General features: G+C 34.2%; 5 protein-coding genes across 5 annotated transcripts; 1 reads left to right on the top strand and 4 right to left on the bottom strand.

Moving 5' to 3' along the window:
- Positions 1–13,380: 13,380 nt before the first annotated feature.
- LOC122403756 (heart- and neural crest derivatives-expressed protein 1-like) lies at positions 13,381–18,611 on the bottom strand. Its single transcript, XM_043407486.1, has 3 exons — positions 18,316–18,611; positions 17,918–18,122; positions 13,381–13,659 (listed from the first exon to the last, which is right to left on the bottom strand). Exons 1-3 carry the CDS (start codon positions 18,609–18,611, stop codon positions 13,381–13,383), a joined length of 780 nt encoding a protein of 259 aa, XP_043263421.1.
- Positions 18,612–31,222: 12,611 nt separating this feature from the next.
- On the bottom strand, positions 31,223–39,797 carry LOC122403755. Its single transcript, XM_043407485.1, has 9 exons — positions 39,654–39,797; positions 39,123–39,248; positions 38,929–39,049; positions 34,472–34,733; positions 33,482–33,604; positions 33,130–33,220; positions 32,921–33,057; positions 32,638–32,770; positions 31,223–31,352 (listed from the first exon to the last, which is right to left on the bottom strand). Exons 1-9 carry the CDS (start codon positions 39,795–39,797, stop codon positions 31,302–31,304), a joined length of 1,188 nt encoding a protein of 395 aa, XP_043263420.1. The 3' UTR covers positions 31,223–31,301.
- A 1,044-nt stretch (positions 39,798–40,841) lies between these two features.
- Positions 40,842–46,238, bottom strand: LOC122403759 (odorant receptor 13a-like). Its single transcript, XM_043407491.1, has 8 exons — positions 46,122–46,238; positions 45,928–46,048; positions 44,470–44,734; positions 43,690–43,812; positions 43,492–43,582; positions 43,279–43,415; positions 42,535–42,667; positions 40,842–40,892 (listed from the first exon to the last, which is right to left on the bottom strand). The coding sequence occupies exons 1-8, from the start codon at positions 46,236–46,238 to the stop codon at positions 40,842–40,844; spliced, it is 1,038 nt and encodes a 345-aa protein (XP_043263426.1).
- A 5,053-nt stretch (positions 46,239–51,291) lies between these two features.
- On the top strand, positions 51,292–52,047 carry LOC122403758 (secreted RxLR effector protein 161-like). Its single transcript, XM_043407490.1, has one exon. The coding sequence runs from the start codon at positions 51,292–51,294 to the stop codon at positions 52,045–52,047; it is 756 nt and encodes a 251-aa protein (XP_043263425.1).
- An 18,026-nt stretch (positions 52,048–70,073) lies between these two features.
- LOC122403760 (soluble guanylate cyclase 88E) lies at positions 70,074–142,501 on the bottom strand. The gene is made up of 13 exons (XM_043407492.1): positions 141,741–142,501; positions 105,257–105,447; positions 101,418–101,631; positions 98,986–99,259; positions 96,203–96,326; positions 95,978–96,119; positions 95,490–95,616; positions 91,457–91,661; positions 90,126–90,272; positions 88,995–89,127; positions 73,624–73,851; positions 72,102–72,431; positions 70,074–70,882 (listed from the first exon to the last, which is right to left on the bottom strand). Exons 2-13 carry the CDS (start codon positions 105,422–105,424, stop codon positions 70,479–70,481), a joined length of 2,496 nt encoding a protein of 831 aa, XP_043263427.1. The 5' UTR covers positions 105,425–105,447; positions 141,741–142,501; the 3' UTR covers positions 70,074–70,478.
- Positions 142,502–144,179: the final 1,678 nt, after the last annotated feature.

Below are 144,179 nucleotides of genomic sequence, written 5' to 3'. Positions count from 1 at the left end.
TCAGTCAAGAAATTGATATTCTTGATTTTTGTCTTATTTTGGTCTTTAGAATCTCCCATTAAAATTTTTCCCAGGGGTGGCCGAACACCCAGTATACAAAGTACATATTATGCTTGTTGAAATGTAAACAATATCTATTTTACATATCTATTGATTTTTATCGCCCAGAACGTGGTGCATCTTCCGAACCAAAATCTCCAAATCAAAATTTTTGGAATCACTTTTGATACACGCTAATCTTTACAGTATATATCTTTTCCGTACACCTCACAAATGTACTGTAGTTTCTATATGCTTGTTGGGTTATGTAACAAAAGAACATTTACCAATAGGTGCTGTAGCAAATGGATATAGACATCTCGCCAAAAATGTAAGCGTCGCCAAACTTTGAGTATCAATTCATGACATCGTATTATAACTGAAACAATTCTCTCTTGAAAGACATTAAACCTTTTCACGGGATCGCGAAAATCGACGTTCGATCGTCCGCGATCCGTTTTATGGTACTGCGCACCGTTCGTCCGTCAATATTGCTCCATCTGTCCGGAACACTTGGCACACGAAGCTTATTCATCTTCCACCAGTGATACCGGCACAATCGCCTTCAAAATACAGTCTACGTGAATGCACCTACAGTTTTCAGAGTACCCATCGTGGTCATCTGTTCGCCATGTTTTGGACAAGGCGCGTGCCGTGTCGATAATACGACGGTACGAATTCAGTGACAAGCCGTAAGCAATTACAGTCCAAAAGAATCGATATCGAAGCAATAATTTATGCGAACAATGAGACATATGGTTCGACAGTCGGTCAAAATTGAACGGTACACCGAGGATTTGATGATACTTCTTCTAATATAGCGGTGCATCTTCGTCGGCGTAATGCACGCAGTGCTTTATAATGTGCTCTACGTCATAAGAAAAACAGCATATATGGAACACTATCGACAATTGGGAATAATAGAAGCAAATGACCTGTTAATGATTGATATTTGTAAACTGTTGGATAGTAGATTAAGAAATTACCAACTTGTACATTTGATTAGTTTATTACTTCGTTACGCGACGGATGCTTTATGATATAATCGGACAGTGATATTTGACGATAAATACACGGTGTTCGACCACCCCTGGGAAAAATTTTAATGGGAGATTCTAAAGACCAAAATAAGACAAAAATCAAGAATATCAATTTCTTGACTGAGGCTGCGTTAAAAAGTTATTAAAAAATTAAAATAAAAAATTTCAATCATACTAAAAAAATTATATTTGGTTGCAGGGGTCAATTACAAGCATTTTTGGCCAATAGACCCCCGAAAACGTAAACACTTTTGAAAAAAAAATTCCCTACCGAAAATCTAATCTGAAGCCAGAAAATGCTTCCCCGAAATTTCATGTGTATCTTTAAAACATCATAAATCCTGAACGGATTGGACGATTTTGATTTTTCAAAATACAAACGACGCGTATTTTGGTGGAGAATATGTAGAAATTCTAAAAATATTTTAAAAGTTGTTCCTTGACCTCGTAAAGTGAGAAAACTCCCATAAAAGTGATTCAATTTTCAAACAGCCATAACTTCTACAATAGTGAATGTCTTTCATTGAAATTTTTTTCTGAAGTAGAGCTCATGGGTACCTACAAACAGGTATTAGTCAACTTTTCTGTATGGCGTCAAACAAAATTATTAAAAACCTAAAACGAATTTTTAAGAACAATCGACGGGGGGGGGGGGCGGTAGGTGTCTAAATTCGACAAAATTAAAATATTTCAAATCGTTCTAGAAAATTTATTTTGGGTCGCGGAGGTCAATTATAATTATTTTTGGTGAATAGACATATCTCCGAAATCCTACGCACTTTCGAGAAAAAAATTTAGTACAGGTGGAACTTTAAACGTTAATAACTTTTTAACGAAGTCTCCATCAACAAATTACTATTTTTGATTTTCGTCTCATTTTGACCTCTATAATCTCCCATTAAAATTTTTCCCAGGGGTAGCCGAACACTCTGTATATACGAACGAAGGTGACGTCACGAAATAATTAATTGAAACACGGAATGTAGAGATGTCGCGATTAATTCGATCGACAATCCGTAATTTAATACGAATCATAACCTAAAATATATGAAACGTTTTAAAGAAAATCATGTAAGTATTAATATATTTTATTATTTTCGATTCAACGAACGATATTTTGTTGATTTTTTTCAAAAAAGTTTCCAATATAACTTTTATTTTGGGCCCCTGGTTTAAGTAGTCCCGCGAACGAATTACTTTATCGAAACAACGGTGTCTCGAAGGAACAAAGCAAGCACCATGGCTTTGTGATCACAGAAAACAACTACGGTCATAAAGGCTCAACTATCGGCACGCGAATGCGGTATACGAGATCGCGGGCTTCTTATTTTGCTGCAACTGACACCGTGCATCGAAGAAGTATGATTACGAGAAGGGGCAAGCATTGGTCGACGAGGATAGTGCGAAAGAGGAGGAGGGGAGGCGAGAACACGATAAAAGAAAGGGTGTAAGTCGGATTGAAAGAGGCGATCCTTTGCGTTTTACTAAAATGCGGTTTGCCATAACTTTTTCTAAAATGCAACTGGCAACGTTTTGTTACAGTCGTGTCTACCGTATCCCATAATTTTGTGCGGCGACCTTTTCTTTTCTGCGATGCGGCCATTCGAATGCGTGCATCGACATAATACAGTCTGGATATCACGAATTTTTGAAATGATCACGCTAATCGAGCCGTAATTTCGCCGACGGATGACAATAGTTAGGTGTAGAAAGCTGAAGAAAGAGAGGACCGAAATTCTAAATTCTTGTCGTCACGCGTCAGATACGACGACAAGTAGCGATGGGATCAAGCTCGACATGCGCTCACGAATTCGAGACAATTGCAACTTTATTTTTTTCCGAATATTTTACTTCGGAAAAATTTTAACGTGCAAAGTCATGCCGTAAATAATACTTTTCTTTAGCTAGTTATGACGAATTTTCATTTAGATTTTTAAAAACGGAATCTAACGATTTCTTCGCAGTTTTGAATCATCCGAGTATTTTCTTTCATTATTTATGACAGTTTGTCTACTAAAATCTTCAATCTTGCTATGTAGAAAACTTTTTTCTTTAATAACAGTAATTGTTACGATTCTGCAAACATAACTGATAAACGTGAAAAATGAAAGTGATTACTGCAGTTTAATATTATTGCTATTATTATTTTAATAATAGCAAATATTATGTTGTTTCTTTGCCCAATACCAAGACTAGATTTATTATTGAACTTTATATTGTATTTAGTTTTAATATTATAGGCTATTTTATATAGATACAGGATACTTTTAATTTTAACACTTTTACTCTTTGTCATGCGTTCCCACACTCAACTTGAAAACCAGGATGCCTTTCCTTTGTCCCAATGCTTTTATAAGCTTGCTAAATGGCACCATACATCCACTCTTCTTACATACTCAGATACAGGAAGAAAAGCATTATATCTCTAACATATTATGATTCATTTATTAATGGGAGAAACCCTTCAGTACAAAAGATGTATTATGTAAGGAACAACAAAATATAGAAAAGCAAAATAATTGGATATATAGTTTTTATACGCAGAGAGTTTGCATGAGTAATCATTCTATTTATACAATTTTTAGATCCAAATTTTGTGTGATGGCCTTTAGAATAAAATAGAATCTGATTTCTTAAATATTTTTATGGTACATACGAAGGAAACAGTTGAATAATTGTCGGACATAAAATATAACCTTTGATTAGTTTACTTACAAAGATAATATCGATGATATTCCTTCTATTATGCAATATTTGAAGATTAGTATTATTAAGCATGGGACAACCACTGTGCCTAGCAGCAAGACAAAGGAATTTGTGCTGCACTCTTTTATAGTTTTATAGTAAGGAGACCAATTGATACTGCCATATTCAAGAATAGGATTTGTCAGAGCACAATAGACAGTTTTGAGTGTATTAGTGTTGTTAAAGAATCTGAAAATTCTATGAGTAAGACCCAAAGAGCTGAGTCTACGCAAAATAATTTTTTCATAATGTACTTTAAAAGATAAGTTAGAAGAGAAAATAATACCGAAATCTTTAACATAATTAAGTGTAGTAGGTAAAATATCATTTAGAGTGTAATTATACACTAGGTTATTTTTATTATGACTAAATTTAACAATATGACATTTATCTAGATTAAGGGACAATTTTTAACAAGCACCAATTCTGAAGCCTGTCAAGGTCATCTTTAATTTGGCACTTTGCTGATTATAAGCATATTGATAAATCTTAAAATTGTCAGCATATAATACAAATTTAGTGTGTTGGGCCACTTTAGAGATATCATTAATTTAGTATACAGGGTGTTCGGCGACCCCTGGGAAAAATTTTTCATTTTTGAAAAACGATTTGAAATTTGTTTAGTTTTGTCTATTCACCAAAAATGATTGTAATTAACCCCTGCAACCGAAAATAATTTTTCCAGAACGATTTAAAATTTTTTTTTCGCCAAAAAATTTTAGCACCTTACCTGTCGATTTTTCTTAAAAATTCGTTTTTGAATTTTAATAAATTTGGTTGGCGCTGTATAGAAAAATTGTTTAATACTTTTTTGTAGGTGTCCATGAGCTCTTCTTCCATACTAAATTTCAATGAGATACGTTCACTATTGTAGAAGTTATGGCCGTTTGAAAATTGGACCATTTTTATGGGGATTTCCTCACTTTACGGGGTTAACAATCAAATTTTTGAATAATCTTGGTCTAAGTCTAAAATACGCGTCGTTTGCATTGTGAACAGAAGTTATGATATTTTAAAGATACGCACGAAATATTTGGGAGACATTTCTGGCCTGAAGTTATATTTGCGGTGAGGAATATTTTTCTCGAAAATGTGTAGTATTTCGGTGGTATGTCTGTTGACCACAAATGATTGTACTTGACCCTCGCAACTAAACATAATTTTTTCAGAATGATTTGAAATTTTTTAATTTCATTTTTTAATCATTTTTTAACGAAACCACAATCAAGAAATTGATATTCTTGATTTTCGTCTTATTTTGGCCTCTAGTAATCTCCCATTAAAATTTTTCCCAAGGTAGGCCGAACACCCTGTATTATAGATAGGAAAAGCCTCAAGTGGGAACCTTGTGGAACACCAGATGTAACTTTTATTTCTCTTGAGTAATTATTATTGAATTTAACTATTTAAACTCTTTCCAATACAAAACTAGATAGCCAAGAAAGCATATAGCTGTTTATTTCTAATGTCTTTAATTTGGAAATTAATGATTAATAGATTCAAAGGTATTAGAAAAGTAAGTGTAAATAGTGGCTACTTGTAAACCTATTATGGATAGTGAACATTTGAAGAGATGTGAAACGGATATTGAAATTCTCATAGAAGTCTCAAATGAGTAGTCAAATAAGTATCGATTCATGAAACATGGTTATTGAAAATTGGTGTCAAGTAAAAATTTGTATTAATTTGTTGTAAAATTTGTAATATTGTTGTAAAATTTTGATCTTCTAGGTTCTAGGTTGACAAAGTCTAAAATTCTTTTCATCCAACAATTCTGAAATTGTACTCTTTGTTAATGGATCTCACGAGATATGGGCGCCATGGGAGTTTTCGTAACGAATTTTGGCGGCTCTTCTGAAACCTCGCGGACTAAATAGTTCACGTAACAAATCTTTTTCTTTCGAGCCAATCAATGAGCGTTTTAATCACGGGAAGGGGTTAACGAGTTTTGCGGTCGAACCAGGGAGCTGGTAGCGAAATCATTCGACACGGAGTCAGGTGGCGAGAATCGTAATTCCGTCGAAGGTGCTCCCTTTGACACCATAAGGATAGCGAGGTGTCACAAAATTTTCGGTGTTACGGTCACCCTCGTGCCCTGGAACGAATTGTCCTTCCTTCGGGTCTCGGTCTTCAGACCCGTGGCTACGCCTCGTTATCGAACAGCGCTCAGCAGCGATGAGGATGTAATTTCTGTTGAAGAATTATTTGCTGTACGCGAGTTCAACCCTGAAACCGCCCTTTTCTCCGAATTGTCCAAATATTCTTTTGAAACCCATTACTAGGCGTCTAGGCCCAATAATAACTAGACAGCAACAATGTTTTTTTTGCAAAATTTGAAAAATAATATTGTAGGATTTAACGAAGAGAATTGTATTTGGAACAAATGTACAAATGATATAATTATATAATTTTTGTTATACAAATTAATATAAGAAGTATTCCCCTTGTTGTCTCGTTGTCCCTGGTTACCCATTCTTTCTCGAACAAAACACTTTCAACCCTTTTGCACGTAAATTAACACTTTGACGGCCGCTGTCACGTATACGTGACTTTGCGAGCTAGCAAACGTTGGCCATTGTCACGTGTGCGTGATCTACTGTATTAGTCACCATTTCATCATATATTCAACTTATTACGTTTGTTGAGGTTACATTTATAATTCCTTATAATAATATTCCTAGCATCTTCGTGTATCTCACTTTGGTCTACAATATCAGTGGTGACGGACAACGGTCTTCGCGTGATACGTGCAGCCATTAAAGGGTTAACATTGAACAAAACTACAGCTCGGCATAAATATTCAATACAAATCTCCTACAATATGTCAATTGCAATGAAAGTTTTTGGAATAATATAATATTCTCGGATGAAGTCAAAATTATCTTATTTGATTCGGATGGTAGAATAATTATTTGACGAAAACCGAACGAGGAGCTTAATAAGAATAATACAATTCCAACAATCAAGCAAGAGTTCAAGTACACTAGAGTTGATAATATTGAATTTATCAAAACGACTATGGATAAGTTCAAATATCTCGGCATTTAAAAAAAAATTTGTAATCTTCGGCTGAACAATTGCAAATGTCGCTGGTATATTACTTCCAATAGGTCAACGATCCAAAGCATATGTCGCATGTTGTCAAGGAATGATTACTCTGCAACGTACCAAAATTATTGAAGCCCCCTCCAGAATCACTGGATATTAAACCAACCAAGTATCTGTCTCTGGAATTAAAGTAACAATTGAGTGATTGTAGATTTAGCAGTAAGTCTGACGCAAGAGCTAAGGTTGAGGAAATATGGAAAAATATTCAGAGTTTAAAAATTAAAAAACTAGACGAGTCGATGCCTAGACGTTTAAAAGCAGTTATAGATGCATAAGATTATTGTTATTTTTATTGTTATTGTTATTTTTGTATAATATCTATACGTTAAATTTTGTGACGATCAAATAAGAGTATTTTTACTTTTAGTGTTACATATAGATAAATAGTTCATTTTTAACGATATTTTATCAAAGAATTAACTGCTGAAATATTAAAATAAAGTATATATTCTGTTTTTACTTTTGAAAATGTTTGTTTTTGTTTATTTTTCCGCCAAGCATCATTGCAAATTTAGGTGTACGCTCAATTTTGTGGGTAATTGTGTAGCAACGGATGAAAGCGAAGGATTAAAATCATAGTAACATCATATAGTACTAGCTATCGCTATATTCCGCCATTCAATCCTTTATTACACGGTTATTGTTTCTGATGCAACAGAAAGTTTTCACGGGCAAGTGTTCAAGTACAATTTTCTGTTATTTATTTTGTGACTTTAAAGAAAAGCAGCAACATAAGTTATTCTATAATAATCGCATTTTAGAAATTAACTGGCACGATATCACAAATTCTAATTATCGTACAAAATTGACAAATAATGCTTATTTTTTTACTTCTCTAGAAAACTCCCTTAAACAACAAAATTTGTCCTCAAGTTCCTCTGATTTAAATGCAATAGAAAATCAATGTGGAATATTATCATGTGCAATATTATATTAGGTGGTCCCATATGTTCGTGCCGACTTTTCTACTACAACTTAAAGCCATATTTTAAATATATAACGGAATTTTATGAAACAGCAAACCTCTTCTCGTTCGACAACTCCCTCCCCTTCCTTTGGCAAAGCCATTGTATCATTGCTACAAAATATGTTTGATTTTTTATTAATATGTAATTCAACGCTTTTCATTAAAACATTGACATTTTTAAATTGTTTACCCACTAATAGTCCTGGAGATGGTTATATTTTATTTCTTATAAGTTAAGTTAAAATTTAGTTCCGCAAGCCAGTGTGAATTCGAATTCGAAACTTAAGACAAAGACATAATAGTTAACCTAAAAATTCATAATCTTAAAATAATTAATATACAAGAAGAATTATTTAATCTAAAATTAAGTATAAATTTAATTCATTTGATAAAAAAATCATAATTTATAATTACAATAAATAAAATTAAATTTATTGAATTATTTAAAATAAATTTTGTTTGTTTTCTATTAAATTACAAATTTTAACCTGGTTAATTTCAAAATATCGAACAGCACGAACTTATGGGCGATTTAATATTGTAGTAAAAAATAGGTAAAGTAATGAACAGTTGTCAATAGTGTACATTTAGCATTAAGACATATATACGATGCATAAACATCCTTACAAAGGGTTACAAGCAACGGTAAATTAGAAAATGTATGAAGATCAATGTTGTGTTCCTTGAACCGGCGCGAATTTTACCTGAAATGGATATTGGATACTAATTCGAAAATTCGACCGTTTTTGGTCACGCCCAATGTCGGGGCCTGTACTCGGTCAAATCTGTCTCTCGAATTCTCCGCGCTTTTCGTTCTTCCACGGTTCGCTTCGTTGGTTTGTAAAAACCCATTTTGTCTTTTCCTCGGAAATTTTACGATTGCACTACTCTGTCACGTTTTTCTTTTCACTCTAAATCGATTACACGGGACGATCGTGCGTACGTTTCGCTGACACCGAATCGAATCCTGACGACATCTTTATTAGGAGAAAAAGAGAGACGAGCGCTCGTTCATTTTTACGTTACAGGAGGGTGAGGGCAAAAAACGAAAGTTAAATCATATTACTATTTAACGGAAGCAATTCAATTTCTTTTATGTAGAACCTAAATAAGACATTTTATTATTGTAAAATAGATCAGGAAAACGGATATATAAAGTCCTTTAATTCCTTTATTATACTATTATTTATTATAACTTTATTATACTTTATTCGATTAAACTGTTAATCTCGGATTATAAATGTTTCGAAACACATTAATAAAAAAAAAAAAATACAAAACGTATTTAACGTAGTATTTATTATTACAATAATTAAACGGTGTAACTTAACGTGAAATAAATTTGTACAATTTTTCAGAGATTCGATAGTTCAATTTCGTCAAAGCAATTAATAAAATTAAACGATGCGCAGGAATTCGTACGCTCGGTCGTAAAAGACTTATGAAATGACCTATTAATAAATTAAATGTATTATATCGTTGGAAACACAGAAACGTAAAAGAACTTTAAAAGAACTTGAACCAAACAAAAAGCATATTTAGGAGAAGTCTTTACTACACTACAAGTCTTAAATACTGTATACGTTTTCTTACTAATTGGTAGAAATTATAGTTGGTTCTTTGGTCGTTAAGAAACAACCAGTACGCTACTTTCAGAAAAAGAAATCCGTAAGAATGCATATAATCACCCAATATATCGAGGCCAGAGATCTTCCGGTCTCATTTAACGTTTATCCAGGATATCGGGCCGCGGTGTACGTCCGTTCGTGTAATTAATGATCGCTAATTATCGGGCATCTGGTGATTCATGAAATGAAGGAATCCTTATTTACGGCAGAAAGGTGGATCTCCGTTTGATGAAAGAGAGAAACAAGAAAATCATGCGAAACGACTAACGAGCTCTATTGTGCGGCACGTGCCGCTGTCCGCCCACGCTTCAAGGAACAGACATTTTTCCACCGATCTTGCCAATTTAACGAACGAAAAAGGGTTACCAATCACCCCTTCTGACCCTTTCCTTTTGGTTTCACAACAATCTTTGAAACGTTTTTCTCTTGACCAAAATCCAATTTTCCAACATTGATATTTAAGACATATTTTTGTTTCGATAGTTTCCCCAGATTCTTAAACTTTAAAACATTGGTCTATCTAGAAGATTCTATAATGAGATATAGTGCTACGAACACAAAATCATAAATATCTAAATGAAACTGCTTTTCAAAATTACATATTAGATTCTTCGTTGAAAAATAAACAAATAATTTGGTACAAAGCTTTTTTTCTAAGCTTCGTTCCAATTGGAAAATAAAATCACACGTTTTATCTGAAGATGTAGACAATATCTACAATACAATTATTTACAATATCTTACATTGTAACATTAACGTTGACCTTTTAAGGTTTTTGTCGTTTCTATTGTTTGACGCCTCAAATCCTTAAACATTAAAACATTGGTCCATCTAGAAGATTCTATAATGAGATACTGTGTGTTAGGACACCCCTGGTAAAAAATTTTAATGAAAGGTTTTAGAGGCCAAAATAAGACGAAAATCAAGAATACTAATTTGTTAATGGAGGCTACGTTAAAAAGTTATTAACGTTTAAAGTTCCGTCCGTACCGAATTTTTTTCTAGGAAGTGGGTAGGATTTCGGGGCTAGGTTTATTCACCAAAAATGATTGTAATTGACCCCCGCAACCGAAAACAATTTTTCCAGAACGATTTGAAAGAATTTTTTTTCGCCGAAAAGTTTAGGCACCTACTCCCTGTCAATTTTTCTTACAAATTCGTTTTTAATATATAATAATTTTGTTTGACGCCCTACAAGAAAGTTGTCTAATACCTGTTTGTAAGTACCCATGAGCTCTACTTCAAAAAAAAGTTTCATTGAAATACATTCACTATTGTAGGAATTATGGTTGTTTGAAAATTGAATCATTTTAATGGGGGTTTTCTCACTTTATGGTGTCAAGAAATAACTTTTTCACTATTGTTAGAATTTCCACATATTCTACACTAAAATACGCGTTGTTTGCATTCTGAAAAATTAAAATCATCCAATTCGTTCAGGAGTTATGACATTTTGAATATTCGCATGAAAGCATTTCTGGCCTCACATTAGATTTTCGGTAAAGAATTTTTTTCTCGAAAGTGCGCAGGATTTCGGAGTATGTCTATTCACCAAAAATGATTGTACGTGACCCTCGCAACTAAACATAATTTTTTCAGAATGATTTGATATTTTTTAATTTAATTTTTTAATAAGTTTGTGATGAAGTCTCTGTCAAGAAATTGATATTCTTGATTTTTGTTTTATTTTGGCCTCTAGAATCTCCCATTAAAATTTTTCCCAGGGGTGGCCGAACTCCCTGTATTGTGCTACGAACATGAAATTACAAATACCTAAATGAAACTGCTTTTCAAAATTACATATTCCATTCTTCGTTGAAAAATAAACAAACCATTTTCGTACCGTGCCTTTTTTCTAAGCTTTGTTTCAATTGGAAAATAAGATCACATGTTTTATCTGAAGATGTAGACAATACTTTATTTACAATATCTTACATTGTTACATTAATATTGATCTTTCAAGGTTTTTGTCGTTTCGATTGTTTCGCTAACAAGATAATCGCATAACATTGTCGCAAGTTTTAAATATTTTTTAATTTCGAACCGCTTATAATTGTCACTTAAGACTAATTGACACCTTCGAATCTTAATAACAGTTTTAAATAACCATTCTTTGGCATCATGTCGTATTCTATAGATGGACGGCACAAAAAATGCTGTTTCAAGCTTCATGGGCTTCCTTAACAATATTTCTGACTAGCTACGGTATAAATAAAAATAAAAATTAATTGAAGTTATCTACAACAGTTTAAGTTACCTAGCGGTGCTCTTAATTAAAATATACACAGTCTAATAGTAATTGCGCAACTTTGTTTTAAAACTTAACGCAAGGCTCTCGATGATTAAAAAATTAACGTGTTTCGAACAAATTACAATGACGATGGCACTATACGGTTTTACATTGTTTCTATCACTCGTTGGGCACCATAGAAATTAATAGTAACACGCAATATCGCGATATCAATAAATAATGTATAATAATTCACGCTTATTTAACAATAATTCGACGCGTTTCCTTACGTCTAACATTATCGAACATTTCGTTAATCTTTGGATGGTTAGCCGTGTTTCCATGATCATATACAATTTACAATTATAAATAATACAAATTATGAATGTACATACGAATAAATTTCTATTACCAATACACACATGCTCGTAGAGAATTAGATATTACACAAAACTGTCGCTTAATTAACGTAACTATTTAATTGTCAGTGTATGACTGTGATCGATACGTTCAATCGATTAATTCCATACACGTGGATAACAGAGTTAAATTTCATGTTACAAATGTAAGGTATGACTTTGTAACGTCAAAAACATACAAAGTTGTAGAGAATTAAAATAATTATTGGAAAAATATGTATGATTTTCTAAGAAACATGTGTTCAAATCAATCTAATTAATTACAGCAAAAACTTTTATCTAGATAAACATTTCGAACAACGAATGAAAGATAACTGTTTATCATCTGTTATTTAGATTGGCCAATTTTTAAACAGCTAAGTATCTTTTAAATATCTATGAAAAAACAATCTGATTGATTACAAAGAGGTCGCCTGTAATTCAATAAAATCTCGTTGAAAACTAAACATTTTTGTTCTACATCCGTTAGTTAAAAAAAAACTTGACCAAATCGATACTCCATTCGTAACTTTAAGAGTACTTTTCACCCCTCGATTATACAAAAAAATACGTGCCTGATAAAATTTTTAATGCTGTATTTGTGTGCAGAGTTTTATAAAAATTCGCGTGTCATAATTAATTAATGTTTTTTATAAGTAAACAATTGAAAATCGTGTCACCTTTAATCCTGCGGAGGTTGCGATTGATCCCACAGATACATGCAAAATCTTTTTATAAATGACAAAGGTTACTATATGATGCAATAAACTTTTATATCAGGTGTTTATACAAGGTGTCCCACTTAAAGGTAGCCACCTGGATATCTTCTCTATTCTATCATTATATGAGAACTTTGTATGCACTTTATATAGCATCAAAATACACAGCAAACATAACTTTTTGAGTTTTGAGAATCATCGTAAGTGTATATTGAAATGACCGCTTACAAAATTAAATTTATTTATATCGAGATCACAGACAACTTGTAGCTCCATCGCAAAGGTATATTTATAATTCTATCGTATCTATTTAAATAAAATAAAACATTTTTCATGTATTCGTACAACTAACAAAATTTCATATTTCAACACAGATCAAAATTACTGTATCTTCGAAACACGATCGTTTAAAAAATAGGATTGCAACCTCTGCAGGGTTTGATCGATGAATTCTTTACCATTCTTCTCTATCATTACCATTCTTGTTTTATTTAGTTTCTATATCGTCATTGCCATTTTCCATCGTGTTTTTGAAGAAGATCGCACAACGCCGCGATATACGTCTGCGCCATTTGTAGCGTTTCGAACTTACTGAGCTTGTGATCGGCGCCAAGGCTGGGCACAACTTCCCGCAATTTATCGAAGGCGTCGTTCAGGCCGTTCATTCGACGCCTCTCACGCGCGTTTGCGGCTAGACGCCGACGCTTCAGGACGCTCGGTGACGGTGGTATGTCCCTTGATCTTCGTCTTCCTCTTCGGGGGCTGTTCGTAGGAGACAATTGTTTCTGAAAGCCATCCGTAAGGCAAACTTTACGTTACTAAACCCATAAGACTAGGTACAGACGAGCGACTTTTTCTGTATTGCGATATTGCGGCGATTCTACAATGTTTTTCCTTGTCTTGCAATTGAAAACAACCAAGGTAGACATAGAAACGCCGATTTTGTCTGTCTTCGTTCTTTTAATTGCAAAACAAGGAAAAGTAAAAAATCGCAACGATATCGTAACGGAAAAAGCCGCTCGTCTGTTTCTAGCCTAACTCAACTGTCTGATAGTTGTTCGGAAAGCAAACTTTAAGATACTTATTATAAGATATATAGTTATGGACAAAATTAAGTAGACAGGTAGGGAAAATACGTATGAATTAAATTTAATTAAAGTACTATAATTATTATGCACTTAAATTGTATATACTATACAGGGTGTTCGGCCACCCTTGGGAAAATTTTAATGGGAGATCCTAGAGACCAAAATAAGACGAAAATCAAGAATATCAATTTGTTGATAGAGGCTTTGTTAAAAAGTTATTAACGTTTAAAGTTACGCCTGTAAACGGCAATCTGCGAACAGCTGCGTGTGCGAGATAGTGGTGGCAGATCTTATATCCAATGTATGTTTTCAGCCCATTTTTCTATAGCTCTAGACCTCCATTAATACGCATTGTTTGCATTTTGAAACATTAAAATCATTTGATCCGTCCAGAAGTTATGATTTTTTAAATATACGCATCGAGGAAACATTTCTGACGACGCAGTACATTTTCGGTAAAGAATTTTTTTCTCGAAAGTGCGTCGGATTTCGAGCGAATGAGCATTCACCGGAAATGATTAAAATTGGCCCCTGCAACTAAAAATAATTTTTCCAGAACGACTTGAAACCTTTCAGTTTTGTCGAAAAATTTGTACACCTACTCGAATTTTTTTCTCGAAAGTACATGGGATTTCGGGGGTGTGTCTATCCACCATAAAATAATTGTAATTGATCCCCGCAACTGAAAATAATTTTTCCAGAATGATTTCAAACTTTTTAATTTCGCCGAAAAATTTCTGCACCTTGTCAATTTTTCTTAAAAATTCGTTTTTGATTTTTAATAAATTTGTTTGGCTCTGTACGGAAATATTGTCTAATACTTTTTTGTAGGTACCCATGAGCTCTACTTCAGAAAAAAGTTTCATTGAAATATATTTACTATTGTAAGAGTTAAGGTTGTTTGAAAATTGGACCATTTTTATGGGGTTTTTCTAACTTTACGCGATCAAGGAACAACTGTTTCAATATTGTTAGAATTCCTACATATTCTTCACCAAAATACGCGTTGTTTGCCATTTGAAACATTGAAATCCTTCAATCCGTTCAGAAGTTATGACGTTTTAAAGATATGCAAGAAATTTTCGAGTGAAATTTCTGGCCCGAAATTATATTTTCGGTAAGGAATTTTTTTCTTGAAAGTGCATAGGTTTTCGGGAGTATGTCTGTTTACCAAAAATGATTGTAATTGACCCCCGCAATCAAAAATAATTTTTTCGGAATCATTTGTAATTTTTTAATTTAATGTTTTAGTGTCTTTTTTACCAAGCGTCAATCAAAAAATTGATATTCTTGATTTTTGTCTTATTTTGACCGCTAAAAACTCCCATTAAAATTTTTCGCAGGGGTGGCCGAACACCCTGTATGTCTTTATGGTACATAGATTATTTAGCGAATAATTGAAATTAATATTTACATTTGTGTTGAAACAAAGTATACTTAACGAAAACATTGGTTAATTGTCGAGGAACAAAAATAAGTAGATATTCATTTAAGATGTTATTACAACGTGAAAAATGTAAACAACCTCTAAGTGTCCTTTTCAGTTTCACGCAGTAGTCTGAAATGGACTATTTGCTTGGTGTGTAAACTTTGCATGAAACAGATTGTTTCTAAGAAAACCGCAGAATGTCAGTAAGAATTGAATTTTCAAATCAAATTCATAATTTGATTATGAAGAACTGGCGAAATAAATTAAATTACTGTATAGTAGTAAATAAAGTACAGTTTTTCTAAAAGATCGGTCGACAAAGTTTATAAAAAATATTTACTACATAGAACCGTTGGAAATTTAAGAGGCCGCAGACGTAAACGTTGTACCATCGTGAGAGGAAATCGTCAAATTACTCGTAAATGTCGACAATACTTACGAATCTCAGCATGAAATGTTCAGTGCGTCATTGAAAATAGTACGACGAAAGTTGCAGGAAACGAGGTTAAGATAATATAAATCCAAACGTAAGCCACACATTGACAACATCGACACGAGGAAACGTTTAGCTTTTGCTAAAAAATATATAAATATACCAGTATCATTCTAGAGAAAAATAATATGGAGCGATGAAAACAAATTTAAACTGCAGCAATTAAAAAAGAAGCATCATGTATGGAGAAAAAGAAACGAAGCATAGAAAAAGCTGTATTTTATTGTTACGTCAACTGTTAAATTTGGTGGAGGGTCATTAATATTGTGAGGGTGTTTTTCGTGGAATGGAGTTGGCAATTTGATACAGATTAACGGACTAATAAATGCAAACAAGTATATTTAAATAATAAACGAAAATTTTGAAGAGGCAGCTGCCAAAATATGATTCGAAGAAGAATTTATTGTGCAATAGAACAACGACCCGAGACATGCAGTGAAAAGAAAAACAAACAAATTTTGAAAGATTCCAATATTAAATTATTGAAATGACAGGCACAATGTCCGGATTTGAATCTAATCAAAAACTTATGGAGCGTACTGAATTGAAACGTGCGATTTGGAAAACAGCAGAACAAGAACGATTGCTTTAAATATTTACGATTAGCATTTGAAAATATCGATAAAAATTCCATTGAAAATCTGCTAAATAGCATTCCACGATGTTTAAAAGCAATTATTACAGCAAAGGGTGGTCACACAAAATATTAATTTTATATTTTTATTTTTATTTTTTTAACTGTCCACTTATTTTTATCTCTCGACAATTAATCAACATTTTCGTTAAGCATACCTTATTTTAACACAAAGTTAAATATCAATTTCAATTATACGATAAATAATCTATGTACCATATAATATATAAAACTGAAGTGCATAATAATTATACTACTTTGGTTAAATTTAATTTATACTTATTTCCTTTACCTGTTCACTTAATTCTGTCCGCAACTGTAATGCTCGATTAGAAATTAATAAAAATGGCGATATATCGGAATTGTTTTTCCAAAAACTTTATATTCCTCAACCCTTACTTTAATTATTTCTGACAGTCATTGGGAAGTCAAACTTTAAGTTACTTAACTCTTATCTCGTCTGTTTCTGACAATCATTTTGAAGGCAAACTTTAAGTTCCTTATTATAAGATATAATGCTCGGTTAGGAATTAACAAATATAGCGATATTTGAGAATTTTGTTTTTAAATTTTACGTTGCTCAATCCTTAACTTAACTATTTCTGACAATCATTCGAAAGTTAAAATTTATGTTATTTATTATAAGATATATTGCTCGAAATTAATAAGAATGGCGATATTTGGGAATTGTTTTTCTAAAAACTTGACGTTCCTCAATTCTTAACTCGACTGTCCCCGACAAAAACTTTACGTTCCTCAATCTTTAATTTAACTGTTTCTGACAGTTTTTCCGAAGACAAACTTCAAGTTACTTATTATAAGGTGTGACGTTTTGTTACAAATGAACAAAAATGGCGATCTTTGGAAATTATTTTTTTCTTCAAAAAAAATTTGTTCAACTTTTAACCAACGTTGCTTAACTCACTAACGACGTAGCATTTTTCTTAAAACTTTCCTATACAACGAATGATTTTAATGATATAGAATTCCTTCAACATGTGTATACTAAAAATGTGATAAGTACTTTTGATATTTATATATTTTATTGAAATGTTCAGAAGTTATATGTAGATAATATTAGAATTTTTTTTCTTGCGTTATCAGAGAAATTACTAAAAAACACATACTTGTCGTCAATCGAGAATACTCGATTCTCGTTGGTATACGTATTTTTCTGTAAAACGAGAATTCTCGTTTCCTGTCGGTAATACGTTAACTTCGGTGATCTGACGAGAACCGACGTTTCAAATATGTCACGACCGTTTTTTCAATTAAAAAAATCCAAACACGAGAGCTTTTCAAAAAAGCTTCACAGTTATCTGACTTTCAGATATGTTATTTTCTTATTCTTGCCAAACATCGAATCGTATATCACTTTTCTTTGTATCCCTTAATTCACCTGCGCGGACGTAACAGGTTGCCAGCAATTCCTTTTCGGTTCAACGATCATCTGCATCGGTTCTCTGCTTTCGAGGGTGTGAAATTTTTGTTCCTGAGGCGGCGTCTCGTAACAATAAGATGGCGGATGATACTCTACGGAATTATCCTCATGCAGCATCGGTCTAGGGGAGGCGGTATGACTTATCACGTGCTGTGGTTCGTATCTGTTAAAATCAGCCGAAATTCACTATCAAAGAACAGTAAAAACTTTGCTCTTAATCGTGACTCGGTGTACAAAAAAAGGTGTATGTCGCGCAAAGAACGAACAAACAAAGCAAGTTGTCGCGGTGGTTCGATCGAACGTACAGGGTGGAAGCTTGCAAAAATCATGCGTGCGAATCGAAAATGCCGACTTACCTTTGCGGCGTTGCTGGCGTCAGGATATCAAAAGAGCTTCTTTCGTACGAGTCCGGTGTTCTCGAATATTTGGTAATCACATCGTTCCCGTAATTCACAGTCTCGATTTCTTTTCGCGGCGTATGCTCACCTTTGTGCGCGTAATTCTCGCCGAACGGAACTTTCATAGAATCGTAATTCGGCGAGTTGTACGGAGAAGGGTACAAAGAATCGTACGTCCTCGCTGTACTCGGATAAACGGTAGTAATCATTTCAGAGGGAACCGAGTAATCGTGGTGATTCGTCAGAAGAGCCATGGTTTTTCGTCGAACATACAATATCGGATAATTCGCGACGGTTCCAACTTTTAAACGTTTTTAATTACCAAGATCAATTATCGTAAATTTCTTTTTCGCTGATTTTTTACGAAACGAGGATAACAATTTTTAGCGACACGGTAATCGTACAAGAATCAAGAAAATAATCTCGCCGCGGTTGTGGGACGCTTTTTATTGTCTTCGTCGGGATTGTTTCGTACAAGGTACTACATAATTCACATCGTGATCGTGGAATCGTTGCACTGATCAACTTTTTTATCACTTAGTCCGGTTCTAGCAAATGACAGCGTGCGAGAACGAACCGTCCATCGACAGCTTTCGATCACGAATCGTAGAATCGGCATTTATAATGACACAAGGTTCCCCGATCGAACATCGCCATCGATCGTTGGTCCCGTTCGCGAAATCTAGGAAAACCGTGAAACGAATCGCGGTGTATCTCGTTGGGACGGATGCACTGTACACGGAGATCGTGTCATTGGTTCCGAAACGGTAACAATAGGAAGAAGTCACCGATCCTCGCGGTGTAAAGGCTCGAGTTTGAGTGTGGCGCGTGCCGTGCGTCCTTCAGCACATCAACATATGGTTCCCACTTCGTTTTATGTCCATTCTGAAGGTGCACCTGGTGGCCCATTCTGGCTCCTTCTGTAGGCTACCCTCTCCTCTTCTTCGTCGGTACCACTTTACCCTGTGGAAACGTGCCGCCGCGGTGGCTTTTTCTTTCCTCCCTTCTTTCCTTCCTGTCGGGGCCTTATCTGTCTTTCGCGTACACAGGAGCTGAACGCTTCCTCAAAGGAAGGTGTACCTGTTGATTTAGATAACGGACGCCCGAGTAAGGGGTTACCTGTTGATTTAAATTCCAACCATCCACGAGAATCTAGGATTTAGACGTAATTTTCAGGGTGACGCACAGTGTGTCCAGCAATGAACAAAAGTCAAGAAACTAAAGTCTATGTTTTATAAATTCTTGTATTCCAAAATGTTAACAAAGGAACGTAGATTTTAACACTATCCAAAACTTTTACTGAATTTACCAATTTTTTGTTGAAAATTATGCTAAAGTGTATTGCAATTTTCAGTGTATTTTGACAATTTGTTCCAAACTGCTAAACAATCTTTTTACAGTATTAACAATTGGTCCCAATTTTTTATGTTAAATGTTTATCAACTTTGAATTGAGTTTAAAAAAAAATACCAAAAATACCTCGATGATTTTTTGTATATTAATTTAGGGCACATTAAATTTTAATTGAACGCCAATTTTAGCTGCCCGAATTTGTTCGAAACAGAGAAAATGATCAAAGTCATTATTGCAAGTACTGATACCTGCTCCGAATCAGAATCGGAATTAATCTAATAAAAAATGTTCTTTTGTTTATTTACAAGATATATTGTTTCTGTATCTATTTTATATTTTAATTAAAAAGAAATAAAGGAAAAACATTACACAGACGCAAAGTTATGATTTTTTTCCCGAACATCCATATACTCGAAATGATCGCTATGATATTTGAGGCACTTCCTCTAAAACAATTAAAAAACTTTTCGAACAAAAGTTACGCAGCAATCACTTGACAAGAAATGTCAATAGTAGAAATTAGCAAACCAATTTTTATTCAACAAAAAATCAAGGTTGTTTCAATTTTTTTTACAAAAATGTATAATTTTTGTGCATCAGTTGATGCATCTTTGTACTTTTTTAAAAAAGTGTAAGAGGTCTTAGTTCGAAAATTGACTAGTTTAGAAGCTATGATTTTTGTTCCGAATTAGTATTCGTATTAATACGTTTTTGTTTTTGTTTTAAGTGTCTCCAATCTTTAATAATACTGTCTCTCAATTCTTTGACATTTTTGACATACACATCTTGACAGGTCTGCTCAGATATTTTCAATTATATTAAGATCGGGAGAGCGGGCTGGCCACTTCAAAACTGTCATATTTTTAGAACTGAAAAATGTTTTCACTGTCTTTGCAGTGTATATTGCAGCATTATCCTGCTGGAACATGTAATTATTACTTGCAATCCGAATCAAGTGCTTACTTAACTGATAAAGGAGAGAATTTTAATAATACAAGTTGAAACTCGAACAATTATTCAAAACGTCATTTTAAAGAATATGAGTGAAAAAGACTCGCGTCCAACTGTCAAGAAATTGCAGAAAAAATTGATAATGGATTCCGACATTAATCGACAGATGTAATGTGTTATTATTGTTTTATAATCACAAAATAAACAGAAATACGAATTTTTCCCTTATGCTCCTTATTCTCTTGATATTTCTTCCACAGATTAAAACTATTATTTTTGCGAACATTTAAATAGCTTAATAACTGGAAGGGTGATTCAAGAAGAATTAGAAAAAGCTTGTATTCATCGAATTTATTCCTTCTCGTGCTCCCCATTTTTTTCAAAATGGCGTTGGAATACGTTTCTTTGCATGTAGCAATATAAATAGACGAAAACGTCGTTTACTGTCAGATAAAATTAGAAAATTGGTGAAACCTTATATACTGACACTAATAATCAAGGAATACTCTTTTTATTAATTCTGATCTACATTCGTAAATAAACATGTTTTTCCTTTTTCAGTAGTATTAATCGTACAATGCACAATTTTTAAATTTTATTGCGATTTTGTTTATTTACTGAAAAATAATGTCAGAAGTAGAAGAAGAATTATAAAGAAATCATTTCGATTTGACCAATAGATTTTATTATAAATAAAGATATGGATGACTGTCCATGCGCAGATCGATGTCCATTTCTAATATAAGATTGTATAATTGCATAATATACCGTTGAATGAAATATTTCTTTAATTAGTTGTATTTTTGTTGTAACGTCCTATCATTTTGTTTGACCAGAATCAATACATTTTTACATTATTTTCCTTAAGTTTCTTTGTGCATGAGATACAGACTTGATATTAATTATACTCATCTCTAAGGACATTACTAATATGCACAGTGGCTAAAATATACACGTATTCAATTATAGTACACGAAACATTAAAAAATATCAAACGTCCTATCATTTTGTCCGGCAATATTTCATAAATCTTTATTTAAATTAAACCGATTCCTAAATTTACTAACTCAATATGAATTTCAAACTTTAGGCCTATTAGTACTCAAAATATCATGCCTAAGATTACGGAAAATTTAATTAGTTGTAAACTATCATTTCTTTGCAAAGGCATCATCACTGATGAGTAGCATGGTTTCGTTATCAATAGATCGACTGTGACTAACCTTGTGAAGTATCATCATTATTTGACCAACTGTATGGATAAACACATGCAGGTTGATACTGTTTACACATTCTTTGATTCTATTATTCAATCTTAATGCTCAAATTAAAGGCATTAGGAATAAACAGCTGTATGCTTTCTTGGCTATCTAGTTTTTCATCAAATAGAGTTCAAATAGCTAAATTCAATAATAATTACTCGCGAGAAATTAATGTTACATCTGGTGTTCCACAAGGTTCACATTTGGGTTCCTATTTATAATATATATGAATGATATTTCTAAGGTATTTCAACACTCTAAATTTGTATTATATGCCGATGATTTTAAAATACAGTGAGTGTAAAAAGTATTCGTACACTAGTCAATTTGAACAAAACCTTTGCAGAACTTTGTTTATTACAAAAGTATGTTAACAAAAGCATGCATACATATTCTTGGAAATCTCTGGAACAAATGTCATTAACAACAAATTATTTATTTATATTTATTATGAAAATATTAATAAATTTCCAAAAATTGACCTAAAATATACGCGTAATAAGTATTCGTACAGTCTTTGATTCGTAACATTCCACATAGAACGATTACAAGATAATCCATGATATGTAAACATACTTAGCATCAGTATGTCTGGAGACGCTGTCGGTATAGGTAGTATCCTGAATTCAAACATTATCAACGAAATTATCAGTAAAATGGGACGAAAACGCAAGGAAACCTCTGAAGAAGAAAGGAAAATTGTTATAAATTTACATAATAAGTGTAAAACACTGAGTGAAATTTCTAAAGTTTTAAATAGACCGAGTTCCACGATTCAAGGAATCATTGACAGATATGGCGATCGAAAAACTGTAAAAAATAATCCAAGAAACGGACGTAAACGAATAATAAATGAGTATACCGGCCGATGGATAATTCGAAAAATAAAGCAAAATCCGAAGATAAGTGCGGTGAAAATCACAGCTGAACTTAAAAATGATCTGGACATTAATGTATGCAGTAGCACAGTGCGTAATTTTTTACGGGATAGAGGATATCACGGCAGAGTAGCTCGTAAGAAATATTTCGTAAATGAAATTAATAGAAAGAAACGATTGCAATTCGCGAAAGAGTACGTTAATGTTCCTATGGAGCACTGGAACCGTATTATATTTACTGATGAGAGTAAATTTAACATATTTGGGTCAGATGGACGATGTACAGTATGGCGGAAAAAAAATACCAAGTACGAAAAAAGAAATTTGAAGCCGACCGTAAAGCATGGAGGAGGATCAGTCACAGTTTGGGGCTCTATGAGTGCGAGCGGGGTTGGATCTCTCCATTTTATCGATAGTATCATGGATCACAAAATGTACATCGATATTCTAAAAGAGCATTTTCAGGATAGTGCAAATAAAATGCAGTTACAGGGCAATTATATATTTTTGCAAGATAATGATCCAAAGCAAAATGCTTATAATACACGTCAATGGATCCTATATAATGTGCCACAGCAATTAAAAATCCCTCCACAGTCTCCAGACGTAAATGTGATAAAGCACTTATGGAGTCATCTTGAAGAAAAAAATTCGAGACCATCACATTTCTTCGGAACAAGATTTAAAAAATGCACTTTTAGAGGAATGAAACAAAATTTCTAGTACTATAACCAAAAATTTAGTAAATTCAATGCCGCAAAGGCTTAAAGCGATTATACAATCTAAAGGAAATCCCACTAGATACTAAAATAGCATATAGACTGATTTTTGTTACGTTTATGTACTAAAATTTATAGTTTTTGTTGTAAAATTAGAAGTGTACGAATATTTATTACAAGTATATTTCACGCCAATTTCTGGAAATTTGTTAATATTTTCATAATAAATGTAAATAAATAATTTGTTGTTAATGACATTTGTTCCAGAGATTTCTAAGAATATGTATGCATGCTTTTGTTAACATACTTTTGTAATAAACAAAGTTCTGCAAAGGTTTTGTTCAAATTGACTAGTGTACGAATACTTTTTACACTCACTGTATGTGTTTATAATCAGCAAAGTGCTCAATCCATTCAAAATGATCTTAACAGGCTTCAGAATTGGTGCTCGTTAAATAAATTGTCCGTCAATCTAGATATGTTAGAGATTTTGGTACAACTTTCTCTTCTAACTTATCATTCAAAGTTCATTATGAAAAAATTATTTCGCATAGTCTTTGCTCTCTGGCATTTATTCATAGAGTTTCCAGATACTTTAGTGAAACTAATGCACTAAAAATCCTATATTGCGCTTTGACGAAACCTGTTCTAGAATATGACAGCTTAATTTGGTCTCCTTATTACAAAACATATATCGACAACATTGAGAGAGTTCAACATTGTCTTCGTCTTGTTGCTAGCCATAGTGTTCAAACATAATCTAACCTAATCTTCAAATATTGCATAATAGAAGAAAAATCACAGATATTATATTTGTAAGTAAGCTAATCAAAGGCCACATTTCGTGTTCAACGATTACTCAATTGTTTCCTTTGTATGTACTATCTAGATATTTTAAGAAATCACTTTCTATTTTATTCTGAAAGTAACCGCACAACGTATGGATCTCAGAATTATGTAAATAGAATGATTAGTCATGCAAATTTTGTACACACTAAAATTGATTTAATTGAACAATCATTAGAAAGTCTAAAACTATCCTTGCAATGTATTGTAAATTAACTTATTTTGTTAAAATTTAACAAGCGATAATGTTTGACTATGTAAAATCCACATTTGTAGTTCCTTACATATTACATCTTTTGTACTACAGGGTTTATTCTCGTTAATAAATGAATAATAATAATAATAACTGTAGCCACGATTTTTCAGGCACTTCTAATAGTCTGATGAAAAAACGTTTCAGACAAGAGTTAATCAGTTTCTGGTCAGCTACAAATTTAGATATAAAAAATGCCAAAGAAAATTTTTTTATTATAAAAAGTTAAAATCATCTTAATTTTGTTAAATAGCATTGCATATTTTTTGCTTCATATCATTGTAACTCGTGTCAAGACGAATTCAACGGCCTGGTATACCATGACTTTCGGATAACCTTGACTTTAGAAATTTAGGTTTAATTAACAGAAGCATGGGAGGAAGTTCGTCACGATTGTATTATAGCCGCAACTAATACTTTGCTTAGACGACTAGAATTGTGCTTACAAGAAAATGGTTTACAATTCGAGCACTAATTGTAAATTAATTGACATAAAATAATTTTCGATATTAACGTTTCTGTTGATTAAATCCAGATTTCTGAAATACAAGGTCATCCAAAGGTCATGGTATATCAGGTATAAAGCAAAAAATATACAATACCATTTAAAAAATGAAAATAACCTTGACTTTTATAATAAAATATTTTTCTTTGACATTTTTTATATCTGAACATGTATCTGACTAAAAATTTATTAACTTTTGTCCGAAACATTCTTTTCATCAGACTATTGGAAGTGCCTGAAAAATCGTGGCGATAGTTGTGCTACACCCTGTATATTAATAATCAAAATCATTAATTATAAACGACTAGCTTTTTTAGTCTCAAGAACGAACTTAATTATATCAACAATTTACCAATAATTTCAAAAATTAAAATAACATCAATAATTTCAATTTTAATTGGAAATCATTTAAAGCAGCTACCTTTGCGTAAAACAATCTTACCCTTAATAATTGCTCGAAGTAATTATAGTAAATACATATAACTAAGGAACGAATATTTTTTATTAAAAATCTATTCGTCATATCGTAAATCTGTTGCGATTCTAAATCATTTAATACGAGATAAATTATTATTTCGGCTCGTTATGAAAATAATTAACGACGTAAAGTGTAAAGTAATTTCGTTAAATAATGCTTGATACTCTTTTGCAGTGTAAAATAAAGGAACATATTTTACACAACGTTGCCCGAGGATCTTAATTCTCTGATAAAAAAATTTATTGAAACGATTATTAGAAGCGATAAAATGATGAAACGTAGTTATTTAAATAGTGTATCTATTGTCAATTGTAGTATATGAATTACTTGCAACGGTAACGAATTGTTATTGTTTTGTCTTGTTGTTGTTGAATGATATAATTTAAAGAGCACTCATCTTTTTCACATACTTATACAGCTAGAAGAGACACGTAAATATAAAAATTAATCAACATGTATTATTCCTCTGCCATTCGTATGAGTTGTTGTAGATTCCATTTGAGGGTGGCTTAACAAGATCTATTCCATCGATATGTCTATTGTATTAAGTCATCCCATATCTTCATTTTGTAGTACAACTTAAAACAATATTTTAAACATTTAATGAAATTTTATAATAAACAGTAAACCTCTTCTCGTTCAACAAGTCCCTCCTCTTCCTTTGGCAAAGCTATTATATCATTGATACAAACGATACAAAATAAAAACGTTGAAACAAAAATTTGTTTGATTTCTTATTAAACTGTAGTTCAACGCTTTCCATTAAAACGTTGACATTTCCAAATAGTTTATCCACTAATAAGCTTGGAAATTATTTTTTTTTATTTTTTATAAGGTTCAGTTTTATTATATACTAACAAAAAGATTCACGCAGCCATGAATATTTTTCATGAACGAGCATGACAACGAGCTTGAAACAATTTTGAAATTCGAGTTTCTCGTAATCAAAACAAAAACGTTGAAACAAAACCTTCTTTGATTTTTTATTAACCCCTTGCACTTACCTGCGCCGTTATGTCGACAAAGATAATACATAAAATAGCTTGATTCAAGTTTCAATCATGATAACACAAATTGAATTTAGGAAATATGTGAATAAAATTTTAATCATAGGTATTTATTTGGTATTGCTAGTTGTTCATATTAATCAAACTGTAGGAGTGCAAAGGGTTAAAATGTAGTTCAACGTTTTTCATTAAAACATTGACATTTTCAAACTGTTTACATAGTAATAATATCTATACTAACAATATCTATTTCTTTCAAATTTCTATGAATCGTTGATGTTAGTATGTTTCAAGTTTCAGAAATCCCCTGAACTGACAAATTTTGTTTGTTTTCAGTTAAATTACAAATTTTATCCTCGTCAATTTCAGAATATTGAACGGCAGAAACTTATGGGACGATCTAATAGTTTTTAACTATGTGCGATACGTATTTAAAAAACAGAATTGAATACTATAAATAAGGTAAAATATCTATAGTCGAAGAACGACAGGAATATAATTAATTTGTCGGAAGCTTTAAAATCGAGTTATTTATTTTAGAGAACGTATAGAATCGGAGGGGAATTTGTCATAATATTTCGGCACGCGATAGCGTAAAAACTTGAAAACGCCGAGGTGACGTTGCACTGCACGCTGAAAATTTATTTCCAATTACCGATTTTCCAGCCTTTGTCTCGTTTATCCGGAACACTCGAACAGACTTTCGCTGGTTCGTTGGTTCGTTGAAACGACAGATGCTTTTATAATAGAAGCTACAGAATATAATAACTGCATATAATATGTGCATCTTACTCGTCGGACAAAAAAGAGTGGCAGAGGAAGTGAAAACAAAGAGAAGACGGTATACTTACGCACGACGGTCGATGACACCGGGTACATTTAATACTTATTCGGCAGCCATCGCGCCAATAATTCTAACAATTAATTAAAAACTTATTAGAAACTCGGGACCAGCCACCAGCGAATCCCTTCGAGCACAGGAAAATTTCTTTAAAATACTATTACGATCGGTTTAGATAATACTTCTCGTTAATTCACCTCGTATTAAAACAATGAAAGTTAATTTTTAAATCGTACGACAGATCGATGCCCGGTGTCAATTTTCGACGAACGCAAAATGGTGAGGGTGGGAAATTAGCGAAACGCCAACGGCCAAGACAGTGCCTTGGGGCGAATCGCTTCGAGACAATTAGAGATATCCATCGTACAAAGGGATCTATCCCTGTTAAGAAGGGGCACGGCGCGTGCCCTGCGCCAACGAACAACTGGGTGCATGACGAAAGCCTCAGCAAGGTGTTGCTCCGCCGAGTGCACAAGATTTTAGGATAAAGAACGCCGACTAACGGGGGGAAAAAAACTGTCCCGGGGGCACTCGGACGTGAAGGCATAGTCCTTCGTAGAAACAAAGTCCGTTAACCCGGGAAAATCGTCGTTTCCTGAAGATCGTGCAAAGAATCCTATGCTAACCTCTGCTGACAATCCATTTAGTAAATAACAACATAGACGGTTAAGAATTAGAGCAACTTTTCACATTCCTACGTAAAAATCGAAATACAATATACGTAACCCCGTAAATCGCATTTCTGCATTATACATATAGGATTATTCAAATTGAGTGTCATATCTCTTAACAGATGGGAATGCTAAACGGTTTGATTAACACGTCATCACTAAATATAAACAAATCGTCATGGAACGCTACACTGTGCAATAACGTGTACAAATTGCACAAAATTATTATAGACATTCAAGTTTTATTGGAGCTTGTTTTCGACGCCTGATTTCTCGAGAAGGAAACATCAACTGGAACATAAGATCATGCGATCTAACTCTGTTACACTTTTTCCTATGAGGTTTTTTAAAAAGTAAAGTTTGTGCCGATAAACCACAAACGATTGACAAGCAAAAAAACAATATTATAGCCGCCATTAATGAAATAGAACCCCAATTATGTAATAGTGTAATAAAAAATTGGGTAAAATGATTAATCTTATGAAGTGGACTTTATATTAAAATAAACAAACCTGAAATACCTCAAATAGTTTCTGTTTTATTTCAATATAAAGATTTGACACTCAATTTGGATAACCTTATACAATACACATGTCGATGAAATAGATCTTTTTAAGCCACCCTCAAAAGGAGTCTGCAATAACTCATACGAATGGCGGAGAAATAATGCATGTCGGTTAATTTTTATATTTCCGTATCTGTTCTAGCTGTATAAGTTTGTAAAAAGGAGCATTGCCCGTTAAATTGTATTATTCAATAATATAATAATCGAACTAAGAGTACGAAAACATTTGAAGAATTAATGATACAACTACACAAATCTAATTCAGAGAGCACAATGGGCAATTTTTAAAAATTTTTGTATGAATTAAGATAGTTTAAAAAGTAAATTACATGCCTTATTTTCATTTAAATTCACTCTAAATCAATAAACAGAAGTAACACAGCATATCATGTTAATACTAATGATATTGGTGCTATTTGTATCGAGATCAATTCACAATTGATTTTGTCGACGACGAAATCTCAAATGAAAAAATTGTCGGTTAATTATTGTATTTACGTGTCTGCTTTAGCTGTATAAGTTTGTAAAAAGAAGCATTGCCTATTAAATTGCATTATTCAATAATAATAATAAACTAAAAGTACGACTTTCTTCGGTTCAAGGAAGACATGACAAAACATAACCGTAAATCTCACTTGTGTCGATAAAGTAGAGCAGGTAATCGATCGCCACCTGCTGGATCACCCATTGATTGTAGATCAGCCTGTAATGTAATGTAACACGCTTCGTACAGCTAATTAGTTTTCTCATTACTTATTAAAAATAAAACATATCTAATTAAAGACATACATTCCACAATAAAATCTCAACAGATATGATCGGTCGAGTATAGTGACCGATCGAGAGTTCGAGTAATTTGCCTTAGTTGTGGTTCAAACAAATCTTCGAACGCGAAGTTTGCGGACATTTATGTCCCCTTAGTGGAATCATTCTAAACACAATATACAGGGTGTTTATGCTATTACAAGGCAGTCCTATTGATCATAAAAAAACTATAAATCTTTTTCCTCTCTCATTTTCTTTTAATCACAATAGTTTCCGAAAAAATCGCTAGCTTGTAATAGCACGAACAACCTGTATATTGTATTTAGTAAAGATTCCATTGACAAGGGGACATAAATATATGCAAACTTCGTGTTCGAAGATTTGTTCGAACCACAACTAACGAGCTTGAATTAACCGATTTTTCGATCGATCACTATTCTCGACCGATCGCATCGATTACTATAAATGATATTTGAAATATTCGAGGTTATCGTCATTTTAACATGTCTTCCTTGAACCGAAGAAAGTCGTACTCTTAGGACAATGCTTCTTTTTACAAACTTATACAGCTAAAACAGACACGTAAATACAATAATTAACCGACAATTTTTTCATTTGAGATTTCGTAGTCGAGAAAATCAATTGTGAATAGGTCTCGATACAAACAGCATCAATATCATTAGTATCAACATGATGTGCTGTGTTACTTGTGTTTATGGATTTAAAGTGGATTTAAATGAAAATAAGGCGAGTAATTTACTTATTAAACTAAGTTAACTTGTACAAAAGTTTTTGAAAATTACCCATTGTGCTGCATACACAATTGTGCTCTCTTGTATGAACCCATTCTAATGTAATGTGTATCTTTAATTCTTCAAATGCCATGTTTTCGTACTCTTAGTTTGATTATTATTATTATTGAATAATACAATGTAACGGGCAATGCTCCTTTTTATAAACTTATACAGCTAAAACAGAAGCGTAAATACAATAATTAACATTCTGTATATCTTGTTACTCATTAATTAGTTTTAGTATTCTGATACTCTTAGTCTACTACTACATTAAAACTAAATGTATGGAAAATTGAAAAAAAGTAGCTATTATCCTCTGCTAGTGTCAACTGTATGAAATCTGTAAATCGTGAGCGATCACCGACGGATGGTTACCAATTCGAAAGTTGCAGATCCCTAATCGTTTCGTTGATGTATTATTTCGTCTCTCCGCTCGTCGTCCACCAATCTTTTCAGTCGACAAATAAATTTGATCGTTACAAATAGAGACGAATGCAATTCAGTCGTCGTTGAAATTCATCCGGTCGTTCGGGGATTAAAATTGGTTCTTGATTAATAACCTCGTCCACTGTGACGAGCGTTAACAAGTTTTTATCGACTTTCGAACGACTTCCTCGATAGATCCGCGAACGAGAATCAATTAGGCCCAGGTGGGAGGTGGAGCACGTGCCGCGTGTTTGATAGATCGGTGTTTGCTGGTTTCAGTGTCGACAACCTATTTCGTTCGAAAAGGAATCGACCCCCGAGAACCATATGGTACGATTCGGTGAACGTGGAACATTAAATTCGTACCTTTTGTCCATGGAGTGCGATAATTTGGAACTATGCCTCGAAACGAAAATTTTTAAATGGAAACCGTGACAAGACCAGTGGATGAAGGGGGCTCTCTTAGGCGCCACGAGGGTGCCAAATTTAAGTAACTATTTTTATTCCACGTAAATGCATATCGATCCGATTTCACAAATGCATTCCGATAATGTCAACACGTTTCTTTATTCTCCACAAATCTCTCTTCTCATCGACGAACATTAATATCTGTTATTGGTTACTTAATGATCATTGAAAAGAGCAGAGCACCATGCAGTAAGAAAATGACGTTCGTAGAACCTTCAAAAATATTAAGAAAGTAGAGTTCATTAAATATTAAGATGCACTTTTGTACTTTTGGTGAAATTTTGGTCGCTTATCTTATATTATAAAATAGGATACAGTAAAATTCAGATTATCCGGCATACTTGGGACTGGGTTAATGACGGATGATTGAACTATACCTACATATGAAGTGATAAAAACAAGGAATATAATCACAGACGTGATATACAAGTAGACTTCACAGTCAATGTATTTTTTCGGCCCATTTTCCTAGGCCTCTACAGCCCCATTACCACTTTCGTGTCACTCGCAACATTACCAACGGATTACTCAAATGAACACAAAAGGAAATGAGACAGAAAATGAAATTACAGAAACATTTCTGGCCACACATTATATTTTCGGAAAAGAATTTTCTTCCCGAAAGTACGTAGAATTTCGAGGGTATATGTATTCACCAAAAATGATTATAATTAACACCCGCAACCAAAACTAATTTTTTCAGAACGATTTGAAATTTTTTAATTTTGTCGAAAAATTTTATCCACAAACTCAAATTCTTTTCTCGGAAGACGTAGGATTTCGGGGGTATATCTATTCACCAAAAATGATTATAATTAACCCCCACAACCAAAAATAATTTTCCAAAATGATTTGAAATTTTTTAATTTTGCCGAAAAATTTCTGCACCTACCCGAATCTTTTTCCCGAAAGTACATACAATTTCGAAGGTATGTGTGTTCACCAAAAATGATTGTAATTGATCCCCGCAACCGAAAATAACTTTTCCAGAATGATTTGAAATTTTTCAATTTCACTGAAAAATTTCACCATCTACTCGAATTTTTTTCTCGAAACTGCGCAAGATTTCGGGGGAATGTCTATTCACCAAAAATAATTATAATTAACCCCCACAACGAAAAATAATTTTTTCAGAGTGATTTGAAATTGTCGAATTTCACCAAAAAATTTCTGCACATACCCCCTGTCTATTTTTTTTTAAAATTCGTTTTTCATTTTTAATAAACTCAACCATGGGTAATGTAGTAATAAAAATAATTAATAAACAATAAAATATATAAAATTCCTACGCTTTATATTCGTCAACTGTTTAGTATCGACGTCACTGCTGGATGCATACGACTGGGACTTCTTTGTTTGTGTGAAATATAATCCGTAACATTTATGGAAGAATAGTCAGGGTAAATATATCAGTTATTCGGACATTTCGGATAACCACCTACCGGATAATCGAAACTCTATTGCATTGATAATATTATAAAGACAATGAAAACCTTACCGATGTGAAGTTCTCTAAATTAAAAATGTAGAGTTTTCCAGCTGTTACTTTAATAGGCCTTATGCTTTTCGACAACATAACGCTCAAGAGTTTTCTGGAATTCAAAGATGCATAATACCAGTTGCCACTTGTCCTGAAAACATGGATTTCCATTTCAATATTTCTCTATTGGTAATACAGTTCGTAGAAATTCTAAAACTTAAATTATTATCGAGAAGACACAGGCAAAAGATTATCCTTTTCTAATCTTGACCTAAAAATGATACGTTCTAAAGACTCTTACGTATATTCAAAAATACGATCGGTAGAATCCAACATTTGTTGGCCACGCCAGCTATCGAGATAAAGGATACTCAACAGGCATATCGTAAACGAACCAAACCTGAGTGACTTGTTCGGAGTTGCTAGATTTGCTACCGCCTAATTAGAAAGCAAATGATCAGTATGCAAGCGCTGGCCAAATATGAGAATTGCTGTTTAAGCAAAACCGACCTGAAATTGTGTGAAGCTTACACCAATCAGATTGAATCCTAATTGGAAGAAGAGAGCCACCGTGTTTGCATCCTCGATTGTTTTACCAAATCTTTAATACAATAAAAAGAGGATGGAGAAGGTCGATATTTTTTAAAATAAAAACTTTTAGAATGGAACGTACAAATTGTTCCATAACGTATCTATTTCAATAATAGATTGGGAACATATAAACAATGGAAAACAAAGCACATACGTTTATATAAACATTTTTCATTATATTTATGTTCTCTGTCTATCGCTGAAGAAGATGTTATGCAACATTCTGTACATAAAAGCGCACAGGAAATAATTTTATAAAATCAATACTAACTCGATTATATGTTTGTGCAGTATTACGCACGTTCTAGTATTTTGATACGATTTATCTTCGTGTTTGTTAGGATACAATTCTATATCGTTGGTGTCGCCATCCACGAAATTTTTCAGTCGACCTCTAAAGAATTGCAACCCACCATTTGTATTATGTAGCGATTTAAAAAACTTCATACACATAATTCGTTTAGAATAGTGTACTTCTGCTAAAAATATAAAGCACGCTTGCTATGGAAAACTTTTTATTTTATGTGAAAATACTGTATAATTTTACAGTCAAGCAATGCAAACAATTTTAATATGGGAACATTTGAAATTATTTAGAGATAAACTCATACATCAAAAGCAATTAAATATTACATTAGGTTTCATTATTTAATGTAATACTATGTACAGATTTTTTATTCGAGTTCAAATCTAGAATATCACCATAATTGTTTAAATACAAAACTCAGTTTTGACTCAAAGTCAAAGCCTTCAAGATTTCAAAGTCCTTGAAATTGTTTCAAACAACACCTACAAAGAACATGATTAGACGAATTAAACCATACGACACGTACATACAATAATCTACAATCGTTAATAACTCGAAATCAATATTTTTCAAATCGCCACCACTATTAAAAAAATTATTCATACAATCCTGCGAACATAAATAAAATATGCAACATTCGTTTAAACATTTTTTCGATATCTCTCACCGTTCTCAAGATATTTATATTTTTTAAGAAACTATTGCAACTGGTTCAAACATCTAATCTACGATTACACTACGCTAGACAAGATTAGTTTACATGCAATACACGTACGAGAAACTGTCAACTACTCACATGTACTTTGAACAAATACACACACTTCCATACAGGACTGCGTACAACAGACAAAACGCTGGCGATAAGCTTTCGTTGTGCTTCTTGAAACAGTACACCACATTTATCACTAGTTGCACAGAAAGTGATCCCTCCTAGGAACTGCAAACTGTCATTACCCCAAAATCTCACAAATTCCGCACTCGTGTTGAACGTAAAGTACTATCATTGAATCGCAAGCCACCACGACCGTAATAAATGCCAGGGTGCCAAAGTATGAGTGGATCAGCAGAGGATAGTAATATTTCTCCATATCCACGAAATGTTCAATGCGAAACATTAGCGGTCGTTCGCCAGACAGATTGTAGAATCCTACAGCATCAGCCGCGATCTGTAGCGATGGTACAATCATGAAGGGTGTCATTGTTCCGTATAGAGAAGCTGTCAATACATTCCAAATTAAACGGTACTTTCTGTCAGCTTTCAGGATTTTTCGTTGATTATTGGTTTGACAACTATGTAATTGCAGATTTCACTGATGGATGACTTTAGTTCAATTGTTACGTATTTGTATGCATTCGAAACGACAAACCCATATTGTTGACTGTTAGTACTTTAATTTTCATTCAGAAAGAACATTATATTCATCGATCGTGTAGTTTTGTTTTGGCGTCGGTTGAACGATATCATTGGCCTATTTCTATATACTTTTACAAAATAATGGATGCACCATTGCACATGTACGCCAATAATACAGTTATAACAAGGATTTATTCGTTCTTCAAAATGAGCATTTTCGTCATACCTTGTATTATTTCCTCAAAGGAAAAACTAATTGCAAGCTCACAAAAAATTATTTGTTGTGTACGATGACGAAGCCTTAAAAGAACGGCAGTGTCAAAATTGGTTTGCTAAATTTCATTCCGGTGATTATTCACTCAAAGATGAACAGTCTTTGTGCCGTCAAGTTGAAGTTGGTGACGACCAAATTAAAGCATTAATCGATTCCGATCGTCATAGTATAACGCATGAGATTGCAGAGAACCTCGATGTATCACGTATATATGTTACCGTGAATGACCGAAATTGGAGAATGTCAACTTTCACCGGTGAATGTCAACAGATACCAAATACGTCGATGAAAGATCGAATATTTCATTACATTGTTGTACATTCGGACCCTCTCCGGTGTGTGTCGACAATCACAGATATGCTCTGCTGGAGGTCCAAAACAGAAGAGTCAAAAAACAAGCGACTGGCTCTCTCCTGCCAAATCCTTTGTTCTGCTGGGAGTCAATCAGCTTTGTCAGTCTTATGCAAGCTTTGATAACGCGAGCAACGTTTTCTTAATTTTTTTTCCGATACCCTAATTTATACTAAATGGATACTGCAGTAAATCGTGATCTTTTTCTAACCCAGACCTAACCCAGACCTAACCCAGACTTAATTCAGACTTATTCCAGACCTAACCCAGACCTAACCCAGACCTAACCCAGACCTAACCCAGATCTAATCCAGACCTAACCCAGACCTAACTCAAATCTAATCCAGACCTAACCCAGACCTTTTTTTTTTTTTTGTACGTGGGGAAATCCTCATGGACACCTCGAGGCCCTAAGTAGGGGGGGCCTCGGGGTAGTGCCGGACTCTTACCGGCTAAAACCCCACGGTGACCGTCCTCCGGCGCTGCGGCGAGGGACCGGGAACTCTAGTGAGACATTACAGAGTCCCCCGCCGCGCCTTGCCTCTCGAGGCTCATCCCGGGGGGAAGGACGACGTGTCCTTCCCCCCCTGATTTCTCCGCCACGGACGCCAGGTCACCCGACGCCCGAGACCTAACCCAGACCTAACCCAGACCTAACCCAGACCTAACTCAGATCTAATCCAGACCTAACCCAGACCTAACTCAGATCTAATCCAGACCTAACCCAAATCTAGGGTCTGGGTCAGGTCTGGGTTAGGTCTGGATTAGATTTCGGTTAGGTCTGGGTTAGGTCTCGGTTAGGTCTGGGTTAGGTCTGGGTTAGATCTGGATTAGATCTCGGTTAGATCTGGGTTAGATCTGGGTTAGGTCTGGGTTAGGTCTGGGTTAGGTCTGGGTTAGGTCTGGGTTAGGTCTGGGTTAGATCCTTTCAGAAAGAGAGGCGAAAAAGTTACGTCACCCTTGTGACGTTTTATAGCGACTGAATTACGGAGAAGAAAATATAAATCTCCAACATGTTCAACACTCACCATTAGTGCATGGTGAATGTCAACATTTACCGGTGTAAGTCAGAAATAAGGGTGTTTAGCAAATATTTCGGACATACACTAAGCGACTATGTGAATGTTGACATTCACCGGTGAAAGTCGACATTCTCCAGATTTCGGTGTTTCACTGTAACATATACATGCATTGAAAAGCGTTTAAAACAACTGGTTTATACAGGATGTTTGGCCACCCCTGGGGAAAATTTTAATCGAAGATTCTAATTTGTTGATGGAGGCTTCATTAAAAAGTCATTAGCATTTAAAGTTCCGCCCGTACTGAATTTTTGTCTCGAAAATGCGCAGAATTTCGATGGTACGTCTAATGACCAAAAATGATTGTAATTGAACTCCACAACTGAAAATAATGATTTGAAAATTGTCAATTTCGTCGAAAAATTCGTCTACCTTCCTGAATTTTTTTCTCGGAAATGCGCAGAATTTCGAGGGTATGTGCACACATAAAAAATGATTGCAATTGATCTCCGCAACTGAAAATAATTTTTTCAGAACGATTCGAAATTTTTTTTCGCCGAAAAATGTACACCTACCCCCCGTCGGTTTTTCTTAAAAATTCGTTTTTGATTTTTAATAATTTTGTTTGACCACCCAAAGAAAAGTTGTCTAATACCTGTTTGTAAGTACCCATGAGCTCTACATCAAAAAAAAGTTTCATTGAAATACATTCACTATTGTAGGAATTATGGCTGTTTGAAAATTGAATCATTTTAATGGGGTTTTTCTCACTTTATGGCATCAAGAAATAACTTTTTCACTATTGTTAGAATTTCCACATATTCTACACTAAAATACGCGTTGTTTGCATTCTGAAAAATTAATATCCTCCAATTCGTTCAGGAGTTATGACATTTTAAAGATTCGCATGAAAGCATTTCTGGCCTCACATTAGATTTTCGGTAAAGAATTTTTTTTTCGAAAGTGCGTAGGATTTCGGGATATGTCTATTCACCAAAAATGATTGTAATTAACCTCTGTAACTAAATATAATTTTTTTAGTATGATTTGAAATTTTTTAATTTTGTCTAAAAATTTCAGTACCTACTCAAATTTTTTTCTCAAAAGTGGGTAGGATTTCAGGGGTATGTGTAATGACCAAAAATGATTGTAATAGTCCCGCACAACCAAAAATAATTTTTTCAGAATGATTTGAAATTTTTTAATTCAATTTTTTAATAACTTTTTAACGAAGCCAAGAATTTGATATTCTTAATTGTCGTCTTATTTTGGCCTTTAGAATCTCCCTTTAAAATTTTTCCCAAGAGTGGCCGAACACCCTGTATAAAGAAACTCGATGTATGGGTTCTTCGTGAGCTCAAAGAAATTCGCTTAACATTAACATCTGCGATTTGCTTATGAAACGCAACGAAAATGATCCATTTTTAAAAAGATTCATAACTGGAGATGAAAAATGGGTTCTTTACAACAATATCAATGGAAAAAAAAAGATCGTGGAGCAAGCAAGATGAACCAGCTCAAACGACAATCAAAATTGATATTCGTGTAAGAAGATTATGTTATCAGTTTGGTGGGATTACAAAGGAATCGTCTACTTTGAACTTTTACCACACAACCAAACGATCAACTCAGATGTGTACATTCAACAACTAACCAAACTGAATAATGCAATTCAAGAAAAGCGACCGGAATTGATAAATCGTAAAGGTATTGTGTTCCACCTTGACAATGCAAGACCACACACATATTTGGTAACTCGATAAAAATTATTGGAGCTTGGTTGGAACGTGTTGCCACATCCACCATGTTGTATAGTCCTGACCTTGCACCGTCAGATTATCATTTGTTTTGTTCTTTGCAAAATTTCTTGAATGGTACAAATCTCAATAACGATGATGATATTAAATCGCGCTTGGTTCAGTTTTATGCCGATAAAAACCAGAAGTTTTATGATGTTGCCTGAAAGATGGCAAAAGATCATTGTTAAAAATGGACATGGAAATTACATTACTAAATAAAGTTATTTCATTCCATGAAAAAATTGTCTTTTATTTTATTAAAAAAATCCGCAATTACTTAGTTGTCAAACCAATATTTAAAGGGGTATTCTACCATAAACTTTTTCAAAAAGGCCATTCTTTTTCTTTACATTTTCTCGAAGAATCTATCCAAACTATTTACAGTAAGAGACAAAACTAAATACACAGTTGGTGCTATAGTTTTCCACTATGTTTCGACTGAAGTTTATTATTTACAATGCTTCGTTATGTTATACAATTACTTTCTTTGAATTATTCTTTTAAATTATAAAAATCTTAAAAATGTCACCGGTGCTATAGTTATGTTCTACAGTCTAGTTCAATGAATTATAATATTTTTTTAATTCAAATTGCGTAAAATAAAACAACATTACCTGCGTAATTAAAGGTAATTTTCTTCCCTACTCCATAATGTCGCGAGAGAATGTCGAGTTCGTTGCTCGATACTGAAAACATCTTCCAATCGTCTCTCATCATGTTCAAAAGATTCTTCATCTGTATTAGCAGTTTACGTTCATTCGACGCGATCGTTCCATGTTAACCGATATCAGAAATGTGGAAAACGTACCTGACTACCATTGAAAATAAAATTGGTAAATTTGGCGAGGCACATCCAGCTAATTACAAAAGGAGCAAAACTTTCCATGAACGTATCGATATCGCCTACGTTGAACGCTGTTATCATTCCGCCACCCTGTAAATCCGTGCGCCATTTAGCACCGACGGCTAAAAGTACGAACACTTTCGACAAATTTTGAAAAATAGATCAAATTTCTTTAGAGGCCATTTTGTCAACTTATGTTGAAATATTTCGATCGTGGATATCAATTTTAAACATTAATCTCCATCGAGAGAATTTTACTGAAAATATTTATTAACGTTTGTTAACAGATCGATAAATATTTCGAAAAAAGGACGGTCTGAATATCATTGTTGATTTAGCAAAGAAAAATTCTTGAAAAATGCCTTCTTTCTCGAGCCATTAGCTTTTAAGCAAAAATTCGCGAAAATAATTTGATACCTTTGTTGTTGAAGAATAAAATAAAATATTATGATAAATACTATATACGTATACATGCGATTCGGAAAATAGTATTACCTGAAGGATCGTTTGAAGAGCAATGGTTGGGATAAAAACTATTCCGATCAAAATCTTTTCCAGGGTCGATTGATAAGGCCATTGGCCGATGATTTTCAAAAAATATTTATTAACACGTAAGTACTCATACTGGCTACTTTCCATTCCATCCATTTCGATGCTTCTTCGGTTCCTCCTGCTCAACAACTGCCCTTAGAACTTTTCGCGTAAAATATCGACGACGCTCATGCGCAAGACATGATTACGGACTCGTTACACAGTCCGTTTGTCAGGCACACTCAGGGGATAATTGCTCAAAATTGGTACATTTAATCATTCACACAGAGCTATTACGAAGGGTGAAAGCACAAAGGATGGTTTAGATTGCAAATTTTTTTTTTTATTACTCTGATAGTTACCAAGCTCCGTGAAATAATCGAACGTTTGGAAAGAAATGTTAAGAATTCTCCGTGTACCTGTTGTTTATGCATACGGAATCAAAAGCTAAGGGGAAATCAGACGTTTCTTCGGGACACGGAATGTATCGAAGCGCGTAATATGGAAAGTACAAAGTGGCTACGACGTTGTTACGAACTAAAAGTGTTCACATTCGTTATTTTCTTTAACGATAATTAAACGATACAGTTCCGACTGTAAATGATTTTTTGGTGTGATTTTTTTTCTCTATCGTATCGTTTTTTTTTATTTTTAAATTATATGTACAATAAGACCTACTATTTTGCCTTTTATTTAACTGTTTCCTTTTCTCTATTTAGACACACGTGTAATTTCATGATTCGAAGCTGCCGCGGATGCAACGACTTCGAGAATTCCAGTGATTTCAACGAGTGTAAAAGGTAAGCTCCATTCTTTTCTTCGAATTCTATTATTTAATCCTGATTCCTGTTTATGGAAAATACAGTAAAATGTCGTCGAAAATGAAAATCGTTCTAAAATAAATAATTTACAAAACGAGATACAATTTCAATTTAAAATGGTATCCAAACTTACCTACAATTATATACACATATTATAAAAAATATAAACAATACAAACGATGGGAATTGTTCTGTTTTTATTTTAAGTAAACATGTAATATAATTCAATCGACCTTATAATGCATTCCATTCTTATCGATTCGTTCCTTCCGTTCTTTCTACATCTCGTCTTGTTAACAGACATTGATACTCGTTACTGGTTATTTGATACTCACTGAAAGGAGCACAAAACCATGCAATATGAAAATGATGTTTTTACAACCTTCAAAAACATTTTAAAACATTATAATTTCCAAGACTGCCGAATATTTTAATGTAGTAATGTTGTATACCGGGTGTCTGAATGTGTATACAGGGTGTTTGGATGCCTCTGAGAAAAATTTTAATTGAAGATTCTAAAGATCAAAATAAGACGAAAATCAAGAATAGCAATTTGTTGATTAAGGCTTTGGTAAAAAGTTATTAACGTTTAAAGTTTCGACTGTTGAACGATAAACTGCGAACAGCTGCAAGCGCGCGATAGTAGTACATCCAATGTATTTTTTCAGCCCATTTTTTTTGAGCCCTGCAGCTCCACTAATAAACATTGTTTGAATTTGGAATCATTACAAATGTTTTTTTAAACATACGCATGAAATTTCGGGAAAACATTTCTGGCCACAGAGTATATTTTCGGTAAAGAATTTTTTTCTCGAAAATACGTAGGAATTCGGGGGTATATGTATTCACCAAAAATGATTGTAATTGACCCCTGCATCAAAAATAATTTTTCCAGAACGATTTAAAATTTTTTAATTTTGTTAAAACATTTGTCCACCTACTCGAATTTTGTTCTCGAAAGTGCGTAGGATTTCGGAAGTCTGTCTATTCATAAAAAATGATTGTAATTCACTCCCACAACCGAAAATAATTTTTTCAGAATAATTTCTGTTTGGAGGGGCAGCTCTAATTAGAAGACTCGGAAGAACAAAAGGAGTTAATTAATAAAGAGTATTTATTAATGATACAAAGCAAAAAATGTCGTAGGCGCGGAGAGAAAATGCACACATCGTAGCGTAGAAGAACCGCTAGCGCGCAGTCGCAAACAGATGGTCCCAATGTGTCAACGACAGAGGCGTATGACCCAATGTGAGTCGCCCTAATGTGAAATCTTACAATTTCAAACTTTTTAATTTCTTCGAAAAATTAAAAAAATTAAAAATATAAACTTGTGTGACGCTGTACGGAAATATTGTTTAATACTTCTTTATAGGTACCCATGAGCATTACTTCAGAAAAAAATTTCATTGCAATATATTTACTATTGAATGAGTTATGGCCGTTTGAAAATTGGTCCATTTTTCTTAGAATATTCTTAGAATTTCTACGTATTCTTCACCAAAATACGCGTTGTTTGCATTTTGAAACATTGAAATCCTCCAACCCGTTCAGAAGTTACAATATTTTAAACATTCACATGAAATTTTCGGGGAACATTTCTGTCCATACATTATATTTTCGATTAGGAATTTTTTTCTTGAAAGTGTATAAGATTTCTGGTGTATTTCTTCTCACCAAAAATAATTGTAATCGACTCGAACAACTAAAAATAATTGCTTCGGAACGATTTGAAATTTTTTTTTTCACCGAAAAATTTATCCACCTACTGAATTTTTTTCTCGAAAGTGCGTAGGATTTCGGAGGTATGTCTATTCACCAAAAATGATTGTAATTGCCACCCGCAACCAAAAATAATTTTTTTAGAATGATTTGAAATTTTTTAATTTAATGTTTTAATGACTTTTTAACGAAGTTTCGATCAACACATTGGTATTCTTGATTTTCGTCTTATTTTAGCCTCTAGAATCTCCCATTCAAATTTTTTCCCAGAACACCCTGTATAGCCGACTTATGGTAAACCTTACCGCGGTGAAGTTCTCTAAATTTAATGTGTAGAGTCTGCCAGCTGTTAATTTAATAGGCACTACACTCTTTGTTAACATAATACTTAGAAGTTTTTTAGAATTCATAGATGATTGGTACCATTTTCCGCTTGTCCTGAAAACATAAATCTACAATTTAACCGATGTTCTACCGCGTGAATTTTTTGTTATGCCTCAAACCATCTGAATCCTTTCCTCAAATTCTATAAATCCTTTCAAAATTCTTAACAAAGACATTTTTTAATAATCATAATTTTCTCGGTTGAATAACAAAGGTTCAAATAATCAAATTAAGAAATAATTCGTTGTTTATTTTTTAAAGCAGTGGACTAGTCGAACAAAGTAGAGGGAACAGATTTGTAATCTAAAACTACTAATAACATAAATGCTATTTAAAATTTATCTAAATTATTAAAATTTGTCTTTGTTAGAATTAAAGAAAATAAACTCAATTTGTGCAATATTTGTTTATTAATTTAGAAAAGAAAAGAAAGATAACAAACAAAAAGACTGTAATAATTCGAAGCACATTGTACCATCCTCGTGGGAACACACACACACACTCTCAACAACCGACACACCAAAAAAACATAAGAAAGGGGGCATACGGCAATGCAGCCAACCACACAAAAACAAAAGTAACATTTACTACATATTTTTAACAGTCTTAAATAATTTTTTTTCTTACATCTATTTCCAAAAAGTATACGCTATGAAGATTCTTACGTGTATTCGAATATGTTGTCAGTGGAGTCTAAAACTTGTTGTCCCCGCCAACTGTCGAGTAAAAGAATACTTAACAAGGAAGTCGTAAACGAACCAAAGCTGAGAGACTTGTTTGGCCTGTCTAAATTTGCTATTGCCTAATTATAAAATAAATGACTGATAATCATAAAATCGCTGGTAAAATGTAAAAATTATTCTGAACCTATCACTGACCTGGAACTGAGTGAAGCTGACACCCATCAAATTGAATCCCAATTGGAACAAGAATGACACCGTGTTTGCATTCTCGATTTTTTGAGCAAATCTTTAATATTATGAAACATAGTTGGAGAATGGTTTTCGAAAGTCCATGTTTTTTTCAAGCCAAAATAATTTCAAAGTATATACTGTAAAAAAAATATCAATACTAACTCGATTATGTGTTTGTGCAACATTATGCAGGTTCTGGCATTTTTGTACGGTCTGTCTTCGTGTTTGCTGGGGTGCAACTCTATGTCCATATTGTCATGATCCACGAAGTTTCGTAGTCGATCTCTAAAGAATTGTAAATCATCATTTTCATTATGCAACGATTTAAAACGAATTAAAAATCTTTTATTTTTTCTACATTATTTATTATAATTTATGAATTATAAATTTATTTTATTTACATGTTAATGGATCAAATAATCTTACAGGATTCAATAAAAATATTACTCAAATTCCTTTTCGTCCATATTTTTTGATTAAAGGTTTATTAGGATTTATTGTAATTTTATTTATTAATTTTGTTGTTATTACACAATTTCCATATTATTTAAGAGATCCTCATAATTTTATTATAGCAAGTCTTATAGTTACTCCAAAACATATTAAACCAGAATGATATTTTTTATTTGCTTATTCTATTTTACGAGCAATTCCAAATTAAATGGAGTATTAATATTATTTATATCAATTTTAATTTTATACACAACACTGGCAATTAAAAATTTACAATTAAAACGAAAAAATTAACTAATAAAATTATAACATAAATTATTTATTATAATTTATAAATTGTACAAAATTTTTAATTTTTCATTACATGGGTTATCAAATATTCGTCCAAAATAATGTAATTTTGCATAAATATAAAGACCCCTTATCAAAAACATTATCAACTAACATTTGAATATTTTGTGACAGCTGGACTAGAAATTACGTTCTCACCTTAAAATCTCGCAAAGCGCGCACTCGTGTTGAACGTAAAGTAGTATCATCGAATCACAAGCGACGACGATTGTGATAAATGCCACGGTGCCAAAGTATGAGTGGATCAGCAGAGGATAGTAATATTTCTCCGCGTCCACGAAATGTTCAACGCGATACATCAGCGGCGCTCGTTCGCCGGAAAGATTGAAGAACCCTAAAGTGCTAGCTGCATTCTGTAGCGATGGCATCATCATAAAGGGTGTCATTGATCCGTATAGAAAAGCTGTTATTATTAATACGTTACAAATCAAACGATCGTTTCTGTTAGTTTCAAGGCATTCTTTCGATCTTCTAAAGTAGTTGGTGCTGATGAAATTTGGGATTTTCTGTACTTTTATACAGTGTTGTATCTCGAATTAGGTAACAGATAGAAAAAGAAACTGTAGAGGGAAAAGTTGAATGGTATGATAGTGTCTATTTTTCTGCAACTTTATTTTTTTCATATGTGCAACGATGTACCAGAAAAACGCAGATGCATTTGTTTTTAAATTAAATTGCATATTTTTATTTACCGGAATGGACTGCCCAGGTAATTTTACGTAAAAAATCATTAGGGCACCATGTTTAAAAAATTAACATTTCGTTAGATATACAGGATGGCTTATAACTTCCAAAGCATGCATTGATCAAAAAAATTTTATATAAAAAAGTTGCATAGTTTGAAGGGGTACACTATGTATTGCATTTGTCTCTTTTGTAGGCAAAGGCATCTCGGAGATTTGAATGCCAACTTTGGTTTTTTAAGTGGAATACTATACATTTTATACCCAAATATGGAAGAATATTTTAAAAGTAATAACTAATAAGTAATGTGACTTTGTTTCTTGAAAGTTTTCTTAGCGAAATATCAAATTGAACACTCAACCTTATCACATATTTCTACAGAACAGTGAAAATTAGGAAGAAATAAAAAATAAAGTGAAATTGCTCATTAATTATTAGGTTTAGGGCCAATGCAGATTAACACTTTTTTACTCAGAATTTGATATTCTTCCATAGTTTGGTATAAGAAGAATAGTATGTCATTTAAAAAAACAAAGCTTATATATTTATAAATTGATTAGGAATTCGATAAACCCATAAATAACATATAGATTATTAAACTCTCAGTATATATTAATAGATGTGTACATAGTATACCGTTTAAAACCATGCAACGTTTTTATACAGTTGAGCAACGCATACTTTGGAAGTTATAAAAGTGCACAAGTTGCACAGACCACCCTGTATTTATCTTTGCGGGTTACCGCGATGTAGCCTATTTGTGTCGCATCCAATCGACATGATAATGTTCAGTTTAAATAAAAAATGTTGTATTTAGGTTAGTCGATTATACAATTTAGAGACTATTAAATATCAATCGTACATTGTGATTGTGAATTATTAAATGATTTTTTAAAACTAAAACAACCTTACTTGCATAGTTAAGTGTAATTCTTTTCCCCACTGCATAATGTCGGGAGAGAATTTCGAGTTCATTACTCGATGCCGAGTATATCTTCCAATCGTCTCTCATCATGTTCAAAAGACTCCTCATCTGTATTCGGAGTTTAAGTTCATTCTACGCGATCGTTCGATGTTAACTGGTACGCAAAATATGGAGGACATACCTGTTCGCCGTTAAAAATAAAGTTGAAAAATTTGGCGGTACACATACAGCTGATGATGAAAGGTGCAAAACTTTCCATGAACGAATCAACGTCACCTACATTAAACGCTGTTACCATTCCGCCACCCTAAAAACTCAAACACACCATTACGTGAAAAATTGCTAAGAGCGAACAATGTCACATAACCATGTAACATTTTCGTAAAATAATTTTTATTTTAAGTGTAACACTTTTTAAGTTATCGTATTTCAAAGTCAGTGTTACTATTGATTAATGATTGTAATATTCGTAAATCAGTTTTGATTGATTTATTAATAATCCCTACTATTGATCTTAGGGTTCAGTTTACGAAGTCTACAATGAATTTTTACAATACTATTGATAAATATATTAGGTCGTCCCATAAGTTGGTGCCGTTCGATATTCTGAAATTCGCGAGGATAAAAGTACCCTGCACAGATCTTATGGAAAATGGCCCCCGGTTAAATTAGCTGAACTTTTAATATGATGTAGTTCATGATGTCTTGATGAAAAGTTCCAATGGGCCCAAGCTCGTAAATTGAACAGTTTCCGAGATACGGGGGATCAAAAGTCAACAGTAGTGCACCTTATTCTAGACTACCACGTTTGAGCATATTTGAGTTTAAGAAGCACTGTTGTACACTGTCCATTTATTTGACCCCTTAAAACTCAGTAGTTGTACTGTGGGCCCTTAAATATTACCCCTTGACCCTCTGACCCTCTGACTCCCATTCAGGAGTCAAAATAAAAAAATGCCAAAAAGGTAAAAAATGGTTCTCTTTTTCATTGTACAAACATGAAGCACCGTCGACATTAGCATTACCCAGTGTGTACCACGAGGAATTTGCTCGATCGGATTTTGCACACCATGTGGCCCTGAAAAGGACCGTTTTTATAGTTCTCTCTATTTGTCCATGACAATCTCAACATTCATATTGTCTTGTTGCCCTCTATTAGCGTAAATTGGCACTTCGTTGACAGATAACAGCCTTAGAAGACTAAAAGTTTATTCACGATTTCGGAATCGTTCCAAACATCAAGTTCTTATTTCTCACATTCCTAAAAATGAACTGTAACTATCTTCTAAATACGACCAGAAATGCCGCTAATAGAGACCATCAAGACAATATGAATGTTGAGATTCTTATGGTCGAATAGAGAGAACTATAAAAACGGTCCTGTCCAGGGCCACATGGTGTGCAAAATCCGATCGAGCAACCTCCTCATGGTGCATACTGAATAATGCCAATGTCGACGGTGCTTCATGTTTGTACAATGAAAAAGAGAACCATTTTTTACTTTTTTGACGTTTTTTTATTTTGACTCCTGAATAAGAGGCAGAGGGCCAGGGGGTCAAAGGATAATATTTAAGGGCCCACAGTACAACTACTGAGTTTTAAGGTGTCAAATAAATGGACAGTGTACAACAGTACTTCTTGTGGGGTTATTTTTATTGTGTGGTATGCCTGGTGAGTGAGTGGGGAATGAATGAGTGTGGATGTTGGCAACGCTGGGGCGCGTGAGGGGGACGCGCGGAAGTCCCATAGTCCCATGTATGGAGAGAGTGTGATGCACACGTGGAGAGAACATTGTGAAAAATATATATACGTTAATTTGTTAAACAGAAAGAGGCTCATTTAATTTGACTACCAAATTCCTCCCACAAGTGGTAGCAGAGAGTGGTTCGTAGTTTATAAAGTGTTTTTTATGTGTGAGAATAAACAATAAAGAGAAGAACAACACGTGCTGCGTAATGGCGGAAAGCTGGAATATAGCGTCGGTGGAACCGTTAGATGATACAAATTATTTCCTGTGGTGTGAAAAGATAGAAGGAATATTGAGGTCTAAAAAACTATGGAAAAAAATCATAGGGGTGAAATCACTGAAGAAACCTGAAGAAGAAGATGCTGATTATGAGGTTAAATATAAAGCATGGAACGAATGGGATGATGACAACTATGCTGCTAGGACAATTATCTTAAACACAATGACTAAGGCACAACTTTTAAGATACAGTCATGAAAGGAATGCAGACAAATTATGGCACTCAATTAAAAATAATATGGCAGCTGAGACAGAGCAATTAAAAGCGAGATTCTTGAGTGAGTTGTCAAATTTACAAATGAAGAAAGAGGAAAGTGTGGATGCATATATAAACAGAGCCGAGGCCCTAAAAAATCAATGTATTCTCTTAGGTAAGTCAATAGAGGAATATGAACTAAGAATGTATGTTTTGAAGGGTTTGAGACAAGAGTTTGACCAAAATGTAAGAGTGTTAGAGTGCCAGAGAGATGTGACCATCAATGATATAAGGTACACACTAAAACAAGAAGAGCTACGTAAGGAAAAGAGAAGGGGAGAAAGGGCTGGAAGAGACAATGAAAGCGTAAGGGAGGTGAGAGAGAAACCAAAGAGTGAAACATATTGCTATAATTGTGGGGAAAAAGGGCATATGGCAGAGGAATGTTATAGTAAATTAAAATGTTTCAATTGTCAAGGACATAATCACATTGCAGCAGAATGTAAAAAGCCTAAAAGGTTTGTATCAACACGAGGAAGAGGAAATCGAGGTAATAATCGAGGAATTGGTAGAGGAAGATACAATTCCCATGTACGTGGAAGAGGAGAAGCAATGATGCAAACCGATGGTGAGACTGTATTGCAGGTAAATGAGAAAATATCTATGGAGAGAACAATAAAAGAAGACTTAATGTGGGTATTAGACTCTGGCTCGACAAGTCATATGGTAAACAGTGCGAGAATTTTTGAAGTGATGGAACAAGAAAAGAGAGAAGTAACTATGGCAGATAAAGAGGGAAAGAAGCTGATTTCAAGCGGAATAGGAGAAATTGTCATGAAACAACAGGAGATTCAAAACAAAGTAAGATTAAAAAATGTATTGTATGTTCCCAATTTAAATGCAAATCTACTATCAGTTGCAAAGGTTACTGATAATGGATACAAAGTATTATTTGACAAAGATGGTGCAATTATATATAAGAATGAGGATGAAACACAAATGATAGCTGTACGTGAAGGGAATGCGTATTATGTAAAATCAAAGAGTGTGAATAAAGAAAAAGCAGCAACAATAAAAGAAGATGATATTTGGCACAAAAGGCTCGGACATGCAAACAAGAGAGTAATAGAAGAAATGAAGAATGAAGACCTGGTTGTGGGGATGGAAGAAAAAAATAAAATAGACGTTCAATGTGATTCATGCATTGAAGGAAAGGCGTGCAGGAAAGTCCATCCAAAAATTGTGAAAAGGAGAGCTAGTAATATAATGGAACTGTGGCACATGGATCTAATTGGGCCCATCAAACCCTCAACAAGAGGCGGAAGGAATTACATATTTACGATAATTGATGATTATTCGAGAGTAATTTTTGTATCATTGTGACAGGAAAAAAGTGAAGCGGCAAATGAATTAAAAAAATTGGTCGTTTTGAGAGAAAACGAAACTGAGAGGAAGTTGAAAGCAATTCGTTCCGATAATGGTGGAGAATTTATTGGGAAAGACCTGGAAGAATGGTTGCAGTCAAAAGGCATAAAACATGAGTTCAGTCCAGCAAGAACGCCACAATGCAACGGAGTTGCAGAAAGAGGGAATAGAACGGTGATAGAGATGACAAGAGCCGTGATGTCAGACTCAAAAATGCCACTAGATTTCTGGGGTGAAGCTGTATGTACGGCAGTACACATAAGGAACAGGATTAAATCAAATGTTCATGGAAGGACGCCATATGAATTATGGTATGGAAGAAGACCAAATATAAAGTACATGAAAAGGTTTGGCTGTGTTGCATACGTATCGAATAAGGAAGGGTCGAGACAAAAATTTGACCCGAAGACAAATACAGGAGTATTTGTAGGATATGCAGCAAACAATACATACAGAGTATATATTCCGCACATGGAAAAAATCCGAAGTGATTGTGATGTGAAGTTTGATGAAAGTAGGAGTGGAGGAGAATTATTGAAAATTAAGGAGAGAGAGGAACATGAAGGAAATGATGTTGTGATCATAGAGGGACTAGACTTTGAGAATCAGTACAAAGAAACTGAACTAAATGACGAAATTGAAGAAAACATAGAAGTGACAAGCGGAACAAGGAGTGGTGATGATGAAAATGCAATTGAAGAAATGGATAGTGATGAAGATGACTTACTGAGAGAAAATGAAGACGGAAATCGTATAGAAATAAGAGATAGAGGAAGACCTTTAGGAACGACCAGAGAAGTCATGGAATTACGGAAACAACAAGCACGAGAGGAAGAAGAGCAACGAGTCAAAGAAAGAGATGTTAGGAGATCAGAGAGAATAAAAAATCAACATTTAGCAATGTTAATAATTGATGAAGTAATACCAAAGAGTATACAACAAGCCAAAGAATCCGATAACTGGAGCAAGTGGAAAGAACCAATAGACGAAGAAATGAAATCCATGATGAGACATGATGTGTGGGATATTGTACCACGTCCAAGCAATAAAAAATCATAAACAGTAAATGGGTCTTTAATATAAAAGAAGATTCGAGTACGAGTGAACGGCGTTATAAGGCACGTTTGGTGGCTGTAGGATGTGGACAACGTCCTGGATTTGATTATGACGAGACCTTCGCTCCAGTTGTTCGGACGGAAACAATTAGACTACTATATAGCATAAGTACCGAAAATGGGAGAAAAATAAAAATGTACGACGTCAGAACTGCTTTTTTGCATGGAGTTTTACAAGAGGAAATATATGTATATGGAACCGCCGATGGGATATCAGGCAAATCAAAACAAAGTGTGCAAATTAAAGAAAAGCATATATGGGCTGAAGCAGGCAGGAAGATGCTGGAATGAGTATATGACAGAAGTGTTCATAGAAAGCGGATTATGTCAATCAAGAGAGGATCCATGTTTGTTTTATAAAAAGGAAGGAAATGACCTATTGTTTTTCGGCGTTCACGTGGATGACATAATAGTGGTATCGAATAGCGATGAAATTGAAGACAAGTACAAGAAAAAATTAAAAGAAAGGTTAGATATAAAAGATTTAGGTGAAGCAAAAAGTATACTGGGAATACAAATTGATCAAGAGAAAAGAATTATACATGTACATCAAAGAGAATACATAAAGAAATTATTTTAAATGTACGGGATGAGAGAATGCAATACGGCTACAACTCCAATAGACCTAGACGTGAAGATGGATAATTATGAAACAAGCAAAAGATGCAACATAAAAGATTATCAAGAGCTCATGGGGAGACTAATGTTTTTGAGTGCCCACACACGACCAGATATTTCATATGCACTAAACTGCCTGTCACAATTCAACACTGATCCCAGAGAGATGCACATGACAGGATTAAAACGAGTGCTGAGATATTTGAGAGGCACAATTGATTATCAGCTAACATTTGGAAATAAGTGCTCCAGGAATGAAATCGTTTGTGAAACTGACGCGTCATGGGATAAAACAAGAGATGCAAAATCTTTTACAGGAGTATTAATCTATAGAAATAGTGATTTGATTTTTTGGAAATGCAAAAAACAAACTGTCGTGGCATTGTCATCAACGGAAAGTGAGATGGAAGCGATGATAGAAGGTGTGAAAGAAGTGATATGGACTGATAGACTGTTGAATGTGATAGGATTGGGAAAAGAATTAAGAAAGGAAGTTAGGTGTAATAGCTTGAATGCAGTTAAGTTAGCGAATGGGGGCAATTTTAAAACTAAATCCAAATTGTTGAATCGAAAATGTTATTTTATTAAAGAAGCTGTAAAGAGAGATAACATGCAAGTATTACATGTTCCAAGTGATCGGATGAAGGCGGATTGCTTGACTAAGGCTTTGAGCGGACCCAACTTGTTGAAGAATGTTAAAGGTTTCATGGATGTTAATAACAAATAAAACCAAGGGGGGTGAGTGTAGGGTTATTTTTATTGTGTGGTATGCCTGGTGAGTGAGTGGGGAATGAATGAGTGTGGATGTTGGCAACGCTGGGGCGCGAGAGGGGGACGCGCGGAAGTCCCATGTATGGAGAGAGTGTGATGCACACGTGGAGAGAACATTGTGAAAAATATATATACGTTAATTTGTTAAACAGAAAGAGGCTCATTTAATTTGACTACCAAATTCCTCCCACACTTCTTACACTCAAATATGCTCAAACGTGGTAGTCTAGAATAAGACGTACTATTATTGATTTTTGATCCCTCGTATCTTGGAAACTGTTCAATTTACAAGCTTGGGCCCATTGGAACTTTTCATCAAGACATCATGAACTACATCGTATCAAAAGTTCAGGTAATTTAACCGGGGCCCATTTCCATAAGATCTGTGCGGCGTCCTTTGTAATTTAATTGAAAACAAACAAAATTTGTCAGTAAAGGAGATTTCTGAAATTTTAAACATACTAACATCAACGATTCATACAAATTTGAAAGAAATAGATATAATATTCTATAATATATAATTCTATAATTCTATAATCTATAATATATTATTCTATATTATATAAGAAATAGATATAATAGATAGAATATTGTGTCAAAGCTTGAAGTTTGGATTCCACACTGGCTAACACAACGACATTTGTTTGAACATGCTTGAGCCTGATTGTATTTTTATTTTTATAATACAACCGAAGCTTATAAGACATAAAGTGCAATAGTCTCCAGGTTTATTAGTGGGCAAACAATTTAAAAATGTCAATGTTCTAATGAAAAGCGTTGAAATACATTTTAATAAAAAATCAAAGATGTTTTGTAGCGACGATACAATGGCTTCGCCAAAGGAAGTGGAGGAAGCGATCGACGAGAAGAGGTTTACGGTTTTTCATAAAATTTCATTATATGTTTAAGACATTGTTTTAAGTTGTAGTAAAAAACTCAGTAAGTACGAACATGTGGGGCGACCTAATGCTATTAAAGATGCATAATAAAATTTGAAGCAACTATCCTAACGGTTGTATTAGAATTGTATTAAAATTGACAATGGGTAATTCAATCGGGCAGGGAGTGATTCTACGTGTGAAAATAAGTCTAAGAAAAAAGAATAACATTTGTCCGTTTGCAGCTTCGTTTACGAGAATATCGAATTTGAAAATTGCTTCAAGCCCATTGTCATATTCGTTCGTATTCGTTGTTTTCTGTAATGTTTACATTCTGTCTTCAACTACTTCTATTGTTAGTTTGTTTGTAGCAGTCTAATTATGAAAATATCCCGCTACAGCAATCATGAATACGTCGACATAATGAAAGCACTTGTAATAGGAGTGCAATAGCAGGAGCTAAGTATCACAGGCAACAATTTCCAAATTGTCGTCATCCAGACAAAAAGATGATACAGAAAACAATGCAGAATTTTTAACTAATTTAATGCGGTTCATTTCATAATTACCATATATCTGATGGTCGTAAAAAATCTGTAAATTTTTATGCAGCAGTTCTTAACACCGTTCTTGATAATCCCAGAATAAGATAACTATTCTAGTAGTCACTCCCTATCCAGTACTGAGCTTCTTTAGTAATAAATTACTTAGAAATAAGAAATAATAACAAAATCACGTTTAGGAAGAAGTTAACAGTGAATCTATGTATACTTCTATTTCCAATGTTGAGTTTCATATCTTTGAAGGCAATAGTATGTAGTGCAATAAATTTTACTCTGAAAACGATTGTACCTATGACAGATAACTGATGAACAGTTTCGTAGTACTTCACGCAGACAACTAAAAATATTTTTAGCATATGCCGTGAATAATAATTGTAAATCACGTTTTTTAATATCTTGAATACGTAATTAGCAACATTTGAATAAATTGTTTACGAGTGTAGAATGATATTAAAACGTTAATATGTATCGATAATAATAAGAATATATAATTCGATAGGACTATTGGTATTAAAAATACAAGAAAACCCCGGCTGACTATTGGATATTTTTCAAAATTTATATGGAACCAGTAGTCGACCGTAGCGTTCAAACAATTGAAAACAAAGCAAAGTAGTGTTTAGAAAACATTACAGCAATGGTGATTGGAATGTTGACAACTGGCTGTTAAAAGAAACGTGAATTATTTGGTATCATACGCGACAATTGGATTTAGTGTGTGTACTTCTAATAATAGTAAGTTTTTAATAATATTTATGATAATATTTTAAATACACATTTGCTTAGTAACAGTTGTTTACTTTATAAGAGTCACAACTGTTAGATAATTTTATGATAATTTAATTAAATAACTTTAAGGTAAATTTTATGTATTGTTACGAAAAACTGTTGTTTTTCATTATAATTTTTGTTTCCTCCACACTAACTAAGTAGTGTTAGTATACAGGTAGTATGCAGATGTTATAAGAACAGCTAACTACTGGCACCTGAAAGGCTGAACATAGACGACTACTGTTGAAAACGACATTTCTGCATATTTCTAGATACTTCAACTACAAATTACTATAGTATTAAAACATTGGCCATATATTTATAAAACACAGGCTTTAATGAATTGATTGGCGTATGAAACATGTAGAAAATAGTATATTAACAATAACAATGCGTAAAATGAATTTTCACTATGCTCTAAACGACCGACTACTGGCACAGTTACCCTAATAATAAACGTATTATCTACACATTTTCGAACTCGATTTTCTTATAAACGAAGCTATAAGTGACAAAATTTTATTTCTTTTTTTCGAATTATTTTCGCGTTTAAAGACTATGAAATAATTTTGTCATAAAATAGTAATACCTGAAAGACCGCTAGCGTAGTAGCGATTGGTAAAAAAACTAATCCGACCAAAATCTTGTCCTTGATAGTCTGATAAGGCCACTGACCGATGGAGAACAAAAAGTACTTATTTATTCGCAAGTACTCATACTGACCACTTTCCATTCCATCCATTCTGTTGTTTCTTCGGTTGCTTCTTTTCATCGACTGAACTTTTCGCGCGAAATGCGAAATGTCGATAGCGTTTGCGCGCGCGCGCGCGATTCATGGTTCCTCGAGTTATTACACAGTCCTTTTAAAAGACGACACTCGGGAGGTAATTGCACAAAATTGACTCGATCAATCATTTACACAAAGGCCAGCACAAAGGATGAAAACCCAACTGGAAACGTAATTTCGCGACTGAACCAAGCTCTGAATCCCATAAAAATCTAATATTGCAACGCGCACCTACAATTTGCGCATAGAAAATCAAAGCAAATAGAACGTTGGATATTTCCCCACCAGTAGTTATCACGGAACAATGTAACGCAATGTCGTTAGCGTCTCGAGTGTCTTCGTTATTTCCTGCAACTCGGTAGAAACATTGTCCATTGTGTTCAGGGTCAAATTTTTGTTCCTTATTCTACATAAGGAACCAGAGAAAGAACTGTGTGTCTGTAAGCAACCATTATACAGTACTCACAAAATTAAGCGTACACCTCGGTAAGCAATGATAATTAGCAGAGAAATAAATAAAAACAGACATATTCAAAAGTAAAGACACAATATATACTTCATGTAGATATTTTAACAGATAATTCTTTAAAAAAGAATTTAATAAAATGAATGATTTATGTATATTTAACGAAAAGTGTAAAAGTACACCTATTCTATCGTCATAAAATTGAGCGTACAAAAAATAGAATTATACATAAACAACAAATAAAGTTAATTTTAATATTTTATTGTGTAACCCTGATCATTTATGATTGCCTTTAAGCACCTAGGCATCGATTCGACTAATTTTAGTGTTGTTGAACTTGAAACATTTTTCCATATTTCGGTAATTCTTACTTTCACATCTGTCTTACTGTTAAAACTTATAATTACTCAATTTTGATTTCAATTTCTGCCACCGGTATTCAATTCGATTGACATCCGCTAAGTATGCAGGAGTAATTTGAAAATGTGTCAAACTATGTAAGTGACATATGTTAAATAATATGCCAAAATATATAGGCATATGCAAAATATACTTGAAATATGTTCAAATAATGTTATTATTTAAACATAATAATAATCAGTTATAATTTAAATTACAATATGTTACGAGTACTTTTTTAATATTATCAAGAGTTAGTTAATGATGTTTATCGCTTAAAGTCAATTTATAGGCTGATTGTGAGAACGAACGCTCAACATCCGAAGATGTGATTGGGGCGTACTTGAATTTGCTAAAGGTAGTATGCTTCAATTGTTTTAGGTTCTTTTACAATCTGACCTCGTAAAATATCACAAATTTTGAATATTGTTTCGTACCCGGGAGTTCTTGCTAAAACTGTATTCCATTTTGTTATAATTTTCTCTCCGCAAATTCCAGGAAGGCTCCTAAAATTTCTATCTATATTCGCCACTAATTCCATCGATTCATTTAAAGGCACTCCAATAGTTTTGTTATATTATCGGGCAAAGTTTAAAAATGTATTTTGATAAATATTAAATTCTGAATTAACGATTCATTTTGAAGAGCATCTTGTACTTTTCTAATTGCCAATGCATCATTTGCGTCGGAAGATTCAACTACATTTTTAATATCTTCCAAATGCGTAGCATAAAATATTACTGCCTGATTCTACATCTCCCACCTTGTTAAAATTGGTTCAGGTGATAATGCAAGATTTCCTAAAATTCTTCGATAACTTTCGACACGAAGTGGAGCTTTTACAAATACTCTTTTAATAGAAGATACTAAATTATTTACAAATGAAAAGTACACACGTTAAATGTACCATATTTGGATAGAACACCTTTAAATGTTTTCCAGTTTTTATCATATACGCAGCTGCATCTGTCACCAACAACAATACTCTTTCTTCGCAACTATCGGGTCATAGTATTCGTATTACTGAATTTACAAATCGACCAATAGTAGACTAATTTGATCTGTTAATTGCTTAGAGGAAAGTAAATGTGGTATTGACGTCTCATCCTCAGACATTTTTCCAATAATTAAATAACTAAATACGATTCAAGAAATTCCAAACAAAAATAATGCAAAATAAATTTTAGAAAACTCAGTTTTTAAATATTTAATCAACTGTACGCTCAATTTTGTCACGATAAAATAGGTGTACTTTTACATTTTTCGTTAAATATACATAAATAATTCATTTTATTACAATTTTTTTTAAAGAATAATCCGTTTAAGTATGCAAATAAAGTAAATAATACCAATAAATTGATTTTTATATAATTATACATTAATTATAATTTTTAATTATTTTAATTATAATTTATTTTATAAAATATAATATAATTATAAACTTAAATTATAAAATAAATTAAAGTTTTTTATTAGTTAAAATAAATATTTCAATAATTAGATCTTTTGAATGAAATCCTGATAAAAAAGGAAATCCTATTAATACAATTAAACTTAAAATTATAATTAATCTTTTTATTGGTATAATTATTAATATATTACCATATTTAGGAATATCTTGATTATTATTTATTAAATGAGTAAAATCACCAGCATATAAAAATTGTATTTATTATGTTTTTACTTTTGAATATGTCCATTTTTACTTATTTCCCCGCTAATTTTCATTTCCAACCTAGGTGTACGCTCAATTTTGTGAGTAAATGTACCTTTTGTTTTTTCACAACGAAAATGGTAGGCAATATTGAAACGAATTTTATTAAATAATTTTTTATCCGATTTATTGTGTTTCGAATTTAAAATGCCGTCGTTACAATTTCGTTACATTTTATTTGAAAATAATAACACAAGTATTTATTATTTTACGAGAGACGCTCGAAGCATGGTTTCTCGGTTTCCATACACTTCTTTATCAGACATTTGGATCTATACTATGCATTTGCACAGTCATTGAAAAATCGTAGACGGACATTCTCCAGATTGATTGGATCGATTTTTATAAATTAAGTTCTTTTAACGAACACGTTGCAATGGTTTGTTATTTTCGTACGGTGTATCTAGACAGTGAACACAATAAGAATAATAAAAATTATGCTCCAGTTTGATCGTTGATTGAATTTGTTTAATCTTGGTCTTTTGTATAACACATCGGAGAATCTTAGATTATTGGAAACTTTCGTATGAAATTTATGAAAATTTTAATGCCAAAAACGAATGACCAAAAGTGGCCTTAAAATCTTGAAAACTATAAGAAAACAGATTTAGCGTTATCTTCCAACCATACTTAATGATCGAATTGATACCGATGTCATTGATGATATTCAATCAATTCGATACCAAAGTACTAAATATTGATGTGTATCAAGATTTTAAGTAGTTGGCATCAATTTTTGATAACGATATTTCAAGAATCGATACTTATTTGATACTTTAGTGAAGGTATCGATACCCGTTTGATACCTTATAAAAGTATCGATACCCATTTGAGACTTCAATATCTGTTTCACATCTTTCGAGATGTTCAATATCTATTTGACATTCCATTAAAACATCTATATTTATTTGATATTAAAAGTTATTAGTTAGTAATTAGTTAATAATAACAGCAATAATATTAAACTAGTGTAATCATTTTCATTTTTCATGTTTGTCAGTCGTGTTTGTAGTATTGCCACTGATCCTATCCTCTATTTTACAAATGCTCCATGTAAATAATTAGATATTGTCATTGTCATTCGATTTTCTGTTAATTCAACTGTTTCAATCGTACACGATTTCATTTCAAAATTCGGATTAATAAAATGATAGGTAATTGTGAAGAAGACGTCAGTGTTTATGCACGTCCAAATGTCCGTAGTTATGCACACATCCCCAACTTTTAATAATTTCTTCTTCACATCCTTCTTTTATTTTTCATATTTTTCATTCAAGAGTTTCTTTAAAGTTTTTGTCTCAAACCCTTATCTTCAACCATCGAGAACAGCTAAAAATCTATTACGATTAAATTAAAAATTAATTTTATGCTTCCTACTATTAATGTATCAATACTTATTTAATATTCCACGAAAGTAATGATATCTGTTTCAACTCTCAATTGCACTATCTTCTGGATCATTACACGTACTTTCAACTATTAGAATGTTTAAATGTTTAACCGTATTAATTGTACACTCGTCAGAGATGACTCGTTATGATATTGTTTCTATATTTTGATCCAATTTCTATATCGGTGATATTCGATGATTATGTCCAAAAATCGGATTCTTCAGAGCAAGTGAAAAAGCAATATCGTACATTTTATCACACGATTTTGGATAGAATGTTTCACTCAATCGCAGCTTGTCACACTCACCGTGACAACTGTGAACTAATGAACGAGACAAAAGAAAAGACTTCTAACGTTACAACGAGATGAGACAAAACTGTATTCAAGTTTATATTCTACAGAAAAACCTAACAACAGTCATCCGTCAGTGATAGCAACAAACATTACGTAAATTTTTATAGAATATACATATACAGGGTTTTCCACATTTTTCCGTACACACTTCAGCAGTGTGTTCTACAAGTAAAACTAAGACTAACATGTAATATAAATGCGTTGTTAAGAAGTTATAACAAAAATATGAAATGTGAAAGATATGATAACGTCGTTCCTCTCAGTTTAATACAGGACAAGACGAGATATGTATGCAATGTCGATGTTAAGTAACATGAACATGTAAATTATGATATGTTTACTGTTTTTGTAATGTTGAATCTTTATAACGGTAAGTCTTACACTGTGCTACGAACGTAATTTTAATTTTGTTGTGTCTTGCGAACGAATTAAAGTGTTCAAAATGCCAAGAGTATTCTCAAATCGCGTACGTATGAAATGCTGAACAGATTACACGAACAAAAACAAGCAATAGTGTTAGCGTTATCATTTTTGAAATTTAATTTCGACACCTTACTCGACGCTAAGTTGGAGCTAACAGCAAAAATTATTTTTTAAGACCATTCCTTTTTGTAACTGGTAATCAGAATTAAAAAACAATTAACCACTTTTCTATATAGTTTTCCGGACGAAGGTAACATTCAAAATTGCCTCCGAGAAGAATTAATATATCAGTTAAATAAATATGTTAAACATATAGAAGAAAATGATATGCCATTGCTACCTTACTAGATTCACGGTTTCGTGCATTATCTTTTTCAAGAAACACTTTCACTGCAGCACGAGACAATTTAACACTAAACCTACCGGCACTTCATGTATACCCAATCCTACCATGACCGGTCAAATGTTTTTCTTTTTCTCTTTTACGAGGCAACGTACTTCTACTTTTTGCATTATACGTATAGAAAGTTGTATTTTGATGTTTATTCGCAAGATATCCTCCTCTTCTATGTTAAAAAATTGTTTAATTTTCATCGGATAGAAGATAAAACATCCTTGAAAACAAATTTTGATCCAAGTCGATACGGTAATAAATTCTAAAGAAAACAACTATTTAAAAAAAAGTAATGGCTAGTAATTATGCAAACATCCTGTATTTAAATTCATTTTCAATTAAATAAACAATTTGTGGCCCAATTTTATCGTACACTAGTCATACGATCAGTAGGAATTGCTGACATTTCTTCGGGTATGTAGCGTCAAAGAAAATTTCAAAATACACATAGAAGATAGCAAATATTATAGTAGGTGATATGATCATTAGGTAGAGGACGAAATGTCCTTTAAGGGGCCATTCTACCTTGTAGGCACGAAAAATACATGTTTCCTTGTGATTTTTTTGCGGGCTATTAAAAAGCGATTAATTCCTTGTTTTGTAGATACATTTATTATATATTTAGCTATATTTAGGAATTTTTGCAACGCATAATATGTATTGATTACGCTGTTTTTGTTGATCAACAAACAACAGTTTTTACGAACGGCGCCTGACTGCGTATGTGATATCTTGCGAACAAGTTGTCCAAAATCCAAAAACCAACGATATTCTTAATGTAGATGAGTGTGGTTATAGCATGAACTAGGATATTTTCATATATTCGGCTGCTTTTTTGTAAATAAAAGAAAAAGTATTGCATATTACGCAATTATCCTAGTTCATGCTATAGGGAGACCAGTTCTAAAGATACTGTGTAAATTTCATGTTCATATCTTGAATAGTTTTTTCGTTATCACATACGCAGTGCCGAAAAATGTAGTTTCGAGAAAAACAGCTTTAAAGTTTCACGTCCAGTTGTTATACCTGCGCGCGGTACATTTCAGCAGGTTATAACTTCGTTAGTTTTTCAAATTTCAATTTAATATTTGGTAGATATATTTTCGAGACAACATACTAAAAGAAAATGCAAACAAAGTTTGATTTTTTAAATCCCACAAGGTAGAAAGGCCCCTTAAAACGAGTCAATAGCTTTATTAGTTCCGGCGATATAGCGATTTTAATTTCAAGTCGATGCGGTGGCTAGTTTCGGAGATAGGGTCTGTTTACGTTTCGTTGTTGCTCTCGCGAGTTCATTGACCACGCGCGCGGGACAATAGTAAACAATGCGTAGTAAATTCTTGGAAATACTACGCCGCAACTAGATCACTCGGTCACGACTCACGTGCGACAAAGAGTTACGACGCGATGCGTCCGATGGAGACAGAGATAGTAGAAATTAAAAAATTACCTTTTACATAAATTACGATATCTCAAAAACGGAAAGTCCGATCGACGAAAACCAAAAACCATTTCAAAGGGGAGGCTTCGCCACTGCTAACGATGGCTCGATCATGGAGAAAATACTAATAATTTCGAAACTGCAGGTAATTAAAGTTTTTAGTAATTTAATGCGTGTTAATAGGCTTTCGTAACACGGGAAGCGCCATAAGAGAATTTTCTAAATATTATCTATTTACATAAATTACGATATCTCAAACATGGGAAGTCGGATCGACAAAAACCAAAAGCCATTTTGAAGGGGAGGCTTTCCATCAGTGGTTTAATTATTAATAAAACACTAGTAGTTTCAGAACTGCACGCATCTAAAGTTTTTAGTATTTTTAATACGCGTTAATAGGCTTTCGTAAGGCGCAGTGTCAGACGTAGCGGAATTTTAAAAATTACGATTGTCTTTATATGATGATATCTCCATAACGGAAAGTCGGATCGACATAGACCAAATGCCATTTCAAAGGCGAGGCTTTGCCGCTTCTAACAATGGCTCAATATTTAATAAAACACTAGTAGTTTCGGAACTGTACGCATTTAAAGTTTTAGTATTTTTAATACGCGTTGATGAACTGTTCTAAGACAGTGGAAACTGTAGATTCCCTCCTTTCGTCTCTGCTATACATATACACTCTCAGCCAAAAAGATAGCACATGTGCGCTATCTTTAATTTCTCACTGACACACGTACAATTTTGGGTTTGTAACACATAATATAGTAAGCTTACGAGCTCAGAACATGCGGATCGCTGAAAAGATGTCGCGGCATCACGGCGTTTTGTTTACAAAACAGAAACAGTGTTGTATACGAAGGACGAAATGATAGCACACTTATAAAGCAATAAACATTTATTTAATTTATTATCAATCTATATAATTATTCATTAATTGTTTAATAATGAGTACATCCTCCTTTATTTTCTATGATTTCAATCATTCTATTTGGTAACGACTTATATAATTTTTGAATATTTTCTTGATTTAAATTCCGCGACAATAGCTTCTTTTAGTTCGTGGAAATTCTCGTATTGTTTCCCATGTTTGTAAACTGCTTGACTGAGTTGACTCCAATAATTTTCGATAATATTAATATCCGGTGAGCGCGCAAGCCATGATAAAACACGTATAGGTTTTTACAAGTTTTGCAGTATGTACCGCTGCATTATCCTGCTGATATATGAATCCGGACCCAGATATACGTAGGGCATGCTTTGTTATTTGTTGCTTTATCAAATCCAAATAATATTTACTGTTCATTTTTCCATAAATAAATTTTATTTCCGTCTTACCGAAGTAACCGATGGCCGCCCACACCATTACTCCACCACGGCCCATTGCTCGCCGAATTTTTGACAATTTTTCTTTTCTTAGTTCGTGGAAATAATAGTTTAAACCATCAGGTCCATCTAAATTAAATTTTTTTTCGTCGGAAAATATCACTTTTCGCCATTTCTTCTTCCAGTGTATTCGATCTTTGGCAAATTGTAAACGTTCTTGTTTGTGCCGTGGAGTTAATGCAGGTTTCTTTTTTATTTTTAGTCTTCTAATGTGCTTGCATGATTGTAATACACGACGAACACTTGAAACACTTGCATTGACGCCAGCCTTTTGCATGATTTGTTTTGTTGTACACTGGGTATTGGAAGCTATACGCAAAACAGTTCGTTTATCCCATTGTGACAACGATGATGGTCTTCCACTACTCTTCATTTTACCATAATTTTCCAAGTTTTTAAGTAAGTTATAAATTACCTTTCGACTTCTGCTAGTTATTTTCGAAATTTTAGATACTGATAAATTTTGCCTTTTCAGTTCAAGAATATGCTTTATTTCTGATATCGTTAATTTTTTCCCCCGTCCCATTCTTGTAAATTACTAGGCAATACTTTCGCATCTTGAATATCTAAGAGATCGCGAAATACTGAGCAGTTTATAAACATGTAGACGGAGTGTGCTATCATTTCGTTCCTAGAATACAACACTGTTTCTGTTTTGTAAACAAAACGCCGTGATGCCGCAACCTCTTTGCAACGATCCGCATGTTCTGAGCTCGTAAGCTTACTATATTATGCGTTACAAACCCAAAATTGTACGTGTGTCAGTGAGAAATTAAAAATAGCACACATGTGCTATCTTTATGGCTGGGAGTGTATTTGCCATTTACATCGGAAGCAAACCAGAATTTGGTACCAAATTTTGTCTAGTTATTTACAGAAAAATATAAATCATTCAACCGGTCAGATGACCGGCCGTTGTAGGCAAGACAGACTACATACTTTTCTCAGAAAACAAACAATAAGCATAGAAGTGAATATTGTAAAATTCATTGTACGTATACTATAAGAAAAGTCGCGAAGTTAAATGGCGCTAAAATAATATTGTGTGTTAGAAATTCTAAACGAAATTTTTAAAACGGTCATTTGTCCGGTCGCGGTAGGTTTAATGTTAATTAGATTAGCAATTTCAACAGGTACAAGTGATTTATCTTCACTTCCTACGTCATCGATGTCAACACTTGTACAGTCAATCTCCCCACTGGAAGAGGAGAAGTCAAATTTTTGGACTAGTTTCAATAATTATGTTTTAATGAAAAATAAAACATTATTTAAAAGAACCGCTTTTAGACCGAAAACTAGATCCACTGATCTATTGAAAAAATAATGCAAAAGATACAGCAAAATGTCTGTGTTTGCCAGGAAATATTTTCGTATAATGGCAACTTCAGTGGCGGCAGAACGCGTGTTCTCTAAAACTGGAGAACTAATTTGTAAAAAGAAGAATAGATTAAAAGTCAATAAGGTTAATAAAATATTATTTCTTAGTAGTTGTAGTAATATCTAGTTTATATATCTTCGTTTTTAATATATTCGTAAGATATTTATATATCTTCAATTATATATCTAATTGTATGTAATGTTATACCTAATAATAAACAAATTAAAATTAATCAATAAATCATGTGTTATTGAATACTGCTACTTGATTTAGATATTTATCATACAGAAATACGGTTTTATGATAAATACAAAGCAAAATTTTAGTATAGTATGACATCTTTCATTGGAATGTGCGTTATCGCACTATCTTTTATCTGAATATTCTTTCTTGTAAACTCCCGATCATCTAAATAACATATTCCCAATTAGAACTTATATACTTAGTTAAGCAGTTCTAATTCGATAAAAATTTTAATCTACATTATTTGTATAATCTAATCTTGTCTCAAACGAGTATCGATACCTTCTAGGTATCAAGCAAGTATCGATACTATTGTAAGGTATGAAACAGATATCGATACTTTTGATACCTACATCTTTGATACTATTCGATTCGGTATTAGAATTTGCGGGCCGGTATCGATATGTATCGATTTGACTATACTGCACCAACGTTTTCTCTATTTTTGCTTACTAATCGTTTAAGAAATGTTTCTTTCCTAAGAAATCAAATAAAGACGATTAAAAAGGTACGTAAAGGTACATAGCGTGAGCTTTAGGGAATACATTCACTTGTTTCTTTATATTCAAAATATTTAATATGTTTATTACCCATATATTACTTCTCACATCTTTTTTCATTAAATTCAAACACAGAGTAACAGTTCAAAAACCGACAAATCAATATAAATGAAAACCCGGAGTATTCGCAGAATACGCGACAGATCACAAACGTATTTGGAACAAAGTGTGTTCGTTATTATATTGGACATTAATCAGTTTGAGCAATGCGTGACTAATTATTCATTTTCGTCATTATAACGAATCTTCGGTAAGTAAACAATCGAGAATTTATTATGCATTTCACTGAAATATCGAGCAGTTTTATCGTTAAGCAAACATACAAATATTAATTTCATTAAATGACATAGTTGGTCGATATCGTCGTATATAATATCAAAGACAGTAGCTTCATATATTTCTTCGTCCTCGGAAACTTTCGTTACGAACTGTTTCTGAATTTACGGGAATTAAAATTTTTGATTAATTTAACTATCGACTGCTTTCGATGACGATCCGTCGATTGATTTCGTACGGACAGCTTGCAACAACTTTCTATATTCATATTATAGAACTGACGCACACGAAGATACTAGGAATACTATTATAAGGAATCAGAAACTTTTGAATGTCGTAATGAGCACACGAGACAAAATTTGATCCTCGACAAACATAACAAATTGAACGGATAATAACTGATGCGGTAAAATCACGTACATGCGACAGCGGCCGATGACTACTAGCTGACAAAGTCACGTATACGTGATAGCGGCCATCAAAGTATTAGTTGTCAAAGATTTGCAATGTTTCGTGCTTTCGACGAATTTTAAATTATACAGGGTGTTCCAACACCTCTAGGAAAGATTTTAATGGGAGATTCTAAAGTCCAAAATAAGACGAAAATCAAGAATACCAATTTGTTGATTGAAGCTTCGTTAAAAAGTTATTAACGTTTAAAGTTCCGCGTGTAGAACGGCTGTCTGTGAACAGCTGCGTGCATACTATTGAAGTCGATTGTAGATCGAGAGCGTCACGTAGTTGATCGGTGAGAGCGCCATCATAATGCAAGCTAATGCGTCACCTTGATCGAGTAATACGTCTTGCGACACGTGAGAGAGGTGTATCGAAATACAGTTTTCTTATAAAAGGATATCTCGTGCAAACTATTTCTTGTTACCCTGTTTAACTCCTGCCACGTACCTCATCAATACATGCGACAGTCACTCTCACTCAACATGAAAATCTCTACTTACTGACGTATTGACAGCCTTACAGTTTTCTTAGTGAGAATCACTATCACAAACGAGGTATACAAGTAGATCTAGCATCCAATGTATCTTTTCGGCCCATTTTTATGGGCCTCTAGAGCCCCATTACCATTTACGTGTCACTCGCAACATTACCAATGGATTACACAAATGAACACAAGAGGAAGTGAGACAGAAAATAAAATTACAGAAACATTTCTGGTCACACATTATATTTTCAATAAAGAATTTTTTTCTCGAAAATGCGTACGATTTTAACGGTATGTGTAACGGTATTCACCAAAAATTATTATAATTAACCCCCACAACCAAAAATAATTTTTTTAGGACAATTTGAAATTTTTTAATTTCGCCGAAAAATTTGTCCATCCTACTGAATTTTGTTTTCAAAAATGCGTAGGATTTTCGAGGTATGTGTATTCATAAAAAACGATTGTAATTTGCCCCTGCAACCGAAAATAATTTTTTCAGAGCGATTTGAAAAATTTTAGCACCAATCCCCTGTCGATTTTTCTTAAAAATTCGTTTTTGATCTTTAATAAACTTGTATGACGGCCTATGGAAATGTTGTCTCATACTTTTTTGTAGGGATTCATGATCTCTACTTCAGAAATAAAGTTCAATGAAATACATGCGCTATTGTAAGAGTTATGTTCGTTTGAAAATTGCATTTTTTACTCCCTTCCATAGTCACTCACATGTATTTACCCACAGTCTACAGCTGCCTGCCCATCAATACTACTTCAGTGAATAGTTTCTCAACTGACCGCTATTCATGAGAAGAGGACGCTAAAATCACCTCCAAATTTTCCGGTTGGTATGGCAGTCAGATTGGGCCACGGAAGTCCATAAGGTAAAAGGTTGACTCGTATACCACGTCTGTGGTGAGAACTACTATCGCGCGCACGCAGCTGTTCGCAGATTGCCGTTCTACTGGCGCAACTTTAACCGTTAATAACTTTTTAACGAAGCCTCAATCAACAAATTGGTATTCTTGATTTTCGTCTTATTTTGTCCTCTAGAATCTTCCATTAAAATTTTCCCCCGAGGTGGCTGAACATCCTATATGTATACGTTACGAATTGTCTTCGTGAAAGTAAAATTGAATTCGCAGAGAGACTGGAAAAACAGCGCGCGAGGCGTTTTCCAAACAACTTGACTCATCGTCGCTTCGATAATATAAATTGAGATTAACATGCGTGACGACTATATTCTATATATTACATTTAAGACACTTCCGAATGCAATTTTCACAAATTGCAGAATATCATCTTTGTTCGATACACGATTAAAGTGTTCAGTTTAGTTTTTAAATCTCAAAATCAGAAACTCGTACGGTCGGGTCAGAAAACTTTTTCGCCTCTAAATCGTCTCTTCCACGATCAGAGTTTAACAAATTTTACTTTCGAATAACGAATGAAAATGTTAGATTCGTTGATAAACTAGCTTTGAACTGGAACGTTGGTTTAAAAAATTCGTTAATAGATTCTAATTTATAAATGAATTTACGAATGAAACGTACATAGAAGTTAATTTACGAATCAAATCTAAAATTTCTATTCGTAATTCGTAAATAAAATTTGAGAGTTTTGCTATCCCGACTCTAGACGGTTTCTTCTTTGTTCCCATTTCATGTATTCGGCAGGGTACAATACTATACCGGTTTCAACGAGAACTGGCAGAAAATATAAACAGAAAGTTCACGTGATCGACGCTGCAGCCGCAGATGATTGGCTACTGAAGTCGCTGTTAAGGGATTCTTCGTAGGCCTGAGAATGGCCCTCGTATGACGCATTCAATCCAATCGACGATGATTTGATCGCAAGTTAAAAATTATATTGTAACAAATAATACAACATTCAGATTTACGGATGTAAAAAATTTATGATAATTATTTACTTTAGGGGATCTCAACTCCGATTTTGATGATTTTGAAATATGTTATAGCAAAATAAGATTCTAAACAACTTTTTCCTATGCATATAACCGCCCCACAGCCTTAATTTCCCAGATGTTCGCAAAATTCCTTCCGTGCTACCACATTAAATTCTGCCTATATGTACGCGTCCTTAGCAACGTGTGTAAAAATTGGACTTAATGTCACCTCTACCTAACCCAGACCTAACCTATCCTCACTGGGTGAGATGTGCGTAATGTTAAGATCAATGTTAAGGATTCTAAAGGAACCTTAACATCGCGGGATTTATGATACGGATGCGACTTCTCCGCTATTTTTGAGGATTAGGACTTTGAGACATTTTTACTTGGAAATTACGTTACGGTCATTAAGGAAGCTCCAAACTCCACACGGAACTTGGAATCCTTGGAGATCTTCCTTGCCTTAATAGCGATTGACGTATCGTAAACCAGCGGTAGCGCACAGTTGCAGACCACCGGGGTCTTGGGGGCTTTGGCATTCCCCAAAATGTTTATTTATAAAAGGGGCAACGTTCTCGCTCACCCTTGCATGATGTACCTGGACACTGGACAGTAGGGTGGGCGGGAATGTTGCAAAAGGTAAAAAACGCCCTGCCAAGCTGACGACTTTGATGATTGGCTTGACCAATCCTCTCACTGGTTAACGCTATACGTTTTCGTCGCCTTGGTAGGGGAAGCCAAGCTTAGGTTAAAGGTAACATTAAGATTCCGGTTTATATTCGTTTGATTGAGCCTTACAACCTCGAGTCGACTCTCCACAAGTTTAGAAATATTCTTGTGCAACTAAAAAGAGCAACGGACTCTTCCTTGAAGCAACGGACTTCAAGGTTATCAGTTTTTTCCCTAAACACCACTTTGGGTGGTCCTTCGAGCCTATGGAGAGGGAACACAGCAAGGAGCTGTGTGATAAGCACGGTCCGCGCAATACTATATAGCAAGTGGGCATAATATTTTGCGGCTGAAACAATAAAATTTATTCGATTTGAACTATTTTGATTATCAATATGCGTGGCTAGCCACGAATCGATGAATTGAGTTAGGGTCAGGATAGATTTATTATTCAGGCCGCCATTAGGCAAATCGAAGTTCAAAATCATTGAATCGGTCAAGTTTGATCTTTTGCAAATCTTCACTTTACAGATTCACACTTGTTTCAGTTCGTCCTCAAATTCATGCTTAACTATATGAAGGTGTACTGTCGCTCACGCTGCTACGAACGCATATGTAAAGGTAGAATTCAATGTGGTAGCACGAAAGGAATTTTGCGAATATCTCGGAAACTAAGGCCGTGCGGCAGTTATGTGTATAGGAAAAAGATGTTCAGAACCTTATTTTCTATAACATATTTCAAAATCATCAAAATCGGACTTGAGGTCCCCTAAAGTAAATAATTACCAAATTTATTTCACGAGTCATTAGAACAGATTACGGTTGAAAACGAGAAAATGCGTTGAACATGTTGTTCAAGTTATTGAACACAGATTTTGGCAATTGGACCATAATATTGACACATTATTCATTTATAATTAGTTTAAATTGTGACAGTTCAAACACAGAATCAACATAGATTGTATATAATAATAAATATAAATTAAATGTTGGAATATACTTTTCCATAACTTAATTTGTATTTTCATTTGCCTTCTTATTTACACTATTATGTAATAATATTAATATTATAGTAATATTGAGAATGAGTACTTTTTGTTTAAAAAATTAGCTTTTTTCCTACTATGTAGAGATCTGAACATGACGTTTCGTCCTTGGTCTGATCACGCGTTGCTCGCATGCAGCTGTTCATATTTCCCGCCAGTTCTCATTGAACAGAGTATAGTTCAGAGTATAGCAGCTATTAACGCAGGCTCTATCGGTAAAAGTTCAAGTTCTTCCAAGAAATATAATCGTAACGAATCTCGTTATAAATTTTCAACTAATCGAGAAGCGGAGATCAAATTTTTTTTATCAGAGAATATGAGCTCGGCTGATCTTCGACGGGAGTTTGTAGAACTTGTCCAGAAGGCAAATCGATCGTTGAACTTGACAAATTTCTCTATTAGACGATGCTGCAACCGTTGTTGTGACGCATTTTACCACTCTTCGACATGGTGAAGCCAGGACAACATTGATCCTGTTGCGTCAACGACTGCGAGTTGCTGACGTCGCTGTGAAACGGCGCGTGATATCCTTTGCCCTTCTTGCAGAACACGTCCTTTTCTCGCTTTGAAACGTTCGCGTCCACGGAAGACGCCCTGTCCTCGTACGATTCCTCGGACACTGAGCTTGAACTCGCGTTCACTTGTACTTCTGTCTTCGTTTGCTGTCCGGGTGACTGGTTCTCCAAGCGAGGCGACAGGCTGTCCCTGTGCTGTCGAAAGTGTTCCTCCGTGTCGTTCAGAAGTGAGCTAAACATGTCCATGTTCCTAGTGATCACTGCTCCCATCGAGTTCGACCTACAATCTGCAAATATTTATTTATTGTAAAAAATACAAATCGTAGCTGGCGTCCAATAAAATAAACGAGGTATCGGTAGTTGGAAGGAAGAATTATAAAGATGTAGCAGTTGCATCAATTTTCTGACAATGCTGCCATGATACATCATTGGAAAGTTTAACTATGAATATTTATTCATAATTCTAGTGGTTACTATGATGTAATATTTCTGGCGTCATTTCCCATACTCGCCACTAGAGGAGTCGCGCTCAACCGACCCCTCCGTTGCTATACAAATCCTGGTGTAGTATACACTCCTCGACCAACTGCCCAATTGGGTTTGCTAGAAGGCCTTTTACTTATGAGTCTACTAGCAAGCTTGGACGAAACGCTTCCCCTCTCCTTTCTTCTTCTACCCTCCTACGATTTTTCTCGAGATTCTACCACCAGCGAAGTAGCGCCACATATTCAAAATAACTTAGATACTAAAGATACAAATATGAGTCAGTATCCTTGAAGAGGTTAAGTCATCGTTTTGCTGGTTTCAAATTCGTCTAAAAAATACAAGCCTTCAAAGTTTACGACTTTGCCCAAAATGGGTGGTACTTGGGAATTTTCATCACGGATACTATTCATCGTATCGAGATGTTATGTTTTAATTGAATTCGATAAGGGGGTGGCCTTTTTAAATAAATTTTGTTCCAAACGGGAACTTAATACTACAGCATCAGAAATTATAAATAAACTTTTGTTTTTTAAATACAGATTCGCGGACGTGTTTTTAAAATTTTCGATAAAATACTGTCGTATTCCTTGGACTCTTTTCCACGAAATACGCTTTTTTATAGAGCGATGCAACGCTTATTAAAGTCATAGTAAAGTGCCAAAGATGTCCATGCGTCTCGTGTGGGGTACATCGTCTCCCGTGCTCGTCACCAGAGGGATCGTTCCTCTCGCAAGCGCTCGACCAACCTTCCATTAATATACAAGGCGTCTTGTTTAAGTGAGTTCAGCAAGATATCTCGGAAGGAGTTGTAGTTATTAAAAAAATGTTCGTACAAAAGTTGTTGGTAGGACGGGCTCTATCGTGTAGTACTAATTGTTTTCTTGTGTTATTCAAATGCTCCCCTCTCCTTACCCTTCCCATTTTATCAACAAGACCCCACATAAGTAAACGAATCGCGTGCTTTAGTTGTATGCTTTCTTAAATTGTTAAGCCGTTTTGTCGAAGGACCAATCGACCTACCCTTTGTATCGGTATTCTTCGTTGGTGAATTTGCGACTGATCTCCGAGCAACGTCCTGAAACGTGATCGGCGAATAGATTCTTCTTTCTTCGGGAAGAAACGAGGAATCAGGGAGTGCTGGAGATACCATCTTGGAACCACGTCTGGAGGACGTGTCTAAACAATGTTGGCTGTCGAACATAGACGATGTTGTGAAGGTACCGGTTGTTCCCGCTGAAACTCGCTTCTCGATGCTCCTCGTGTGCCACTGCGGTGGTTCTTGAATAGTAATCCCTTTCGTCGACGATGACCTGTATTCCCTCTTTTCCAGCCAGTAAGTTTTCATCGTCCCTAAAATACGAATAGATCGCATCAATGCTTTTCAACACTATCGAGTCATTTCGCACGAAATCGGACACCTTTTGGAGTAAGTTTTCAAATCATGTTCAACTTTGGATACGTTGTAGACCTTAGCGATATTTAAACGTATTTCAAAGGATTTTTCAAAATTGTATAAATAGTTGATGTTATAGACGTATAAAGTTGAGTGCTACTTTTTTTCAAAAAACTATAGCTGCTGAAGTAACAAACGGATGAGAATGCACTTTTGGCTGCTTGTAAAGAAGACATTAAAGCACCAAATAAAACTTGTATAGATTAAAAAAAAAAAATTGTTTTTACTATTTTTTTTTTGCAACTGTTTGAAAAAAATGCCCTGTTTTTTGTACCAGGGAAATATTTAAAAACCTGAAAAAAATGACAACATAGCCACATTTTCTTGAAAACATGGGTAATTTAAAATTGGCTTTATGAAAATTAATTTCAGCGCACGCTATATCAGTGCGCCGCGGCGCCATTGTTTTAGAGGATATAGTTAATATTTATAATGCTATTGGGAATTTAGGAACTCACTCTTTGTCGATGGTACTAATTATATATTGGCAACATTTCTGTGCCACTACTTGACGAAGTTATTAGTAGACTACGGATGTTTATGAAAATATCTTTTTAAGAAATAGAAGTTTGTTTCATTACTGGAGGTCCTTAAAAATATAATTTTTATTTTGCATATGGCATATATTCTGTATATTTTTTATAGAAAGATATGTCATATATGTTTATTGCATTTCTATTCATAAAATTAATGCTTATATGGGCTTCCAAACAACTATTTCAGTCTACTAATTCAACGTTTGTATACGACAGTCATGGCAGAAATGACAACATAGCTGTGTATACATCTCGTGTTTACCTATAGTGAATCATTAACCCTTTGACTACGGCCAATTTTCATGCAAGCACATGTTGTGTGCAGAAAACTTTTTCATGCCTCGAGCAACACACAGGTTGAACGCACATGGGCGTTTGATGCACGCAGCCAACTAACTGAGAGCCTATAGGCGCTTTGAAAAATCCTTTGAAATACGTTTAAATATTGCTAAAGACTAGAACGTATCCAAAATTGAACATAATTTGAAAATTTACTCTAAAAAGTGTCCGATTTCGCGTGAAATGACCCTTAGACGAATAACCTTTTTCGTACCTTTGCCCTTCACCTCTATTTCCCCTCGTTCCTTTACTTTGTACGACGGCGATAATAGTTCTCGCGTGGATTGCGATATATGAATTTGCATCGCCTGACTCGTCGCCTCCATTCGCGATGCAGTGTTCACAGAATCACCGAAGAGACAATATCGCGGCATTTTTAAGCCGACGATGCCAGCCACCACGGCGCCGCTGTGAATTCCAACCCGTATTTGAAGATGGAGACCTAGAAGAAAGTGAACAATAAATGTATTTCGATCGCTTGCAGGGGAAAACTCGTCTGCCTCTTCGTTTCTAAATTACTCTACATTAACCCTTTGCACTTCAAGAATTTATTTTCATAGAACAAACTGACTACTCGAATACAATTTTGCAACGCCATTTTAAGGAATATTAAAATCGTCCTTTTTCAGCAGTGAAATTTAAAAATGTTTGTGATAAGGGTCTGTACAGCCATTAATTTTGACTATTTTTCGATGTGAAAATTTCTGAATATTACTGAAAGAGAAATAAATATTTATGCGAAACGCCGATGCAAGAACTTGCATAGTTTCTTTATAAAAAAATACCAAAGAAAACATAAAAAAACGCATTTTACAGTAAAAGACTCCCTTAATCGATACTTAACACTAAACATACCGGCACTTCATGTATACCCAATCCTACCATGACCGGTCAAATGTTTTTCTTTTTCTCTTTTACGAGGCAACGTACTTCTACTTTTTGCATTATACGTATAGAAAGTTGTATTTTGATGTTTATTCGCAAGATATCCTCTTCTTCTATGTTAAAAAATTGTTTAATTTTCATCGGATAGAAGATAAAACATCCTTGAAAACAAATTTTGATCCAAGTCGATACGGTAATAAATTCTAAAGAAAACAACTATTTAAAAAAAAGTAATGGCTAGTAATTATGCAAACATCCTGTATTTAAATTCATTTTCAATTAAATAAACAATTTGTGGCCCAATTTTATCGTACACTAGTCATACGATCAGTAGGAATTGCTGACATTTCTTCGGGTATGTAGCGTCAAAGAAAATTTCAAAATACACATAGAAGATAGCAAATATTATAGTAGGTGATATGATCATTAGGTAGAGGACGAAATGTCCTTTAAGGGGCCATTCTACCTTGTAGGCACGAAAAATACATGTTTCTTTGTGATTTTTTTGCGGGCTATTAAAAAGCGATTAATTCCTTGTTTTGTAGATACATTTATTATATATTTAGCTATATTTAGGAATTTTTGCAACGCATAATATGTATTGATTACGCTGTTTTTGTTGATCAACAAACAACAGTTTTTACGAACGGCGCCTGACTGCGTATGTGATATCTTGCGAACAAGTTGTCCAAAATCCAAAAACCAACGATATTCTTAATGTAGATGAGTGTGGTTATAGCATGAACTAGGATATTTTCATATATTCGGCTGCTTTTTTGTAAATAAAAGAAAAAGTATTGCATATTACGCAATTATCCTAGTTCATGCTATAGGGAGACCAGTTCTAAAGATACTGTGTAAATTTCATGTTCATATCTTGAATAGTTTTTTCGTTATCACATACGCAGTGCCGAAAAATGTAGTTTCGAGAAAAACAGCTTTAAAGTTTCACGTCCAGTTGTTATACCTGCGCGCGGTACATTTCAGCAGGTTATAACTTCGTTAGTTTTTCAAATTTCAATTTAATATTTGGTAGATATATTTTCGAGACAACATACTAAAAGAAAATGCAAACAAAGTTTGATTTTTTAAATCCCACAAGGTAGAAAGGCCCCTTAAAACGAGTCAATAGCTTTATTAGTTCCGGCGATATAGCGATTTTAATTTCAAGTCGATGCGGTGGCTAGTTTCGGAGATAGGGTCTGTTTACGTTTCGTTGTTGCTCTCGCGAGTTCATTGACCACGCGCGCGGGACAATAGTAAACAATGCGTAGTAAATTCTTGGAAATACTACGCCGCAACTAGATCACTCGGTCACGACTCACGTGCGACAAAGAGTTACGACGCGATGCGTCCGATGGAGACAGAGATAGTAGAAATTAAAAAATTACCTTTTACATAAATTACGATATCTCAAAAACGGAAAGTCCGATCGACGAAAACCAAAAACCATTTCAAAGGGGAGGCTTCGCCACTGCTAACGATGGCTCGATCATGGAGAAAATATTAATAATTTCGAAACTGCAGGTAATTAAAGTTTTTAGTAATTTAATGCGTGTTAATAGGCTTTCGTAACACGGGAAGCGCCATAAGAGAATTTTCTAAATATTATCTATTTACATAAATTACGATATCTCAAACATGGGAAGTCGGATCGACAAAAACCAAAAGCCATTTTGAAGGGGAGGCTTTCCATCAGTGGTTTAATTATTAATAAAACACTAGTAGTTTCAGAACTGCACGCATCTAAAGTTTTTAGTATTTTTAATACGCGTTAATAGGCTTTCGTAAGGCGCAGTGTCAGACGTAGCGGAATTTTAAAAATTACGATTGTCTTTATATGATGATATCTCCATAACGGAAAGTCGGATCGACATAGACCAAATGCCATTTCAAAGGCGAGGCTTTGCCGCTTCTAACAATGGCTCAATATTTAATAAAACACTAGTAGTTTCGGAACTGTACGCATTTAAAGTTTTAGTATTTTTAATACGCGTTGATGGACTGTTCTAAGACAGTGGAAACTGTAGATTCCCTCCTTTCGTCTCTGCTATACATATACACTCTCAGCCAAAAAGATAGCACATGTGCGCTATCTTTAATTTCTCACTGACACACGTACAATTTTGGGTTTGTAACACATAATATAGTAAGCTTACGAGCTCAGAACATGCGGATCGCTGAAAAGATGTCGCGGCATCACGGCGTTTTGTTTACAAAACAGAAACAGTGTTGTATACGAAGGACGAAATGATAGCACACTTATAAAGCAATAAACATTTATTTAATTTATTATCAATCTATATAATTATTCATTAATTGTTTAATAATGAGTACATCCTCCTTTATTTTCTATGATTTCAATCATTCTATTTGGTAACGACTTATATAATTTTTGAATATTTTCTTGATTTAAATTCCGCGACAATAGCTTCTTTTAGTTCGTGGACATTCTCGTATTGTTTCCCATGTTTGTAAACTGCTTGACTGAGTTGACTCCAATAATTTTCGATAATATTAATATCCGGTGAGCGCGCAGGCCATGATAAAACACGTATAGGTTTTTACAAGTTTTGCAGTATGTACCGCTGCATTATCCTGCTGATATATGAATCCGGACCCAGATATACGTAGGGCATGCTTTGTTATTTGTTGCTTTATCAAATCCAAATAATATTTACTGTTCATTTTTCCATAAATAAATTTTATTTCCGTCTTACCGAAGTAACCGATGGCCGCCCACACCATTACTCCACCACGGCCCATTGCTCGCCGAATCTTTGACAATTTTTCTTTTCTTAGTTCGTGGAAATAATAGTTTAAACCATCAGGTCCATCTAAATTAAATTTTTTTTCGTCGGAAAATATCACTTTTCGCCACTTCTTCTTCCAGTGTATTCGATCTTTGGCAAATTGTAAACGTTCTTGTTTGTGCCGTGGAGTTAATGCAGGTTTCTTTTTTATTTTTAGTCTTCTAATGTGCTTGCATGATTGTAATACACGACGAACACTTGAAACACTTGCATTGACGCCAGCCTTTTGCATGATTTGTTTTGTTGTACACTGGGTATTGGAAGCTATACGCAAAACAGTTCGTTTATCCCATTGTGACAACGATGATGGTCTTCCACTACTCTTCTTTTTACCATAATTTTCCAAGTTTTTAAGTAAATTATAAATTACCTTTCGACTTCTGCTAGTTATTTTCGAAATTTTAGATACTGATAAATTTTGCCTTTTCAGTTCAAGAATATGCTTTATTTCTGATATCGTTAATTTTTTCCCCCGTCCCATTCTTGTAAATTACTAGGCAATACTTTCGCGTCTTGAATATCTAAGAGATCGCGAAATACTGAGCAGTTTATAAACATGTAGACGGAGTGTGCTATCATTTCGTTCCTAGAATACAACACTGTTTCTGTTTTGTAAACAAAACGCCGTGATGCCGCAACCTCTTTGCAACGATCCGCATGTTCTGAGCTCGTAAGCTTACTATATTATGCGTTACAAACCCAAAATTGTACGTGTGTCAGTGAGAAATTAAAAATAGCACACATGTGCTATCTTTATGGCTGGGAGTGTATTTGCCATTTACATCGGAAGCAAACCAGAATTTGGTACCAAATTTTGTCTAGTTATTTACAGAAAAATATAAATCATTCAACCGGTCAGATGACCGGCCGTTGTAGGCAAGACAGACTACATACTTTTCTCAGAAAACAAACAATAAGCATAGAAGTGAATATTGTAAAATTCATTGTACGTATACTATAAGAAAAGTCGCGAAGTTAAATGGCGCTAAAATAATATTGTGTGTTAGAAATTCTAAACGAAATTTTTAAAACGGTCATTTGACCTGTCACGATAGCTTTTGTGTTAAATTTAATCGATGCGAAGAATATCATCGAAAACGCAAATGTGCGGCTGGTTAGCGTTGACGTTTGAATATGACTCTTGAAGGCAGTCGAGTTGGTTGTTTGGATACCAGAACGTTTGAAAAAAGAAATATACGAAAAGAAAAGAATAGAATAAAAAGGGTTTCCGAGTAATAAAAATGTGATATAAAAATTAAATATTTCCTACAAAGGACTCATCAGTTTTCGTTGATTATTCTTTCTTTTTAACAAAGTTTGTTTGAGTTAATAGTTAATCGTTAATTAGTTGAACATTTAAAATAATATGAAACGAATTATGAAACAAAGTATTGGTCGCCCAAGAGGACCCGAAAGAAATAGCCCACGAATAATTTCCGATGATGTTGTTTCTCCGACATATGTATTTGTATTAATTCAAAGTTAATAAACAAGCCTTGTTAATAAAGTTGTGTGTAACACTTACTTCGCAGTAACAGCTTACACCAGAACGATAACAATTTGCCCCACGACGGGGTAAGAAGTTCCGCTTCGACTAATCACCAAAAAAACGAGTTTCTCTGAAAAACTTATTGCAATATATTAAATTTGAGCTGAAAATCTTAAAATATAATAAAAACAATAAATTAGTCAGTAGTAAAGAAAATAACTACATTATTTTCTAGTCATTTTTTATGTCTTCTCAAAATCGGAACTTCTAGCCCCGGTCCCCCCTATACTATGTACAGGGTGCTCGGCCACCGCTGGGAAACATTTTAATGAGAGATTCTAGAGGCCAAAATAAGACGAAAATCAAGAATATCAATTTCTTAATTGTCGCTCCGTTAACAAGTTATTAAAACATTAAGTTTCAAAATTCCAATCATTCTGAAAAAATTATTTTTGGTTGCAGGGGTCAATTATAATCATTTTTGGTGAATAGACACATCCCCGAAATCCTACGCATTTTCGAAAAAAAATTCGAGTAAATAATGAAATTTTTCGGCAAAATTAAAAAGTTCCAAATCGTTCTAAAAAAATTATTTTTGGTTGCTAGGGTTAATTATAATCAATTTTGGTCAATAGCTACACCCCCGAAATCCTATCCACTTTCGAGAAAAAAATTCCTTACTGAAAATATAATTTAAGGCCTGAAATACTATCCTGAAAGTGAATCTTTGAAACATCATAACTCCTAAACGGATTGGAAGATTTTGATGTTTCAAACGGCAAACAACGTGTATTTTGATGAAGAATATGTAGAAATTCAAACAATATTGAAAAAGTTATTCCTTGACCCCGTAAAATGAGAAAAACCTCATACAAATGGACCAATTTTCAAACAGCCATAACTCCTGCGATAGTAAATATTGTTGATGAGGTCAGGATATAAAATAACAAACTTAGACACAAAACGAACAAAATATGAATTTATATAAAGAGCAAAACTATGGCAGTACGAAACGTTCCGTAGGAGATGAGAATATATAATGCGACGGTCGCTCGTCGCAGCGAAACATTTGAGACAAAACAATTTGTTGTAACTGGATCACTCTCAGCAGGCACTGAATGTAAATGTATCCAGTGCCTAAGAAATATTATCGACCTTTTTCTTAACACTTCCCCTCGAAGGTACTGGACTACTGGATTTCTTCTGTAACATCCTAGTCAGTCCCAGATGACTGACGCAGCTCTCGTGCTTCGGTTTGCTGAGCGCCTTGGTTAGCACGTCGGCTGGCATGTTCTCAGAAGCGATGTGTTGAATATCCACCAGTCCTGAATCGACGGCCTCGCGAACGAAATGATGCCGGATGTCTATGTGTTTGGTCCGAGCGTGGAAAACTGGATTACCTGCAAGTTTCTGAGCTCCAAAATTATCATTTGACAATTTAATAACGTCCACTCTCTCGCCGAGCTCGCGTAGGAAACGGCGAAGATAGACAGCCTCTTTGGTTGCCTCGCTGAGTGCCATATACTCAGCTTCGGTTGAAGATAGAGCTACAGTCCGCTGCTTCTTCGAATCCCACGTTACGCACCCGCCATTCATAATGAATGCATACCCGGTAAATGACCTCCTGTCATCGGTACACCCAGCCCAATCCGCATCCACGAATCCTTCTATCGGCCGTTCGTCGCGCCGGTAGGTGATGCCCAGGTCTGCTGTTCCTCGTAAATACCGCAGAACCCGCTTTGCTGCCATCCAGTGAGTCTTTCCAAAACACTCGTTGAACTGGCTCAGCAAGCTCGCTGCATGGGCCACGTCCGGCCGCGTTGCTACGGAGAGATACAACAAAGCTCCGACTAACTCACGATAAGGCGGCTTCGGTCCATCGTATGGGGCCCAGATTTCCGTTTTCGTCAATTTTGTACCCACGTCAAGAGGGGTCGAAAGCGGATTCGCGTTCTCCATCCCGAAACGTCGCAAGATATCGCGAATATAGGTCTTCTGGGTCAGCCTGATACCGTCTTGGCTCCTCTCGAAATCTATACCTAGGCACCGGTTAAGATCACCAAGTTCCTTCATCTGAAAACTTTTATTTAACTCGATCCCAAAGTTAGTGACTTTAGTCAGATTTCGAGACATGATAAGAATATCATCGACGTATACAACGATCATCAGCAGATCGTCTCCGTCGCCCTTCAAATAAAGACACGGATCTCCTTTTGAAGGAATAGCTCCAAGATTTCGAAGCTCCTTTTCCAGCCGCTTGTTCCAGGCACGTCCGGCCTGCTTAAGTCCGTATAAGGCCTTCCTCAGGCGACACACCTTATCACCGCTCATCAGTCTCTTCAAAGTGATCCTTGCATCGTTCGACGTTGACTCCTTCCTGAGAATGTATCGAAGAGTGTCTTCAACCTTCTCCGGAACTTCCATAAAAATTTCCTCTTCTAATACACCGTTCAGGTATGCAGTGGTCACGTCGTATTGCCTGATATGCATTCCTCTGCGAGCCGCCAGAGCAATCGCCAAGCGAAACGTTCCCAAACGCGCTACGGGAGCATACGTCTCGTGAAAATCTCTTCCCGGCTGCTGGGAAAAACCTCTCGCAACAATCCTGGCTTTCCGTTTTTCCAGGGCTCCGTTGGTCCCGAACTTGTTTCCAAGCACGAAACGGCTCCCAACGACGCTGCGCCCCTTCGGCCTATCCACAATCTCCCAGGTGTTGTTACATAAAACGGACTTCAACTCACTCGCCATGGCTTCCATCCATTCGTCCGACTCTGGACTCGACAACGCTTCTGTTAACGGAATCTCCGTCAGGAATACCTCTCCGACCATCGCCTCTTCGACCATCGACTTCGATTCGACCATCTGAAAAACTCTACATTCTGCGGCGCCGGCAGTAGTAGATTCGACCACTTCTTCTTCCTCTTCGTCCTCGACGGTTGAATCGACCTCGACCATGTTGTAATCTTTTCTCGGTCTTCCTCGTCTCCCCGTCATTACTTTTCGTGGCCTCCCTCTGCCTCGCCTCGAAGTCGATGGTTGCTGATGATTTACATCTCTACCCTCGATCGCTGAAACAGAAGACGTAGGAGAGTCATACCTCGTATTTGATTCGCGATCGATTGGCTCTTCCGGAATCTTCGTCAATGGGAAATCGTAACCCAAATACTCCGTAGTATCGTCGCAGTTCTCCATAAGAGTCGAATGCGGGCTAGTTTGAACACCAACTTTCTCCAAGAACTTTATGTCGCGGGATACCACGATTCTCCTTTCGTTAGGGATCCAGACTCGATAGCCCTTAGATTCCTCGCTGTATCCAACAAGAACGCCCTTCTTGGATCGAGACTCAAGCTTACTTTTGTTTTGGGTCCTATCCAAAACATGTACTTCGCAGCCGAAACGTCGCATGAAACCCACGTTAGGAGCCTTTCCGTACCATGCCTCGTACGGCATTCTTCCCTTCAGTCTACTCGTGGGACATCGGTTCCGAATAAAATTCGCTGTATTCACGGCCTCTGCCCAGAAATATGGTGGCAAACCTAACTCGATAAGAAGACACCTTGCCATCTCCATTAGGGTTCGATTCCGTCTTTCGGCTACCCCGTTCTGTTCCGGGCTGTAAGGAACCGTCAAGCGCCGCGTTATCCCGTGCTTTCGAAGAAGATCGTCAAACTTCGTGTTCACATATTCCAGGCCGTTGTCCGTTTGAAGAGTCTTCACTTTCTTCCCCTGCTGGGTCTCTACGAGTACCCCGTACTCTTCGAATTTCTGGAGCGCCTGGTTCTTGTGCTCGACGAATCTTATTTCACACCATCCTGTGCAGTCGTCGATAAACGTCACAAAGTAACGACTTCTTCCAATGGATGCGTTCCTCATTGGACCACAAACATCCGAATGAACCAGATCGCCCAGGCTGGACACCCTTTCAGACATCCTGGGGAAAGGAAGACGAGACATCTTCCCCTTAATACATACCTCGCAGACAAATTTCTTGCTCAGGTCTCCCACTTGCACTCCCTGAATTGCGCCATTTTTTAGTGCATTGCGAAGCGACTCCTGGTTCAAGTGTCCGAGACGAATATGCCAATCTTCCAGCGAATCTGCTCTCGACGTACAAGCTGCTCTCCCTCGTTCGTTGACCACCTTGCAGTTGTCCTCGTTGCCCCGGACGTAGTACAGGCCGTTCGTTCGTTCCGCGACCAGAATCACGCTTCCCACGTCGTCGACAACCTTGACTTCGTGTTTGTCAAAAATTACGCGATATCCCTTATCGGTGATTCGACCGACCGACACGAGCAGTGTGGCCAGATCTGGCATAATTGAGTGCATCGAAATCGACAACAGTGACGACGAACTTCCTTAGCGTCTAACGGAATGGTGGGGATAGCAGGCATACACTACCGCACGAGCCACGTGTACGTGAGCTCGGCACTTCGCACAACTTCGGCAAATCGATAAAGAACGCTAGTGTGAGCCTTTCCTTCTTGCTCTTGTAAAAGAGAAACAGCTGAAATACGACCTCGCGATAATCGGCATACGATTCCAAGCCTCGACTGTCCCAGCATTTTTACTTTCCGACCTATGTAAGGTATAAGGAAATTTATAAAGTATCATAATGGAAAAAAAATTTCGAAATTTTTTTTGAGCGGAAATACACGTTTTAGGACCCCCTCATCATATTGTGACTACTACAAAAAAACATATTTTTTTTTTTGTTCCTATGCTATTGACATGATTGCGTCTAAACGGCTGAATGAATTTCAATGAAACTTAACATTTAAGTTTTATGTTCTCGTTTTAAGGTCTCATTATATTTTAAGCGTGATCAGTTCCCATATAATGATGATTATACGTCTGTAGTTTTATAATTATTTCGATACATATACATCATTTGTAACAAATTTTTAAAGCGATTTATATAAATCTTAAGAAGGATTAAGATCAAATATACTTTTCTCCTATCTTTCTTAGACAGGAAAAATTAAACGAAATCTTATGCCTTGCATACCTACCTAAACCACATAAAAAACGTATTCCACAAATATTTTAGAATAATGTTGTTCATAGCAGTCTTACTCGTAAAGGGTTAATTAAGGGTTAATTAAAATGAAAAAACAACTCTTAGCCAGTACCGTGCACGCTACAGAAATAGATTACTACTGACTTTTCCCACTATGTTTTTTAATAACCGTATCAAATTGTTACACACAATCAAATGTTATATATTTGACTTAACTTTACATAACAAAATAATTGTAACGATAGGTAAAACAATAACGTGCACGCTACCGTTCAATGGAAACCACGGGAAGGTGGTGGTCACTTCCATCAGGAGGGAAATGTAAAAAATTGTTATTTCTTTGTAACATTATCACATGCCATATATTAAAATGTTTTTATTAATGTAATGAAATTACAATATAATGAAAAACTAACTCGTGAATGCATTAATTTTTATTAATATACACACAAGCCATAAAAATGGAAAAATGATACAATTGTTTACATTTCCAAAGGATGGGATGTTGGAATAGGACGTTTGCGATTAAGCTGGCACGTTATATCGTGCATTGTTGCTCTTACGGTACCGTGACGTAAGTGTAACAAGGCGCGACATTCTACGTCATAGCCACACTATCTACAGCAAGCAATTTCACTAACTAAAAATATACGGCAAAATATAAGCAAATAAATGAAGAAAAAAAATGATAGTTAGAGCAAGCAGAATAGTATTTACAGCAAGCGAAATACGTAAAAAAAGTAACAATGCGAGACAAATTGAACGACTATTTACATATTAGCGAAGTCCAAAAAAAATATTTTGGACATCACTAACAAGACTGCGGTTGCAGTGTAAGCGCTTTCGCGTCACGTTATGGCACATACATACATGCATCACACCTTGTTGCGCCTACGTCGCGGTACCGTTGACGTAACAAGATCAGTCTACCGCGACGTCGCATGAAAACGTTTATACTGTCATTGCAGCCTAATAGTACGAATTTACTAAAGAGCTTTTCTCTGGAGAGAAAAATCTCTCTAGAGAAAAGCTCTGTAGTAAATCGGTACCTTAATTTTCGTCATATGACGTAGCGGGAAAATTCTCAAAGTTATTGTCATATGTTGCGTTTAATCTTAAATTACACTTTTGCTTCTTAGCAAATCTATGATATAAATTTTTGGAATACAATAGAGCTAGATGATCGTCATCTACCTCCATGGGTTGAGAGTTTTCCCTCTGCTCCTTTAACGAAGATTTCACAACGCAAATAGAGTTGACGCTGGCCGAAGAAAGTTTATTCCGTTTCTTTGTTTTTATGTCAGGTAACATGGAAAACAATCTTTCTGCATCGGCATTGGAATTTGGAAGTGATCTAATTGTATTTACTAATTTCATCAATTCAGGAAATTTAATTTTATAGTCCAAATTTCGCGTTAATAAAATTGTTTTCCAGAAACCATCGAATTTCATCTCGATAAGCGTCTGTCTACCTTTCGTTGTAAATTCCAAAGGCAATACTGACCATTCTGTTTGCAGTCCTTCGTCGAAACCGCCGAATTTCTTAGCGATTAAGAGAACATTTCTGAAGGAAATGTCTCTATTTGTATCATTTAATATAAAAGTGTGTTCAAAAACATACAAGTTGCTAAGAAATTCGTCATCGATTGGCAATCGATGACGAATTTCATTTGCAGCTGTAATATAAAACATTAAACAATTTTTCCTTACGGTTTCTACGATGTCGGACTTGCCTTCTGCATTCAGTTGATGCAGAAAATTAAGACACTCTGTTCCTAAATTTATACTATTAAATGGGAGTTGATTTTCGACTACAGAAAAATTCATCATTCTTACTAAATCCATGTGTTTCAAAAGCTGCGGTTTCAGAAAATTGCGTAATATATCGCATAAAAGTTCTGCCGCAGTCTTTTGAAGCAAATGAATTCTTGTCTCTTGAGTTTGAAAGAAAATGCTAAATTTATAAAAAAACTCAAGAGCGTAATTTAGAAAATAAAGATATGCTTTGGTCTCTGGATTTTGTCCTATCCCAACATCCCATCCTTTGGAAATGTAAACAATTGTATCATTTTTCCATTTTTATGGCTCGTGTGTATATTAATAAAAATTAATGCATTCACGAGTTAGTTTTTCATTATATTGTAATTTCATTACATTAATAAAAACATTTTAATATATGGCATGTGATAATGTTACAAAGAAATAACAATTTTTTACATTTCCCTCCTGATGGAAGTGACCACCACCTTCCCGTGGTTTCCATTGAACGGTAGCGTGCACGTTATTGTTTTACCTATCGTTACAATTATTTTGTTATGTAAAGTTAAGTCAAATATATAACATTTGATTGTGTGTAACAATTTGATACGGTTATTAAAAAACATAGTGGGAAAAGTCAGTAGTAATCTATTTCTGTAGCGTGCACGGTACTGGCTAAGAGTTGTTTTTTCATTTTAATTAACCCTTAATTAACCCTTTACGAGTAAGACTGCTATGAACAACATTATTCTAAAATATTTGTGGAATACGTTTTTTATGTGGTTTAGGTAGGTATGCAAGGCATAAGATTTCGTTTAATTTTTCCTGTCTAGGAAAGATAGGAGAAAAGTATATTTGATCTTAATCCTTCTTAAGATTTATATAAATCGCTTTAAAAATTTGTTACAAATGATGTATATGTATCGAAATAATTATAAAACTACAGACGTATAATCATCATTATATGGGAACTGATCACGCTTAAAATATAATGAGACCTTAAAACGAGAACATAAAACTTAAATGTTAAGTTTCATTGAAATTCATTCAGCCGTTTAGACGCAATCATGTCAATAGCATAGGAACAAAAAAAAAATATGTTTTTTTGTAGTAGTCACAATATGATGAGGGGGTCCTAAAACGTGTATTTCCGCTCAAAAAAAATTTCGAAATTTTTTTTCCATTATGATACTTTATAAATTTCCTTATACCTTACATAGGTCGGAAAGTAAAAATGCTGGGACAGTCGAGGCTTGGAATCGTATGCCGATTATCGCGAGGTCGTATTTCAGCTGTTTCTCTTTTACAAGAGCAAGAAGGAAAGGCTCACACTAGCGTTCTTTATCGATTTGCCGAAGTTGTGCGAAGTGCCGAGCTCACGTACACGTGGCTCGTGCGGTAGTGTATGCCTGCTATCCCCACCATTCCGTTAGACGCTAAGGAAGTTCGTCGTCACTGTTGTCGATTTCGATGCACTCAATTATGCCAGATCTGTCCACACTGGACACGAGATTTGTTCGGAGATCCGGCACATATAGCGTCTCGTGAAAACGAATTGTTCTTTCACTCCCGTTTATGTTCGTCGCGAATGGAACGATTCCTTGCGCTTCTATTTCCGCGCACGCACTATTTGCCATATTTATGCGTCCACGCTTCCACGCGGCAACTTTCGTAAATGCACGGGCATCGTTACAAATATGGGATGTACACCCACTGTCGATACACCAATCACCCCCATACGACCGTTCATACGTCTGTAAAACCTCGTCGCGTTCTTCCGCGCCCGACACGGCGTACAAACTCACGTCCTCGACGCGTCTAACAGTCTGATTCGCGGACCGATCTTTCCCTTTCGCGTCACAGTCCCTCGCAAAATGTCCGTACTTGTGGCACCTAAAACACTTCACTTTACCCTTTGGATTTTGAGGCTGAGACTCCCTTTTCCAATTGTAACTGCTTTTCTTGTTTACGGATTTCCCGGCCACCATTGCATTTTGACTAGGAACTCTTCGGCCTTCCTTGCGCGATTCGTACTCCTCCAATATTTTTATACGTAACGTTTCAGGCGATGGAAGATCGTCTCGCGACACAATTGCGCACCGAAAGTTTTCAAAACTATCAGGCAAGCTTCGAAGAAGCATTACCGTCAACAAATCTGGAACTATCCTTATGTCCATGTCAGCTAACTTATCGACGATGTCTAAAAACTCTTGCGTACTTTTACGCGCATCATCACCGTCTCCCATTCTATGTGAAATTAGACGATTTAATAGAGCTGCTTTACGAACCGGACCTTTCGATTGGTGAATCTCTTCCAACTTCAGCCAGATCTCTCGTACTGTCGTGCACAACTTCACTGTCTTGATTTCCGACGGGCTTATCGACAATATGATGTCCGATTGCCTCGCAATCATCGCAAAATCGCCGCTTACGTAACCCCAGGCGTCGTTTTTTATTAAAACCGCCCGCATTTGGATCCTCCAGGTGTCATAATTGTCTTTACCGAGTTGCTCAAGACGCACTGCACTGCCCGTATCCATTTTGAACGTTCACTCAAGGAAAGAAACGAGAAATAAAAACAAACCGCACTTTCCGAGCTACGCGTGTCTAAGAAATTTATTTTCTGTATACTTTCGCGTTTCCTGGGACCATAACCTGTTGATGAGGTCAGGATATAAAATAACAAACTTAGACACAAAACGAACAAAATATGAATTTATATAAGAGCAAAATATGGCTTTACACAAACGTTCCGTTGGACATGAAAATATATACTGCGACGGTCGCAACGAAACATTCGAGACAAAAACAATTATTTGTAACTGGAACATTCTCAGCAGGCAATGAATGTACATGTATCCAGTGCCTGAGAAATAATCTCGTCCTTTTTCTTAACAAATATATTTCAATGAAACTTTTTTCTAAAGTAGTGCTCATGGGTACCTACAAAAAAGTATTGGACAACATTTCCGTACAGCGCCAAACAGATTTATTAAAAATAATAAACGGATTTTTATGAAAAATCGACAGGGTAGGTGCTAAAATTTTTCGGCGAAATTGAAAAGTTTTGAATTATTCTGGAAAAATTATTTTTGATTGCAGGGGTGAATTACAATCATTTTTGGTAAACAGACAAGCCCCCGATTTCCTACGCATTTTCGAGAAAAAAATTCGAGTAGGTAGACAAATTTTTCGACAAAACTAGAAAATTTCAAATCGTTCGGGAAAAATTATTTTTAGTTGCGGGGGTCAATTACAATCACAATTACAATTTTTCCAGAATGATTTGAAATTTTTTAATTTAATTTTTTAATAATTTCTTAACGAAGCCTGAATCAGCAAATTGGTATTCTTGATTTTCGTCTTATTTTGGCCCATAGAAACTCCCATTAAAATTTTTCCCAAGGGCAAGAGCAAAACCTTTATGTTATAAAATTTTATTACGAAAGAGAACCGTAAAAATTAGTGATCGAAATAGATCTAAAGAAAATGCTTGGAATCTCCTTATTTGGTTTCGTTAACGAAATTTATTGAAAAAAATTTGAAGATAATTACCACCACGAGTACCACGATGGAATAATAATAATTGCACTCACGTTTGGAACATTTTCCAGCAGTCCTACCTGTAGAACGATCTTTAAGATCCGTGATCGCTTCGACCATGTCGAGCGCCATGTCGCAAACACGATCCGCATGATCGTTTTCTTTCACTGGTGCACCGGACACCACCATGTAAGCGTCGCCGATCGTTTCGACCTGATGGAAAAAGCGATCTTCAAGAATTCACGCAAAAAAGAAACGAAACGTTTAAGAGAGGAAACCACTATGACAGCTGAAAATAAAAGCAATTTTCAAGAATTTTTTGGGAGTAACTTTGAAACCTTTTAATGTTTTCAAAAATACATTTGTGCAACTACTGCTTGAAAAAGTTTCGTATAAAAATATTAATTATTATAGACATAATAGAAAACGGCGTGAGAGGCCTCCAAAAATTTGTTGTAAACGGGCCGGACGTGTAATTTTTCACTAGAAATTCTAAAATAAGAAATCATGCAATTTTTTAAAACAATTTTCTATTTTTTATAGGACAAAGCTTCAGTCGCACGTAGGGATTTATAAAACAATAATTTATTATAAAATGGTGGAACTTTAAAAAAAAGATCTCAAAAACTTGTGAAAAAGCCAATATTTCTTTTAACACCAGGTAGGAACTAATTATTCGATCGAAAATTCCGTAAGTGTAATCGAAGAGAATAGTATTAGAAATCACCATACATAATTTTGAGTAAATTGAATGAAAATTGACTAAGTTATTGAGCAGTTTGAAAAAGTTGGTTTTGAGAAAAACGCGTTTAAAATTTCATCCGCTTGATTCAAACTCTTCATTCACACTACTTATCTGTTTAGATAGATCACATAGTTATCTCGATCCAAATACTGCCTAGTCATATGAAAACTTAATCACAGCATATTACATTTTTATTAGAACTTTTGCAACTTTGTCATTTTTGCGAATTTTACTTTAATATTTTAGGGGGTTATAAAATCCCAAACATTAAAAAGAATTAAAAAAAACAATTTCGATTTTTTCAATTCGTCAGTGGTTTCCCCTCTTAATATCCTACGCAAAACAGATTAATTGAAACGTGCCAGAAAGGTAATTCTTGTAAAAAAAATTTACGGGCTGTTTTCTAAAGAAAGCAAGCGTATGGTGCGAGGACAAATAAATGCTAACTATTACTACCTAAGAATACCTTATACACCCGGTTCCTTTCGGTTAATGTGTCGAAAAGGGAATACATAGCATTTAACATAGACACGACCTCCATCGGTGTAATCCTGCTGCAGATCTCGGTGAACGTGACTACGTCCGAGAACAAAATTGACACGCTATCGAACATCTGAAACAGTCCACGGTGGAAAAACGAAACGTAGTAATTAATTGTTTTTAAAATATTGAAATCTAACGAATTTATTAAAATGGCAAAGTACACTATACGTATGTATATTATAAATGTACAATCAGGGGCAAAATTTAGTGGTCTGTTCTACGTAAAAGTATTGTAATTTCATCGATTTTCCAAATTGACGTTTTCTTACTTTTTCTCAAAGTTTACATTGTTACCGTCAAATTTTCTTCGTAGGATTGCAGAATAATATTTTATACAGGGTGTTCGACCACCTCGGGAAAAAATTTGAATGAGAGATTCTAGAGTCCAAAATAAGACGAAAATCAAGAATACCAATTTATTGATTGAGGCTTCGTTAACAAGTTATTAACGTTTAAAGTTCCGCGTGTAGAACGGCAATCTGCGATCAGCTGCGTGAGTGAGAACCACTGTCACGCGTACGTAGCTGTTCGCTTTACTTTAAACATTAATAACTTTTTAACGAAGCCTCCATCAACAAATTGGTATTCTTGATCTTCGCTTTATTTTGACCTCTAAAATCTCCCATTAAATTTGTTCCATCTACAGTGGGTCAAAAAATTATGCGCTCAGACAATAATGCGGCAAAGATGAATGAAAGAATAAGATAACGAAACTTTTAAAGCTTTTTTCTTTGGATATACACAATTTATATATCAATGTAACAAAATCGTAAAATAAAATTTAAAAGTTTTGATTTACAATTGCAGTAAAACGAGTTATAACAAATCTTTGCGCTTTTTCACGGCACAAAATTATTCGCTCACGCTACGAACCAACTAAAACAAATTCAATGTATAAATTTGATGAGCATTTGTTTCTGACTATCGCTGAAAATAGACACTAAAACGTAGACAAGTAGCCAGGAAGCATTAATTTTTATTTATAACTTCTCGTTTTAACACTTCATTATCATGGGTAGAAAAAGTAAAGAAACAAATCTGGAAATTAGAAAAGCGATTATTTTTCATTGGAAAAATGGAAAATCCATTAGAGAAATCGCAAGAGTTATTCTACAGTACAACATGCTCCACCTCGTCGCCTCTGTTCTTAAAGAAACGCGAACAGACTCGTTGCAGAATTTAATACATGTAAAGAAAATGAAATAGGAAAATTTTGTCGCGCAGGTGTTCTTTAAGAAAAAGTAGTTTTGTTACCTCGCACGTGTCTATAGGACTTTCTCCGTTTCTCAAACGATCCGCCACTTGTTTCGGAATCATCTGATAAAGTAGTTCGTCCGTACGTTTCATTTCTTCGTCTAGTTTCCTCATAGACTCCTCCAACTTTTTGCTCTTCAATTGCTCTTGATCCAGAGCTAGTTTCAATTCTACCGATTGCTGCGTACCAGCAAGCATTAGATCCCTGTAACATGCATCCGTTCGTTTCTGCAGAACTTACAAATCAGTCGTTACGAACATTCCCAGTATCGCCAGATTACTTTAAGTTGATACCTGAGACACCAAACTTTACACACTTGTTGATCTAGTCATTATATTCACGAATATACAGAATTATAGGAGCAAATGCTCTAAAATTTTTTAAATATTAATAATTCAATAAAATTTTAATATTTCGTCTATCAAGTAAGACTTTGACGCGAAGGTAATGTAAATATTGAAAAGTAAATTTAGTCTAGGGCACAAATTAATCTATAGTGTAAATTGTATGCGTGAATGAATAGTTAATGGGCCTTGTGATCTAAGGAAGAGCGAATCTTCATACAAGGACCAGATAAGAGTCTGGGAGTTTAGGCGAATTGCATCACATACCCTCATCGACGCTTGAGGTCGATCACTCGCTGCAAAGACGTTTAGGGATTCAGATATACAGGGTTGTTCGGCCACCCTTGGGAAAAATTTTAATGGGAGATTACTAGAGGCCAAAATAAGACGAAAATCAAGAATATCAATTTGTTACTTGAGGCTTCGTTAAAAAGTTATTAAAAAATTAAATTAACAAATTTTAAATCAGTCTGGAAAAATTATTTTCAGTGACAGAGGTCAATTACAATCATTTTTGGTGAACTGATATATCCCCAAAATCCTACGCACTTTCGAGAAAAAAATTCTTTACTGAAAATATCATGTCAGGCCAGAAATGGTTCCCTTTAAAACATCATAACTTCTGAACGGGTTGGAGGATTCTAATGTTTCAAAATACAAACTCCGCGTATTATGGTGAAGAATATGAGGAAATTCCAAGAATGTTCGAAAAGTTATTCCTTCACCTCGTAAAGTGAAAGAAAATCCATAAAAATGGTCCAATCTTCAAACGACCATAACTCCTATAACAGTGAGTGTGTCTCATTGAAACTTTTTTCTGAAGTATAGCTCATGGATACCTACAAAAAAGTATTAGACAACTTTTCTGTAGGGCGTCAAACAAAATTATTAAAAATCAAAAACGAATTTCTAAGAAAAATCGACAGGGGTAGCTGCTGAAATTTTTCAGCGAAAAAAAAATTTCAAATCAGTCTGGAAAAATTATTTTCGGTTGCGGGGGTCAATTACGATCACTTTTTGTCAATAGATATATCTCCGAAATTCTACCCACTTTCGAGAAAAAAATTCCTTACCGAAAATATAATTTCTGGCCAAAAACATCTGCTCGAATTTTCATGCGAATCTTTAAAACATCATAACTTCTGAATGGATTTAAGGATTTTAATGTTTCAAACCGCAAACAACGCGTATTTTGGTGAAGAATATGTAAAAATTCTAACAATATTGAAAAAGTTGTTCCTTGATCCCGTAAAATGAGAAAACCCCCATAAAAATGGTCCAAATTTCAAACAGCCATAACTCCTACAATAGTGAATATATTTCAATGAAATATTTTTCTGAAGTAAGGCTCATGGGTACTTACAAGACAGTATTAGACTACTTTTTTAAGAAAAATTGTCAAGGGGAAATTTCGTACTGCCGTTTTTCGGCGAAAAAAAATTTTTTCAAATCGTTCTAAAAAAATTATTTTCGGTTACGGGGGTCAATTACAATCATTTTTTATGAATGGACATATCTCCGAAATCCTACGCATTTCCGAGAAAAAAATTCAGTACGAGTGGAACTTTAAACGGTAATAACTTTTTAACGAAGCCTCCATCAACAAATTAGTACTCTTGATTTTCATCTTATTTTGGCCTTTTGAATCTGCCATTAAAATTTTTCCCAGGGATGGCCGAACACCCTGTAGACTTCCAATAACATTCGTCGCTAGGTAATTGCTGCGTCGTTGCATTGGTGTTGATGGTCGTTTTTATGCCTTAGAAAAGAATAGAAACAGGCGTAGCAAAGGAAGAACATATCACGAGTCAGTGCTCGAATAGGATTGGCTAAGAGGTAGCCAAAAAATCGGCAACGTCGCTGCTACAACGACCCACCTCTCAGAGCTGAACCTAAAGAAATCCGAGTATAGATTAGACTCTATTGTTGGTAGTATTGTATTGTACAATACTACAGTGGGTCAAAAAAATATTTGTACACCTTGTTTTTTGGTGATATCTTTACATAAGCAAGTAATACATTAACAAAAACTGTTTTCATTAATAGTTTATTATAAGCTGAGATAATGTATTGAGTAACAATTGTTAATAATGCGTAACAAAAAAATAATACAGAAAATATATGTATAAATTTCAAGGCCAAAAAAGTATTGATACACTTTCGCATATAACTATAAACTTATATGTATATGATATTGTACTATTTTTCAATTAAAACTAGGTTACCGACCACTTTTGGAATCTGTATCAAAGGTAACTCTGAAGGTAAAACAATTTTAAACGTCATGACGGGTGAGAGAAATGAAATACCTTTGTCTGTGCGAGATAAAATGATTTTTCTACGTGAACGCGGTGAAAGTTATAGAAAGATTGGAAAAACATTAAATTTAAACTTTGCTACAGTTCAATATATTATTAAAAAGTACGAAAGAACAAAAACTACAGAAAATATGCCATGATCTTTCCAATATCCCAGTCGTCTCAGGCAGGGCCTGCTTTTGGAAGCCTTACTGATGGAGTCCACTAGCAGGCCCGGACGAAACGCTGCCGCCCCCTCCTTTTCCTTTTCTGTCCTCCTATGATAATTTCTCCGAAATCCTACCCACAGCAAAACAGCGCCACAAGCGACTAGGTTACGCTAAAACATATCTAAATAAGCCAACCGAGGGGTCGGTCGAGCGCTTGTGAGAGCACGACCCCTCTGGTGGCGAGCATGGGAGGCGACGCCACAAGCCAATAGAATTTTGGAAGCGTGTTATCATCTCCGATGAGTCGAAGTTTAATATTTTTAGATCTGACGGTAAGAAATTCGTTTGGAGAAAACATAATGCTGAATTTCAGCAAACAAAATCTCATACCGACTGTCAAACATGGCGGAGAACACATAATGTTATGGGGCTGCATGGCATACAATGGTGTAGGCCAAATTGCATTTATTGAGGGGAATATGAATGCCAGGATGTACATCGAAGTATAATAATTTGTGAACAAAGTGCAGTCAAACTTGAATGACAATTATTACTTTATGCACGACAACGATCCCAAGCACACTGCTATAAAAACAAGAGAATGGTTGTTGCACAACGTCCCTAAACAAGTTACTACACCTACACAATTCCCTGACATCCATTGAAAATTTATGACACTTGTTGGACACAGAAATCAGGAAACGGAAGATATTAAACAAGACTGATTTGAAACGAGTTATTCTAAAAGAATGAGCCAAAATATCATACGAAACAACTAAAAAAACTACTGGAATCAATGCCACGAAGATTGCAAGCTATTATTGACGCCAAAGGGCTGCATACGAAATAATAATTATATTGTATAATTAAAATAATCACACACATTCTGTCATAATTAAAGTGTACAAATACTTTCTTGACTTTCAAATTTACGTATTTCCTGTATTATTTTTTTGTAATACATTATTAAAAATTATTATTCAACGCATTATCTTAGCACATAATAGGCTCTTAATGCATACAGTTTTTGTTAATGATTCGTTTGTTTATATAAAGATATCATCAAAAAATAAGGTGTACAAATACTTTTTTGACTGACTGTAGTATACCAAACGTACGACGATAAACGAACGCAAAAACAAAGCATCGAATCGTTTCAGTTACGCTTTCAAACGTGTAAGAATTCAAGGGAATTAAGAAATATTGTAAAATACACCGTACCTGCTGAAATCATGCATGGAAAGATCATTTATGTAGAGGCCTGTCGCGATCAAGGCATTCAGGTCCGGCATAACGGGAGTACCGAGGTACATCATCATCTTCCAGTTATCCATGTATATCATCTGGCCTGAAGAATATTGTGGAATTTTGTGGAAAGATTCATTTAACGCTCGTCGATCAAAAATTATAATTTAACCGACTTTAACCGACGAACATTATACGCGAAGAATAAAAAATTTGAAAAAATCCTTGGTTCATGTTCACTTAGTTCGTTACTCGTGATTATTTTTTGATAGCTCACAGATTCTACTTTCGAAGAGTCCTCATTTCTTCGTTTGCGATTTCCCAACAAAACTAATATAGTAAAACTAACTGAACTACTTGTACGAAGGAAAAGATAAGTGATATTAAATTGTAATCGAACAAAACTATACTTTTTAACAAAACCCAGACAGTTCGGATACCATGTAAAAAGGCAAATATAATACCTTTTAATCTTAAAGTTCTGTCGTTCACCGAGTCGAGCTCGTCGCTCAAGAAAATCTCGTTTCTGTGTCGATCGGACGGACGTTCCGTGAGAATCGGCTCCACGGTTACCAATTCGAAGATGTTGTTCGTTCTGTTTAAAATCTGCAATACAGGCATTATTTCGAGCGACGATATTAATGGCAGATTTTTTAATTTAAGAACAAAATTTTAATGGTCGTGCTCACCGAATGAAACTTGAATGCAATGAGCGGTCTGACGAGGTCAAAGAAGTGTGTGATCTTTTTACCGACTAGATCGGGCAGTATCACCATCAGCGAATTTCCGATACTCCTTACAATCATGTCCGACCTGAAAATAATTGGATTGCACACGACGCGTGAAAATTAACAAATTATAAAGATAAAAGCAAACAAATATTCGTAACCTTGTTGCTCATCAAATTCACCCTCAGTTACTTTCGAGTAGGCTAGAATTATTATTTTTAGCAACAAAGAATTATTATTATGTTGTGTCGTGTACAAAACTTTTGAAATTAATAACCTCACCCAAGCCGACACAAGCCAATATATTCCAATGAAAAATAATGATATCGCCCAAAAAACCAATGTAATCATACCTAGAACCTTGTACGCAAACGTTGCGAAACAAGAGTACACTCCAACCGAAGATCAAGCAATAATACTGCAATCAGTTGATGGTAACATAATAGGACTCAAAGCCATAAAATACTTGTCAAGGATTTCCAACGGAAGAATCTGCATGTATCTGGACAGTAAAGAAAGAGTCACAAGTCTCACATCGAAACACGAAACTATATTAATCACCAATTCATAGAAGTTCGTCCTATGATGTTACCGATCCAACGAATCATATTGTCTAACATAGCACCTATAATCCCAAACTCGGCAATCGAGAACATTTTCAGGAAAAACAATATTAAAATACATTCAAAAATAACCCCTCCAAAAGCAGGAATCACAGATCCAGACCTGTCACACATACTGAGTTTTAGAAGACAGACTTACGTATGTAGATTCGGACGATGCAAAAAGCATACCTAGCTTCTTTCAAATCACAATAGATAACAAATCATACAGAATATTTGTGTTGGATGACTACACGACCATACAAATACCACTCAGTCACATCACAAACATTACAGACTCATCCTCATCCAAATATCCTAATCACGATTTCTAATCCTTACTCATCCTGAACCTCGCACCCTTCCTGAGTCACACTGCCCCTTGACCATCGTCCCTACCTCTACCTATCTCCAGCAATAGTATATAAAAGCTTGCAATATTGAAGAATGGTCTGAAAGAGTCTAGTACTTAGTCGACCTAATACAAGTTGTACGAGTTTCTTAAGAAAATAAAGTGTTGTCAATTCTACTGGAATCCAACATTTGCTGCTACAAAAAAACAAACATGTTTTACCTGTAATCAAGAGGGACACATTACCAAGCAATGCTCAAATAACGCAAATCCAAAGGAAACTAGTTTACAGGCCAATTCAAACTCCACCTCATATCAACGACCACCCCAGAAAGATAGAAATAAATAACTCAAATACAATAGAATGCCCAATACCAGAAACACAAGAGGTCTCTAACAACCGAACAGAGAGAAATAGAAACAGTAAACTCGAACGTAAACAAAACAGGAATCAAAAGACCATTATCCACAACATCAGAAGAAGGCAGCACGAAACCAGTCAAATTAAGCGATTGAAATTTCAAGATTCTAGATTTAAAACCAACGAAAAAATTCCATAAACTCCCTGAACAAACCATTAAAAAATCAAAATGGCCCTCATCCCCCGCCTTCATCCTTAACAAAATCGATGATATGCTTGAACGAGCACATGAATCCTACAAACCACCAAAATGGTAATTCCAAGGAGCCAACTGGGAATTGTACCGTGAGTCACTAACTAACTCATATCGCCAAATTACCGAACAAAATTCTATCAATTCCACCACCACAAACACAGTCTTGAAACAACTAACAGAAGCTATAATAGATGCTCCTGTAATAGATAACTATTTTGTACGCATGAATTAATTGTAATATTAAATAATTATGAAACTATAATCTTGATATACACCAAAATTATTTCACTGAAAACTGGTATTTATTTTACGAAAATTTGAAGTCGAGGACGTAAAAACGGAATCACTTAAGTATCTTCGTTATTTCTAAACATGTAATATGTAAAACTTATAGTACTTAACGAGGTAAATATAATGTACAAAAGTATATTTTTTTCTGCAATAAATATTTGAAATTTTATAATCGCGACTTATAAAAAACAAAAACTTCTAAATTTTGGTTCTACATCTTTATAAAGTGTAAAAACACGTATTCAAAGAGGTACTAAAATGTATGAATCTTACTTTATCAATCGAAGGGCACACGTCTTGAAATTTTTTAAATACACGTTTTTGATACACTTTAATGGAGAAAAACAGATTACAAAAATAAAAAATGTGCAACTTCGATGTTCGACATCTTCCCTTTCTCCAATCAATTTCAGATTATATATAGGTTATTTTTTCATCTAGTGTCACAATTCCAAAGAGTGCCCCGAAAAAATCATGAAAAAAATTTTTCATCAAGTATAACTATGGTCCACCCTACCGTACAACAGGCTATGACTTACCTGAATCGCTAATAACTCGCAAAGCGGTCTATACAACGTTAAACAACGACATAAAAAAAAAATTCAACAAGTTTTTTAAGAAATTTAAGTAATAAAGACGAAAACCAATGTGAACTTTTTAAAATTGAACGTTGTGTGAAAATTTTAAAAAGCAACCTTATCGGCTTCTTTTGTCAAAATTCATTTTATGTTTTTACTGAAATTCCATAATATTCGAAGAAAATCAAAATAAATATGAAATAAATAAAATTTCGAAGATAAACGCGTTTATAAATTTGAAAATATGCGTGGGAATGTTGAAATTATTTCACAATTTGTGCCAATTTCTGTGCGATCCACTTACCCGAAAACGATACAAAAGGGGAATATTTCGAACAAGACGGAGGCTCCTATGGGCAAGTGCTTCTCTTCGCGGGTCATCGCCAACGAAGCTTGAGTGAAAGCTCTGTTATCAAAGGTAAGCTGAAAAGTGACGTGTACGGTGTCGAAAAGGACCTCCTCGCACACGAGCTCGATCTGTAATTCCTTGTGATAAAAATGACGAGCCACTTCCCTTATCTGGCCCATCGTGTAATAAACAAAACCACGACGCTTGCTCCTGTAATGGAGAGTCAGGCCTGCAATAGAAAATAGAAGCACAATAGTAATCACACAAGCATTCATAGAATACATTTTATGAAAACAATACGAAGATTCTAACGATCTTTACAAAACTATTATCTAAAAACCATTGAGTTTTTAAAAATTATCATTTAATCGGTGTATCAACCTCTGAAAACCATAGTTCAAATTAATGAATTGTGTCGACAATTATTTTTTTATTATTTTTTCATTAATATCGTTTCAAGCTTTCTGTAATATGTTACACGACTCCCTTTTTTATTAATTAAAACGCATTTACTTCAAAATTTGTTCCCTCGTACAATTTCACTTATTGTACATTTATATTGATTTTATACGTTATGAAATTTCCAGTAAAGTTAAAATGGCTAAATACAGTCTGCTTGTTAAGAGCGTGGACGCGATAAATTAGAAAAAAATAATTTTCTTCGTAAAAAGTTGTGTAGAAATCGAAAGTATATTTAAAAATCTAATACGTATTTGTTTAATAATGGATCCAATCTCCCCCATTAGCGATCATCTCTTCACAATGTTTAGGCATGCTTTCTAACAACTTCTCTGCACATAATGTACAGTGGGTGTAAAAAGTATTCATATAGTGACTAATTACGACTAAAATGCTGAATAATAATGTTTATTAAACAATATTTTTTAAACAAACATGTTACAGCCATACTACAAAGTCCGTAGAACAACAATATCAAATAAACAAACAAAATATTTATAATGTTTATGTGGTCCGATAGAATATAAAATGTAATTTATTCAGGTCTAATACACCATAGAGCGAAATTACAGAGGTAGCGAAAAAGAGATGTTTTATAACACTGTTTCGATAGTAATAGACAAGCGCGGGAATTCCCCGCGACTGACAATGAGTGTCGAGCTTTACTGGGGGTTTCCCTATGGTCGACCAGTACTCTAACGTAAAGCGCCATCGTGCGGCCATATGCGTGCCTCAAATATTTCTTTTGTTTATTTGATATTGTTGTTCTGTACTGTTTGGAAAATGTAATATGTAACATCCTTATTGAAAAAATATTGTTTAATAAACATTATTATTCAGCATTTTAGTCATAACTAGTCACTGTAAAAATACTTATTACACCCATTGTAGGTAAAGATCTTATCAATTTTTCTATTTAATGATTTGAGTGTCAAACAGCGTTTACCTCAAAGTTTATATTTCATTACAGAAGAACATTAAAACATTTTCAGAAAGACTCATCAGAGACTTTAATGTGCCCACGCTGCGCTGGTCTCTTTTTTTATGTGCCTTATTGAAAGCAATGGTTTGACAATTGTGCTTGGATGTGCAGCATTATTTGCTTAAAAACGATGTTTGATTACCACAATACCAATATTTATGCCTTTTCTTGTTAAAATAATTTGCCCCTTGCACAAAGAAAGCGACAGATTCTTGGAAACGAGACAGGCTTTGTCTTACTCTTCTGTAGTTGCCCTCTTTGACCCTCGATCAAGGAGGTCATCGACACTCTTATTGTCTTTGTATCGTTGTGCTCAGTTATTAACAAATTTGCAAGAGCATATATTCTGTTGCACTTCTAAGATTCATTTTTGGCCCTTTTTAAAACGGTTGTATATCGCATTGTCACGATCGAAACTGAAGGGCTCGAGTGAACGCGCATCAAAGAAAACTGCAATTATTTAAACTAACACAATCTTCCTCTCATTAAGTATCAAGTTTTGGAAATATCGCGTCCACGTTCTTATCAAACAGACTGTACAACAAAGTAAGATAGTAATGTCGTTTCAGAAAATTGTACTTGTAAACTGTGGCTTGTAAATATCGTAATTATTATTTGTTAACAATTTATGTTGAATTTGATTCACGTTACGAATATGCTTCCTAATTAAAAACTACATTTTAGATTGGAAACAGACAAGCGACTTTTATCGTTGCGATGTCACAGCGATTTTATGTTTTTACTTGTCTTGCAATTGAAAACAATCAAGACAAATATAAAAACGTCGATATTGTCTGTCTTCCTTGTTTTAATTGTAAAACAAGGAAACACATAGATTCGCTGTGATGTCGCAACGGGAAAAGTCGCTGGTCTGTTTCCAGCCTTAGTATGACCGTGAAAATCTATCGTTAAGATGAAAATTAAAGTTCGTTCGATGATTATTTACCTTGTCGCGTTTCGTTTTCGCAAATAAACGAAGGTGCTCTCATCCTCGGGTAGGAAAACTTGAGATATTCGTGTAAATTGTCCAATCCATTAAGGAAATCTCTTACGTGACGTCCAAGTACTGAAAGCACACGATCGTAACCGTACTGGCCAACGAATCCTACGAAGTGTACACCCATCTGATCGAAAAATTCTTTCTCCGTTATGCCAAGTACCTGCGATATGAGCGAAGGATGTATTCAATTGAATGAAGACGACAGGTGCACCTAACAAGTGTGTTTGTCGGTATATAACATTCGAGCACAAGTTGAACTGCTGGTATCAAATGTACCGAGTATTTTTTTTTATTACTGCTCATTAGGGTGGACCTTAGTTATGCTTGATGAAAAATTTTTTTCATGACTTTTCCGGGTTGACCCCTGGAATTGTGACAATAGATGAGAAAATAACTTATGCAAAATCTGAAATTGATCGAAGTTGAACCTTGTTTTATTTTTGTAACCAGCTTTTCTCCATTAAAGGGTATCAAAAATGTGTATTTAAAAAATTTCAAGAAGCGTGGCCTTCGATTGACAAAGTAAGATTCATACCAGGAATTAATAGCACGTTTATTCGTCGAAAAATTCCAACTGAGTTAATTCGAATTATTGAATTTTCACTTAGAATTTTAGAAACAGAAAATCAACCACGAGACGATTATAAAAAATTTCAACTGAATTAATTTAAATTATTGAATTTTCACTTCGAATTTTGAAAACAGAAAAACAACCTTGAGACGATTATAAAAAGTTCCAACTGAGTTAATTCAAATTATTGAATTTTCATTTATAATTTTAGAAACAGAAAAACAACCTTGAGACGATTATAGAAAGTTTTTGAAATTAGTAATTATTTTTCTGGATGGGACTCGACGAAAAAATGTATCCTAAAAATATATTTATTTAAAGAACAATTTCATTTAATTATTCAGGAAGAACTTGAAATACAAGATATTTGTATTTTTTTGGCTAGACTCTATACAGGGTGTTCAGCATTTTTCCGTACACACTTCAGCAGTGTGTTCTACAAGTAAAAGTAAGACTGAAGTGTTATATAACAAAAAATTCATAAATGATTTGTTAAGAAGTTATGACAAAAATATGAAATGTAATGTTTTTTTATTTACTAAACAAACGAATTTACTAAAATTTTGTTTAAAAAGAGCAACTGCAATATTTTAAACGTAGAATTATGTGGATAACTTAAACATTTCTTTATCAGAGTTTAGTTTCTATTTTTATCTTAGGTGCTGAAATATTCTTTCTTCGATGATAACTTTCTGTTGTCATAAAATTTTGAACTATTATCCAAGTTTATGTTCCCTAAATTGCAAAGAAACTCACGATATCGAATGCGAAAGATTGACCTTATTTTATTATTTTTGTTATAACTTTTAACAAAGCATTTATGGATTTTTTGTTATATAACATTTTAGTCTTAGTTTTACTTGTAGAACACACTACTAAAGTGTGTACGGAAAAATGTGGAACACCCTGTATAAAAGTATGGATTAGAGCTTCAATAGCAGTGGAAACTCTATGCTACAACTTCGAATTCATGAAAGAACTCTACGAACATCGAAATATTAACGAAAGAGTAAGTCATATAGGTCTGACCAAATTTGCTAACCATTTATTGTATTTATCACTAGAAGCAGCAGGTTTGGCATTTTTTGATAAGATGGTAGGAAAAAGTAATGGTGGAAGCAATGAAAGATCAAAAGACGACTTTTCTAAAAATATTAAAATTGCTCCTGAAGATGTGAAAAACTATATCGATACAGGAATTGAGCATTTCATTTCACAAAAGACAAAAACATTTTTTGAAAGACTTTCTATTCCGTTTAACTTCTTAGAAAAAGATTCTGATTCATGGGAACATGAGATATTACGAGTTAAACATCGCTTGGCAATTAAAAATTGTAAACAAAAGTTTTTCTGTTTCTAAAATTCTAAGTGCAAATTCAATAATTTGTTGAGTTAACTCGGTTGGAATTTTTCGACGAACAAACTTGCTATTAATTTCAGATACAAATCTTAGTTTGTCAATCGAAGGCCACGCTTCTTGAAATTTTTTAAATAAAGTAACACTTGGTCCTTCGGATTTTGTCATTTTTTAAACGAATATACTTTGCAAAACAATTTCATAAATTGTATGATGTCTGCAAGGTAAATACAAAATCTCCCTTTTTTGTTCCAAAAGAACACAAGCTCCTTTGAATCGTCAAATGTAACAGTACCTTTAAGTCTTTGAATACTATTTTGCACACATTTACATAAACTACTTTGTACGCATGAATTAATTGTAATATTAAATAATTAAGAAACTACAATCTTGATATACACCTAAATTATTTCACTGAAAATTAGTATTTATTTTACGAGAATATGAAGACGTAAAAACGGAATCATTTAAATATTTTTGTTATTTATAAACATATAAAAAAATGTTATAGGTAAAACTTGTACTGTTCAACGAAGTAAATAGAATGCGAAAAAGTATATTTTTTTTCTTCAATCAATTTTTGAAATTTTAAAATCGCGACTTATGTAAAATAAAAAATTCTAAATTTTGTTTCTATATTCTTATAAACTGTAAAAAGACGAATTCGACGAAATACTAAAATGTATGATATCAATACACTTTAATGGAAACACCGATCAATTTCAGATTTTACATAGCCTATTTTTTCATCTAGTACCACAATTCTAGGGGGTGGCCTGAAAAAAAATTCTAAATTTGAAAAGTAATGTCCACCCTACTGCTCAAATTTCTCTGAAATTTTTATTCGTGAGATAGAAATTCCCACAGGGTGTTTTACAAAATGTGATACCATACAGAGACGGGCAAACTTTATTCGTGAATAACTTCAAAATTAAGGGTGGTTTCTCTCTTTTGTGCGAAGAATTCCATAAGCACGTTTCAAGTAAAGAGGATCCCACGAATAGAATTCATTCCGTGGAAAAATACGTAGAATGTATAATAATGTACAAATAAATATAAATAATACTCTAAATAGTCTTTTTGTAAAACTTATTTTAATTACACGGCTTGAAAAATGCCTGACAAATAGCGAAGTTTGCTAATCCGGTTCTTTTTTTCGATGTTTACAATTCGAAAATATTGGCGCGCGAGAGGACGAAGCCTCTCCCCTGCACCCTCTCCCCCATTATAAAAAGTAATATTTTCTGACTTTCATTACCTAAATTTTTACCTAAAATTCGAAAATTGAAGTGATAAATTCAGTGCTTCGAAACTTATAGACAAATTCATGCATTTCTTAAAACATTGTCGAAAACAATGAGATGACGAAATAAAATGTAGATTTTTAGGTTATAAATAAAATCATATAAAATAAAACGCCGTTTCATTATTCAACCTTATCTATTTATTTTATATTTCAAATTCAGATTCTGATGAATGCAGAATATTTTCACCATTTTTTTCTTAAATTTTTTCGGTTCTATAATAGATAATATAAATAAATCTTGTATAAAGTAACAAACATTGAAAAATGTTCTATGTCTTGATATTTTTTAAATATAACTACTAAACAATTTACAGATTTTATTTTTTTTTCTATATTGTTTCTTGACCTTAAATTATCTAAAAACACGATCCTATAATTGTGTTAAATAGATTGTGTACTCATTAATGGATATATATATATATATAGGAAAGAAAGATTCAATTTAATAAGAAACTCGAGAATGAACCGAGAAATGGAAACTTATCAATGATGATATTCTTAAATGTGTAAAAGACGTAAATAATGAAACACGATTTGCACGTGATGCTTACCTGAATAGCTTTTTTCGCTAATCTCGGTATAAGGTTCTCAGGGTAAACCTGATGAACACTGAAACTAGGTTGTTCCACGCATGCTTGTCGTCGAATTTCTTCCCATCTGTCTTCTCCGTAGACCTGCCGTATGTACTCGGACATATTCTCTAATATTAGGCCGTACATTTTTCCTAATTTTCTCTCGTTTCCTGTCGCAAAAGAGAAACACTCATTGAACGAAATTCGTCCAATTTAACAATAAAACAAATAAATGTAATTAATTTTTTATAGTAAAACTGGTTACAAAATCACAGACGTGGTCAGAGTTTTATTCGAATCGTAGACAAATAAAAAAAAACCCTTTATAGCAATTTATTCCCGACGTTTATTCCATCGAGCAATAGAACAAGCGTTTATTCGTTCAACGCGGAAACATAAATCCTATACAATTGAAATTCTAATTTTTTCTCATCTTTTATTCGTTGTTCGAAATTTATTATCCTAACGAGAATTTTTCCCCCCTTTACAGAATTATTAGATATTAAATAATTACTTGAAACTCCTAAATTGTCTTCTAGCCTGGCCAAAAACTGATTGTTAAATCTTTTCATTTGAAAAAAGTTCACACATGATTGTAATTACTCTTTAAATAAATGTATCAATTGGAATTTTTGAATATGTTCCAAAATAATATTATTTTCAAAGCCCTGCGCTATCGTCTTAATTATCACTTGTGCCCGTCCTTATAGAATTGTTTGAATCGTGGAAAATTTAAAAATTCCATCCGAATATTTTTTATTTCGGAGCAAAAATTTTTACGTGAATAAAATTCGCAAAATTGATGATATAAAGTTGTAATATTTTACCAGTTCGTATGAGTATAATGACGCAGCGTGGAATTAGAATGAAACGCTTGTCAGATATGAGCACAGAACATTTGATTTATTTTCGAAATGTTTTAAATTTCAAATCTGTCAACTTAATCTTCTTAAAATACTTGGTGCATCGTGTGCAGAAAGCAACAGATATTCGAGACAAAGATGTCTCGAACCGGAGAATTTAAAATTTTTAGAAAAATACTCTTAAATTAATCGATCGATAATAATTTTTATTTTTACGGAATTCAGAACGCGAAAAATAATTTTATTTAATTAATACAAATGTAAACATTGGTTTTTATAAAAGTATTATTACACATGGTACAATATGTAATTGTTTTTACTGACACCCGTAGATAAGTTATATTATTTAATATTTTTGATGTGTTTTCTCCTTTATATCCTATTTATCATAATAATTTTGACTTATTCTATGTTTATTCTGGTTATTGTTACCGAAGATAAGTAAATATTGTCACACTGTTTATTAGTTATTCGATAAAACGAACATTTATCGTCATTAAATATTGACAATTTCAAGGATAATGCTGACAATACAGTTTTTTCCTAATAATTCACATTTACATTATTTAAAAATCTGTGCTGAATGGATCAAGCAGAGTTCAATTAATGCCAACAACTAATGGGACTTTAATTGGTCAAAAGAGTATACAATTTCGTCGTTCAACTACTTATACAAGACTTTCACTAGCTTCAGAATGAATTATTTCATTTGTATCGTTCATTTAATAATTTAAAACTTTTCTAATAAAAGGTGATTGTACGATATAATATTAGAAAATTAATCTTTATATAATAAACAAAGACGTAATAAACAACACGAATTATTGCTTGTAGTATATAAATTAAATCTCAAATTATTATTGTCCATCAAAGCATGTTACTAAAAGGTCTCATCCTGAATGTGGTGTTATATTTAAACATAAGTATAAAAATTACACAACACAAAAAATTAAATCTACAATTATCTATGAAGAATGGACGTACAACATAGTACGATTTATTTAAAAAATTACACAAAATTTATTGGTAAAATTAATTTGACTTATATTAAAGAAGGTATAATAATAATTGTGTACAATATAAGAAGAAATATGTTTGTTTGTCGCATGTAAAATTAAATAAAGCTAAAATTGTTATACTTGTGTCTCACGAATAGGATAAAAAGATCTCTTCCATTCAAGTTTAATTAGTATCTATGCCAAAAATAATTATATATTGCTGTTCTTAATGAAACTGCAAAATACTAAAACCAATTATTTCAAGAATTGTTAACATTATTTGTACCGTGATTCTATATCTATTTCGACCAAAAGGTGTGGAGATAATTATATTATTTTAAATATCATGTTGTTAAGAAAAAAAAACGATTGAACTTAGAAAAGGGACATCGAGTGAAAATTTGAAATGCTGTCTTTCAACACTTTTTATAGGAACAGCGTTGAATCGATATCCTGAGTGGTTGAAATTCGAATCTGGCACACTGTGTTCAATTGTTTAAAACTCTTGGTCCGACCATTCGTGGTTGAAAACGACACGCGATAGTGCATAGTTGCGATTTATTCCGGATCGGATGTACATACTGTCTCGTCGACAACGAGTATTTAGCATAACCGACGAAAATAATCCAAGATCAAGGAGTTCGCGTTGAAACAATCTTTACCCGAACGTTACGCCAGGACTTACGGACGATTTTTACCGGTTTCGGATGCTCGTCGCGTTTTTGGATTATGATGATTACTGACCCCGCGCACCAAAAGGACGAGGTCTTACCGACGTTTTTGCCTGAATTAAAATCAACCGTCCATATAAGTAAGTGCGCGGGTTATTATTAGACCGTTCACAATTTCGCTCACGTGTGTACCTTCACCGATGGATATACGCGGCTAGATTCGCCCACGGATGAAAAACGAGACTTCTGCTTTGTAGGCTCAGTTTTCCAACTCTTTTTCACCCAATCTCCTGGATTTATTTTATCGTGTACTCGATTGGAAAATTAATAAAAATTATTTGGTCGCGTAATCGAGTCGATTCGCGTCACGTAATATGGAAAAATGGCGGAAATTCGAACAAAATGATGACCTTGAAATATGTTGTCAAAGTAACCCCATAAAAAAATGTCTAAAGGGTTTGTGAAATATCTCGTGATATATTGATTTTTCGGACGTGGTTCCCTAATTTGAGTAAATAAAAGTATGCAATTTCATTGAAAAGAAATGTGCGTCTACATTTTTCTGATACCTCGTTGCACTCGTGAAAAAAATTAAGTCACGGAAAAATAGACACAATTGTATGATTCAATTCTTCCCTCTACAGTTTTTATTCTATCTGTTACCCTATTCGAGATACAAGTGACTGTCATTTAAAACTGTACGTCTAGCGATTCAGTCGATTTTTATTTGTACATCGTAACAGTAAATTACTAAAACAGGTATATAAACACATATAATTTACTGCTTCTTTATTTGGTACATAACAAAAATTAAACAAAACCTTCAATAATTATTAATATATCAAACAAAATTTGTCGTTACATGTGAAACTATCCTATCAGTAAAATTATTTTTATAATGTATTATATTATAGCTTACATTAATATTTTGAAGGGTATCCTCGAGAATTATCAATTCATGTTAAAACACACTGAAAACAACGAACAAAGTTATACTCTCATCGTTTCCATGCATCCTTAAACAAAAGAAAATCGGGGATTCACCAATTTTACAGTGTTACCGACAGTGTATAATTTTTACCGACTGGTCAGTTTCATGCGTAACGAAAATTTTCATTTATCATATTACCGAATATTTCAATCTACTCTTGTAATACAAAAATAAATAAGTATTAAACTATGTGTCTCTATATATATTTCAGTAATTTACTGCAAACTTTACAATTCATAAATAAAAATCGACTGAATCGTTAGGTGTACAATTTTAAGTGACAGTCACTGTATAACCCGTCCCAATTGCATGATTCACCCCTGAATATGTATGTCAACGCTGCTGGGTTTTAGTGTCCAAGATATTTGCAAAAAAACGATTTCGATGATTTTCAAATACGTTGAGCGATATTATGCCAAAATATAACCGACAAGTTTCAAAATACAAAATGTGGTTAATATTTAATTAATAATTTGTTAATCATCCAGTGGACACCACGTATCCGACACGAATATTAGGATGGCCAAAAAGTTCGTACGGTTCTAAACGTGCAAACAAGCAACTCTTTTATAGTAGAGAATATCTTCGTTCAATAATAAATTTTACGTCCTAATCTATTCCTATCCTTCAGATAGCTTCATAATTCCCATAAAAAGTTAAACAAGCACTATTTAATGACCTCTTAGGAATCGAAGTTTTATCCATTAAAGGGATTCTACATAGAGCGTATTTTAAAAGAAATAAAAATGTTTAAAAAACTACTTTTCATTCATTTTTTGGTGACACTTTCTCCGTACGTTTTACATATTTGTACAGGTTTGCGCTTCGTTTGCTCCTTTTCCAAAATATAATAGCATAATGCGTTGAAAATGATCCATTTGGTTGTTCTTTTGTAAAATTATGCCAAAATTATCTTCAAACTTTTTCGTGACAGTATACAATTGTTAACTATCAAATAAATATATGCTTTTAAGATTTGAACTGAAGTTAGTTGAACAATCCAATCCAATCCAATGATGTTGTCCATTAAAGGGATTTTACAGAGAGCGTATTTTAAAAGAAATAAAAATTTTTAAAAAACTACTTTTGATTCGTTTTTAGGTGACACTCTCCGTACATTTTACATTTTGTACAGGTTTGGGCTTCGTTTGTTCCTTTTTCAAAATATAACAGCACGATGCGTTGAAAATGCTCCATTTGAATGTTCATCTGTAAAATTATGCCAAAATTATAAAAAAAAATCCAATCCCTAAACTTTTTCTTGACAGTATACAATTAAATGTTACACTTTGCACTTTACAAGCACCGCTATGGCGACAAACATAATACGTACCGTAGCTCGATTCAAATTTCAATTAGGAAGGTACAAATTGAATTCAGGAAATATACGAATAAAATTTAAATTGTAAGTATTTATACATTTTTGTGGGAAAAAAAGAATACTTTTTTATTTTTAAAAGTCACATTATAAAATTGTAATTGTTCGTATTAATAAAGACTCGTGGAGTGCAAAAGGTTAACTATTAAATAACTTCTAAGCTTCTAAGATTTGAACTGAAGTTTGAGTTTCTCAGCACCTGAAAATATATATCGCCAAAATTCTCGTTTTATTAACCCCTTGACGTATGATTTAATTTCAAATAATTTGTCGAACGTATAGTATTTAATTTTGTTTAAAGTTCGTACAAGGAATGGCCACGAATAAGAATAGATTTGTTTTATGAATACCTCGTAAATGTAAAAATGTGTTGATTTTAATTTATAAGACTTGTTGACGAGTGAGTAGCCTTATGATTATGAAACTTAATACCAAGAATTTGTAACGAATCGGACTCGTCATAGTACGGCAAGGGGTTAATAACATTGTCCATGTTCGTAAACATTACAAAAAAACAGAAATCGAGTACTCGCTGGCCATTTTTCAAAACCTCGTGCGAGTAAATCGTTTCAAAAAAATCGAGTTAACAAAAAACCGTGTAATTTTAAAAACGGCGTGAAAGGGTTAGAGGAGGGTGATCAAAGGAAAGTAACTAATTCTACCTTGGGAAGAGTGAAAGTAACGGATTCATACCTGAAACATCGGCTAAACGACAGGGTGGTAACAAGAAAATAACGTGGCGTTCATCCGCTGTCATAGTATCGTTAACGGTTATGGCTAGCACAAAGATCGGGAGAGAATAGTCCTGCGACGCAGTGTTAGAGGCATTCGAACAACAGAGCCTGCGTTGCTCGTAGCGTTCATGTTGAACCCCTTGTTGTTCGTGGTCACCAGCACCGGAACAAAAACCGATCAACGGCGAGAGAAAGATGAATGAAAAACAATCGCACTCACGTTTCGTACGCGTATCCGGAAGGAATTACAAGATTGTCGTCAGTACAACGGCGATGATCACACGAATTTCGTAATACCATCGAATGCTGATCCGCATGCTAAATTTCTAACGATCGGTGCATTCGAAAGCACGCATATCTCGCGGCCGCATCTGCAACTTCTATTTATACGATCGGCTAGGCGGGCGACCGTGGAGTCACTAGAAAAATACCCTGAAATAAATACCCCTCCCCTCCGAATTAACGATTTTCCTCTAACGAGCACTGTAACGAGCCACCAGTTCGATAAGCGAAACCACTATTCCAGGGCTGAATTAACCAATAAGCTAAATAATCACGTGCTTAGGGTCACCACAGAGTCTTTCTTCCACTGCTGAATCCGAACGATGCGATCCAACATCCACGAATATTAGAAAATATTACTAATGGGTTTGTTCGGAAAGTCCGTTTTTCTTTTCTTCGCGAAAAGGAACAATTTTCTTATAATAAATAAATATTTTATTGAATTATACAGCCGCGAACGTAGGTATCAACAGTTAACGCGTAACTGAAAACTCTACAATGCATCCTCCATTTTACAGAAGTCTTTATACGCGTCATTGTGCGAATACAACTCTGAGATTTTTCCTATTACTTGGTCTCCATTATTTTTAACGCTAGATTTACAGTGTTGCTTCAGCAGTGTGTTCTACAAGTAAAACTAAGACTAAAATGTTATATAATAAAAAATCCATAAGTGCTTTGTTAAGAAGTTATAACAAAAATATGAACTGTGAAACTCGGTTGAGATTCAGGACATTAAAATAAGAAAAAAAATCAGTTCTTTTCAATTTACTCAACATAAACTTGAACAATAATTCAAAATTTTATGACAACAAAAAGTGCTGATAAAGAAATGTTTAAGTAATCCACATAATTCTACGTTAAAAATATTTTTTCATGCTTCAACTAGCAGTTGCTTTCTTTAAACAAAATTTTAGTAAATTTGTTTGTTAGTAAATAAAAAAACATCACATTTCATATTTTTGTGATAACTTCGTAACAAAGCGTTTATGAATTTTTTGTTATATAACACTTTAGTCTTATTTTTACTTATGGAACACCCTGTATACTGGCCATTTTGGTCCAATACCTTTTGCCATCTTCCTGGTAGTAGCATGATTCCACGCTTATATAATTTCTCCTCTTTGTTTACAAAAAACTGATGCAAGTGATTTTTGACATCGCCACTCGAAGTGAACGTTTTACCATTGAAAAAATTTTGTAAAGACTGGAACAAATAATAATCCGATGGTGCCAGATGCAAATAGATCAAACTGCAATAGCTTCTGACGAGTTACTAAACTTGTGTGAGGAACCCATCATTATCATGGAGGAACCCATATTTTGAGTTTCATGTGATCAGAAATGGTCGAATTCAACAAATTGACTCCTTAATGATTTTCATGTTGTTATTCGGCGGTTTGCTTCAACCAATATCTTTATTTTGCCTTCGTTGGCTTTAACTGGCCTTCTACAACGTGGGAGCATCTTCGATATCAAAATTGCTGGAACAAAATTTTGCTGTTTTGGTAAAGCATCTTCTCCATACACGTCACACAATTTGTTTCTTGCTCGAACAGTATTTTTACCTAATAAAAGAGCAAAATATACCGAAAATGCAGCTTCTGATTTTCCATATTTTACGGGACACCAAAGAAATACAATTGCACAGAATCAAATAAAATTTTTTACAAATGAACCTTGAAGTGTCAGCTGTCAAAATATACAATGAGAATACGATTTAGAATAAAGTTGGCTGGTTAAAAATACAATTAACGTCTCTTGGCAAGAAAACGAAATTACTTTCCGAACAACCCAATATAATACAGGCTTTTCTAATAACAGCAGTAGAACTTTCGATTTTTGTAGCAGACATATTTTTTATTCGGTTGTTCGAGTCAGACAACGTTTCTATTCAGTTTTACGAGTCTTCCTGGAGGACAATTATTCAACGAATTGAAATTATTAAAAATTATCATCAAAATTCTTGTTCGATTTACAGTCAACAGAAATATTCCAAGTGAATAAGCGAAAACAACAGTGCTGTAAGGTATAGTGTTACTGAGAATCCAAACGTTTTTGAGTATTAGGTATTAGTATGTGCAAACTCTTGGGTCTTCATCCTTTCAAGATTGCTGACCATTGTATGTGTCGTGAGTTTGCAAATTAGTTTGCTCCAAAGCAAATCGAAACTGATCCTAATTTGACCAAACAAATCATCTTGAGTGACGAAGCTCGCTTTTGTATGGATAGCTAACAAAATTGTCGAATCTGGAGAGATCTTCGATCACAAAGAGTAACTGTGGTGTGGTTTTTTGGCTGGTGAAATCATTTTTTCAAAATGGAAAAGGTGTGTGATTGTTACTAACGAGCGTTACCATTCGATGATTTTGACACTATTTCAATGATTTGATTATTAACTAAGTTCAATGATTTGATTATTTCGAGAAATGGAGCTATCGACTAGCTATTAAGATTTGCAATTCGATGCCATTAAACTTTTTCTCGTGGAACCATGTTAAGACTTTTGTTTATTCGAACAAATCACAAACTGTTGTCGATCATAGAGGAAATATCCTCCGTGTTATCGATTAGATGCAACCTGAATTATGTCCCACAGTCATCAAAAATTAGGTTTGTTAGTTAAATGCTGTATTGTCATGTAACGTACATCAAAATAAAACAACAAGCGCCAGATTATCTTTTCACGATTTTCATTTTATTTCGATTCATAAATTATTTTTTTCTAATGAAAAGAATTAGATTAGATTAGGTATTAGGTGTATGCAAAATTTTTGTTTTAAATTATACGTTATCGTGTAAAAAAAAGGATGCACTTGCATTTTTTGGGTGCATCGATATTATATAAAAATAAATAAAAATACATTTAATTTTGTCTCATAACAATTTTTCATTTTTCTAACCGTTTTAGAAATATAGCTTGTCCCATTTGCCTGCAATACCCTGTACAAAGTGGCCTGTGGCGGGTGATGTTCCAAGAAAATGGCGGTTGCGAACGTATTATTGCAGGTAACGATATTTTATCTGCTCTCATTTAAATACATTCAAGAAATAATCACAGTTTTATTGCACGACTTTCAAAATAATCGTGAAAATTTTACCAAACCGTTAGCGATCGACGATGCGCTAATTAAATAGCACACTGTGTTTTATCGTAATTGACGGTTAAATAAATAATAAGTATCATAATCGACTTTATTTGTTAATCTACTCGCAGAGGATTCGAACCTTTTTCGTTTTGGTTCGACTCTGCTCGAAAATACAGTGTCACTCAAAATTGTACACCTAGCAATTCAGCCGATTTTCATTAATAAATCTTGAAATGTGAGGTAAATGGCGTTGGAAATTTAATATTTATGTGAATAAATTAAAAAATAATTATAGCAAAGTGTCGAAAAAATGGGACTTTTAAATGATTTTCCATTTTATGCCAACAACGACTCGCAATATAATTCTTACGTGGTTCAAAGTTAACTATTGAATAACTACACTAAAGTTCTTGAAACGCCTTCACAATTATCCGGCATTAATATAATAGAACATTTGTGACTACATAATAAGATTACATAATATTACGAATAAAGGAACCTCCAGAAAAACTTTAGAAAAATTTAGTTAAATCCATGCTTCGATGATTACAATATATTGAAAGTGCATATATATTAAATATAAACGAAAATAAGTACTGTACGATTTTTACCGACAGGCTAGTTTCATACGTAGTGACAATTTGTATTTGTTACACTAACAATTACTGAAAGTTTTATTCTACTTTTGCAACGTATTAACACATTGACTACCAGACCAAAACTCTCAAATTGTCCCCGAAATCAAGCCTTTATTTTTAGACAATTGGAAACTACCATACCCATAATTTCTCATGGAACTTATTTTTACTCGTTAAAATTCAAGAGTACCATTTATATTTATTTTCTTTAATATATAATCTTGAGAATCAATTTGTTTAGCTGCTTAAAAATTATGAATGACGTAGCAGTCAATGTGTTAAACAAAGAAACATTGATTTATATACCTATATCTGTATTTTAGACATTTACTGTGAATTTTACAATTGCTTAAAAATCGTGTCACCCATGAAAGAGAAGCCTTGAACTACATATATACCTATATCTGTATTTTAGTCATTTACTATGAATTTTACAATTGCTTAAAAATCATGTCACCCATATATAGATGACGTGGAAGTCAATGTGTTACATAACGAAGCATTTAACTATATACCTGTATCCGTATTTTAGTTGTTTACTGTGAATTTTACAATTCATAAATGAAAATGTACCGAATCGTTAGGCGTACGATTTTAAGTAACCAGTCACTATACTTGTTTCTCGTTATTATAGAGGGTTCGAAGGAACCAGTGCTCGGGATTCGAACCTGCTTGCAGGGCGCTTGATTCCATCGGTAGGTCGTTGACGGGCGCGTTTACGTTCGAAACGGAACGAAATCGGAACCCCCTTCGGCGCTAATGATAAATAATTACCGGTTAAGGACGGGCTTCCAAAACGATTCGTCCAATAATAACGGCAATGTCACTTCACTTGCGTCACTCGTTAGCGGAAGTTGCGACCGGATGGACGCACCGGGCGCGTTCGCGCGCACTGCAAACGAATCCTCAGGAACGTCAAGAAAATTTCGATGACGCCTCGAGGCGAACAGACAGCCACGAAGGGGGCCGTTGTTAGAGCACCGCGTTACCACATTTCGCGAAACCGTCGAATCACGCGTCCTGCGAGCCAGTGCCGTCTACGGAATAGTCGCTCGACCAGGATCTCCCTCTTCTTCCGTCTTATCCTGCTCATCCCCCGTGCCCTGCCGTCATCCATCCCTCCCTTTCGTTCTTTACTCGTCGACCCGGAGTCGTTCACAACGACGTCACGATTCGCGGATCTCGCTGATTTTCGAAAATATCGCGCGCTCTTTCTCGTAAACGATGTCGCGAGCAAACGTGTAGAAAATATCGAATATACAGGGTGTTCGGCCACGGCTGGGAAAAATTTTAATTCTAGAAGCCAAAATACAACGAAAATCAAGAATATCAATTTCTTGACTGAGACTTCGTTAAATAATTATTAAAAAATTAAACTGAAAAATTCGAAATCCTTCTGAAAAAACTATTTACGGTTTCGGGAGTCAATTACAATCATTTTTGGTGGATACACATACCCTCGAAATCTTACTCACTTTCGAAACAAAAATTCGGGTAGGTGCTGAAATTTTTCGGCAAAAAAAATGTTTCAAATCGTTCTAAAAAAATTATTTTCGGTTGCAGGGGTGGATTACAATAATTTTTGATCATTATACATACCACCTGAAATCGTACGCATTTTTGAGAAAAAAATTCCTTACCGAAAATGTAACGCCAGAAATGCTTCTCTGAAATTTCATGCGTATCTTTAAAATGTCATAACTTCTGAACGGATTGGGGGATTTTAATGTTTCAAACGGCAAACAACTCGTATTTTAGCGAAGAATACGTAGCAATTCCAAAAATATTAGAAAAGTTGCTCCTTAAACCCCTAAAGCGCGAAAAACCCCATAAAAATGGTCCAATTTTCAAACAGCCACCATTCCTGTAATAGTGAATATATCTCATTCAAATTTTGGGACGAAGTAGAGTTCATGGATACCTATAGAAAAGTATTAGACAACTTTTCTGTAGAGCGTCAAACAAAATTGTTAAAAATCAAAAACGAATTTTTAAGAAAAATCGACGGGGGTAGGTGTAAATTTTCCGGCGAAAAAAAAATTTCGAATCGTTCTGAAAAAATTATTTTCAGTTGTGGAGATTAATTGCAATCATTTTTGGTGAGTACACATACCCCCGAAATCCTGCATATTTTCGAGAAAAAATTCACTACGGGCGGAACTTTAAACGTTAATAACTTTTTAACGAAACCTCCATCAACAAATTGATATTCTTGATTTTCGTCCTATTTTGGCCTCTAGAATCTCCCTTTACAATTTTTCCCAGGGGTGGCAGAACACCCTGTATACACTACGGAGTATAACTATAGCACCACTAACATTTTTAATATTTCCGATTTGTAAGAAAATAATTTGAAAAACCAATTATATGGCATGAAAAAGCATTGTAAATAATGGATTTTAGAAATTCATTGAAGTTGTCTACTTATGTATATGTCAAGCTGTAATCGATAAACGTTTGGCGATCGGTACAAAACAATAGTACCAGTTCATTTTTAACGCACTTCAAGAGTTTCTGTTGGAAGATTTTTAGTAAACACGGAAATTCTTAGTTAATTAATACAATGCCACGCGGTAGCTACCTTAATGAACAAGAGCAAAGTGCAATTTTAGCGTACAGAGAGCAAGAAATGGGGATACGTGAAATCGCACGTAAACTCATGCGATCTCATAAAGTTGTACTGAATTTTTTACACGGTCTTACTAAGTATGGGAAAAATAAGAAAGGGGGACCTAAGAAGAAGTTATCCCCTCGTACTGAAAGGCAAATTGCTAAAGTTGCGAGCAATACGTTAAAAAGCTGTGAACAAATTGCGAAGGAATGTGATCTCGGCGTTTCTCGTTGGACTGTTCAACGTGTCCTTAAACGTAATTCAAACATTACATGACAAAAAATGATGTCTGCACCTACACTTCTGAAACGTCACAAAATAGCCAGGCTTGAATACGCACGAGAAAACATGAGCAGAAATTGGAATAATGTAAGTTAAGTTTAGACATTCATAAATCGAGATTTCAGCTTCATATTCAATATTCCTTATTTAACTTAGGTTATTTTCTCTGACGAAAAAAAATTCAATTTGGACGGTCCAGATGGATTTAATTCATATTGGAGAGACCTTCGTAAAGAAGAAAAATACTTTTCGAAACGTAATTTCGGTGGAGGGACACTTATCGTGTGAGATACATTCTGCTCCTGTGGCAAGCTCAGATTAGCTTCTCCAACTGCACGAATGAATAGTGCGGAGTATATTGGAATACTTGAAAATCATTTATTGCCTTTTATTCATGCAAACAATCACATTTCATGGACTTATCAACAAGATAATCCATAAAAACCGACAAACCACAGCATGGTTTGAAACGTTTGATGTCAATATATTGAAATGGCCTGCATGCTCCCCAAACCAAAATCCAATTGAAAACCTATGGGGTATCATGGTACGGCATATTTATGGAAATAATCGACAATTTTCGAACATTTCGGAGCTAAAAACAGCAATTATCTGTGGAATCAAATTAGTGAAGAAACTTGGAAAAAACTCATTACAAGTATGAACAATCGTATTTTTGAATTAATTCATAAAAAAGGAGGTCCTACTCATTATTGAAACTGCTCACTTTAATAAACTGAATTAGAAATTTAACACCTTATAGCCATTTAACCTTATTATTACGTTCCAAATACATTGGTGCTATAGGGATGTACCATTGCAATATTTCATTTATTATTATAGTTCATGTTAAATAAATGTTATTTTTGTACTCTTTCCATTGATTATAATTTTTTTCTAGTCCTTTTCGCGTGGTATCATTAACATTTAGAAATCTTTACTTACAACTACAAAACTCTTGAAAATTATAGTGGTGCTATGTTATGCTCCACAGTGTATGTATGTAACAGCGGGGATGAATCACACGATGTATGATAACACGACCATCAAATGACTTTGAGTACGGAAGTACTCGAGCACTAAAGATGGAATCAAATTCGATATACAGAGTGTCTCGTAGCATTTGGGACCCGCTTCATGACTAGATTCTACGCACGAAAAAAATGAAAAAAAGTTCATATTCTAACGTGCTACCTTGTATGAACATAAATGAGGATGCAATTGATATTTTATACATTCGTACTGCTTACTCGATCGATAACGAACATACAAAGCGATAAATTAATATATAAATTATGAAATCAAAAATTAATACACATAAATATGTATTCTTCACTTAGGTATCTTGAACTACAATTTTAAATGTCTCTACAGGGTGCCCCGTAGCATGTGGGATCCACTTCATGACCAGATTCTACAAATGAAAACAATAAAAAAAAGTTCATATAAACGTACGTCATATTCGACCTTGTTTTCGGGTTATGGCGAGTTTCTTCTTTAACGTGCCGTATTTGCTCATCTTCGCAACAAATGTTCGAAATGGACTCGTTGCATTTGAACACAAGCCTGGAGGCGTTTTATCATGGACTGTCTTACTCTTTCCATTTGTCTAGGAATTGTTCGAATTTCATGGAAGCCTTCTACAATTCTTTCGCGTAACATTCCGACGTAATTAATAGCTCATTTCGAACATTTGTTGCGAAGGCGAGCAAATAAAGAGCAATTAAAGAAGAAACTCGCCATAACTCAAAAACAAGGTCAAATATGCCGTACGTTTATATGAACTTTCTTTATTTTTTTCGTGCGTAGAATCTAGTCCTGAAGTGAGTCCCACATGCTACGGGACACCCTGTAGAGACATTTAATTAATCGTAATTCAAGATACCTTAGTCAAGAATACATATTTACGTGTATGCATTCTTGATTTCATAATTTATACAAGGTGTCCCAGCATCGGTGGTATAAGCAGGAAGGGAATAAAACAAAGAATAAAACTTTTTCATTCGAGGTTTCGTTGTCGTGAAAATCAACTGTGAATATTCACTATGGCTTAGATGAATAGATTTCTACACAGGCTTTTATTATGTTCCTTGTGCTTCTATACACTCATGTTGACATAATTTCCTAAACGCGTATCACAATTTTATTTGTTGCCTTGGTATGTTATTATATTATCTTCGATTTTGGTGGTCCCCAGATTTGACTGCAAAATACTACGTGTTGATATAAAAGTCGTACACATGATAAAACTATAATTGCATTATTATATGTATATATGTATATACAGAATTTAATTATACATTGCAACATAATTATACACCATAATTGCTTTTCAAAGTAACAAACTGGGAAGATCAGAGAATTTCTAATATATTATTTATGAAAGTTTCGATTCTATTCGATGAAGATTCCAGTATATTTGAAAGTACATACTGTTTTTTCTTGCCAAAGTACTTATAGAGGGTTCGAATCTACCTCACAAAGGTTCCAGTATACTTGCTACATATATACAATACTTAGATTCCATCCCTATCGAACACATTTGTTACTTCCAGCGATAAGAACAACAAGGAAATACTAATCCTTTAAAAGGGACAAATTTTATGATATTTTTTCGTACAGATCTACGTATTAGGTCGTTCCATAAGTTGGTGCCGTTCGATATTCTGAAATTGACGAGAATAACATTTGTAATTTAATAGAAAACACACAAAGTTTGTCAGTTCAGGGGATTTCTGAAATTTTACACATACTAGCATCAACGATTCGTACAAATTTGAAACAAATAGATATTGTGTTAAAGCTTGGAATCCACACTGGCTCACGAAACGAAATTTTCTTGATCGTTCTTGAACCTGATTGCATGAATATTTTTGTTAGCATATAATAAAACTGAACCTTAGAAGAAATAACACAACAGTCTCCAAGCTTATAAATGGGCAAACAATTTGAAAATGTCAATATTCTAATGAATAGCGTTGAACTACATTTTAAAGAAAAGGGAGGGAGTGATCGACGAAAAGAGGTTTACGGTTTTTCATAAAATTTCATTATATGTTTAAAATATTGCTTTAAGTTGTAGTAGAAAACTTAGTACGAACATATGGGACGATCTAATGCTATTAAAAATACATAATAAAATTTCAAGCAACTATCCTAACGGTTGTATTAAAATTGTATTAAAATTGACAATAGGTGATACGATCGAGCAGGAGGTGATTCTATGTGCGAAAATAAGTCGAAGGAAAAGGAATAACATTTTTCAAAAAATCAAACAAGTTATGTAGCGACAATACAATGGCTTTGCCAAAGGAAGGGGAGGAAGTTGTCGAACGGGAAGAGATTTACTGTTTTTCATAAGATTCCATTATATTATGATGGTCAAAAAGTTCGTACGGTTCTAAATGTGCAAACAGGTAATTCTTTTATGATAGAATATATCTTCGTTCAATAATAAATTTTACGTCAAAATCTATTCCCATCTTTCAGATAGCTTCATAATTAAAAGTTAAACCCATAAAAAGTTAAACAAGCATTATTTAATGGCCTTTTAGAAATCGAAGTTTTGTCCATTACGAAGATTTTACAGAGACCGTATTTTAACTAAAATAAAAATGTCTAGAAAACTACTTTTGATTCATTTTTTGGTGACACTCTCTCCGTACATTTTACATAAATTTGTACAGGTTTGCGCTTCGTTTGTTCCTTTTCCAAAATAATAGCATAATGCGTCGAAAATACTCCATTTGGATGTTCATTTGTAAAATTATGCCAAAATCATCCTAAAACTTTTTCGTGACAGTATACAATTGTTAACTATCAAATAAGTATATGCTTTTAAGATTTGAACTGAAGTTAGTTGCATTTCACAGCACTTGAAAATAAGTATCGTCAAAATCCGCACGAAATATTTGACCAACCCAATGTGTTTAAAATATTGCTTTAATTTGATAGGAATATATGTATGGAACGATCAAATATTTTTATCACTGCGGTTTAATAGCAAATAACGAAAACGAATCCAATGATGTTTAATAAAATTCAATATACGTATAATAAGATCCAAAATGAAAATGTGAACTGAAATGAAAAAGAAACCTTACCAACGAAAGGTTTACGTTTCGTTTCGACTTTAATGAGTCGAGTTTGGGGAAACATTATTCCAGAATCGGAGAGAGAACGAAGAATCGTAATAACTTGATATATTTAAAAAATATGTTACTTCTTCTTCTGGCGAATTCTGACGCACCGAGAATAATGAGGAAAACGATCTCTGGTGCCTTGCGATAAAAAATTCGCATTGCGTTCGAGGAAACTTTTCTTGCAACATTATCTCAGAATTTAGAAAAGGAATTCGCGTCTTTTTAAATTGCACGCCGCTTCCGGGGAATTCTTGAACGCGTATGGACGATCAAAATTGAAGTTTTTTAAATTAAAAACTCTGTGATAGGTCAGCTTCTATTAAAGTTTCTAGTTATCAAAATATTTAATTTAGTTTTCTTATTCAGCAAGAGATTCTTTTCTTTCCTTTGCCAACACTATTGACACAGAATATCAAACAAGTTCTTCAAATTTGCTTACCAAATGCTTTACAGATGCACCTGATACACATTCGAAATTTAATTTTTACAAAACGAATGACTTAGGAGACATTTTGACTCCAAATATTGAGACACACAACGTGGAAAGAAAACTTTCCTCATATGGAAGTTTCTATAAATACGAGTTCGCAACAAGTTGGGAACATCTGTCCCCGCTGAACAATACCTACCATAAGTCGCAATCGCTGGATACCGAAAATAGACTAACTTTTTGCCTACATAAAAATCTTGTATAACGAATAAAAGATAAACAACTGTTTATTCATTAATGGTTGAATGAAAATTGAAATTTGAATTATAGATATTCTATCGCATGTTAAAGGAACAAAAACTTATCCGAGTTGTTATACGACTCTACGTTCAATTTCTATATTATTTTATAATAACTCACTATACTAATAAACCTGAAGACTGTTGTATTTTATTTTTTATAAGGTTTAGTTTCATTATATGCTATGAACGAATATGATAACAGGCTTGACACAATTTTCAAAGTCGATTTTCTTGTAAAGGAAACTGCAAACGGAAAAATGTTATTCCTTTTTTTTGACTTATTTTCGCCTCCTGCCCGATAGTACCATCCATCTGGCAACACCCTGTAGAAATAGTAAGATTGTCACCCATTGACATCTTTAATATGATTTTAATACAATTGTTAGAATAGTTGCATGAAATTTTATTATGTATTTTTAATAGTATTAGTTCATCCCATATATTGGTGCCGACTTTTTTATTACAACTTAAAGGAATATTTTAAAATTGTAATGGAATTTTATGTAAACAGTAAATCTCTTCTCGTTCGACAACACCTCCTCTTCCTTTGGCAGAACTATTGTATCATTGATACAAACAATACAAAACAAAAATGTTGAATCAAAAACTTCTTTGATTTTTCATTAAAATGTAGTTCAACGCTTTTTATTAGAACGTTGACATTTTCAAATTGTTTTCCCACTAATAAACCTAGAGACTATTGTATTTTATGTCTTATAAGGTTTGATTGAATTATAAAAATAAAAGAATAGTCATACAATCAGGCTCAAGTATGTTCAAAAACATTTTGTTGTGCTGGCCAGAGTGGAATCCAAGCTTTAACACAATATCTATTTGTTTTAAATTTTTATGAATCGTTGATGTTAGTATGTTTAAAATTTCAGAAATTCTCTGAACTGACAAACTTTGTGTGTTTTCTATTAAATTACAAATGTTATCCTCGTCAATTTCAGAATATCGGACGGCACCAACTTATGGGACGACCTAATATATTTATCAATAGTATTGTAAAAATTCATTGTAGACTTCGCAAACTTAACCCTACGATCAATAGTAGGGATTGTTAATAAATCAATCAAAACCGATTTACGAATATTACAATCATTAATCAATAGTAACACTGACTTTGTATACGATAACTTAAAAAGTGTTACACATAAAAATTCTTTTACGAAAATGTTACATGGTCATGTGACATTGCTCACTCTTAGCAATTTTTCACGTAATGGTGTGTTTGAGATTTTATGGTGGCGGAATGGTAACAGCGTTTAACGTAGGTGACGTCGATTCGTTCATGGAAAGTTTTGCACCTTTCATCATCAACTGTATGTGCACCGCCAAATTTTTCAACTTTATTTTTAACGGCGAACAGGTACGTCCTCAATATTTTGCGTACCAGTTAGCACCGAACGATCGCGTCGAATGAACTTAAATTCCGAATACAGATAAGGAGTCTTTTGAACATGATAAAAGACGATTGGAAGATATATTCGGCATCGAGCAATGAACTCAAAATTCTCTCACGACATTATGCAGTGGGAAAAAGAGTTACACTTAACTATGCAAGTAAGGTTGTTTCAGTTTTCAAAAATCATTTAACAATTCACAATTACATTGTACGATTGATATTTAATAGTTTCTAAATCGCATAACCGAATGATTGATTTTTAAATAAACTGAACGTTTATTCGTGTTGATTAGACACGACTCAAATAAGCTATATAGCGGAAACCCTCAAAGATAAATACAGGATGGTCTACGCAACTTGTGCACCTCCAAAGTATGCGTTGCTCAACAGTATAAAGAAGTTGCGTGGTTTTAAAAGGTACACTATGTACCTACACATCTATTAATATGCAGGGTGTTCGGACAGCCTTGGGAAAAATTTTAATGGGAGATTCTAGAGGCCAAAATAAGACGAAAATCAAGAATATCAATTTGTTGACTGAGGCTTCGTTAAAAAGTTATTAAAAAATTAAATTAAAAAATTTCAAATCATTCTGAAAAAATTATTTTCGATTGCGGGGATCAATTACAATCACTTTTGGTGAAAAGACATACCCCCAAAATCCTAACCACTTTTGAGAAAAAAATTCCTCGTCGAAAGTATAATTTTTGGCCAGAAATGTTTGCCCAAAATTTCATGTAAATCTTTAACACATCATAACTCCTGAACGGATTGGACAATTTTAATGTTTCAAATGCAAACGACGCGTATTTTAGTGAAGAATATGTAGAAATTCTAAACATATTAAAAAAGTTGATTCTTGACCCCCCCAAAATGAGAAAAACCCCATAAAAATGGTCCAATTTTCAAACAGCCATAACTCCTACAATAGTGAATATGAGCCGTTTATTTTGAAAGTGGCCTAACTCCATTTATACTTAAATCAAGATATTTAATGTTTACATGTACGTTTGGGATGAAACTATTGCATTCAGAGGTGCTCAAGAAATTGTTTCATGCATCCTAAAACATGTTAAAAATTTAAGAAGTGAAAGACACATTATAGCTTACAGTGACATGTGCGCCGGGCAAAATAGAAACATTAAAGTAGCTTTAATGTGGTTAAAAATTGTCCAAACTTTGGAAAATAATGTGGAAATCATAGATCACAAATTTGTAATATCAGGACATTCGTTTTTACCAAATGATAGAGATTTTGGCGTGGTAGAAATGTCATTAAAAAAAAATAATTTACTGTTCGTTCCCCGAGATTATTACGAGATTATTAAAAAGTGTCGGAAAAGTAATAATTTTATTGTAAATGAAATGAGACAAGAAGATTTTGTATCAACAAAATTATTCGAAGACGCAATTTTTAAAAGGGTGTTACATATCATTCATGCATGGGGCTGAAATGTTTGGTGACTTGGGCATTGGCTCGAGCATCTAGCGTGCAACCCTTTGAACGGGGTTGACTCATGCCGTATGCGCACACCCGGCCCAATTTTCATTGCCTTTTATGGTAATGCCCCGCCTTAGTACTGAGCATTTTCAACTATATAAGGGCCGCGGTTTCTTACTCGGGGAGCTCAGTTTTACCTAAACTCTTGGCACGACGTTACTGTGACACTCAGGGCAAGATCGGGCTATAATCCCCTTCAAGCAACTATCTACGACTATCTACCTTAGCGGTTTATAAGTGAGTGTCCATTAATCGAGTAGAGCTCCCGCGAACGCGCCGCGTAAAAGCCGATAACAAATCTTTCGCCTTCGAGGCAATTTAGCAATTGTACAACTTCTTGTAAATCCATAGCTGTACTTGAGCATCGTCAAAAATATATATTCAAGTTATTATTCCTTACGTGTGTTATTCACTCAAAGCAACCCTGAACCATATTAACCGTAAGGCTAGGGGTATCTCACGAACCCGGTACACCTTTACCACTCGAGGTGTACCATCACGACAGAGAGCAAGATCCTAAAACATCCTAAAAACCTACGTGGCTCCCAGGGTATAAAGCCCCTGGTTCGTCCGGACCTCCTTTCTTTTCCTAACCATACCCAAAACCACCGGTCGAGTACTGCCCCTCGACCGAATCCAGGATCTCGCGTTCCCGCTCGTAACAAGGGTAAAGAATTCTGATGGAGAATCAATAAACTGGTTAAAAATATGTTGGATGCGTTTTGTCAGAAATGAACCGTATAAAATTTTCTATAAGACATCAATGAATGAGAATGAAAATTTTAAAGTCCTGAATTTATTACCACGTCGGGGTAGACCAAGAAAGTTCGAAAATATTCTATTGACACCACTGTATAAAAATATCAGACAAATTACAACAACAAAATTCAAGGACATAATTGACCTATTACGATATATACCACCGGAACATCATAATTTCTTCAAATCCCTTTCACACGCACAAAATGTAGATGAGTAGTAAATTGTTTTGTAATAAATTTATGTTTGTAATTTTGTACGTTATGTAGTTAAAAAATGTTTTGAATGGCATAAATTATGTTTCCAAAGTGTTTTAAAGATATGTAAAATAAATTCTGATGGAAGTTTGACACACACCCGTAGCGTGCGCCTGTGGGTATGCGCAGAGGAACATGCGCGAGAGAGAACGCGCGCATGAGCGTTGTGTTGCTTTGCCATCACGTTTTTGTCGTGTCGTCGTTGTGTGTTGTCGCGTGTACCATGTATCAATTCTGTATCATTAATCATTATTAAACATTTATATATATATGTTCCAACAATCCAACAAGGTTATGGGCCCAGGAACGGTTCCCTTGCGCGAATGGAAGTGGAGATAAAAGGACACGCATAAATAGAAAGAAAGGTGTATTTGAAAGTGAAGTTATGTGCGAATAACCACGTGTTCCAAAGATTATAAAGAAATAAGTTCAACAAATAAATAAAGAAAAAAATGGCTACTTCAATGCAAACTGATCGGATAGATAAATTAAATGGTAACAATTACCGGTCATGGAAGTTTAATGTGAAAATGGCTCTAGTACAACGTGATTTATGGCAATACGTGAACGGTGAAGTTGTTGAACCGATCGAGGACAATGAAGCAAAGGCAATCTTTAGACATAAAGAAGACAAAGCGTTGGCCACGATTGCACTAAGTATTGAGCCAGAACATCAAATACACATTATGGACTGCACAAAAGCATCTGAAGCTTGGGATGCACTAACAAAGGTATTCGAACCAAAGTCGAGGCCCAGAATACTACAGCTCAAGAAACAAATGGTTTCAATAAAGCTTCAGCACGATGAAACAATGATGTCGTATCTAGGAAGAATAAAGACATGCAGCGACAGTCTTAAAGAAGCAGGTCATGAAATCAGAGATGACGATTTAGCATATGCAATGCTATGTGGATTACCAGATACGTATGAAGGAATTATCATGGCATTGGCGAACCTTGATGACGAAAAGTTTAAGTCGTCAGAAATAAAAGGGATATTGTTGAACGAGTACGACAGGAGAGCAGCGAAGGAGATCAGTAACCTCGAAGAAAGAAAAGAAGCGCACCATCAAACCAGAGCAGTGTCTCATCAAACCAGAGAAGCGTATCATCAACCAAAGGAATATAGGAAGGATGAAAGGAAATGTTTCAAGTGCGGTAAACAGGGACACCTTGCACAGTATTGTAAAACAAGGACACAAAGTGCAATAACAAAGTGGAAACAGGGTACGTCTAATGATAAGCAGTATAAGCAGAAAGATATGTTTTTATCGGAACTAAACAATGTTCAATTAGATGATTCTTGGTTGATGGATAGTGGTGCGACTCATCACATATGTAAACATAGGGATTGGTTTGTGAATTATAAATCTATAGCGAATGAAACAATTTACTCAGCTGATAACAGGGCGTAAGATAATATAAAAGCAATAGGAATCGGTGATATTAATATAGAGACTTACGTAAACAATAATACTTTTGATATAACTTTGAGCAATGTGTACCATGTTCCTAATGTAAGGAGAAACTTATTATCAGTTTCACAAATAGAGAATAAGCAGAAACGATTAATAATAGATAATCATAGATTAAGTATCCTAAATAAAAGAAATAAGACGATAGTGGGGGAAGCATTTAGTAAAAATGGGTTATATATCGTTAGAGCTAGTGTAACTAAAGGCAGGTCAGATTGAATGGAAACACATACATATTGTCAAAAACGATAAGTTAAATGATAGTGAGAAATGGCATCAACGATTTTGCCATATAAGTACAAGAAATATTCAAGAGATATCAAGTAAGAGTTTAGTTAGAGGCTTGGAAAATTTAAATATAAAGGATATTCATTGTAATGGATGTAGCATAGGTAAATCTGTGAAAGCTCCATGTAAGAGCATGGGAGGTAGACAAACAAAAGCCGTATTGGATTTAATTCATTCAGACTTATGTGGACCGTTACCAGTAAAATCAATGGGGGGTTCAAAATATTTTCTTACTCTCACTGATGACTATTCGAGGAAAACAACAATATATTGTTTAAAAGGTAAAGACGAAGTATCCAGTTTCGTACAAAAATATATAGCTAGAGTAGAAAGAGAACTGAATAGAAAAATAAAAAGAATAAGGACTGACAACGGATTAGAATTTTGTAACAAGGAATTAGCAACATTATTTGATAAATTAGGTATAAGACATGAGCGTACAATTGCATATACACCGCAAATGAACGGTGTAGCCGAAAGGGTTAACCGAACCCTAATGAACTTAGTGCGTGCGATGCTAAAGACAGCAAAATTACCTGAAAGGTTTTGGGCAGAGGCGTTGCTTGCTGCATGTTATACCAAAAATAGAGTCAAGCATTCGGCAATCGACGACAATGTTCCGGAAGGGATTTGGACTGGAAACAGACCAAGCGTGAAACATTTAAAAACGTATGGATGTTTGGCGTATGTGCATCTCTCGGGATACGATAAACATAAGCTCAATACAAGAGCGAAAGAATGTACAGTGACTCGCATTAATATTCGGACACCATGCTGTGTGCGAGATTATTGCTGTATATATTTGTTTACAATAGTGTTATTGAATTGTTTTTTTCGTAATATATTAAAATACTTATTGTAGTTAATAGAAACATAAACTTTATTTATTTCACACACATAGTTTTTTGCAAAATAAGTGATAAAGTCAAGAATGTCGAAATTTAACATCGCAAAAATATTCGGACACAACAGTTTACTGGCTGTAGTAAGTCGTTGGATCCAGTCGGTTATTTTGCTAGTGTACATTGTTTGTAAACATAACGTCTAGCGTGCATCCAAGAGTCAGTACTGTTATTGACTTCGTTAATAGTAGACGTATTATTAGTGAATATGGGACGAAAAGGCAAAAATACATCCTTTGAAATTCGACAACTGGTTATTTACCACAAAGAAAAGGGAAAATCATATCGAGAAATAGCCAAATTGCTAAATGTAAGCAAGAGTACTGTAGCAGATATTGTACACAGGTATATTCATGAAGATCGAATCGATTCAATTCGGCAAAAGGGACGTCCAAAATTATTAGATTCTCGCGAAGAACGCAAGATTGTTAGAAAAATAAAGAATGATCCTAAAGAAAGTGCTATAAAACTAGCTGCCGAATTATTCCAAGAATCTGGAAAGAAAGTGCATCCCGACACAGTGCGTCGGGTATTTAAAAACCATGGATACAACGGCAGGGTTCCACGAAGAAAACCATATATAAACGAAGTGAATCGTAAGAAACGATTAAATTTTGCTAAAGACTACGTTTCTAAAGACCAAACATGGTGGAATAATGTAATATTTGCGGATGAAAGCAAATTTAATCTTTTTGGGTCAGATGGACGAAGAACGATATGGCGTAAAGTCAACGAAGAATTGAAATTAAAAAATTTGAGAGCAACAGTGAAACACGGCGGCGGCAGTGTAATGGTGTGGGGTTGCATTTCAACTGCAGGTGTTGGTGAACTAGTTTTTATCGACGGCATTTTAGATAAGATGAAATATTTAGACTTATTGAAACAAAATTTAATCAAAAGTGCTGTTAATATGAACATACGCAATAGTTTTAAGTTTTATCAGGACAACGATCCTAAGCACAAATCGAGAATCGTACAGGAATACTTACTATATACCTGTCCTAAAGTGTTACACCCTCCGCCTCAATCGCCAGATTTAAATCCTATTGAGAATTTATGGGATCAATTGGATCGTAAAATTCGAACAACACCCATAAAAACAATAAAAGAATTAAAAGAACGTTTATTACAAGAATGGAAATGTATAACACAGGAATATTTAAATAAAATTATATCCAATATGCCCAAACGATTACAGGAAGTAATAAGACAAAAGGGTCAACCTACGAAATATTAATACTGTTCAAAAAATATGTATATTTTATATAAAATTTATGTAAGTTATTCACTGTCCGAATATTTTTGCGATGTTAAATTTCGACATTCTTGACTTTATCACTTATTTTGCAAAAAACTATGTGTGTGAAATAAATAAAGTTTATGTTTCTACTAACTACGATAAGTGTTTTAATATATTACGAAAAAAACAATTCAATAACACTATTGTAAACAAATATATAGAGCAATAATCTCGCACACAGCATGGTGTCCGAATATTAATGCGAGTCACTGTATATTTGTAGGGTATTCGACACAAACAAAGGGATATAGGCTATTCGATCCTTCGAAAGACGACATTATACATAGTAAACACGTAGATTTTGTCGAAGAATTATGTGGATTTCAATACATTTATGGAAAAGAAACATATGAAATACCATCTGACAACGAAAATAGAGCTAGTGATGTAACAGATGAGATAGAAATTAAGAAGGAAGAAGTGAAGCTGGATGAATCAACAGGTAATGTACCCGTAGAAAATGTACCGTTATTAGAAAAGGATACAGTAGAACCGAATGTGGATAGCGATGTTAGCAGTTCGCAAGAAATACGAGAAAGAGAAATTGTTATTAGAAATCCATGGGGTTGTAAAGGTAAACCTAAAAGATATTGAAATAAACCTAACAGAGATAATCGAACCTACAACGTTTGAGCAAGCGATGTCATTACCTCAATCTGAACAATGGAAAACAGCAATGGATGATGAATTACAGAGCTTGGAAAGTAGAAATACGTGGGAGGTTGTAAATAGAGTCGAACATATGTCATGCATCGGCAGTAAATGGGTTTACAAAGTCAAGACGGATCCCACTGGGAAAGTTGTTAGGTACAAAGCGAAATTAGTAGCACAGGGGTATGGTCAAAAGAAAAATGTAGATTATTTTGAATCATATGCTCCAGTTGCCAACATGTCAACTATTAGACTGCTATTGGCGATGTCAGTGTGTGAAGGTTGGCAGGCACATCATTTGGATGTTAAATGTGCATATTTGTATGGAGAACTAACTGAGGAAATATACATGGAGTTACCACCAGGATATAGCGAAGCAGATACAAAGGTAGCAAAAAAAAAAAATTGAAAAGACCGATTTACGGGTTGAAACAATCAGGTCGGAATTGGAATGATGCAATTGATATGTTCCTAGTTAAAAACGGATTCCAAAGATTAAAAGGCAATAACTGTGTCTACGTATATGATCGTGATCTCATTTTAACTATTTACGTCGATGATATAGTATTATTTAGCAAAAATGTAGATCAAATAAAACGAGTTAAAGTGTTATTAACATCACAATACGAAATAAGGGATTTGGGAATAGCGTCTTACTTACTAGGGATAAGCATTAAATATATTAATCAAACTATGAAACTGTCACAAGAATTATATATACAGAAATTATTAGATGAATACAATATGATGGAATGTAAAACCACAAAAACACCAATCGAGGCAGGTATAAAGTTATCAAAGCAGGATAGCCCTTCAAATGAAGTTGAAAGAGAAGAGATGAAAAATATGCCATATAGACGGCTGGTAGGATCACTAATGTACATAGCGTTGGCGACTCGACCAGATATAATGTATGCGACATCGAAGTTGGCACAATTTGTATCAGATCCCGGTAAAATGCACTGGATGCAAGCAAAAAGAGTATTAAGATATTTATCCACTACAAAAGAGAGATGTATGGTATATAGTCAAGGAGATAGTGAAATAGAAATATTTAGCGATGCGGACTGGGCAGCCGACATTGACGATAGGCAATCCTACAGCGGAATGATAACTTATCTAGGGGAAAATCCAATCTCTTGGAAGTCAAATAAACAGAGATCCATATCCACATCTACCATGGAGGCGGAATATATAGCGTTGGAATGTGCTGTGAAAGAAGCGATTTGGATAAATATGATGTACAAAGAGTTACAGCGACTGATTAGCATTAATGTACCGCGTGAACCATATATTATCAGATGTGATAATAGATCAGCTATCGACTTCACATTGAATAGAGTAGAGCGATCGAAGTCGAAACATATAGACATTGCATATCACATTACTAGGGAAAAGTGTGAAGAGGGATTGATAAAGCTGAGGTATGTATCTTCTGGCGATAATGTGGCGGATATTTTCACCAAAGCGTTACCACACAGTGTAATGACTGTTCATGTAAAGAGATTGCGAATGTTTATGAAATAGATTGTATGCGAGGAATAGATGTGTGCCAAAAGTGGGGGATTGATGGAAGTTTGACACACACCCGTAGCGTGCGCCTGTGGGTATGCGCAGAGGAACATGCGCGAGAGAGAACGCGCGCATAAGCGTTGTGTTGCTTTGCCATCACGTTTTTGTCGTGCCGTCGTTGTGTGTTGTCGCGTGTACCATGTATCAATTCTGTATCATTAATCATTATTAAACATTTATATATATATGTTCCAACAATCCAACAAATTCAGTATTGTTTTTTTCAATTTGAAGCATCTTAAATTATGTTGAATAGACTTGGGCACCTTCAAATTTTATAATGAATCTGGTTGTTAATTTTGAAAGTGGCCTAACTCCATTCTTGATCAGAAAACGCATATTATTCACTTAATAATTGCCACTATTTTAATAGGGACTATAAATTTAACACCCTTAGATACACTTAAGCAGTATGACTCATTAGTATCCTATACGTATATTTTTAAATTCATTGAAACGCAAACCTTTAAATATCTCGATTTGAAGATAAATGGACTTAGGCCACTTTCAAAATAAACGGCTCATAAGTTTCAATGAAACTTTTTTCTGAAGTATAGCTCGTGGATACCTACAAAAAAGTATTAGACAACTTTTCTGTAGGGCGTCAAACAAAATTATTAAAAATCAAAAACGAATTTCTAAGAAAAATCGTACTGCTGAAATTTTTCGGCGAAAAAAAAATTTCAAATCGTTCTAGAAAAATTATTTTCGGTAGCAGGGGTCAATTGCAATCATTTTTGGTGAATAGACACACCCCTGAAATCCTACGCACTTTCGAGTAAAAAATTCGAGTACGTGATCAAATTTTATTAAGAATTTTTAACAATAATTTTATTAATAACTTTTTAACGAAACTTCAATCAACAAATTGGTATTCCTGGTTTTCGTCTTATTTTGGCCTCTAGAATTTCCCATTAAAATTTTTCCCAAGGGTGGCCAAACACCCTGTATACCGAGAGTTTAATAATCTATATATTATTTATGGGTTTATCAAATTCCTAATCAATTTATAAATATATAATCTTGAATTAATATAGAATAAATTTATTTTTTTATGGGTGAAGGCGTTTCGAAAATGTGAAGGTCAACTTTGTTTTTTTAAAGGAAATACTATTCTTTTTATATCAAAATATGGAAGAGTATCAAATTTTGAGTAAAAGAGTGTTAATCTGCATTAGCCCTAAACCTAATAACTAATGAGCAATTTCACTTTATTTTTTATTTCTTTGTTACGAGCGGGAACGCGAGATCCTGGATTCGGTCGAGGGGCAGTACTCGACCGGTGGTTTTGGGTATGGTTAGGAAAAGAAAGGAGGTCCGGACGAACCAGGGGCTCTATACCCTGGGAGCCACGGGGTTAGATTTATAGGGAAAATGAATGGTTTCACGGACGAACCAGGGGCTCTATACCCTGGGAGCCGCTAGTAGGAGTGGACGAACCAGGGACTTTATACCCTGGGAGCCACGTAGGTTTTTAGGATGTTTTAGGATCTTGCTCTCTGTCGTGATGGTACACCTCGAGCGGTAAAGGTGTACCGGGTTCGTGAGATACCCCTAGCCTTACGGTTAATATGGTTCAGGGTTGCTTTGAGTGAATAACACACGTAAGGAATAATAACTTGAATATATATTTTTGACGATGCTCAAGTACAGCTATGGATTTACAAGAAGTTGTACAATTGCTAAATTGCCTCGAAGGCGAAAGATTTGTTATCGGCTTTTACGCGGCGCGTTCGCGGGAGCTCTACTCGATTAATGGACACTCACTTATAAACCGCTAAGGTAGATAGTCGTAGATAGTTGCTTGAAGGGGATTATAGCCCGATCTTGCCCTGAGTGTCACAGTAACGTCGTGCCAAGAGTTTAGGTAAAACTGAGCTCCCCGAGTAAGAAACCGCGGCCCTTATATAGTTGAAAATGCTCAGTACTAAGGCGGGGCATTACCATAAAAGGCAATGAAAATTGGGCCGGGTGTGCGCATACGGCATGAGTCAACCCCGTTCAAAGGGTTGCACGCTAGATGCTCGAGCCAACGCCCAAGTCACCAAACGTTTCAGCCCCATGCATGAATGATATGTAACATCTTTCTCATTTTCACTGTTCTGCAGAAACCTGTGATAAGGTTGAGTGTCCAATTTGATATTACGCTAAGAAAATTGTCAAGAAATAAAATGAAATTACTCAGTAGTTATTAGGTTTAAAATATTCTTCCCTATTAGACTATAAAATGTATAGCATTCCACTTAAAAAACCAAAGTTGGCATTCAAATCTCCGAGATGCCTTTGCCTACAAAAGAGACAAATGCAATACATAGTGTACCCCTTCAAACTATGCAACTTTTTTATATAAAATTTTTTTGTGCAATGCATGCTTTGGAAGTTATAAGCCATCCTGTATATCTAACGAAATGTTAATTTTTTAAACATGGTGCCCTAATGATTTTTTACGTAATATTACCTGGGGAGTCCATTTCGGTAAATAAAAATATGCAATTTAATTAAAAAAAAAATGCATCTGCATTGTTCTGGTGCACCGTTGCACATATGAAAGAAATAAAATCACAGAAAAATAGACACTATCGTATCATTCAACTTTTCCCTTCACAGTTTTTTTTCTATCTGTTACCTAATTCGAGATACAACCCTGTATAAAAGTACAGAAAATCTCAAATTTCATCCGCACCAACTACTTTAGAAGATCGAGAAAATGCCTTAAAACTAACAGAAACGTTCGTTTGATTTGTAACGTATTAATAATAACAGCTTTTCTGTACGGATCAGAGACGACACCCTTTAACCTAATAACTAATGAGCAATTTCACTCTATTTTTTATTTCTTTCTAATTTTCACTGTTCTGTAGAAATCTGTGATAAAGTTGAGTGTCCAGTTTAATATTTCGCTAAGAAACTTTTCAAGAAACAGAGACAAATTACTCATTAGTTATTAGGTTTAAAATATTCTTTCATATTTTGGTATAAAATGTATAGTATTCCACTTAAGAAACCAAAGTTGGCATTCAAATCTCCGAGATGCCTTCGCCTACAAAAATTTTTTCGAGCAATGCATACATACTTTGGAAGTTATAGATCATCCTGTATATCTAACGAAATATTGATTTTTTGAACATGGTGCCTTAATCATTTTTTACGTAGAATTACCTAGGGAATCGATTCCAGTAAATAAAAATATGTGTTTAATTTCTATATTATTTTATATTGAGATAAAATTACGAATTTTTGTATGAAGAACACTGCTTAAAATTACCGAGAATAAGTAATATAGTAAATTTTTCCTTTTTTCCATTGCTCTCTTTTCATTCTTAATCTTCTCGGAGCTCGCAATTTAGTATTTCTTATCGCTAATAAACCCCTTAAGGGCACGCGTTGCAACCATCTGACCAACTCGTGCGTCCTCGTCATTACTAGATACGGTTATAATTGTCCTGGTATACTTAATGAACGTTCAAGCAAATTAGACTACATCGAAATACTCCCTGTATTGTGCTCTAAATTGATATTAAGTCCAATGGGGTAGGAGGGTTGCCGTTTCTGGATGAGCGTGCGCCATGTGGACGTAACGGGAAACGTTCTACTTTCCGTAGCGTCTATAATTTACGAAGTGGTATCGAGAGGGCGATTGAAAAATTATGTCGTTCTCATCGACTGAAACAGAACGCCTCGAACGTTCCAATAACTTTTAGTGGACACATTTTATAGATCGAATGGAATTGTTGGCTTTTACAAATACAAATTATTTGGGAACTTTTAACGCTGGGAATGGTACACTGGTGTCTTTCGCGACATCAGCAAAATTTTCTTTATAAATTAATTTTTAAAATTTAAATAAAAAGTGAAAGTTTACTTTGAAAGTGGTATAAATCTGTGTTTCGAAAAAATCGACAAAAAAGTTTATATATGATTTAATGTGAACTTTTTATTTATGAATAATCTATAATTTGAGTCTCAAAATACTCGATTGTTTAAAAATTTCCTATAATCCGTAGATCGTCACAATTGTTATTATAATAGAGTTATTATGTATCTGTGATACGTAATAATAGCCTCCGGCAGATGGCAGAACGTAATATCTATCTTGTTGCTTTAAATAATTACAAAACAATATAACAATGTGACATGTTCACTAAACAAAATAGAAATGGCAATAATTGTGGTTCGCTAAAAATTGTGTAACCTTCGGAAACTAATGTAGACATAAATTAAACTGAGATTACATACCGATTTATTTCTATCGCAACATATGACATTTTTTTATGGAGAAAAAATGTTTCAACTTTGACACTTTGCATCTTCACTCTAAATAACTTGCTTTATAAATCAGAGATACTTGACTAAAAGTCTTTAAAAAATTATACATATTTCAAAATAGAACCATTTTATATGATGTTCAAACATGAATATTTTTTTTTTTGCATAGCTATACGGTAAATAAACGTAAAATAGATATTAAAATTTTTTAATCAGTATGATAGTCTTTAAAATGATCGAGACGTAATGGATCATCTTAAATGTCACATCTGAAAACAGTTTCTCTTTTAACTGTTATCGATTTACATAAAGTACATTGTTTAAATGGCAACCAGTGAACTATTGGTAGATGAAATCTCTCTAGACTTTTCGTTTTTAAAATATTTATTAAATATAATTTTAACATTTTTTATATATTGTTCAATAATTTTTTATAGTTTTTGAATATTCCACTTTTGACGATAAACAACAGTTATTATGTACAAATTATTCCGCTTAATGGTGCAAATGGGTTAACAAGGATTCTTCAATTATGTAACCCTTGCTAACGCTTCGTTCCTAAATTTGCATCGTCATAATTGTGAAAACGAAAAATATTCTGTTCTTCTCTAAAAGCATCTCCTTATCACGATAGAATTAATAATTCAAACCCTACAAAACTGTACCCTTATTACATTTATACCATTCACCGTAATGCCTACTCGGAAAGATCTTTCCCGAATTTCCATAGTCACGACTACGAAAATGAAAAGGATTATTTTCCTCCATAAAGGCATACCCTCGTCACCTAAGAATTAATAATTCAAACCCTACTTGGACAGCTATATATTAGTCCTTAATACATTTATACAGGGTGTCCTACGCAACCTAGAAAAGGTATATTGGATAAACTTCCGAAAAGAATATACTTCCGATTTTTTTTATACTCTCGATTCTTACGTATTTTGACGTGCTGATTATGAGTGTGATAGTGAAAATTGGCGCAAATTTTATTTTCATAGCGGAAACCATGAGAAAACCATAAAAATCCTAGTTTTTTTATTTACTTCCGTGAATAATGAGAATTTTGAAAAATACTTTAGATAAAAGTTGTACACCTCATCAAAATACACATTTTATGTCCTATCGATTTTTGTCATAAGAATAATACTTTCTGAAAAAAATGATAGGTAATTATTCACTTATACGGAGCCACCCTCGATTGCACTGTTCTTTACACTGTGCAGAGCTTAAAATTTTTTATTTTTTGGAAACGATTACCTTTATTTTTTAGTTTTCGTGCGGTAATTTCACTTTAACTTTTTTTTTTTATTGCAAACTATTTTTTTGTTTTCATGATATTGTTCTATCCGCTTTGTTTTCGTTTTTTAGAACAAACAGGTTCATTTTTTAGTTTATATGAGGTTGTTTCATTTCTTTTATAACGAACAGTCGTTTAATTTAATGTTTAATTGTAGGTTTAGGTTTAGGTCTGGATTATTCCTTTTGTGGATGAAGCTTTCCGCAGAGGGTAGGATCTCGCTACGCATGGAAAGTTAAAAATCCAATGATACAGAAAACACGTGGGCGAGAAAGCAGCTTTTCTGTATCTCTTTCTAGTATTAACTAATGAAATTAACAGTAAAACTTGATTTGTGATGGATGAGTTATATGAACTTTTGAACATTTAATATCGTTTTTCTCAAAAATTATTGTCTTTATGACAAAAATGAATACAACATAATATGTGTATTCTGATGAGGTCTACAATCTTTATCTGAAATATTTTTCAAAATTCCCATTATTTACGGAAGTAAATAAAAAAACTATGATTTTTATGGTTTTTCATGGTTTCCGCAATGAAAATAAAATTTGCGCCAATTTTCACTATCACACTCATAATTAGCACGTCAAAATACGTAAGAATCCAGAGTATAAAAAAAAATCTTAAGTATGTCTTTTTCGAAAGTTTGTCCAAAGATATATTTATAAAATATAACAATAAACAATAAGCAAAAAAAATGTAATTTTATTCGTTTCTATGCATCGTATTCGTCAAATTTTTGTTCCAAGCCATTCCTAAACTTGTTTACAAGGTGAAATATACAGGATGGTCCACCTAAATATTTCCTTTACTCTCAATTGAAGGTTATTTCAAGGACATGCCACCATATCAAAAAGAAAAATTTAAGCTTTTGTGCAATAAAAAAAAAACATTGACGACCTTAGAAATTGCGAAGAAAATAACCTTGGACCCAAAAAATTGTTTACGCTGTATCAGTATTTCGTTGTCGTATAACTTGCGTAGGAATTACTTGTTATAGCATAACGAGTAAAGGAGATATTTAGATGGCAATGTTTAGGTGGACCACCCTGTATATGTATACACATATATCGTGAGACGAAAAATATATTTGCGCCGTCGATAGGTGATTACGATCGGGTATCTCGTCGCGGTTCATCTCGTCGGTATTCTGTTATACGAACCGTCGGCTGATCCACGTGACAAGAGGTTCAAGGGATGCAGCAGGTGTTGGAACAAGTCCACCTCCACACAACAGAAGCACTTTCACGTTAAGCAACTATTTTCCTGTGTGTGAACATACAAATAGCCAGCTGGGGCGCATACTCGGGATCAATCCCGAAGGAAACTGTGCGCAGACACGAATATCATGGATGCGCGACGTATACGCGACTTACCCCGATCGAACTTGTTACTCGGATAGGTTTCAACGTTAATTGGAATCCTTTTCTTCGTCCACGACGTTACTATCCGTGGAAAATCGACGTTTCGATTTCATACCGCGCCACCGGATATCAAATCCTGCATACGAGCTTTCTGGAACGAAAAGCTTGCCAATTGTACGATACGACTCCATTTTCTGTTCGTTCGTAAGTCCAGGCGAGCTCTGATCGCTCTGACTGCGACGAGAAATCGAATTTTTTACGGAAAGTGACGATTATGTCATAAAATATGTAGTTATGTACTACAACTTGAGGGGGTATTGCTGTCTAGATTGTCATTTTTTCGACCTTTTTTGTGATTTTTTTTCAATGATAGGTAGGCTGTTTTGTATTGAGATTTTGCAGATATAATATGTATAATATATATAAGTATGTGTAGTATATTTTCCATAGATATCATCCAAAAGTTCCAGAACAAGCACTGAGAACTATTATTACTGCCACATAGTACATCACCTCAGATTCTTTACATAAAGATTTGGGCATACATAATATCAAACAACAGATAGAAAAATTTGCTACAGCACACAGGAAACGAATATTAAATCAGCCCAACGATAACGTCAAGCATCTAAATCATGCACCACAATACAGAAGACTGAAAAGGAACAAAAGGACCAATTTGCAGAATTACGTAAAAGAAGGAACATCACATGTAATGAAAGCGGCAACGCTACGGAGCGTTTACCGCATGCAAGCCATGTTTTTAGTTCATCAAATTTGCTGGTTAGCTCAATGAAGCTAGTTGTAAATGTAATTTAATATTAATAAAAGAAAAATATTAGAAATTGTGGGAGTTATAACTTTTTGTTTAAATGCGTTTTTTTTAAACTGACTTCCATAATATTTCAAAATCTAGCAAACCGATTGACTTCAAATTAAAAAACATTAAATACTACTATTTTTTTCAATATGCTAAGGACAAAAGAGAGGTTAAAAAATAAAAATTCGAAACTTGAAGTACCGCCATACCTTTATTTATCGAGATTTTGACTTTTCCCTAATTCCTGCTATAACGACACCCTTCCTAATAAACATAATGGAATCGTGGAAGCCAGTAGAGCACCTTTTTCAGAAGAGCCATTAAACGAGAAGTTATAACTCCCACAATTTTTAATATCTTTTAATGAAATAAATATTGTACATGCTTATAAGATGTGTTGAAAAATATCAGATCCCCTTGCATAGGAACTGATTAAATAAATATATATATAGACAATATTAAAATGTTAAACACAACCACTTTAATTATTCTTTACATATTACATACTTTAATATAAATTTTCAGTAATGCCGACCATGCGGTTCGACTCGAACAAAAGATACGGGAATCCCCGCACAATCTTCAACCTTATTATAGGTGTCGCTACTTGGCTGCGTGCTTATTGCCGCAAAATTATGAACGGCTCAACAAGATGAATAAATATATCTGTGAAATTTCAGTACAAAACAGCCTACTTACCATTCAAAAAAAAATTACAAAGAAGGTTGAAAAAATGACATTTTAGATAGCAATACCTTCTTCAGAGGATTTAGTCTATAACCTTTGAGACTTGTAAACTAAAGTTAGAAACCTCAAGCTTTCACACAAGCCCTACTTTTCTTAAATGATTAATGTTTGTCGAAGATGGAACGTTCAAAATTTCAAAAATCCCCTCGAACGACAAATTTTGTTTCTTCCTACTAACAATAATTCGTAGGATGGTCTAATATTTATCTAATATTAGCGACTCGTGATTCAAGGCCACTGAAGGTCAGAGAAGGAAAATAATTTATTTATGTCTAATCATTAACAACTTGAAAACTAAAGAATATAGGTACAAAATTATATAATAACGATAACACCGACGTACGAAGTTAATTAAATTGCTATCGAATCTTACCACTGAAAAGCAAAACCAACGGCGAACTCCGCCGTTTCGTTAATTAATTAAAGATAGCGCACTTACCTCATCCCACGCCACACCGGATTTCTTCTTCCAGCGACTAGAATATCGAAGTTCCTGAAGAAATTGCATTAATCCGAGGCACTAGAAATGAATAGTTACATTGTTTGCTCGAACCACCGCGAGACAGGCATCTCCTATTGCTCGTTGAGAGTCGAAAAAGCTTTCGTCAAAAGTGTTTCAACGAACGAATTCTACGACGATCATCCCAATTCTGCGCGTACGGTAACGCTCGACGAGTTCGCGTATAGCAAACGATAATTAGTCATCGTTAGAAATCGAATCGTTTCGGAGATCGTGCACAAAACGTTTAATTTTCGTATCTTTTTTTTTTTTCTTTTACCGGTGTCGCGAATTGGTCGGTGCCAAGCTATTCGCGTGACAAAACGATCGAGGAGAGGCCATGGACTATCGGTGTCCGTCGACAGAATCGGATACGTTTACTGGCCACGATACAAGACACCACTGTCTACGTAGAAGGTCACTGTTTCCTGCTATTAGCCAGCAAACTCGATCGGAAAGTCAAGCGATGATGTACGCCGCTCATATAATAAGCCGATATACCAAGACCGACTACCAACGAGCTTTAACAGACGTAAATCGCGACGAAGCGTAAGCAAATCGCCAGGAGGATTACATTTGCATGCAGCGTAACGCTGCCCCGTAGAAAGTAAAATGGTAATCGGTTTGGTTATTCTTGATTGTGCCAGTGCCGATTTCAACGCTCCACGTACGACTACGTCAATCATTCAAAGATATCTTGGTCGTATTATTAGACTTATTAATCAATTTACATAATGAATTTTTAAACAATAGGGTCTTCTATGTTGATACAGTTATTGAACAAAATTATTAGTAATATCGGTAAATCGGTTTACCGGTTTTGTCGGTAAATCTAACAACTAACCTTTAAAAATGTCAACAAACTGTTGTCGTATTATTAAACTTATTAATCAATTTACATAACGAATTTTTAAACAATAGGGTCTTCTATGTTGATACAGTTACTGAACAAAATTATTAGTAATATCGGTAAATCGGTTTACCGGTTTTGTCGGTAAATCTAAAAGCTAACCTTAAAAAATGTCAACAAATTGTTGACAATATCAAAATAAACATTGTTCATATTATTGGTGAGACGCAGCTTGATTTATGTGCTAGAATTATCGAAAATTGGGTATCAAATACTGTATTGTCATGTATAATGTTATTGAACATACATGTATAAAAATAAAACAAGCGCCAAATTATCTTTTGTAGTTTTCATTTTATTTCGATTCAAAGATCTATCTCTCTTACTAAAAAATTGAATAAATTCATCAAAAATATCCTATAGGTCGCTAAAGAGTAAATATGTACGATTTTAGTTACTTATAAACTACGTACTTTACATGTTTTTGCTTTTGTTAGTGTTTTTATTCCAAAATGTTTATATTATTTTTCTAATAAATAAGATATGATATTATAAACCTCATTGGGTATTTTATGTAGATAAAAATCGCGTGATCGTCTAAAAATTAATCTCATCGAAAGAAATGTAGTCGGCGATTAGGATTGCACAATACGTTAATGTAGTTGAAAGTAATGTCGTTCCGCTCTATCGACCTGTGGGGAAAATGTATCATGTGCCACGTGTATAAACTGTAAATGACCTTGAAATGACCTTCGCGTTTCTACTCAGTGTCCTTCGTCCTGGAACAGCGATAGAGCTGTTCAATGCTATCATTTAATTATTATGCAAAACTTTAATTATGTTAGGAATTCAATTCATAATTGTACTGCTTAAGTTTCGCCAAATCCATTTGATAATAATGCGGGGAAAAAATATGTTTCGAACGTCTTGAGAAATATCATATAAATCAGCATTTTCCAAATTCTTTTTAGATATAGCCTCCTGAAAAAAAAGAAAATTTCGTCGTCCGAGTGACAGGCTAAAGCGATACAAGAAAAATATACCCCTACAGTTGTTAAGCTTCGATGATTAAAAGATGTTTAAATTATTTACAAATTTTTTTATTCAAATTTTTTTTCGCGACCCATTTTCGTTATAAGACGCTTTCAGCCCTTGATTTTCACGAAGTTTTCCAATATCAAAAGGTTCTTCACCGATGTCCTTAAACATTCAAGCGTTCCTCTCGAAGTTTTTAACTTCCTAAAAGTAGTTTTTGACAAAATCGAACGTAATTTCCGAAATATATGTATTTATACAAACATCCTATATACAGGCCGTCCCACGATAAATGTCATCAATTTTTCAAGGTAATATAAAGGTTATTTCATGCTTTTTTGTAATGGAATGTTATATTTTTATTTTAACAATTCAAACGCATGAATAAGGCGAATTTAACTATCTATCACGAGATGGTCGTATATCTAAATTACACCTAAATACGTATTTGTAACATTCGTAATCACCAGTACCTATGCTAGGTTACGTACATA

Source organism: Colletes gigas, unplaced genomic scaffold (assembly GCF_013123115.1).
Source record: "Colletes gigas isolate AHSC1104 unplaced genomic scaffold, ASM1312311v1 Colletes_gigas_Sc00072, whole genome shotgun sequence".
Lineage (NCBI taxonomy): Eukaryota > Metazoa > Arthropoda > Insecta > Hymenoptera > Colletidae > Colletes > Colletes gigas.
Note: the sequence above shows the minus strand (reverse complement) of the source record. Positions and strands in the feature narration are given on the sequence as shown.

Bases quoted from the DNA above. Each gene is read 5' to 3' on its own strand.
- LOC122403760 (XM_043407492.1), bottom strand. From the start codon at position 105,424: ATGTACGGCCTAATATTAGAGAATATGTCCGAGTACATACGGCAGGTC. The intron at 96,120-96,202 runs GTGAGCACGACC...CCTGTATTGCAG, and splicing joins TTGCATTCAAGTTTCATTCG to ATTTTAAACAGAACGAACAA. The intron at 91,662-95,489 runs GTACGGTGTATT...TGCATGTTACAG, and splicing joins TCCATGCATGATTTCAGCAG to GGATCTAATGCTTGCTGGTA.
- LOC122403759 (XM_043407491.1), bottom strand. From the start codon at position 46,238: ATGGTAACAGCGTTTAATGTAGGTGACGTTGATTCGTTCATGGAAAGT. The intron at 43,813-44,469 runs GTGAGAACGTAA...ACAATTCTTTAG, and splicing joins GCGCTTTGCGAGATTTTAAG to AGATCGACTACGAAACTTCG. The intron at 42,668-43,278 runs GTAAGAATCTTC...TTATGTTTTCAG, and splicing joins GACAACATATTCGAATACAC to GACAAGCGGAAAATGGTACC.
- LOC122403756 (XM_043407486.1), bottom strand. From the start codon at position 18,611: ATGGCTCTTCTGACGAATCACCACGATTACTCGGTTCCCTCTGAAATG. The intron at 18,123-18,315 runs GTAAGTCGGCAT...TGATTTTAACAG, and splicing joins ACGCCAGCAACGCCGCAAAG to ATACGAACCACAGCACGTGA. The intron at 13,660-17,917 runs GTGAATTAAGGG...GATGGCTTTCAG, and splicing joins AACCTGTTACGTCCGCGCAG to AAACAATTGTCTCCTACGAA.
- LOC122403758 (XM_043407490.1), top strand. From the start codon at position 51,292: ATGAGAGAATGCAATACGGCTACAACTCCAATAGACCTAGACGTGAAG.
- LOC122403755 (XM_043407485.1), bottom strand. From the start codon at position 39,797: ATGGAAAGTAGCCAGTATGAGTACTTACGTGTTAATAAATATTTTTTG. The intron at 33,221-33,481 runs GTTAGTATTGAT...ATTGTATTAAAG, and splicing joins CTGCACAAACATATAATCGA to ATTTGGTAAAACAATCGAGG. The intron at 32,771-32,920 runs GTAAGAGTCTTT...CCATGTTTTCAG, and splicing joins GATCGTATTTTTGAATATAC to GACAAGTGGCAACTGGTATT.